Source organism: Nerophis ophidion, linkage group LG29, assembly GCF_033978795.1.
Source record: "Nerophis ophidion isolate RoL-2023_Sa linkage group LG29, RoL_Noph_v1.0, whole genome shotgun sequence".
Taxonomy (NCBI): Eukaryota; Metazoa; Chordata; class Actinopteri; order Syngnathiformes; family Syngnathidae; genus Nerophis; species Nerophis ophidion.
This window is the reverse complement of record NC_084639.1, coordinates 15,383,750-15,521,247: the sequence shown is the minus strand read 5'-3', so window position 1 is coordinate 15,521,247 and position 137,498 is coordinate 15,383,750. Positions and strand designations below refer to the sequence as shown.

Sequence of the window (137,498 nt, the reverse complement as noted above, 5' to 3'; positions counted from 1 at the left end):
ACAATAATCATGCAATAGAATTATAACAATTAAATCATAATACAGCATGTAATCAAATGTATATATATATATATATATATATATATATATATATATAGAAACAAATACAGTAAAAATTAAGAACATAATAAAAAAAATGTACAAAATTACACAACCTTATTTGATGTGTGTACGCTTAAACTCCTACTCTTAATCAACCCAAAAAGTGAATATACACACACACACACATACATACATACCTATATATGTATATATATATATTATATATATATATATATATATATATATATATATATATATATATATATATATATATATATATATATATACACATATATATACAAACCCCGTTTCCAGATGAGTTGGGAAATTGTGTTAGATGTAAATATAAATGGAATACAATGATTTGCAAAACATTTTCAACCCATATTCAGTTGAATATGCTACAAAGACAACATTTTTGATGTTCAAACTGATAAAAAAAAATGTTTGTGCAAATAATCATTAACTTTAGAATTTGATGCCAGCAACACGTGACAAAGAAGTTGGGAAAGGTGGCAATAAATACTGATAAAGTTGAGGAATGCTCATCAAACACTTAAATGGAACATCCCACAGGTGTACAGGCTAATTGGGAACAGGTGGGTGCCATGATTGGGTATAAAAGCAGTTTCCATGAAATGCTAAGTAATTCACAAACAAGGATGGGGTGAGGGTCACCACTTTGTAAGCAAATCGTCAAACAGTTTTAGAACAACATTTCTCAATGAGCTGTTGCAAAGAATTTCGGGATTTTACCATCCACGGTCCGTATAATCATCAAAAAGTTCAGAGAATCTTGAGAAATCACTGCACGTAAGCGATGATATTACAGACTTTTAATCCCTCAGGCGGTACTGCATCAAAAACCGGCATCAGTGTGTAAAGGACATCACCACATGGGCTCAGGAACACTTCATAAAACCACTGTCAGTAACTACAGTTGGTCGCTACATCTGTAAGTGCAAGTTAAAACTCTACTATGCAAAGCAAAACCCATTTATCAACAACATCCTGAAACGCCTCCGGCTTGGCTGGGCCCGAGCTCACCTAAGATGGACTGATGCAAAGTGTAAAGGTGTTCTGTGGTCTGACGAGTCCACATTTCAAATTATATTTGGAAACAGACGACGTGGTGTCCTCCAGAACAAAGAATAAAATAACCATTCGGATTGTTGTAGGCGCAAAGTTCAAAAGCCCCCATCTGTGATGGTATGGGGGTGTAATAGTGCCCAAGGCATGGGTAACTTACACATCTGTGAAGGCACCATTAATGCTGAAAGGTCCATACAGGTTTTGGAGCAACATATGTTGTCATCCAAGCAACGTTATCATGGACGCCCCTGCTTATTTCAGCAAGACAAGTGTTACAACAGCGTGGTTTCGTAAAAAAAGAGTGCGGGTACTTTCCAGACCTGTCTCCCATCGAAAATGTGTGGTGCATTATGAAGCGTAAAATACGACAGCGGAGACCCCGGACTGTTGAACGACTGAAGCGCTACATAAAACAAGAATGGGAAAGAATTCCACTTTCAAAGCTTCAACAATTAGTTTCCTCAGTTCCCAAACCTTTATTGAGTGTTGTTAGAAGAAAAGGTGATGTAACACAGTGGTGAACATGCCCTTTCCCAACTACTTTGGGACGTATTGCAGCCATGAAATTCTAAGTTAATTCTTATTTGCAAAAAGAGATAAAGTTTATGAGTTTGAACATCAAATATCTTGTCTTTGTAGTGCATTCAATTGAATATGGGTTGAAAAGGATTTGCAAATCATTGTATTCCGTTTATATTTACATCAAACACAATTTCCCAACACATATGGAAACGGGGTTTGTACACACATTTTATATATATATATATATATATATATATATATATATATATATATATATATATATATATATATATATATATATATATATATATATATATCATATATATATATGATATATATAGCCCTAATATATATATATATATATATATATATATATATATTAGGGCTGGGTAACGATTAAAAATTTTAATCGAAGTTAATCGCACTATTTCTCCGATTAATCGTGATTAATTGCATTGTATACGCAAAGCCCAATACTGAATTCAAAAGTAGTGTGTAGTGCACCTTTATTGGAATATTCTCCCACATGAACAAAAGCGCCAAAACATTTGTTGTGCAAACACAATTTAAATCAGTCCTTGTTAAACAGCAGCAGTTAAATAGCATATTTTATGAAAATCAACTCAAAAAATGTAAATACAAACACTTTAGCTTATTGCCACTGCCAGGGTATTTAAGTTATCCTGTTTGTTATGGAAAATAAATATAATCTACATACAAATCTCTGAGCCACAATCATATAATCTGAACAGGCAATTTCTGAGGTAACAGCAGAAACATTTTTTTTTATCAGGGATCTTATGTTTAAAAAATCTATATTATAGGTATTGGGCTGTTTTAGGGAATTTTTGATCAAATTATCCGTAGTAGCAATATTAATAATGTTGTGTTTATTCTGCGTAGTGCACTTAAAATAATTATGACCATATCTAGGAATTGATATGATGGGAATTTTCCGATTGTTTGCTTGGTGCTTTGATAAACTGAACGCATCATATACATGGTACTATATTGTGATGTTATGAGCCAGGGAAAAAAAGAACTACCCTACCCAGCATGCAACAGGAGTGACGAGCATGCGCGGTAGCTCGGTATAAGTTGTGTCGCCATGACGGCATCTTGTATGTTGTGATATGCATGCTCTGAAAGCAAACGTTAAGAACTCAGCCAACACTCTTCGTCTGCATTATTCATAAATAGACAGACAACACATATACTCCGCTGCTTCACAGGTCGCTGGATGTAGCCGGCAAAGTATTCCCATGCTAGCTAGCCGGTCTAGCAAGCACGCGTCATTCAGTCCAAAACGGCCCGATCTATCCACATCCAGAATTGTCTGGCGGCCATAAGTGATCCCGGAGTGACCACGCCGTAAGCCAGCCATGAAATTTGCAGAATTGTCCGGTATTTTTGCCAAATGTTCCATCTTTACCAAGAGCCCCTCGACGCCGGAGGACATCCGGGAGATGCCATCTTGTTAAGAAAAGGCGTTAACAAAATAAAAGCATGTAAACAACATACGCAAATGTGCGATAAAATAATTGTCGGCGTTAATTGATTGATGAGTTAACTTGTAATTAACGCATTCATTTGCCCACCCCTAATATATATATATATATATATATACATGTATATATATACATGTATATATATATATATATATATATATATTTACTATTATTAGTTTTTATTTGCATGTGCATAAAAAAACATCTCATAACTGGGAATCGGTTCTCATCGTTTACTTAAAAGAGTCGTTCAGATGACTCGATTCGTTAACAAAGGTCACATCTCTATTATCAGTAAATGTATTGAATAAAAAGCCAATCACTCCAACATATTTTGAATGATTAATGACTTGATTTCTGAATGAAGTGACAAGTCATTAGCAGATGAAAAAGATACAATAAAAGCAGAATTTATGAAAAGAAATAGGCTTTGCCATGGCAACATGAGTGGTGACTAAAAAGCAGGAAGTGGTGTTATCAGGATCGCACAGCGACGCCAAAACAGGAAATGAGAGCAACAGTTTCCACATTCTTCACATCTTTACCCACAATGCACGGCGACTCCCAAATGACACTCTGCTGACGAGTCCAGTCTGGACCACATGCACATCTGGACCTCATCAGGGAACTATACACGAGTCCCAACAAGTCCTGCTCCAGGAAGGTGCTGCTCCCCCTCTGCTGTCAGAAGAAGAACCGGTGTCAGGACCCATAGAGAAAGAAAATGAAGTTCTTCTGGGCCCTGGTCTTGGTCTCGCTGCTGGCGTCCGTCTATAGCCTGGCGTCATCGTCTCCTCGTCCCAATGACGAATGTGCCGGCATGTCCATGCGTGAGTTCTTTCTTCTAACCTGGATCGTAGTAGATTTGAACAGAGCTCATTTGAAGACAGGACTCTTGGCTACTGGTCTCTGCGGGTCTAAAGTCTGTCCCGTTGTGGTCTCTGAGGATCTGACGACTGACAGATGTTTTGGTCTGTGTAAGTCTAGGAGATGACACAAGTACCCATATGTCTTAAAACCATCATGTTGCTGTTTCTGCAGGTCTAAAGACTTGAACATGTTCCGAGTCTGTGCAGGTCTAAAGACTGAGAGATGTTCTGATCCGTGCAGGTCTACACAGTGACACATGTCGTAGTCTCTTTAGGTCTAAATACTGACAGATGTTCTGATCCGTGCAGGTCTACACAGTGACAAATGTCGTATTCTCTTTAGGTCTAAAGACAATTACATTGCTGTTTCTGCAGGTCTGAGGACTTAAATATGTTCCAAGTCTGTGCAGGTCTAAAGACTGACAGATGTTCTGGTCGGTGCAGTTCTGGGCATTGACACATGTCGTAGTCTCTCTAGGTCTAAAGACTATAACGTTGCTGTCTCTACAGGTCCAAAGATGTAAACATGTAATGGTCTCTGCCGGTCTAAAGTCTCACGTTGTAGTCTCTGCAGTTCTAAAGACATACACACGCTATGAGTCTCTGGCAGGTCTAAAATTTGACAGATGTTCTAGTCTGTGCAGGTCTACACAATGACCTGCTGTCTCCATGGGTCTACAGACTATCACATTTCTGTCTCTGCAGATGGAAAGATTTTAACATGTTCCAGGTCTGTGCAGGTCTAAAGACTGACAGATGCTCTGGTCTGTGCCGGTCTGGGCAATGACACATCTTAGTCTCTGTAGGTCTAGAGAATGACGCCCTGAGGTCGCTGCAGGTCTCAGTGGCCTAGTGGTTAGAGTGTCCCTCCTGAGATCGGTAGGTTGTGAGTTCAAACCCCGGCCGAGTCATACCAAAGACTATAATAATGGGACCCATTACCTCCCTGCTTGGCATTCAGCATGAAGGGGTTGGAATTGGGGGTTAAATCACCAAAAATGCTTCCCGGGCGTGGCCACTACTGCTGCTCACTGCTCCCCTCACCTCCCAGGGGGTGATCAAGGGTGATGGGTCAAATGCAGAGAATAATTTCGCCACACCTAGTGTGTGTGTGACAATCATGGGTACTTTAACTTTAAACATATACTGGTCTCTGTGGGTCTTAACATAGTCCATAGGTCTTAAGACTATCATGTTGCTGTCTCTGCAGGTGTAAAGACATAAACACGTTCAGAATTTCTGCAGGTCTAAAGACTAACAGATCTTCTGGTCTGTGCATGTCTGGGCTATGACACGTGTCGTAGTTTTTGTAGGTCTAAAGCAGTGGTTCCCAAAGTGGGCGGTACCGCACCCTGGGGGCGGTGGAAAGATCTGGGGGGGCGGCAGTCCGAAATCGAAGTCAGAAGTTCGAACGTTTGTTTGACGATTTGTACACAACACGTGCAGCAGGACGAGTCAGTGGACGACGCATCAGGGTCCGGTTACCAAACGCCAACATCATATTTAGTAGAACGGGGCTTCAGTGCAGTCGCCTTGCTTCTTTCCAAGCAAAGAAACCGACTGAAAATTACTGACCGCGGGGATCTACGACTTCTTCTTAGTGAGTTCCAGCCTGATGTTGAGAAGCTTATGTCCCTGCACCAAGCACATCCATCCCATTAATATTAAGTGTGAGATAATGAAGGTTACTGGTGGAATGTTTATTTACCATTCTATGTTGCTGAAACAGTTAAAACTGCTAAAAAATTAATTGGTTTACTAAATTGGGTTTTATTTGTGAAATACACATTTGTGTTTAACCTTTCTCTTTTCAAATTGCAGCATACCAAATATCAAGAAAGAGGTGTTTGTTTCCATATGTGTCTGTGGGGGTGGAGGGGGGGCGCTAGGAATTCACTGGGGAGCCAAGGGGGCGCCAGCCTGCAAAAGTTTGGGAACCATTGGTCTAAAGACTGTCACCTTGTGGTCTCTGCAGTTCTCAGGATGTAAACATGATCCAAGTTTATGTATGTCTAAAGACTGAAATATGCTCTGGTCTGTGCAAGTCTAGGCAACAAGGCGTGTTGTAGTTTCGGTAGGTCTAAAGACTGTCACCCTGTGGTTGAAGCAGGTCTAAAGATGTAAACTTGTTCTGAATCACTGCAGATCTAAAGACCGACAAATGTTCTGCTCTGTGTAGATCCAGGCAATGACGTGTTGTAGTTTCTGTAAGTCCAAATACTTATCACGTTGTGGTTTCCGCAGGTCTAAAGATATAAACATGTTTTGAGTCTTTCCTGGTCTCAACACTGACCTGTTGTGTTCCGCGCAGGTCTGGGCAATGGCATATGTTTTGGTCTCTTTAAGTTAAAAGACTGTCACCTTGTGGTCGCTGCAGGTCTAAAGACGTAAACATGTTCTGAGTCTCTGCAGATCTAAAGATTGACAGATGTTCTGGTCCGTGCAGGTCTAGGCAATGACACATGTCGTAGTCTCTGTAAGTCAAAAGACTCACCTTTTTTTTGCTGCAGGTCTAAAGACGTAAACGTGTTCTGAGTCACTGTTGGTGTAAAAACTGACAGATGTTCAGGTTTGTTTAACTCTAAAGACTGACAGACGGCAGTCTTGGAAATGACACATGTTGTTGTCTCTCTAGGTCTAATGAATGAAAAATTGCGGTTTCCGGAGGTCTAAAGACTAACACATCTTTTGGTCTCTGCAGGTCTTCGGGCCTTCCGGCTGAAGGTGTCTTGCAACATGACGACTCTGAGAGACAAGCAGCTGAAGGAGATCCAGGCGCCAACCACCATCTTGTACCTGCCAATCCTGTACTCGCTAGCCTTGGTGATCGGCCTTCCGTCCAACCTGTTGGCTCTCTGGATCCTCATCTTCAGAACCAAGCGGCTTCCTTCCACCACGCTGCTAATCAACCTGACGACCGTAGACTGCCTACTGCTGCTCGTCCTGCCCTTCCGGATCATCTACCACTTCAGGGGGAACCACTGGGAGCTGGGCGAGCCGTTCTGCCGGGTCGTCGTGGCGATGTTTTACGGGAACATGTACGGGTCGGTGCTGTGTCTGGCGCTGGTGGCTCTGGATCGCTACATCGCTTTGGTTCACCCGTTTGGCGCCAAGAGTCTACGCAGTGCGCGGACGTCGGCATACATGACGGCGGGCGTGTGGGCGGCGGTGCTGGCGGCTATGTTGCCGCTGCTGACGACGCAGCAGACGTACGCGCTGGACTGGCCGCGGATCACCACCTGCCACGACGCGCTGCCCCAGGAGGAGCAGGAAAATTTCTTCCTGCCGTACTTCGCCACCTTGTTCACACTCTGCTTCCTGCTGCCCTTCCTGGTCATCCTCTTCTGCCATTGCGGCGTCCTGCGCGCCCTGTTGGCCGAACGCCAGCGCTACGCCCACGCCATATGGGTGATGCTGCTGGTGCTGCTGGTCTTTGTGGTCTGTCTGTTGCCGAGCAATGTCCTGCTCCTGCTCACCTACGCCGACAGCTCTCTGGACGCGGAGGGCGAGGACGTCTATGTACCTTACATGCTCAGCCTAGCCATTAGCACCTTCAGCAGCTGCGCTGACCCCTTTATCTTCTACTACGTGTCGGCCGACTTCAGGGACCGGGCAAAGAGCGCGCTCTGTTGCCATGGCAACTCTCAGCCGCCATCCAACCTGCAGAACAAAGCGTCATGCTCCTCGTCGTCCTCGAGATCAAAAGTCACCCAGCTGTCCCTCTCCAGCCTGCACTCGGCGCCTGGGAGACGTCCTCTTGGGATGACAAACGCGGTTTAGGGATCCCTCGTGCCCAGCACCGCACACGATGACACCCCGCAGGGGTGCGTTCTCTTGCTGAAGTCCGGCAGAAAGCCGACCGGAACACAATCAAGACTGTCTGAGATGACGGACGGGGGAAAAAATCTAAGACCTGAAGGAGGCCTCAGGGGCTGCTGGCCCGGTTCTACACGCTCTACACGGTCTGGCTTGGTTCGGTGTAGGACACAAGTACAAGGACTTAGAATGAAGATTTATACTCGGCCTGGACAGAACGTCCACCATGTTTTCTTGACCATACAGAACCAGAACCAGCAGAACACATGGAGAACATATGAATTATTGAGAATACACAATGTTGACAGATGTGTACTTTGGTTTAAAGAACTCTGTTACTAACCGTCTAGTGCAGGCTGTACTTTGTAAAAAAATAAATAAACATACTTACCTGTTTTTCTATTGCCTGAAATTAAAAATGGCTGAATGAATTAAAAATATGAATACTACAGAAGAATTGGGCACTGGACAAGACCAAGCCAATCAGAATTTGCTGTTCAGTATCATGGCCACTGATTGGCGTTGGGGTCTTTAATGTTTTCCAGGCCGAGGACACACACATTTTATGGACCCCCTAATTGTGTTTGAAATCAAACTAGTCTGAAAGGTACCTTGTTATTGAGCCATCCTGACATATTCCAATAATACAGGGTAACGCTGCTAATCACTAGCTGACAACTAGTGCGCTAATCGCTAGCTGGTAACTAGCGCCAATGATCGCTAGCTTTAAACTAGTGTTGCTACCTGGCAACTTGAGAGCTATTTAAATGCTAAAAATATAATAATAATAATAAAATTTGATATAGTCAATACTAATAGTTAAAATAATATATGATTATATTATTAATACTAATAATAATAACACTAATTAATACTAATAGCTAACCGCAACTAGCATGCTAATAGCTAGCTGGCAACTAGCGTGGCAATAGCTAGCTGGCAGTTAGCGCAACTAATCGCTAGCTTTAAACTAGCTTTGCTAGCTGGCAACTAGACAACTAATCGCTAGCTATTTAAATGGGTTATACAAGCGCTTTTCTACCTTCAAGGTACTCAAAGCGCTTTGACTGTCAGGCTTTCCCCTGACAGTTTGTCTATGTTTTAGTTTTTTCCTCTGCATTTGTCTGTTTCCTCTGTGTTTAGTATCTCCTGTCTTTAGTTCCTGTCTAGTGCTCATATTTTGTCAGCTTCCTGTCTTGTTCCCTGAGTGCTGTGTTCCTCCTTAGCTGCGGCTGATTGGCACCTGGCCACACCCGTTGCCAATCAGCCCGCTCCTATTTGTACCTGCTTTGTCTTGTGTCAGTGGCTGGATCATTGAATTGTCATTTGGACTTGTCGTTGCCATATGTTGCTCTTGTCGTGTCAATGTGATTCTTTTCAGCTATTACCTGTCGTGCTACATTTTGTCCTGGTCGTCGTAGCGGTACGCTGTTCTTGTTAGCCATAAGTTATTTCCAGTTTTTCTGTTTGCTATCCACTAGATTCCATGCTAAAGTTCCTTTTTGTTTTCTAGCTTCCAGTGCTAGCCCCCTTAGTTTGTTATTCCGCCCACGTGCGTGCTTTTTGTTTGTTCTTGACTAGTTTTAATTAAATCATGTTTTCATATTCCATGCCTGCCTTCGTCTCTGCATCTTGGGGTTCATCACCAACTAACCTCAGGGTTATTGACACTATTTCCACATTCCTCGCCTTGCTGTTGGTCTGCTGGCCACGCCTCCTCACAAATACTAACACTATACTAAAAGCTAACGGCAATTAGGGCGGCAATAGCTAGCTGGTAGCTAGTGCCACTAATCTCTAGCTTTAAACTAGCTTTGCTAGCTCGGAACTAGAGAGCAAATCGCTAGCCTTTTAAATGCTAACATGACTATAATAATAATAAACATATTATTAATACTAATAATACAATTTATAATTCAAATAACAATTAATATAATAATATGTAATTGTATTATCAATACTAATAATTATTATAATAATACTAATACTAGTTAATATTGTGGCTCTGAAATGACAACACAGGGACGGCTTTTTAAAAGACGGGCGCTTTATTTGGGTTTATGCCGTGAAAACTACAAAATACAATGCTTCAGACATAGTCCCTCCATCCATCCATTTTCTATTGCTTGTCCCTTTTTGGGGTCACAGTGGGTGCTGGAGCCTATCTCAGCTGCATTCGGGCAGAGGGCGGGCTACACCCTGGACAAGTCGCCACCTCATCACAGGGCCAACACAGATAGACAACGTTCACACCCACATTCACACACTACAAGCAGTGTTGCCAGACAACCTATCCCCAGGTGCACGTCTTTGGAGGTGGGAGGAAACCGGAGTACCCGCAGGGAACCTACGCAGTCACGGGGAGAACATGCAAACTTCACACAGAAAAATCAAGAGGCCGGGATTGAACCCAGGACTGCTCAGGACCCTCGTATTGTGAGGCACATGCTCTAACCCCTGTACCACTGTGCTGCCCAGACATAGTCCAGTCACAGGCAAATAAAGTGCTCAACAAAATGGCTACCTCGTGGCCACCTGCATCTTCGGAGGTTCTTGGGCAGCAAATATTTCAGTCTTGTGCATACTACACGAGCGTACAATAATTAGACCAATGTACTTTACAAATAATAATTTGACACAATATGACAAAATACCTTCTGCAGTTTGCTAAATGTTCTTGCTGCTGCTGTGGATGGCTTACTCAAATTATTTTGCATGTCTGCGCGAATGCAGGTCTCGCAGCCTCTTATACTGAACCAAAACTTTGCGAGGATAGCGGCGCAACAAAAGGAAATAAATTGCCCCTTTTTTAGCAAACTTAACTTGTCTTATTTATAAAAAAGTTTAAAGGGGAAGATTATCACAATTTCAGAAGGGTTAAAACCAATAAAAATCATTTCCCTGTGGCTTATTTTATTTTTCGAAGTTTTTTTCAAAATTTTACCCATCATGTAATGTCCTGAAAAACTGCTTTAAAGTGCCTGATTTTCGCTATCTGTAAACCCACCATCCATTTTCCTGTGACTTCATTTAGTGATGTCAACATGGCTGATAGCACAGCAAGATATACCGACATTAGCTCGGATTCAGACTCGGATTTCAGCAGTTTAAGCGAATTCAACAGATTACGCATGTATTGAAACGGATGGTTGGAGGATGGTTGACTGTTTTCCCGTACCTTGGAGACATCATGCCTCGTCGGTGTGTTGTCAGAGGGTGTAACAACACGAACAGAGACGGATTCAAGTTGCACCAGTGGCCAAAAGATGCGAAAGTCCCTCGTTTGTTCCGCATACTTTACCGAACACCCTCCACTTGTAATTAATAACAATCTCGTAGAAAGGGTCAAACAATTCCAATTTTTAGGGGTGACCATCACAGAAGATCTATGCTGGGACATTAACATTGCTTCTACAGTCGGAAAGGCCCAACAAGGTCTTTTCTTTCTAAGGTACCTAAAATGCGCAAACATTCCACAGAAATCAATGATAAACTTCTACAACTGTGCCATCAGCAATGTCCTCACCTACGGCTTTTTAGTGTGGTTCGCTAGCTGCACTAAAGAAAACCAACAGGCCCTCCAGCGAGTGGTTAAAACGGCAGGGAAAATCCCAAGGACTATACTCCCAGAGATGAGTGCCATGTATACAGCTCGCTGCTTAAAGCGAGTTTGCAACATCCTGAAGGACAAATACCATCCAGCAGATGGCCTCTTCAACCTGTTACCCTCTGGAAGGAGGTACAGATCAATTCACGCCAGGACCACCAGAATGTCTCATAGTCTGTATCCCTAGGCTGTGAGACTGCTAAATGAACAGCCTGCCCCCTTACTGCCCCCGACCATCTTATTACATCACTCTTTAGACCCATTAGACATCTGACTGTTCCCCCCACCCCCACCCCACGTCCCTCTATACGTGTTCTCATAAACAAATGCCAAGCTAAACTGTTAACTATGGTCAACCTGCACATCAATGCAGTTTCTATGCCGCTGGACAAAGCTCAAACGAAATCTCGTTGACATGCATGACTTAAGTGTTATTTATGACAATGAAAATAAACGAATTGATTGATTGACAGCTATGCTACGACAGAGATGGCAAGAATGTGTGGATATCCTGCGACACTCAAAGTAGATGCATTTCCAACGATAAAGTCAAAGAAATCTGCAATATTGGAAAATAGACCACAACTGGGGCGGCATGGTGTAGTGGGTAGAGTGGTCGTGCCAGAAACCTGAGGGTTGCAGGTTCGCTTCCCACCTATTAACATCCAAATCGCTGCCGTTGTGTCCTTGGGCACCCTTGCCCCCGGTGCCGCTCACACTGGTGAATGAATGATGAATGATCATTGGTGGTGGTCGGAGGGGCCGTAGGCGCAAACTGGCAGCCACGCTTCCGTCAGTCTACCCCAGGGCAGCTGTGGCTACAGATGTAGCTTACCACCACCAGGTGAGAATGAATGATGGGTTCCCACTTCTCTGTGAGCACTTTGAGTATATAACAATAGAAAAGCGCGATATAAATCTAATCCATCATCATCATCATCAACTGAATCTGCCGGAGTGCGTGAGCTATTCAGGGACGACGGAGCAGGGCAAGCGATGATGGCAGTCTGTTCCCGCAGACGAGCGAGGTAAAACCCCTGGATGTCTTGGCTAAGACGTGATTAATGCCACTTCTTTTTCTGTCTCATTTTGTCCACCAAACTTATAACGTTGTGCATGAATGCACAAAGGTGAGTTTTGTTGATGTTATTGACTTATGTGGAGAGTGCTAATCAGACATATTTGGCCACGGCATGACGGCAAGCTAATCAATGCTAACACGCTATTTAGGCTAGCTGTAGGTACATATTGCATCATTATGCCTCATTTGTAGCTATATTTGAGCTCATTTAGTGTCCTTTAAATCGTCTTAATTCAATTTACATCTCATGACACACATTTAATGCCAAACACATACCAATCGTTGGTTAGAAGGTGATCGCCGAATTCGTCCTCGCTTCCTCCCGTGTCGCTGTCTGTCGTGTCGTTTTCGTCGGTTTCGCTTGTATACGGTTCAAAGCAATATGGCTCAATAATTTCAGTTTCTTCTTCAATTATGTTTTCGCTACCTGCCTCCATACTCCAACCATCCATTTCAATACATGCGTAATCCGTTGACTCGCTTACGGCGCTGAAATCCGAGTCTGAATCCGAGCTACTATCGTTATACCTTTCTGTGCTATCCGCCATGTTTGTTTCTGGTGGCTTCACGCTGTGATGTCACAGGATAATAGACGGGTGGATATACCGATGGTGAAAATCAGGCACTTTGAAGACGTTTTTCGGGATATTGCCTGATGGGTAAAAATTTTGAGAAAAACTTCGAAAAATAAAATAAGCCACTGGGAACTGATTTTTATTGGTTTTAACCCTTCAGAAAGTGTGATAATGTTCCCCTTTAAGTGTCTACTGTTGATGATTGCCATTGTCTCGGAAAGTAGTGTTCTTAGACTAGTTGTATCGAGTCTGTTTGAGGACTTGTCAAGCATTGCTGTTAGTATGCTTCGCGCTGTTCGAATATGGCGTTCCCAAATACCTCCCATTTGGCTTGCTGATGGAACGTTCATCACAAATTCGCAACCAATTACTTTTTGTGGTTCTTGATCCATGTCTTTCATTAACTCCGAAAACTCTCGCTTAGCACCCATAAATTTTGTCCCTTGGCCGCACCTTAATTGTCGGACAGGACCTCTTATGGCGGTCAGAGTTCGAAGGGCATTCATGAAAGCATCTGTCGATAAGTCGTCGAGTGTTTCAACGTGCACAGCCAGCGAACATAATAATCATGTGAAGAATAATCCATATCTTTTGACTTATTTTCTTCCATCCTTTACTATGAATGGGCCAAAACAGTCAATGCCACAGTAGGTAAAAGGTGGCGCTGTTTCTGTTCTCACTTCTGGCAAATCTGCTATCTGTTGGACATTTGCAGCTTTTCTGTATTTTCTGCACTTAACAATGCGGTAGGTGTGCGATGAAACAACATTTCCACATCCTAAGGTCCATATTCCATTTATACACAATTCATTTGTAGTCATGCCTCTTCCTTGCTGGTATACACGTTCATGGTAGTGTTTGACGAGTAGGGCTGACACATGAGATTCTTTGAGAAGAATTGCGGGGTGTTTCACATCATGATGTAAGGCTGATTGGGATAATCTTCCTCCCACCCTGAGAACATCTGACTTTTTCAGGAAAGCATTCAACTGCATTAGTCTGTTGTGCTTGTCTAGAGAATTTTCCTTTTGAGATCTGACTTTCTTTATTTCTTTAGGGAAAGCTTCTCTTTGCACTAGCTTGATGATGAACAGTTCTGCATCTTTTCTCTCTTTAAGATCTGTGACTTTGTTCATTCTTTTGTGGATACCTTTATATTCCTCGATAAATCTCTTGAGTCTGGCGACAGCCTTTATTGCTCTTGACCAATAGAAACAGATCTGTAAATGATCTAGCACTGGGTTTGCTTCCTTTGACCGTTTCTTCGATCTCTCCTACCATTGACTGGAAGATCTTGTTTCCAAAAGGAAATCTGGGCCTTTTAACTAGTTTGATTCTTTCAGCTGAGTTGCGCTTAAACCTCTTGAGGGATGATCAGCAGGGTTGTTTTCAGAGCTGACGTGCTGCCATTTTTCAAGACTTGTGCTTTGTCTTATTCGTTGGATTTGATTGCCGACGAATGTGTGAAATCTTTTTTGCATCGTTGAATATGTATGCCAATACGACTTGTGAATCTGACCAATAATATTCCTTGAGATTTTCAATTTCCAATTACCGCTTGATTGCATTTGCGTTGCGTACTGAAGTCACGGCCGATGATAACTTGTGTCTTGGGATGGTCTTTTATTTAGTCGATATAACGCTCGCTTTACCCAGGACTAGTGAACTACTGATTTTTCCTTCTTTACTTATTGCTCTGAGGTATGAACATGTGCCATAACCTTCGAGGCTTGCGTCTGAGAAGTTATGTAACTTGTACTCTACAACATTGATGTCTTGTGAGTGGCTTTGTGAGATCTTCAGAGTTGCCCGTTTGGGCAAGTCTGTCAACTATGTTTCCCATCGTGGTAGAATGTGGTCTGGGACATCGTAGTCCCAATTTACTTTGTCTTTGCACAACATTTGGAGTATTGGCCTTCCAATCAGTATCAATGGGGCGACAAACCCAGCGGGGTCTGACGAGTTGAGTTTATACCAAAATGCATACATGGATGATACAGCAGAGGATTGGGAGAATGTCATGTGGTCAGATGAAACCAAAATAGAACTTTTTGGTATAAACTCAACTCGTCGTGTTTGGAGGAACAAGAATATTGAGTTGCATCCAAGAACACCGGACCTACTGTGAAGCATGGGGGTGGAAACATCATGCTTTGGGGTTTTTTTTCTGCTAAGGGGACTGGACGATTGATCCTTGTTAAGGAAAGAATGAATGGGGCCATGTATCGTGAGATTTTGAGCCAAAACCTCCTTCCATCAGTGAGAGCTTTGAATGGTTGACCAAATACTTATTTTCCACCATAATTAACAAATAAATTCTTTAAAATTCCTACAATGTGATTTCCTGGATTTTTTTCACATTCTTGCATATATATATATATATGTAAATATATACATGTATATATATATATATATATATATATATATATATATATATATATATATGTATATGTGTATATATATATATATATATATATATATATATATATATATATATATATATATATATATATATATATATATATATATATATATATGGGCTTCACGGTGGTAGAGGGGTTAGTGCGTCTGCCTCACAATACGAAGTTCCTGCAGTCCTGGGTTCAAATCCAGGCTTGGGATATTTCTGTGTGGAGTTTGCATGTTCTCCCCGTGAATGCGTGGGTTCCCTCTGGGTATTCCGGCTTCCCCCCACTTCCAAAGACATGCACCTGGGGATAGGTTGATTGGCAACACTAAATTGGCCTTAGTGTGTGAATGTGAGTGTGAAAGTTGTCTGTCTATCTGTGTTGGCCCTGCGATGAGGTGGCGACTTGTCCAGGGTGTACCCCGCCTTCCGCCCGATTGTAGCTAAGATAGGCGCCAGCGCCCCCCGCGACCCCAAAAGGGAATAAGCGGTAGAAAATGGATTGATGGATATATATATATATATATATATATATATATATATATATATATATATATATGCGGTGTTTTGTGTTTTTTTGTACTTACTTTGATTATTATTTATCAACTGGTTGTAAATGTTGAAATTGATCAAAAATAAAAAAACAACTTCCTAGTCTACTTCCGGAAACTGCTCCTCCCGCCCGCGGTGTGTCGCTGCAGTGAAATTGCGCCTGTTAACCGGCGGCACGCTTTTGAGTCCAAACGTGGAGTTTGTTTGAAATGTTTTCCTGTTTGAAAAACAAAGTGGGAACGGTTCTCCTACCTGGAGATGAATTCTCCTTCGACACCGACGACACCATTCCCCTGAAGAACCCCGTGAAGGCGGACAAGGTTGTGTGCGGTCCTGGTCTGAGACGCAGCGGGGAACGTCTGCTGGTTAGCAAGAGCGGAGTCCTGCGGCACAAACACCCCAACATGTTCTGGATGGACTCCCAGCAGAAGAGGGTGAGACTAACCCGACTAAACCACGTCGCAGTGCGGGAAAATGTGTGAAATTAGCGGGTTGCCTTCATTGGATACTAATTCGAAGCTAGAAAAGGATTTTATTTCGGTATTTGGTTTCTCAAAAGAGTTTTAGTCATTCCGACTTCCCAGTAGAAAGTAAACGCAACATCAGTGTTAGGAGTGAAGCATGCTGGGAGATTTCAGTGTTGACAAATAACAATACAAGGCTAAACCGATCACAAATGTCAGAATTGACGTTGGCTAGGACCAATTACATAATCAGATTATGTACCAATAATATGATCAGACTATGTACCAATAACCTAATCAAACTATGTACCAATAACCTAATCAAACTATGTACCAATAACCTAATCAAACTATGTACCAATAACATGATCGGACTATGTACCAATAACTTTATCAGACTATGTACCAATAACATGATCAGACTATGTACCAATAACATGATAAAGCTATGTACCAATAACATTATCAGACTATGTACCAATAACTTTATCAGACTATGTACCAATAACATAATCAGACTATCTACCAATAACATAATCAGACTATGTACCAATAACATGATCAGACTATGTACCAATAACACGATCAGATTATGTACCAATAACACGATCACACTATGTACCAATAACACGATCACACTATGTACCAATAACTTTATCAGACTATTTACCATTAACATGATCAGACTATGTACCAATATCATGATCAGACTATGTACAAATAGCATGATCAGACTATGTACCAATAACACGATCAGACTATGTACCAATAACACTATCAGACTATGTACCAATAACACGATCAGACTATGTACCAATAACACGATCAGACTATATATCAATAACATAATCGGACTATGTACCAATAACATGATCGGACTATGTACCAATAACATGATCGGACTATGTACCAATAACATGATCGGACTATGTACCAATAACATGATCGGACTATGTACCAAAAACATGATCGGACTATGTACCAATATCATGATTAGACTATGTACCAATAACATGATCAGACTATGTACCAATAACATGATAAAGCTATGTACAAATAACATGATCAGACTATGTACCAATAACTTTATCAGACTATGTACCAATAGCATGATCAGACTATGTACCAATAACATGATATAGCTATGTACAAATAACATGATCAGACTATGTACCAATAACTTTATCAGACTATGTACCAATAACATAATCAGACTCTCTACCAATAACATAATCAGACTATGTACCAATAACATGATCAGACTATGTACCAATAACATGATCAGACTATGTACCAATAACTTTATCAGACTATGTACCAATAACACGATCACACTATGTACCAATAACACGATCACACTATGTACCAATAACACGATCAGACTATGTACCAATAACACGATCAGACTATGTACCAATAACACGATCAGACTATGTACCAATAACACGATCAGACTATGTACCAATAACACGATCAGACTATGTATCAATAACATAATCGGACTATGTACCAATAACATGATCGGACTATGTACCAATAACATGATCGGACTATGTACCAATAACATGATCGGACTATATACCAATAACATGATCGGACTATGTACCAAAAACATGATCGGACTATGTACCAATATCATGATTAGACTATGTACCAATAACATGATCAGACTATGTACCAATAACATGATAAAGCTATGTACAAATAACATGATCAGACTATGTACCAATAACTTTATCAGACTATCTACCAATAACATAATCAGACTATGTACCAATAACACGATCAGACTATGTACCAATAACACGATCAGACTATGTACCAATAACACAATCAGACTATGTACCAATAACACTATCAGACTATGTACCAATAACACGATCAGACTATGTACCAATAACACGATCAGACTATGTACCAATAACACGATCGGACTATGTATCAATAACACAATCGGACTATGTACCAATAACACGATCGGACTATGTACCAATAACACGATCGGACTATGTACCAATAACATGATCGGACTATGTACCAATAACATGATCGGACTATGTACCAAAAACATGATCAGACTATGTAACAATATCATGATTAGACTATGTACCAATATCATGATCAGACTATGTACCAATAACATGATCAGACTATGTACCAATAACATAATCAGACTTCGTACCAATAACATAATCAGACTATGTACTAATAACATAATCAGACTATACTACCAATAACTTTATCGGACTATGTACCAATAACATAATCAAACTATGTACCAATAACTTTATCAGACTATTTACCATTAACATGATCAGACTATGTACCAATATCATGATCAGACTATGTACAAATAGCATGATCAGACTATGTACCAATAACATAATCAGACTATGTACCAATAACATAATCAGACTATGTACCAATAACATGATCAGACTATGTACCAATAACCCAATCAATCTATGTACCAAAAACTTATCAGACTATGTACCAATACCATGATCAGTCTATGTACCGATAAAATGATCAGAGTATGTACCAATATCATGATCAGACTATGTACCAATAACATGATCGGGTTGGCCCTGCGATGAGGTGGAGACTTGTCCAGGGTGTACCCGGCCTTCCGCCCAATTGTAGCTGAGATGGGCACCAGCGCCCCCCGCGATACCAAAGGGAATAAACGGTAGAAAATGGATGGATGGACTATGTATCAATAACACAATCAGACTATGTACCAATAACATGATCAGACTATGTACCAATAACATGATCAGACTATGTACCAATAACATGATCAGACTATGAAGAGTAAATCTTATGGCCTAGTGTTTAGAGTGTCCGCCCTGAGATCGGTAGGTTGAGAGTTCAAATCCCGGCCGAGTCATACCAAAGACTATAAAAATGGGACTCATTCCTTTTCTGCTTGGCACTCAGCATCAAGGGTTGGAATTAGGGGTTAAATCACCAAAAATGATTCCCGGGTGCGGGACCGCTGCTGCCCACTGCTCCCCTCACATCCCAGGGGGTGATCAAGGGTGATAGGTCAAATGCAGAGCATAATTTCACCACACCAAGAGTGTGTGAGACAATCATTGGTACTTTAACTTTACAATGTAGTTTTACGTTAAAGAATCTTAACAGCAAAGTTTACCGTATTTCCTTGAATTGCTGCAGGGCATATAGTATGCGCCTGCCTTGAATTACTGCCGGGTCAAACTCGCTTCGCAAAATAATTAGCGCATGCTTATTACCGCCTGGTCAAACCTTTTTTTTTTTTTTTTCCAAGATGGCGCTGCTGTAGTGGCTGCTGTAGGCAGGAGCTCTGTGCTCTTGTATCATCCTTTTGTGTTTCCCTCTTGATTTCATGTGTTATTATATTTTTTTGCCTTTTGGTCTGGGACCCTTTGGGACTGTGTGACAAGGGGTGTCACTTTCGTGACCTCTGTGGTGCTTTTTTTGTGGACTTCTGGATCTGCTTCCCGGGAGCCTTTTGGCCATGGAGACCAGCTGCTGGGTCTCTGCCACACCGGAGTCGGTTTGGCGGGACTGGAGGAGATGCGGATGAGGGGACAGGGCTGCGGCGCTAGCACTGAGCGCTGGGACGGAGAGGCTTCGCAGTGTCTTGGCTGGGTGAGCAGATGTCGGACACCTCAGTCACCTTGGACGTATCCTCGCTCATCCATGCGGACTGGACACTGGCCGAGAGTGGAGTCGGCTGTCTTGGTTGCTTTGTTGGGTCTGCTCCTGTCTCTGGCCATGCTCCCTCCACCCCAGCAGACGATGGCGTGGAACACCGCAGAGGCCACCACAGTGGATATGTTTCTTTTACTTTTTATTCATAGCTGTATGTAGAAGTGTCTGGTTGTATCTGCTGCTTTAATGTCTTTCATGTCCTATGTGTTCTTTGATGTTTGATGTTTCCCTCTTACACACATGTAAGAGGGATGTGTACTATGGCTATGAGTTGTTGTTTTTTTCCCTTGGCCTCAGTCTGCACCCCCTCTCCAGGGCCCAGGCTAAGACCGATTTTTTTATTTTATTTTAATCTTCTATTTTTTTCTCCCCCCCTTGTTTACCTGTATCTCATCTTTTTTTGTAAGGGGCGCTGGAAGCCGGCAGACCCGTCAGCGATCCTGTTCTGTCTCCCTTTAATGTTTGTCTGATCTTGAATGGGATTGTGCTGAAAATTGTAATTTTCCTGAACGAACTCTCCTGACGGAATAAATAAAGTACTATTTAATCTAATCTAATCTAATCTAATCTAACTCGTGACGTCACGAGTGACACTTCCCCTGTCATCATTTTCAAAATGGAGGAGGCTGATTTCAATACCGGTAATTTGAAATCGCATAAAGGGAAGAAGATTAAGAGCTATTCAGTAGGATTTAAGGTCCAAACTCAAATTTTTACTGCATGCCTTTGGTAAGTGCCGGAGTGAGAAGAAGTTTTAAAATAATTAGCGCATGCTTACTTTTACCGCATGCCTTTGGTAATCGTAGGAGTGAGAAGAGGTTTTAAATTAATTAGCGCCCTGGGCAATTCAAGGAAATACGGTAATATAAATCCCACAAGGGGAGAACAGCGCCCTCTCCTGGTTGTAAAGAGGCACGTCACCAGGTATACAACTATTATTATTATTATCCATCCATCCATTTTCTACCGCTTATTCCCTTTGGGATCGCGGGGGGCTCTGGTGCCTATCTCAGCTACAATCGGGCGAAAGGCGGGTTACACCTTGGACAAGTCGCCACCTCATCGCAGGGCCAACACAGATAGACAGACAACATTCACACTCACATTCACACACTAGGGACCATTTAGTGTTACCAATCAACCTATCCCCAGGTGCATGTCTTTGGAGGTGGGAGGAAGCCGGAGTACCCGGAGGGAACCCACGCATTCATGGGGAGAACATGCAAACTCCACACAGAAAGATCCAGAGCCCAGGATTGAACCCTGACTACTCAGGACCTTATTATTATTATTATTATTATTATTATGTTATAGGGCTGAAATAACATCAAATGGTTTTATTTTATGGGATTTTTGGACGAGGCTGAAGTTTATGATTCCAATGGTGGGCGATGAACATAAATAAATGCTGTGTAAAGAGTCGTAACAAAGTTGATGAATTGTGATACCTTTAGTTTTCTTTGTAAAAATGCAAAAGACTAGCCGCATTTTAGTCATGGATTGATTAGTTTGTTCAATTTAATTGGATAAAACACACTTTTTAGCCTCTATGCGTATTTAAAGGTAAATAGTTGGAAAACAAAGATGCTACTACATTACCTTCTATTTACTACTTCTACTTACCTGCTTTTACTCCTTTTTTTATTTACTTATTTTACTTTCTATGTTCAATATTTTACCTTTTATTTACATCATTGTACTCTAGTTACTATATTTACTACCTTTTATTTAGTACTTTTGCCTTCTTATACCTTTTATTTACCTTCATTCACTTTCTATATTCATCAGTGTACTTTTTTTTGTACTTATTTTACCTTTACATTATTTGACACTTTATATTCATTAGTTAACTTTTCTGTTACTATATTTACCTTCTATATTCTTGCTTTGACCTTTTATTTACATTAATTTGCGTAATTTTACCTTCTTTATTCGTTATCTAACTTTTTAGTAACTATATTTACTTTATTATACCTTTTGATTTACTACTTTTGCCTTCTTATACCTTTTATTAACCTTCTTTCACTTGCTATATCCATTATTTCACCGTCTACTTATCTTACCTTTTATTTACTAAATTTACCTTCTTATACCTTTTTACCTTGTTTCGCTTTCCATTTACTTTATTTTACCTTTTATTTACTACTTTTACCTTATACCTTTTATTTACCTTCTTTCGCATTCCATACTCATTTTACCTATTTACTACTTTTACCTTCTACTTATTACCGTTTATTTACTTATTTTACCTTTACCTTATATTGTCTTAATTACCTTCTTATACATTTTTAGTTACTACATTTAATTTAATACTTTAACCTTCTTTTACCCTTTATTTACTTCCTTTAACCTTTTGCTGTACCTTTTTTTTTTTTTTACCTTTGATTTACCCTCTGTAGTTAATTTACATTTTTACTACGTTTACCTTCTACTTACCTTCTTTCACATTTTATATTCATTAGTTAACTTTTCCGTTACTATATTTACCTTCTATATTCTTGCTTTGACATTTTATTTACACTAATTTACCTAATTGTACCTTCTTAATTCGTTATCTAACTTTTTAGTGACTATATTTACTTTATTATACCTCTGATTTTTTTTACTTTTACCTTCTTATACCTTTTATTTACCTTCTTACACTTGCTATATCCATTATTTCACCTTCTACTTATCTTATGTTACCTTTTATTCACTACGTTTACCTTCTTATACCTTTTATTTACCTTATTTCGCCTTCTATACCCATTATTTTACCTATTTACTATTTTTTAACGTTATACTTATTACCTTTTACCTTATATTGTCTTATTTACCTTCTTATACATTTTTAGTTACTACATTTAATATTTTGACCTTTTACCCTTTATTTACTTTTTTAACCTTTTGCTGTACCTTTTTTTTTTTTACCTTTGATTTACCCTCTGTAGTTAATTTACATTTTATTTACTACTTTTACCTTGTACTTACCTTCTTTCACATTTTATATTCATTATTGAACTTTTCTTTTACTATATTTACCTTCTATATTCTTGAGTTGACACTATATTTACCTCATGTTCCCTTTTTTTACTCGTTAACTTTTGTGTTACTTCATTTACCCTCAATTTACCTTTTACATAATTATTGTACCTTATATATTCTTGCTTTTACTTTTCATTTACCTTTTTTACACCCTTAATTCACTTGTATTGCAAAAACGTCTTAATTATAATTTCACAAATGGTTCTTTACACATTTATATTTCTGCTAAATTGTTTTTTGCACTCCTGACAAAATCGTTTCAAGTGAGCGGTATCAGTCGGTTATCGACTCTCCGTATCGCCCACCATTCTAATCGAAAGCAAATTTTAGCCTGGTGATTTCTAATTATGGACGGTTTGGCTGGTGAAAGTATCGTGTGTATGTGTATGTGTGTATGTATATATTAGGTGTGTAGGAAAAAATCGATTGGAATTTGTTGAGCGATTCAGATTCGATTCTCTTTTTTTTTTTTAAATCTATTTTATTAATTAATTTATTTTTTTATCAATCCAACAAACCACTACACAGCAATACTATAACATCCATCCATCCATTTTCTACCGCTTATTCCCTTTTGGGGTCGCTGGCGCCTATCTCAGCTACAATCGGGCGGAAGGCAATGTAATCCAATTCCAAAACCAAACCTGACCCAGCAACACTCAGAACTGCAATAAACAGAGCAATTGAGAGGAGACACAAACAGGACACAGAACAAACCAAAAGTAGTGAAACGAAAATGATTATTATCAGCAACAGTATTATTAGTTATAATTTCAGCATAGCAGTAATTAAAAATCCCTCATTGACATTATCATTACACATTTATAAAAATTAAAAAAACAATAGTGTCACAGTGGCTTACACTTGCATCGCATCTCATAAGCTTGACAACACGCTGTGTCCAATGTTTTCCCAAAGATAAAATAAGTCATATTTTTGGTTTGTTTAATAGTTAAAACAAATTTACATTATTGCAATCAGTTGATAAAACATTGTCCTTTACAATTATAAAAGCTTTTTAAAAAAAATCTATTACTCTGCCTGCATGTCAGCAGACTGGGGTAGATCCTGCTGAAATCCTATGTATTGAATGAATACAAAATCGTTTTGAATCGGAAAAATATTGTTTTTGAATCGAGAATCGCGTTGAATCGAAAAAATCGATATATTATCGGATGGTTACCCAAATAATCGATATTGAATCGAATCGTGGGACACCCAAAGATTTGCAGCCCTAGTATATATATATATGTGTGTGTGTGTATGTATATATATATATATATATAATATATATATCCATCCATCCATTTTCTACCGCTTATTCCCTTTTGGGGTCACGAGGGGCGCTGGCGCCTATCTCAGCTACAATCGGGTGGAAGGCGGGGTAATATATATATATATATATATATAATATATAGGTGTGGGAAAAATCACAAGACTACTTCGTCTCTACAGAACTGTTTCATGAGGGGTTCCCTCAATCTTGAGGGAACCCCTCATGAAACAGTTCTGTAGAGACGAAGTAGTCTTGTGATTTTTCCCACACCTACATATTGCGCTCTACCACGGTATCGAGCACTATTCTCTGGATAATCCAATCAAGACATATGTATAATATATAATATATATATATATATATATATATATATATATATATATATATATATATATATATATCTATATCTCAGTGTTTCCCACAGGTCAGGCTTCTATTTGTGGTGGTGTGGTCGGGCGGCAGGGGGGGGTTGTGGCAGCGGCGATGACCAAGAAGAACGCGGAGTTGGAATATAATTACAACACTTTATGTACATATTTATATACATATTTATATAATATGTAACTACAAGCTCCATTCACAGACAGAATCCCATTGCTTTTATGAGCGGTAGAGCGAGTCAAAAGCCCCCCAAAAAATAAAAAAAATATATTTTTATTTTTTTTATTTTTGGCGGCTGTAATTCTTTCGTGGCGGGCTGCCACAAATAAATGAATGTGTGGGAAACCATGTATGTATGTATGTATGTATGTATGTATCTATCTATCTATCTATCTATCTATCTATCTATATATATATATATATATATATATATATAAACACACAAATGTGTGTATATACAAATGTGTGTGTATATATATATATATGTATATATAAATAATATATTCCTGTGTTCCCAGTACATACCCGCCAAAGGGGAGACGGTCATCGGCGTGGTGACGACCAAGTCCGTGGACGTCTTCAAGGTGGACGTGGGAGGAAGCGAGCAGGCGTCTCTGTCCTACTTGGCGTTTGAGGGCGCCACCAAGAGGAACCGACCCAACGTGCAGGTGAGTTCCCGCGCGCGCCCGCACACAGGCGCCAATGTATGACCCCTCCCCCCCTGCAGGTGGGCGACCTGGTGTTTGCACAATTCATCGTGGCCAATAAGGACATGGAGGCGGAGCTAGTGTGTGTGGACAGTTCGGGACGAGCCAATGGGATGGGTGTATTTGGCGCGGGCGGTCTTCTCTTCAGGGCATCCCTGGGTCTGGTCAGAAGGCTGCTGGCCCCCAACAGCGACCTCCGCCAGGAGCTGGAGCAGCTGTTCCCGTGCGAGCTGGTGGTGGGCATGAACGGCCGCCTGTGGGTCAAGTCTGCCAGCGTGCAGCGGACCCTCGTCATCGCCAACCTGCTGGAGAGCTGCGAGAACATGACGCCGCCACAGAGGCGCCAGCTGTTCACGAGGGTGGCCCAGGGGGCCTTCTAGAGCTGTGTGATGGCACGCCACTGAAGACTGTGGCCACTGAAGACCCCGACCCCCCCGCCCGCTAGGCTCGCCTGTTGACAGACTTCCACTAATTTTTGAGTTGCTAAAGTGCTAAAGCGGTGGTGTCCATAGTGCAGTCCGGGGGCCATTTGCGGATTAGAACCATACATTGAAAAAAAATTAGATGAAGCAGTTTTGGGAGATATGAAATACCAAGCCAAATTAAAATGCTAACATTAGCATGCTAACAGTTAGAACGTGTCAAGTACCAAGCCATAAGAGTATAAAACGTACGCTTTAAATTAGCCTCACATAAAGGTGAGCATGATGATGTTAGCGTGCTAACAGTTACCATGTGACAAGTACCGAGTTGTATGACTTTAAGGTGTTAGGCTGCAATGTTAGCATGCTAATGTTAGTATGGTAGAACGCCAACATTAGCTTTCTAGCATACTAAAATTTGCCACATATCAAGTACGAAGTTGTATGACCTTGTTGTGTTAGGCTGCAAAATTGGCAAAAAAAAAGTTAGCATGCTAATGTTAATACGCTAGAACGGCAACATTAGCTATCTAAAAAAAGTTAGCATGTTAATGTTACCATGCTAAAACTCCAACATCAGCTGTCTTGTATACTAACATTTTGCATGTATCAAGTACGAAGTTGTATGACTGTTGTGTAAGGCTGCAAAATTGGCTAAAAAAAAGTTAGCATGCTAGAACGCCAACATTAGCTGTCTAGCATACTAACATTTGGCATTTATCAAGTACCAAGTTGTAGGACACTGAGGTGTTTGCCTAAAACAAATATTAAAAAGTCCGCATTAAAATGTTAAGGTTAGCATGTGTTATAATTACCAAGTCATGAAAATGACTTGTTTGCCTATTAAATTGTCTGGAAAAAAAAAGTTAGCAAGTTAATGTTAGCATTTCAGCCTGCTAACCGTTGGCAAATGTCAAGAGCATGCCAAAGTTATGAATGAGGCGTTAGGCTGCAAAATTGGCTAAAAAGATTAGCATCCTAATATTGGTATGTTTTTTCTTTACAATAAAACAAATACAATTCAAATCAATTGTCAGGAAAGAAGAGGAAGGAATTTAAAAGGTATATGTGTTTAAAAATCCAAAAATCATTTTTAAGGTTGCATTTTTTCTCTAAAATTGTCTTTCTGAAAGTTATAAGAAGCAAAGTAAAAAAATAAAAGATTTTATTTAAACAAGTGAAGACCAAGTCTTTAAAATATTTTCTTGGATTTTCAAATTCTATTTTAGTTTTGTCTCTCTTAAAATTTAAAATGTCGAGCAAAGCGAGACCAGCTTTTTAGTAAATAAATACAATTTTAAAAATATAGGCAGCTCACTGGTAAGTGCTGCTATTTGAGCTATTTTTAGAACAGACCAGCTGGCGACTCATCTGGTCCTTACGGGCTACCTGGTGCCCGCGGGCACCGTGTTGGTGACGCCTGGTGTAATGTATGAAAATTGCCCCCGCATGAAAGGTTTGGACACCCCTGCGCTAAATGAAGATGTTGGTACAAGTCAACCATCCAAACACTGAGGAATATTCAATAAACATTTATTTTCAAACCCTTTTAAGAAAAATAGACTATTTGTCTTTGTGTGACGTCTCTACAGTAGTTAGTGCGGTAGTTAGCGTGCAGCTGCGGGCACACCTGAAGTCGCCACATGACAACTGCCAATCAAGAGTGCGTTTTTACATTCAGAGACACGCCCGCCTGAGCGGGAGTGGGCGGCGGCCAATCTGCCGACGACGTCACAGCGTGGACTGCAGCGGCGGCTCGGGTGGTCACATGACATGCTTCTGGATGCCGGGCGTGAACTCCTTGGCGTGGGGGTTGAGGTTGCTGCTGGTCTGCACACACGACACGGCCATGATGACCCAGCGCCTCCAACGCCACGCCATTAATAACGTCCCAGAGGAGCAATCGCATTAATTAAATGACACGTCAATTACGCACATGAATGTAGTCCTGGGTTTGACTTTTGGATCATTTCGAGTCTTAGTATTTAATTTTTATGATGAAATGTGTTGGTTATCATTATTTACTTGCGAGAGGAGCATTCGCAATAGTTACAAGACACGTCTATTATGCACATGAATGTAGTTCTGGGTTTGACTTTTGAATAATTTTGAATCTTATACTATTTAATTTCTATGATGATATGTGTTGGTTATTAATTACTTGCAAGAGGAGCAATCGCATTAATTACAAGACACGTCTCTATCACGCAAATAAATGTAGTCATGGGTTTGACTTTTGGATCATTTTGAGTCTTAGTATTTCATTTTTATGATGAAATGTGTTGGTTATCATTAATTACTTTTGAGAGGAGCAATCGCATTAATTATAAGACACGTCTATTACGCACCTGAATGTAGTCCTGGGTTTGACTTGGATCATTTTGAGTCTTAGTATTTCATTATTATGATGAAATGGGTTGGTTATCATTAATTACTTGCGAAAGGAACAATCACATTAAATACAAAACATGTCTCTACTACGCACATGAATGTAGTTCTGAGTTTGACTTTTGGATCATTGAGTCTTAGTATTTCATCTGTGCAATCAGATGTGTTGGTTAGCATTAATTACTTGCAAGAGGAGCAATCGCATTAATTACAGGACACATCTATTACACACATAAATATAGTCTTGTGATGGACCTTTGGATCATTTTGAGTCTTAGTATTTCATTTATATGATGAAATGTGTTGGTTATCATTAATTACTTGCGAGAGGAGCAATCGCATTAATTACAAGACACGTCTATCCCACACATGAATTAGTCCTGGGTTTGACTGTGGGATCATTGAGTCTTAGTATTTCATTTGTACGATAAGATGTGTTGGTTAGCATTAATTACTTGTGAGAGGAGCAATCGCATTAATTACAAGACATCCATTACGCACATGAATGTAGTCCTGGGTTTGACCTTTGCATCATTTGAGTCTTAGTATTTAATTTCTATGTTGATACGTGTTGGTTATCGTTAATTGTTTGCGAGAAGAGCAATCACATTAATTACAAAACATGTCTACTACGCACATGAATGTAGTCCTGGGTTTGACTTTTGGATCACTTTGAGTCATAGTATTTTATTTTTATGATGAAATGGGTTTATTAACGTTAATTACTTACGAGAGGAGCAATCGCATTAATTTCAAGACATGTCTCTATTCCACACAATGTAGTCCTGGGTTTGACTTTTGGATCATTTTGAGTCTTAGTATTTCATTTCTATGATGAAATGTGTTGGTTACCATTAATTACTTGTGAGAGGACCAATCGCATTAATTACAAGACACGTCTATTACGCACATGAATTAGTCATGGGTTTGACTGTGAGATCATAGAGTCTTAGTATTTCATTTGTACGATAAGATGTGTTGGTTATCATTAATTACTTGTGAGAGGAGCAATCGCATGAATTTCAAGACACATCTATTACGCATATGAATGTAGTCCTGGGTTTGACCTTTGGATCATTTTGAGTCTTAGTATTTCATTTCTATTTTGATATGTGTTGGTTATCGTTAATTGCTTGCGAGAGGAACAATCGCATTAATTACAAAACATGTCTCTACTACGCACATTAATGTAGTCCTGGGTTTGACTTTTGGATCAATTTGAGTCATAGTATTTCATTTTTATGATGAAATGGGTTGGTTATTGTTAATTACTTGCGAGAGGAGCAATCGCATTAATTTCAAGACATGTCTCTATTCCACACAGTGTAGTCCAGGGCTAGACTTTTGGATCATTTTCAATCTTAGTATTTCATTATTATGATGAAATAGGTTGGTTATTATTAATTACTTGCGAGAGGAGCAATTGCATTAATTACAAGACACGTCTATTACACACATGAATGTAGTTCTGGGTTTGACTTTTTGATCATTGAGTTTTAGTATTTCATTTATATGATAAGATGTGTTGGTTAGCATTAATTACTTGTGAGAGGAGTAATTGCATTAATTACAAGACACATCTATTACGCACATGAATGTAGTCATGGGTTTGACTTTTGGATCATTTTGAGTCATGGTATTTCATTTTTGTGATGAAATGTGTTGGTTACCATTAATTACTTGCGAGAGGAGCAATCGCATTAATTACAAGACACATCTATTACGCGCATGAATGTAGTCCTGGGTTTGACTTTTGGATCATTTTCAATCTTAGTATTTAATTTTTATGATGAAATGTGTTGGTTATCAATAATTACTTGCGAGAGGATCAATTGCATTAATTACAAGACACATCTATTACGCACATGAATGTAGTCATGGGTTTGACTTTTGGATCATTTTGAGTCTTAGTATTTCATTTCTATGATGAAATATGTTGGTTATTAATTACTTGCGAGAGGAGCAATCGCATTAATTACAAGACACGTCTATTACGCACAAGAATGTAGTCTTGGGTTTGACTTTTGGATAATTTTGAGTCTTAGTATTTCATTTCTATGTTGAAATATTTTGGTTATTGTTAATTGCTTGCGAGAGGAGCAGTCGCATTAATTACAAAACAAGTCTCTACTACGCACATGAATGTAGTCCTGGGTTTGACTTTTTGATCATTTTGAGTCATAGTATTTCATTTTTGTGATGAAATGTGTTGGTTACCGTTAATTACTTGCGAGGGGAGCAATCGCATTAATTACAAGACACGTCTATTACGCACATGAATGTAGTCTTGGGTTTGACTTTTGGATCATTTTCAATCTTAGTATTTCAATTTAATGATGAAATGGGTTGGTTATCGATTAATTACTTGCGAGAGGATCAATCGCATTAATTACAAGACACGTCTATTGCGCACATGAATGTAGTCCTGGGTTTGACTTTTGGATCATTTTCAATCTTAGTATTTCATTTTTATGATGAAATGTGTTGGTTATCAATAATTACTTGCGAGAGGATCAATTGCATTAATTACAAGACACATCTATTACCCACATGAATGTAGTCATGGGTTTGACTTTGGATCATTTTGAGTCTTAGTATTTCATTTCTATGATGAAATATGTTGGTCATCATTAATTACTTGCGAGAGGACCAATCGCATTAATTACAAGACACGTATATTACGCACATGAACTAGTCCTGGTTTTGATTGTGGGATCATTTTGAGTCTTAGTATTTAATTTCTGTGATGAAATGTGTTGGTTATCGTTAATTGCTTGCGAGAGGAGCAATTGCATTCATTAAATGACACATCTTAATTACGCACATGAATGTAGTTCTGGGTTTGACTTTTGGATTGTTTTAAGTCCTAAGTATGTATTTTCTGTGATGGAATGTGTTGGCGAGGAACATGACACTAAATCAATGACTAGGCCTGTGAGAGATGTTAATGAGCATAGGTGTAAGTATAGCTATATTCCTGAAGCCTTAAAGGCCTACTGAAACCCACTACTACCAACCACGCAGTCTGATAGTTTATATATCAATGATGAAATATTAACATTGCAACACCTGCCAATACGGCCTTTTTAGTTTACTAAATTGCAATTTTAAATTTCCCGCGGAGTTTCTTGTTGAAAACGTCACGGAATGATGACGTGTGTTTGTGACGTTATTGGTTGGAGGAGACATTTTGGCCCTAAAAGTCGTCTCTTTTCATCGCATAATTACACAGTATTTTGGACATCTGTGTTGCTGAATCTTTTGCAATTTGTTCAATTAATAATGGAGACTATAAAGAACAATGCTGTTGGTGGAAAGCGGTGTATTGCAGCTGTCTTTAGCACTGAGACACAGCCGGTGTTTCTTTGTTTGTTGTGAAGCTTTAACACAGAGCGGTCGAGCGAACATGTTTCTCTACGTCAACCAGCGTGTTTTTGGATGGGAAAATTGTGATATACTATATTTTACCGGAGACATCAATGGATTATGCGTCCTCCTGCGGTAGCTGTCAAAAAAGGCATCATCTGTGAGCATGGCTCCTCTCAGAGACACTGTCGTGTTCACCGCAGCCATCCGACTTTGAGGTATGTCTTTACAATCTCACTAAAACACTATTAAAACAATAAGCACATAAGGGATGTTCCAGAATTATCCTAGTAAATGTGTCTAATAATTACATCTGAAACGCTCACACTGCCACCGCCCGGAGCCGTCACTTTTTATTTTATTTATTTTCTAGTCCTTCACTATCAATATCCTCATCCACGAATCTTTCATCCTCGCTCAAATTAATGGTGAAATTTTCGTTTTCTCGGTCCGAATTGCTCTTATTGCTGGTGGCTCACATTATAAACAATGTGAGGATGTGAGGAGCCCTCACACTGGGGACGTCACGCGCACATACTTCCGGTAAAGGCAAGGCTTTTTTATTAGCGACCAAAAGTAGCGAACTTTAATCGTCGATGTTCTCTACTAAATCCTTTCAGCAAATATATGGCAATATCGCTAAATGATCAAGTATGACACATAGAATGGACCTGCTATCCCCGTTTAAATAAGATAATTTCATTTCAGTCGGCCTTTGAGAGCTTCGCTTGTCAGTGGACTTGTTTGTTAGCCCACTGGCTAGTGCACGGGTCACCAACCTTTTTGAAACCAAGAGCTACTTCTTGGGTACTGATTAATGCGAAGGGCTACCAGTTTGATACACACTTAAATAAATTACCAGAAATAGCCAATTTACTCAATTTACCTTTAATAAATAAATCTATAAATCTCTCTCTCTCTCTCTCTCTATATGTATATATATATACTGTATATACATATAAATGGGTATTTCTGTCTGTCATTCCGTCATACATTTTTTTTCCTTTTACGAAAGGTTTTTTGTAGCGAATAAATGATGAAAAAAACACTTAATTGAACGTTTTAAAAGAGGAGAAAACACGAAAAACCAGCTAATTCGAATGTTTTTGAAAAAATTTAAAAAAGAATTTATGGAACATCTTTAGTAATTTTTCCTGATAAAGATTAATTGTAGAATTTTGATGACATGTTTTAAATAGGTTAAGATCCAATCTGCACTTTGTTACAATATATAACAAATTCGACAAAGCTATATTTCTAACAGAGACAAATTATTTTTTCTTCTAGATTTTCCTGAACAAAATTTTTAAAAGAAATTCAAAAGACTTTGAAATAAGATTTAAATTTGATTTACAGATTTTCTAGATCTGCCACAATAATTTTTTAAAATTTTAATCATAATAGGTGTGAAGAAATATTTCGCAAATATTCTTCGTCGGAAAAACAAGCTAAAATGAAGAATTAAATTAAAATGTATTTATTATTCTTAACAATAAAAAAAAATACTCGAACATTGATTTAAATTGTCAGGAAAGAAGAGGAAGGAATTTAAAAGGTAAAAAGGTATATGTGTTTAAAAATTTTAAATAATTTTTAAGGTTGTATTTTTTCTCTAAAATTGAAAGTTATAAGAAGCAAAGTAAAAAATAAATGAATTTATTTAAACGAGTGAAGACCAAGTCTTTAAAATGTATTCTTGGATTTTCCAATTCTATTTGAGTTGTCTCTCTTAGAATTAAAAATGTCGGGCAAAGCGAGATCAGCTTGCTAATAAATAAATAAAATTAAAAAAACAGAGGCAGCTCACTGGTAAGTGCTGCTATTTGAGCTATTTTTAGAACAGGCCAGCGGGCTACCCATCTGGTCCTTACGGGCTACCTGGTGCCCGCGGGCACAGCGTTGGTGACCCCTGGGCTAGTGTAACCTTCAAAGAAACGGCGACCTCACCGCTGTGTCTCCATGGAGCTGCTCCTGCCGCTGATTGCCGGGGGGGAGATCTCTGGACGGAACAAACCACTCCCACTCCTCCTCATCCAGCATCTCCTGGAAACATCTCTCCATGAAGTCTTCCTCCCACAGCTCCTCCTCCACCTGCAGGGGGGGGGGGGGGGCTTGTCAGTCTGGCACAGTGACGTCATCGCCGACAGGTGTCACCCACCTGCCTATTGAACTCCTCCTCGTGCTCCATCCACATGTACTCCGCGAAAGGGTTCTCCTGGAGGCTGCTCAGCGTGACGTCATCGCCGAGGTTCTTGTTGGAGTTGACGTAGCTCAGCCTGGGATCTTTCATAATGTCGCCTCGCAGTCGCCAACGCTATTAGCCGCGCCGAACAAACAGGTGTGACGTCAGCAAACACGCAAGGGCTGTACTGGAATGTTGTTTACCTGTCAAACGACGTGTTGCTCCCGGAAAAGACAAAACAGTCAAGCCGAGCTCGCGCTGTGCTGTAATGGCCGCCAGGCTTCTGTTTGTTTACTTGGTGACGTCACGCGGTGCTCGCTTATGATTGGCTAAATTGCAGTGTTGCCTTCACGGACCAACTGTGCGTAGAAACAAAGAGAGGCGCTGCGTCGGATCAAAGATAACTTCCTCATCGACCAGTTTCGAAGTTAGTTTTTGACGTACACAACCGATACATTAATTTTCTGTGAAAATAAACAATTTTTTTAATAAACGACTCCCACTTCACATAGCAACACAATTCGCAAATACGCTGTCATGAGTGTAAATGTTAAGAAAAAAATAAAAAAAAACATGTCAGAATGTACTACATTCCAAATGTTTGGACCCAATAGCCAAAATCAAAGCGAGACAAAAAACGATCACATCCGCCATGACGTCACCGCGGACGTGATATCGCGAGAGTTTAGTGCGAATGCACACGCGTTCGTTAGCATCTTTGTCCGAGTCGCGAGGTAAGAATATCTCTACTTCTAGCATTATTTGCTTATTTACTCTGTTTTACTGCCGTGTATTTAAAAAACTGTTGAGTCTTTATCTCATCTACATTTTACTGCCGTGCTTATAGGAAAACGTGAGATAATTAATGGAATAACCGCTCACATTAGCTCATGGTATTGTACGTTAGCTAAGGCCGAGGTTAGCATTGCTGATGTCGAGCTAAGCACCGTAATTGTCATTATTTAAACCTCCAAATGCGCATACTTTAGTGAATAATGGAAGACTAGTTAGTATCTACTGCTTCAACGTAGCTCCTTGTTAACAAAAGTACTTGTTAACTTATCTGCAGCGCTATGATTTAGCATAACTACTTTGGAACATAGCTACTTGTTAGCCTAGCTACGGAACAGAGCTAAGTTTTAGCCTAGCTACTTAGGAATAAAGCTAAGTTTTAGCCTAGTTACGGAATGTAGCTAAGTTTTAGCCTAGCTACTTAGGAATAAAGCTAAGTTTTAGCCTAGCTACTTGGGAAAAGGCTACTTAGGAACAGAGCTAAGTTTTAGCCCAAATATTTAGGAACAGAGCTAAGTTTTAGCCTAGCTACTTAGGAACAAAGCTAAGTTTTAGTCGAAATATTTAGGAATAGAGCTAAGTTATAGCCTAAATACTTAGGAACAGAGCTAAGTTTTAGCCTAGCTACTTAGGAATAGAGCTAAGTTTTAGCCTGAATACTTAGGAACAGAGCTAAGTTTTAGCCTAGCTACTTAGGAATAAAGCTAAGTTTTAGCCTAGTTACGGAATGTAGCTAAGTTTTAACCTAGCTACTTAGGAATAAAGCTAAGTTTTAGCCTAGCTACTTGGGAAAAAGGCTACTTAGGAACAGAGCTAAGTTTTAGCCCAAATATTTAGGAACAGAGCTAAGTTTTAGCCTAGCTACTTGGGAACAGAGCTAAGTTTTAGTCGAAATATTTAGGAATAGAGCTAAGTTATAGCCTAAAAAATTAGGAACAGAGCTAAGTTTTAGCCTAGCTACTTAGGAATAGAGCTAAGTTTTAGCCTAGCTACTTAGGAACAGAGCTAATTTTTAGCCTAGCTACTTAGGAACTGAGCTAATTCTTAGCCTAGCAGTTAGGCACAGAGCTAAGTTTTAGCCTAGTTACGGAATGTAGCTAAGTTTTAGCATAGCTACTTAGGTATCAAGCTAAGTTTTAGTCTAACTACCCAGGAGCAGAGCTAACCTTTAGCCTAGCTACGTAGGAACATAGCTAAGTTTTAGCCTAGCTACTTAGGAACAGAGCTAAGTTTTAGTCTAGTTACGGAATGTAGCTAAGTTTTAGCATAGGTACTTAGGAATCAAGCTAAGTTTTAGCCTAGCCACTTAGGAATAAAGTTACGTTTCAGCTTAGTTACTTGGGAAAAGGGCTACTTAGGAATAGAGTTAAGTTTCAGCCTTGCTACTTAGTAATAGCGCTAAGTTTTAGCCTAAATACTTAGGAACAGAGTTACATTTTAGGCTAGCTACTTAGGAACAGAGCTATATTTTAGCCTAGATACTTAGGAACATAGTTAAGTTTTAGCTTAGCTACCTAGGAACAGAGCGCTAAGTTTTAGTCTAGCTACTTAGGAACTGGCTAAGTTTTAGTCTAGCTACTTAGGAATAGAGCTAAGTTTTAGCCTAACTACTTAGGAATAGAGCTGAGCTCTTACCTCGCTACTTAAAGTGGAACATTATCACAATTTCTGAAGGGTTAAAACCAATAAAAATCAGTTCCCAATGGCTTATTTTATTTTTCAAAGTTTTTTTCAAAATTTTACCCATCACGCAATATCCCGAAAAACGGCTTCAAAGTGCCTGATTTTCACCATCGGTATATTCACCCGTCAATTATCCTGTGACGTCACAGCGTGAACCCACCAGAAACAAACATGGCGGATAGCACAGAAAGGTATAGAGATAGTAGCTCGGATTCAGACTCGGATTTCAGCGACGTAATCGACTCAACAGATTACGCATGTATTGAAAGGGATGGTTGGAGTGTGGAGGCAGGTAGCGAAAACGAAAGTGAAGAAGAAATTGAAGCTATTGAGCCATATCGCTTTGAACCGTATACAAGCGAAACCGACGAAAACAACACGACAGACAGCAACACGGGAGGAAGCGAGGACGAATTTGGCGATTATTATATAAGAAAAAAATAAAATCTAATAAATATTGACTGTTACCCACCTAAAAAAATAAAAAATATATATATTGACTGTTGTTACTCAAAATATATTAAGTGGGATTTTTCAGATAAACAAATATATACAGTAACACAAAAACAACCTGTCTCTGTGATCACTATAGGTGTATAAAATAATAATATAGTGTTAAATAAAATCAATCCCTTGGGTACAAAACTGAAAATAATACAGCTCTCCAAAAACTCCACTTCTGCTACTATTTGACATAACTGTTTATGATGTTTTGACATTTTTGCACTTTATTTTTTTATTGAAAGAAAATTCCATGAAGGGAAAAGTTGTTTGCAAATGTGGTTACAATGCTAAAATATGAAAAGTTAAAGCTAAAAAAAGAAATACACTTTGAGTTAACATTATTTCTTTATGAGCTAGGGAATATAACGACTACACTACCCAGCATCCAACGGGAGTGACGAGCATGCGCGGTAGCCCCGAAAAGTGTTGTTGCATGTTGTCACCCGGCAGTAAACGTCAAGAACTCAGCCAACACGCCTCGTCTGCATTATTTATAATTAGACTGATAACACAAATACAGTGTGATTTTGCTTTGTTTACAAGGAAAGAAAAACAAAAGTTAAAAAAGGGGGATATGTTGTATATATATGTATGTGCTGTGGTTGCTTTAAGAACGTTGCGACAGCTGCCGTTAAAGAGGTGCGTTGCTAGCCTGGTTGCTATGTTTCCGGTTGGTCCTAAAAGTGTTGGTCATGTGTTTGTACCCTGCTCAATTCTCTCAGTAAAGTTATTCATTGGATTATGTATTTTGTTTTGAACTTTATTACACCTTGGAGCGCTTTTTCCCGTCTGTTGTTTTCCTGCTTTCGCTATCTGCGCCTAATGACTGAGCTACGTGATGTCGTTTCTTGTGATGTCTCACGGAGCATTTCTGGTCGGGACGGATTCAAATAAAGAACCAACTCTTTTTCTTTACTATAGTGGTCTCGATAACAGGTACCGGTTGTCAAAAAGGGGTTCGAGTCCGAGGACTCGGTTCTTTTCTTATCGAACAACCGGGAAAACGGGTTTCGAGTATCATCCCTACAAACGAGGGACTTTCGCATCTTTTTGCCAGTGGTGCTCCTTGAATCCGTCTCTGTTCGTGTTGTTACACCCTCCGACAACACACCGACGAGGCATGATGTCTCCAAGGTACGGGAAAACTGTCGAAAAAACTGAAAAAAACAGAGCTGAATTGACTTGGTGCGTGTAATGAGATTGAGAAAATGGCTGATCGCTTCCCGATGTGACGTCACGGCTGAAAGGTCATCGCTCCGACAGGCTATCAATTGAAAGGCGTTTCAATCGCCAAATTCAACCTTTTAGAGTTCGGAAATCGGTTATAAAAAACATATGGTCTTTTTTCTGCAACATTAAGGTATATATTGACACTTACATAGGTCTGGTAATAATGTTCCCCTTCAAGAATAGAGCTACGTTTTAGCCTAGCTTCTTAGGAACAGAGCTAAATTTTAGACTAGCTAATTAGGAATAGAGCTACGTTTTAGCCTAGCTACTTGGGAAAAGGTCTACTTGGACATAGAGCTATGTTCTACTTGGTAACACAGCTACTTGTTAGTAGTTAATTATGAACATATACATTTACATACATACGAATGCATACACGGCTAAAACATACATTTTAGCCTAGCTACTTGCAAACAGCGCTAAGTTTTAGCTTACTTTGTTACCCAACATGTACTTTAGCTTAGCTTCCTGTGCGTGGAATGCTGACTCAGCTTGAACAGTCCATTTTGGTTGGCTCCTTTTTCTTTCCACGTTATTGATCAAAGATATTTCTTGCAATACCAAATACGTCCTGTGGTCACGTGACTCTCCTTTTCTACATCAAATGTCCTTGTCCACGTAAGGATATTATTTCCTCTTTCTCCTCGTCTCAGCTCCAGTCTGACTTTTGGGCCTGCTTCTGTAGCTTCAATGGCTGTGTGCGTGTGTGAGTGCACGGCAAAGTGTTGGTGGTCTTTGGACACGGAGACCACCATGTCTACTTGTCCTTCATTGTCTTTCAGGACTCTGCTTCCCTTTTTGCTCCAGACTACTTGAACTTGCAGGGATCCTTCCCACCGGACACATCTTGAACATTTCTCGTCCTCTTGCCTCACAGAACCTTTGACGTCTCCACTTTGTGACGACATGTCTCAGAGGTCCCAGATGGACGGCGCTCAACAAGGCTTCGCCGCGGGTCGAGGGCTCCTTGCCGCTGCAGAGACTCTAAACTTTGGCATGAATCAGATGGTGGGTGGGAATTCTGGGGGGGGCGGTGGCATGGAGGGCCAGGAGAGCAGCTCCCGCATGTCCCGGGGTGGTGGCGGCCAACTTGGCAGCACCATGAAGCTTTTTGCCAGCTTGGGGCTGTCGCCCTCAGATCTGGATGCTCTGGCCCAGATTCCAGAGGAGGACATCAGTGTGGAGACCCTGCCGAAAATCCTCATGCAGCTCAAGAACCGCAAAGGGGACATGGGGCGGGGAGCAGCCGCCATGTCCTCGAATGAGTCCTACAGAGGCGGCGGCTGGGACAATGAGGGCAGGATGGGCGGGACATCTTTGAATCAGGGGTCTGGCCAGTCAGATTTTGGTTTCACTTCCCGGCAGGAGGTCTCCCTCAGCCGCGGGCAAGGCTTTAATTATGGCGGTCCCGGCCTGGGAGATGGCGGCAGAGGGATGTACTCCTCCGAGCTCTCGCACCAGGACTCCTACAGCAACCTGCAGGGGGCGTCTATGTCCCAGTCTGCCTTTTTGCAGAGGAGCGGCTCCCCTTCACAAGGAAAAGTTCAAGACTTCTTGGGAGTCCCACCCCCCATGTTTCCTCACGTGTGCTCTCTTTGCGACTTTGACGTGCATTCCACCATGGTGAGTACCGCCACGCCTCCCGCCGTAGTCACACGGGACCTCAGAGTCGCTGCTCCATCCCATTTGTCCTCTTCCCGTCACAACTTTTTGTCCTTGCACACCTAATGCTAAAGTACAATCTTTGTAAACACAACTACTACTACACTAAGCCGGGAATGCGTGGTTTGTGGTGGCGCCGTAAGATCCTGTGCTGATTGTGCGTGTGCGTGCAGGAGTGGAACCAGCATACAAATGGCTTGCGACACACGGAGAACAGGCGTTTGCTGCTCAACATGTGAGTCTTTATACACACACACACACACACACACTTTGTATTGACCTCCTCTGTGACCCTGCAGGTATCCTGAGTGGGACCCAAATGTGGCTTCAAGTCGAAGGTAAAACACATACATCGTGTGACACGTTTAGGGATCATTGGCGTGTTGCTCACATGTTGTGTGTGCTCCAGCAGCCTCATGGAGTCCACCAACATGTCAGCAGGGTTGCTCGGACCGCCCCCCTCAGGACCTGGATCGGCAGCCGGGATGATGTCCGGTTGGGGTGAGACAGATCTTTCCTGGGTTGCCGTCATGGCCGCACCCTTCTTCATGAGTACTATATCGACCGCGTTTGTTTGTTTCAGGATCGGGAATGGGATCAGGAATGGGTTACGGAACGTCCGGGAACCAGTCAGTAAACCAACCATTCGTGGTTGGCGGACCAATCGTGGTTGGTTTTTGTTGATGGTCCATCTTGTACACGTTAGAACAGGGGTGCCCAAATGTTTTCGGCTGTGGGCTCCCGACTAACACATCAAAGGATGCGGGGGTAATTTTGGTAGATTCACCTTCAAAACCAGTACACTATATTGCCAAAAGTATTTTTCCACACATCCAAATGTTCAGAATCAAGTGTCCTAACAATTTGGCCCGCAGTAATAGTGATAGGTGTATAAAATCAAGCACTTAAGCATGGAGACTGTAAAGCACGTCGCCACTGGACTCTAGAGCAGTGGAGACGCGTTCTCTGGAGTTACGAATCACGCTTTTCCATCTGGCAATATGATGGACAAGTCTGGGTTTGGAGGTTGCCAGGAGAACGGTACATTTCGTACTGCTTTGTGTGAAGGAGGAATTATGGTGCGGGGTTGTGTGTCAGGAGTTGGGTTTTGCCCCTTAGTTCCAATGAATGCTTTGAATGCTCCAGAATACCAAAACATTTTGGACATTTCCATGCCCCCAACCTTGTGGGAACAGTTTGGAGCGGGCCCCTTCCTCTTCCAACATGACTGTGCACCAGTGCTCAAAGCAAGATCCATAAAGACATGGATGACAGAGTCTGGTGTGGATGAACTTGACTGGCCTGCACGGAGTCCTGACCCGAAGCCGATAGAACACCTTTAGGATGAATTAGAACGACGACTGAGAGCCAGGCCTTCTCGACCAACATCAGTGTGTGACCTCACCAATGTGCTTTTGGAAGATAGGTAGAAAATTCCTAAAACACGCTTTGCAACCTTGTGGACAGCCTTTCCAGAAGAGTTGAAGCTGTAATAGCTGCAAAAGGTGCACCAACATCATATTGAACCCTATGAGTTAGGAATGGGATGGCACTTTAAGTTCATATGTGAGTCAAGGCAGGTGGCTAATACTTTTCGCAATACAGTGTATATATACTTTTTAAAAGAACTAGAAAATGCAATTTCAATACAAATTTTTTGTGAATGCTGAAGAGCCAAACTAAAATACAAATAGTTAGCACAATCCCCAGATAGCGTCAAAATAAGAGCACAATGAGCTGAAAACACTAGCATGGTGACGGTACTACGATGATATGTTAAAAGCATGCTCATTTTAGCATTGGTGAAATACCAGAGTATATGACATTGAGGTTTGGCCCTGCGATGAGGTGGCGACTTGTCCAGGGTGTACCCCGCCTTCCGCCCGATTGTAGCTGAGATAGGCGCCAGCGCCCCCTGCGACCCCGAAAGGGAATAAGCGGTAGAAAATGGATGGATGGATGGATGACATTGAGGTTTACACTTGCTAAATTACAAACCCCGTTTCCATATGAGTTGGGAAATTGTGTTGGATGTAAATATAAACAGAATACAATGATTTGCAAATCCTTTTCAACCCATATTCAATTGAATTCACTACAAAGACAAGATATTTGATGTTCAAACTCAAACTTATTTTTTTTTTTGCAAATAATTAACTTAGAATTCCATGGCTGCAACACGTGCCAAAGTAGTTGGGAAAAGGTATGTTCACCACTGTGTTACATCACCTTTTCTTTAAAAAACACTCAATAAACGTTTGGGAACTGAGGAAACTAATTGTTGAAGCTTTGAAAGTGGAATTCTTTCCCAATCTTGTTTTATGTAGAGCTTCAGTCGTTCAACAGTCCAGGGTTTCTGCTGTCGTATTTTACGCTTCATAATGCGCCACACATTTTCGATGGGAGACAGGTCTGGACTGCAGGCGGGCCAGGAAAGTACCCGCACTCGTTTTTTAAGAAGCCACGCTGTTGTAACACATGCTGAATGTGGCTTGGCATTGTCTTGCTAAAATAAGCAGGGGCGTCCTTGAAAAAGACGGCGTCTAGATGGCAGCATATGTTGTTCCAAAACCTGTATGTACCTTTCAGCATTAATGGTGCCTTCACAGATGTGTAAGTTACCCATGCCATGGGCACTAATGCACTCCAATACCATCACAGATGCTGGCTTTTGAACTTTGCGTCAATAACAGTCTGGATGGTTGGCTTCCCCTTTGGTCGGGGTGACACGATGTCAAATATTTCCCAAATCAATTTGAAATGTGGACTCGTCAGACCACAGAACACTTTTCCACTTTGCATCAGTCCATCTTAGAAGATCTCGGGCCCAGAGAAGCCGGCGGTGTTTCTGGATGTTGTTGATAAATGGCTTTCGCTTTGCATAGTAGAGCATTAACTTGCACTTACAGATGTAGCGACAAACTGTATTTAGTGACAGTGGTTTTCTGAAGTGTTCCTGAGCCCATGTGGTGATATCCTTTAGAGATTGATGTCGGTTTTTGATACAGTGCCGTCAGAGGCATCGAAGGTCACGGTCATTCAATGTTGGTTTCCGGCCATGCCGCTAACGTGGAGTGATTTCTCCAGATTCTCTGAACCTTTTGATGAGATTATGGACCGTAGATGTTGAAATCCCTAAAATGTCTTGCAATTGCACTTTGAGAAACGTTGTTCTTAAACTGTTTGACTATTTGCACATGCAGTTGTGAACAAAGGGGTGTACTTCGCCCTATCCTTTCTAGTGAAAGACTGAGCATTTTTTGGGAAGCTTTTTTTATACCCAATCATGGCACCCACCTTTTCCAAATTATCCTGCACACCTGTGGGATGTTCCAAATAAGTGTTTGATGAGCATTCCTCAAATTTATCAGTATTTATTGCCACCTTTCCCAACTTCTTTGTCACGTGTTGCTGGCATCAAATTCTAAAGTTAATGATTTGAAAAAAAAATGCTAACCAGTTTGAACATCAAATATGTTGTCTTTGTAGCATATTTGTATAATATTGGTTGAAATAATTTGCAAATCATTGTATTCCGTTTATATCCAAACTCATATTTAAACAGGGTTTGTAGTTTTTAAAGACAGCATGTTAATGTTAGCATGGTAAAATGCTAATTGTAATGTATTACTCAGGTGTGTATCTGAAAAATTAGTTTAAAAACGCTAGTATGCTAACGTTAGCATCCGTCTAGTACCAAAATCTGAGTGAGGTGTACGCCAACAAAACAAAAACAAAAAAAGCTAGCATGTTAAGAGGTGTCATTGGTTAGTAACAAAATATTTGACGCTGAGGTCTATACCTGCAAATTTAGCAAAAAAAGATAGCATGCTAATATTGGAATGCTAACAATTGCGCATCCATCCAGCCATTTTCTACCACTTGTCACTCTCGGGGCTCATGGGGGCGCTGAGGCCTATCCCAGCTGCATCCGGGCAGAAGGCGGTGTACACCCTGGACAAGTTAAAGATTGAGCTACAGGGCACAAATTGCCCCGGGGCCGCACTTTTCTGTGGGTTCAGATCAGGGGATGCTGTGGTTTGTGCAGCCCTTTGAGGCGGCACAAACTTTGATTGATTGACTTGGGACACCCCTCTTTTACATCATGAATTCTATGGGGCGAATGTGAGTTTGGTGATGAAGAAGTGAGATGTTTTCGCAGACGAGGAGCAGGGTCGTGGTGGTCAATTATAACAGGAAGCCCCTCAGCAACAACACTTTGTTGGCCTTCGCGGAACCTTTCGGGCGTCTGCAGGAGCACCTGATCCTCAGTCACAAGGTACACATGGCGGCCACGCCTGTTGTGGATGTTCGCCTTACCAGCAAGGGATATTGACGATGCATTGTCCCGCGTGTGTCCACAGGCCTTCTTAGAGATGGAGAGTCACGAGGACGCGCAGGACATGGTCAACTACTACCAGCGGAACCCAGCTACACTCTACGGGAAGACTCTCAACTTCTACCTGTCCAAATCGCTCATGGTCATTGAGGTGAGGCCACCGGACGGAACACTCGCACTTTCCGCCGCCAACTTTTGACGCGCCCCTTTTGTCGCACCCATAGAAAAAGCGAACGTCGGACAGGACGGGCGACGGGCAGTCCCGGGAGGCCAAGATTGAAGGCAGTCAGGTGGTGTTCTTCTCCAACGTGCCCAGAGAAAAACAGGACAGGGACGAGCTGCTGACCATCGCCGCTCGCTTCGGCACAGTCGAGAAACACCTCTTCTTGTCCAGCCAGGTGAAACCCGCACATGCTCGCTATCACTTCCTGTCGACGCTAACCCCGATGTGTCCGCCAGGCGTTCATCCAATTGGGGACGTCAGATGATGCGGACATGATGGTGAAGTACTACACCGTCAACCCCCTCACCATCCGAGGACGACCACTCGGAGTCTACACGTGCACCAAGTACAAGACCCTCAAGTAAGCCGAAACACCTGGTTACTGTAGCAACATCTCGACATCAACAAAGGGCTCAGGTGCACGTTTCTCCTTCTCTGACGCAGACTCGGCCGCAGATTGGAAAATGTTGCAGGGAATGGCAGCAAGGGTGGAGCATCAAGAAAAACGTCTCAGTCTCCTTCCAGGAGCAGAGATGAAAACAGCAGAGCCCAATCTTCTCCGGAAGATAAAGAGGACAAGGAAGGGGAGGAAGTGTCTGGAGTTGTGGAATCGGAGGAGGAGAATACAAATGAGGCAGGTGCAAAGGAGGCGGAGCCCGAGGAAAATGAAGGCAGTGTTCAGGAGAAGGTAAGAGGTCCGACGGTAAAACATGTAGGCCTCGACAAGACCCCTGTTCTCAAAGGTTGCATCATCCCAGGCTCCTGATGACAAAGATGTCACGGCGGAGACTTTGGCAGATGTTGGCGGTGCCACCATGCAGGCTGAGGGTGGGGAGGAGTCGGAGAAGCAGAAAACAGAACCAGGACCAGGAAGTCCTGAGGAACATAAGCCTGAGCAGGTAGCTTCTGCAATGAGACATCTGTCTCACTGCCGTAGGGCTGGGCAATATGGCTGAAAGCTATATCACGATAAGTGATATCGGTCTGTCGATGATTATTGATGTTTTTATGACCTGTCGAAAGTAAAATACAAATATGAGTAAACATTTTAATATGAAATGTAATCTTCCTTTGATTATAACCCCCTCGGCTATCAAGGCAGAAAAGAAACGGTCAACACTCAATTCAAACAAAATTGTGAAATCACATTGAACACTTAACAAAATGTCTCTGAATGTTCTCATTCATCCAGGTCATTGTCATCTCAGGACATTTAACTGGACTGTTTGGTTTGTTTTAGAAGACGTTTCGCCTCTCATCCGAGTAGGCTTCTTCAGTTCGTGCCCACAGACTTAGATTGGTCAGCTCTAGTCTCGCCAATGGTCTCGTCTATCCCTCAAAATTAAGGAATATGTAAGAAATGCTTAATAAAGTTTAGGAAAATACTGAAAACGTAAACATAGAGAAACATGAGAACTATTGTCTGCACTATTAAGTGCCAGGAAGTAACGGGTGTGTTCCAGAGGGTGGGTGCAGCTAAGGTGGTGAGCACGAGCGCCTTGCATCATGTACAGACCACATTGATCTGACTACGGCCTGTTTGAAAAAATCCCAAAAAATGTCATACTGTCCAAGTGACTTTTCCTCTTTTATCCACAATTTTTTTATTTTGACTCTCTTTTTCCCTCTATTCAAAGAATCAACTGCCAAGACAACCAAACATGACAGTTGGTACTGTCACCTGTTTGTCACTCCCACCGATCACTTCTGACCTTGCTCTCTGGTAACCGAGCAATGTCAAAAGTGGAGTGCCTTGGTTCAACAAACCTTGCTTCCATACTTCCACTTTCTTCCGACAAAGACGAAAAAAATAGAAGATTTTGTCAATGATATCGATGACATATACCGCGCATATATTGGTATCCTTTTATGACCCAGCCCTACACTGTTTTGAGGTCAAAGTTTAAAGCTCACTGCTGGACTTGTCAGGATGACAACTTCCTGGAGAACATGGACGAGTTTGTGACGCTGGACGAACTCGCTGATGATGAGGAGCAACTGGCCGGAAACGAAGGACCGCAGTCTGAGGGCATCGGTAAGCTGTCACATGTCTGGTGTCAGAGACGGCTGAATGTCTCATCTTTTGTCTCCTTCCTCCCTGCAGACACGTCGAGGAGAGGGGTATGTATCTGCACCCCTTCTGACCCCAGTGGGAACAATGGGAAGTGACCTGTGAACCTTGTTGTTCCGTCAGGGGATGAGGGTGGTCAACGTGACTGGTTTCAGACGAGGACACAACTTCCTGAATGAGTTGTTGGGACTGACCAAACCTTTTGGGAAGTTGGTGAGGCATCTGGTCTTGGACCGGAAACCCGAGGTAGAGTGGATCGCTGACTCGGCGACTCGCACCTGCTGACAGCTTTCTGACTGATCGTCTCCTTACTTCCTGCCAGGCCTACCTTCAGTTTACCACAGAACAAGAAGCGCTGGCGATGGTCAAGTTCTACAACAGTAACGTTTCTGCATCCGTGTGCGGGCGCTCGGTGAAGGTCAACCACTCCATGACGTACCCGACCATCAAGATACAGGTCAGCTCCTCTTCTCGAACGCCAACCTTGTTGGCGGCGGACCGACCTAACTTCCCGTTCTCGCAGCGCGAAGTCAGCCGGGTGGTGTACGTGGGTCAGCTGCCCAACAGCAATTTTTCTGACAAGGACATCTTCCAACTAGCTGAGCCCTTCGGCAAAGTCCGAAAGTATTTCCTTAACCGTTTCAAGAGAGAGGTAAGGAACTGTCGGCAGAACATGTCGCCGCAGGCCAACGAATAACACGTCTTGTTTGCATCCTGGTGCAGTGTTTCCTGGAGATGGAGAGGGCGGAGGACGCAAATGAAATGGCAGAAGCTTACACAGCCAACCAACCAAAGCTGAATGACAGACGACTGCTGGTGTATGTGAGCAGGAAGTACACGCACCTTAGATACGGGTGAGTTTCTTCTTCTCAGAGACCAGACACAGTACTTTTTGTTTGTACTGTGGCTACTGCCTGTCCAGTTGTGTCGTCGATTAACTGCTTACTCTTTGTGCAGACATGCATGTCCCAGCAAGAGGGATAAGAGTAGCACGCCTTCGAGGTCAGCCAAACATACCGAAGGAGAACCTCCAGTCAAGAAAGCCAGGAAAGAGGAAGAGGAGCAAAAGAAACCTCAAGAGGAGGAGGCGGTCAAGGAGGATGTTGAGCCATTGAAACAGCAAGAGGAGGAGGCGGTCAAGGATGATGAGCCAATGAAATCTCAAGAGGAAGAGGCGGTCAAGGACGTTGAGCCAATGAAACAGCAAGAGGAGGAGGCGGTCAAGGACGTTGAGTCAATGAAAGAGCAAGAGGAGGAGGCAGTCAAGGACGTTGAGCCAGTGAAAGAGCAAGAGGAGGAGGAGGTGGTCAAGGGCGATGAACAAATGAAAGAGCAAGAGGTGGAGGTCAGGGAGGATGATGAGCCAATGACACCTCAAGAGGAAACATCAGTCATAGACAAAAAAGAGCAATTGGAACCCCAGGATGACGAGGCACTCATTGAGGAAAAGGAGCACATGAAACCTCAAGAGGCAGCGGCAGTCAATGATGAAGAGGAGCAAATAAAACCTCCGTCAGAGCAGGTGGAAATGAGACCTGTGGATGAAGAGGATAAAAAAGTCGAAATCACACAGAAGGTTCCAGATGTTCCACACCAGAACCAGAAAGTAAGTCTTCATCCCGGACTTCAGACTTTTACTAGATGCGTAACAGTGCTTCGCCACCCACCTGTCGCAGCGAAATACTGCGGACTTTTAATGAGATCTGGCGTAATCACGTGACAAGGGTGTTGTAGTAAAGGCAACCAAAAATAGTTCTTTCCTTCTAGAGGAGTGGACGCAAAAACTTGGTCCTGCCACAATGTCAACCTGCAATCAGTACCCACAGGCGGGCATCTGTGAAGGCATTAACTTAACTCGTGGAAGATGACCGTTTTGCCTTGCAGAACCAACCTTTTCAACATCATCCCTGGCAAGCTTTGCACAAACGCACCCCTCTTTTCAACTTGTAACCAGAGGCCGTATCCCCATATAGCTGCCCGAGATAATGCCTGACATAGGATTCTCTAACTTTGAACCTCAAAAATCAGCCTCATTTGTGTCAATGAGGTGAAATTAGATTCTTGACCTTTGACTTGCTGACTTCACGTCCGTCCGTTTCAAAGTGTGAAATACGATCTGCCTTGAAAACGGAAGTATTTTATTCAGAAAGTAAACAGGATAATTTGTTTGTGTATGACTTCCTGTCCAACACAAGCGAATTTGAGCTAAATGCATCCAGTGGTTACGGCAACCTGGCAAATGTAGAAGTTGTGCGTACATACATAAGGCGGTGCAAACAGACCCATTGACCTAAAAACAGAAAAAGTCAGCCACCGGTTTGCTTCCAGTGAAAATTTGAAGTTAGCCTCAAGTCCTTAAAGAGGAACATTATCACCAGACCTATGTATCTATATATACCTTGATGTTGCAGAAAAAAGACCATATATTTTTTTAACCGATTTCCGAACTCTAAAAGGGTGAATTTGGCGATTTAAACGCCTTTCAATTGATAGCCTGTCGGAGCGATGACCTTTCACCCGTGACGTCACAACATGAAGCAATGCGCCATTTTCTCAATATCATTACACGCACCAAGTCAATCAGCTCTGTTATTTTCCGTTTTTTTTTTTACTGTTTTCCCTTACCTTTGAGACATTATGCCTCGTCGGTGTGTTGTCGGAGGGTGTAACAACACGAACAGTTGTCAAGTTGCACCAGTGGTCAAAAGATTCGAAAGTCTCTCGTTTGTTCTGCACACTTTACCGACGACAGCTATGCTACAACAGAGATGGCAAGAATGTGTGGATATCCTGCAACACTCAAAGCAGATGCATTTCCAACGATAAAGTCAACAAAATCACAAAGGTGAGTTTTGTTGATGTTATTGACTTCTGTGCTAATCAGACATATTTGGTCACGGCATGACTGCTAGCTAATTGATGCTAACATGCTATTTAGGCTAGCTGTATGTACATATTGCATCATTATGCCTAATTTCCATCTAGCCTTTCCCTTAGCCCACATTTAATGCCAAACAAACACATACCAATCGTTGGTTAGAAAGCGATCGCTGAATTCGTCCTTGCTTCCTCCTGTGCCGCTGTCTGTCTTGATATGGCTCAATAGCTTCAGTTTCTTCTTCAATTTCATTTTCGCTACCCACCTCCACACTCCAACCATCCGTTTTAATACATGCGTAATCTGTTGAATCGCTTACGGCACTGAAATCAGAGTCTGAATCCAAGCTACTATGCTATACCTTTCTGTTCTATCCGCCATGTTTGTTTCTGGTGGCTTCCCGCAGTGACGTCACAGGACAATGGACGGATGGATATAACGACAGTTAAAGGGGAACATTATCACCAGACTTATGTAAGCGTCAATATATACCTTGATGTTGCAGAAAAAAGACCATATATATTTTTTAAACTCTAATTGGGTGAATTTTGGCAAATTAAACGCCTTTCCATTATTTGCTCTCGGAGCGATGACGTCACATAGGTAGTCAACCGGCCATTTTGTCAAACACATTATACACATCAAGTCAAATCAGCTGTTATTTTCCATTTTTTCGACTGTTTTCCGTACCTTGGAGACATCATGCCTCGTCGGCGGGTGTAACAACACGATCAGGGACGGATTCAAGTTGACTTCAGTAGAATGTGCATCGATTAGCACGGCATGCTAATCGATACTAACATGCTATTTACCGGCGATGCTAGGGCAGACATGGCACAGAGATGTATGGATATCCTGCAGATGCATTTCCAACGATAAAGTCAACCAAATCACAATGGTGAGTTTTGTTGATGTTATTGACTTATATGCTAATCAGACATGTTTGGTCGCGGCATGACTGCCAGCTAATCGATGCTAACATGCTATTTAGGCTAGCTGTATGTACATTTGTAGCTATATTTGCATCCAGCGTTTCCCTCCACCCACATTTAATGCCAAACAAACACTTACCAAACGACAGATTTAAGTTGCTCCAGTGTCACAAGATGCGAAAGTCCCGAACGTTTGGTCTGCACATTTTACCGGCGATCCAAAGGCAGACATGGCCGAATAGCGTCAATAGCTATTCGCTCAATAGCTTCAGTTTCTTCTTCAATTTCCTTTTCGCTATCTGCCTCCATACTCCAACCATCCGTTTAAATACATGCGTAATCTGTTGAATCGCTTAAGCTGCTGAAATCTGAGTCTGAATCTGAGCTGATGTCGCTATATCTTGCTGTGCTATCCGCCTGCTTAGCATGTATATCACTGGATGACGTCACAGGAAAATGGACGTTGGCTTCACAGATAGCGAAAATCAGGCATTCTAAAGCATTTTTTGGGGATATTGCGTAATCGGTAAAATAAAAATAAAAACTTCGGAAAAAAAAAAGCCGCTGGGAACTGATTTTTATTTGTTTTAACCCTTCAGAAATTGTGATAATGTTCCCCTTTAAAATCAGGCACTTTGAAGCCGTTTTTCGGGATATTGCTTGATGGGTAAAATTTTGAGAAAAACTTCGAAAAATAAAATAAGCCACTGGGAACTGATTGTTATTGGTTTTAACCCTTCAGAAATGGTGATAATGTTCCCCTCTAACGAGTGTGTCGTTGTGATGCAGCTGACCGAGGAGGAGGAAGTCGCCATAGAGAATTCTGCCAGCCAGACCGCCCCGCCAGCTGTAGCCAACCCGCAGGCCGCGTCTCTACCGCTGCCGCCATTTGATGCCAACAGACCAATCGGTAAGAGGCTACTTTTTACCACAATTTTCTCACCGAAAACTGCCGGTTGTAATGGCGAAGGCCCAGGTTGACGTCAAAGTGTTTGTGTGCAGGTGTGGAACAGGTGAAGATGGGCTACTACTGCCGCGTCTGTCTCCTCTTCTACTCCAACGAGGAGATGGCCAAGATTACGCACTGCTGCAGCCGGACACACTACGACAAGCTTCAGGTGAGGCTCCGCCCACATGGCGTCCAGTGAGAAGGTGGGGCTGCTTATCACCCTAATCGTTTGTTTCTAGAAACATCTGGAGAAGGAAAAAAGCAAGGAGAAGAAACGAGCTAAGACGTCTGCGTGACCTCGTCTTCAAACCAACAAGGCGACTTTTTTTCATACTTATTTTATTTACTGATTTAAACTGCTTTATCACAAATATAGCGACGTATGTTGTTGTCCTGCTAGCAGTGATGTGTTCTTGTCGCACTTCCTATCTTATCTAAATGTGAACAAGCGTTCAGGATGGGAGGACAGGCGGAGGAGTCAACAATATTCTGCGTTAGTGATTTAAGTTGGAATGTTTTTCAAAAATAAATGTTTTACTCTTAAATTTTTCACATTGCTTTATTGTGAAAGGAATGGAAAGTAAAACAAATAAAAATGTTCTTTCAGCTCGCAGTTTTCATCTTCTCCTGAAATGACAAAAACACAGAATAAAAAGTTGATTTACACGCACACACGTGATACCTCAGAATATGAATTTCACTTGTTTTCTAACAGCTGCTACTGTGACACACACTTGGGGCTAAAACAAAGTGTTGAGTGTTTGCTCCCCAGAACATAACATGCCTTTTAAAAAGAAAACAATAGAATGTAATACAATCAACTACAGTAGTTTAAAGGCCTACTGAAACCCACTACTACCGACCACGCAGTCTGATAGTTTATATATCAATAATGAAATATTAACATTGCAACACATGCCAATACGGCCTTTTTAGTTTACTAAATTACAATTTTAAATTTCCTGGGAGTTTCGTCTACAAAACGTTGTGTAATGATGACGTGTACGCAAGACGTCATGGGTTTTTAGGAAATATGAGCGCTGCACACACACACAGCTAAAAGTTGTCTGCTTTAACGGCATAATTACACAGTATTTTGGAGATCTGTGTTGCTGAATCTTTTGCAATTTGTTCAATTAATATTGGAGAAGTCACAGTAGAAAGATGGAGTTGGGAAGCTTTAGTCTTTAGCCACACAAAAACACGGTGATTCCTTGTTCAAAATTCCCGGAGGTGAAAATTTCCTATGGATCCCGACCACATGTCAACCAGCAGGTTTCGGTGAGAAAATTGTGGTTAAAAAGTCAGTTCTTACCAGAGAAAAGGTGAGCTTGTGCCGTCCATAGCTGCCGTCAACTTCCATTAGACACTGGCCTCAAGACACCCGTGGACACACACCTCCGACTATCAGGTACTATTTAACTCACTAAAACACTAGCAACACAATAGAAAGATAAGGGATTTCCCAGAATTATCCTAGTAAATGTGTCTAAAAACATCGGAATCCGTCCCAATGCAATCACGGTTTGTTTTTTTTTACTTTTTTTTTTCTAGTCCGTCGCTATCAATATCCTCAAACACAAATATTTCATCCTCGCTCAAATTAATGGGTAAATTGTAATTTTCTCGGTCCAAATAGCTCTTTTTGTTGGAGTTTCCCATTAAAAACAATGTGAATATGTGAGGAGTCATCAACATGTGACGGTAAAGTCAGGGCTTTTCTGTTAGCACCGAAAGTTACGAACTTTATCATGGATGTTCTCTACTAAATCCTTTCAGCAAAAATATGGCAATATCGCGAAATGATCAAGTATGACACATAGAATGGACCTGCTATCCCCGTTTAAATAAGAAAATCTCATTTCAGTAGGCCTTTAAAGGCTGATAAAAAAAAGCCTTGCCTTTACCGGAAGTAGCAGCCTCCAGCAGCAAGAGCTATTCAGGCCGAGAAAGCGACAATTTCCCCATTAATTTGAGCGAGGATGAAACATTTGTGGCTGAGGATATTGAAAGTGAAGGACTAGGAAAAAAAAAAAAGGCGATTGCATTGGGAGCGATTCAGATGTTTTTAGACACATTTTCCAGGATAATTCTGGGGGATCCCTTATCTTTCTATTGTGTTGCTAGTGTTTTAGTGAGATTAAATAGTACCTGATAGTCGGAGGGGTGTGTCCACGGGTGTGTTGACGCCAGTGTCTGAGGGAAGTCACGGCAGCTGCATGGACGGCGCAAGCTCCGCAGATCTCCGGTAAGAGGCGACTTTTTACCACAATTTTCTCACGGAAACCTGCCAGTCGACAAGTGGTGAGGAACCATGTTCGCTTGACCGCTCTGATCCATAGTAAAGTTTCACCTCCGGGAATTTTAAACAAAAAAACACTGTGTGTTTGTGTGGCTAAAGGCTAAAAGCTTCCCAACTCCATCTTTCTACTGTGACTTCTCCATTATTAAACAAATTGCAAAAGATTCAGCAACACAGATGTCCAAAATACTGTGTAATTATGCGGTCAAAGCAGACGACTTTTAGCTGTGTGTGTGTGCAGCCCTCATATTTCCAAACAGTCCGTGCACGTCACGCGTACACGTCATCATTACACGTTTTCAAGAAGAAACTCCCGGGAAATTTAAAATTGCAATTTAGTAAACTAAAAAGGCCGTATTGGCATGTGTTGCAATGTTAATATTTCATCATTGATATATAAACTGTCAGACTGTGTGGTCGGTAGTAGTAGGCCTTTAAAAAGAAAACAATAGAATGTAGTACAATCAACTACAGTAGTTTAACATGTAAAAATCGTCTCGTCCCAGGTGGCTAGCAATGCAGCTAATTGGAGCAATCAATTCCTCCTCTAACTCACTTTAAAAATGCATCCGAAAACCGCCAACAATCTAGCGTAACCTGTACAACCAAACTGTTCTGACATTGTTATTGTAAGAGCAAAAACTGAGAAACTACTTTCTATGGTAAATATTGAACATATTATTAAGAAGGTGAATGTTACTACATTATATATATACTTGCAGTGTGTATATTGTACATATTACATATTGTTATGGTGTATGTTAAGTACATTATATATATGTATATATATATATATATAGATACATACAATACATATATATATACATACATATATATACATACATATATATATGTATACATATATATTTATATATATGTATGTGTATACATATATATTTATATATATGTATACACATACATGTATATACATATACATATATATTTATATATATGTATACACATACATATATATACATACATATGTATGTGTGGGAAAAATCACAAGATTACTTCATCTCTACAGAACTGTTTCATGAGGGGTTCTCTCAATCATCAGGACATACATATTGCGCTCTACCACGGTATCGAGCACTATTCTCTGGATAATCCATGTAGCTGAGATAGGCGCCAGCGCCCCCCGCGACCCCAAAAGGGAATAAGCGGTAGAAAATGGATGGATGGATACATACATATACATGTATACACATACATATATATACATACATATGAATATATATATACATACATACATATATATATATATATATATATACATACATACATATATACATACATATGAAAATATATATACATATATATATATATATACACATAAATAAATGATAAATGGGTTGTACTTGTATAGCGCTTTTCTACCTTCAAGGTACTCAAAGCGCTTTGACACTACTTCCACATTTACCCATTCACACACTGATGGAGGGAGCTGCCATGCAAGGCGCCAACCAGCACCCATCAGGAGCAAGGGTGAAGTGTCTTGCTCAGGACACAACGGACGTGACAAGGTTGGTACTAGGTGGGATTTGAACCAGGGACCCCCGGGTTGCGCACGGCCACTCTTCCACTGTGCCACGTATATATATATATATATATATATATATATATATATACATATATATATATATATATACATACATATACACACATACATATATATATATACACACACACTTGCAGTGTGTATATTGTACATACTATATAATGTAATAAAATTGTCTGTTATTACATTATATATAGACTTGAAGTGTGTATATAAAACGTTGATGGAGCGTTTTGAAGGTTTTTTTAGAGGCTTCGACGGCAAAGTGACTCCTATTCGCTGCATCTTCCAAGCTTTTTTATAATTTTCAAAATACCGAAAAAAAGAGACATGTTCTTGACTCTCATGATTGTGAAAGATAGGCAAAATTCCCTAAAAAGTGCAGTTCCCCTTTTAGTAAGCAGAATAAGGCGTGCAATCTGTCTTCGTTAATATGCACAATGTATGCTGATCATCAACAGGCTCACAATGCTGGGAGGAGAAGATGGAAATATAATTATTTAGCGTGCGCAATGTGATTTATCAACACTTATCATCATTTTGCAAGCACTATTTTGCTGACAGTTCGACATGCGGCTAGACAAGAACCAGTCTTATGCGTGTCAACATTTTGGACATATCGTCTATTCAACAATTTTCTGTTGCTGCTGGATTACTTAAGGGACGGGTTTAAAAGTAAATTTCATTGATGTCTGTTGGCCTTTTCTGCTCTTCGTTTTTTTTATTTATTTAGTGGTTGGTCTACCACAAGCGGTACATAAGCGCCATCTTGTGGTATGCCACAGAATCACCTAATTCAATATTCAAAAACAGTGATACTGTTCAAACTGTGTGTAATGTTACACTTGACAACATTAATCATAAATACACTTCCATCCATCCATTTCTACCGCTTATTCCCTTTTGGGGTTGCGGGGGGCGCTGGCGCATATCTCACCTACAATCGGGCGGAAGGCGGGGTACACCTTGGACAAGTCGCCACCTCATCGCAGATAGACAGACAACATTCACACTCACATTCAAACACTAGGGCCAATTTAGTGTTGCCAATCAACCTATCCCCAGGTGCATGTCTTTGGAAGTGGGAGGAAGCCGGAGTACCCGGAGGGAACCCACGCATTCACGGGGAGAACATGCAAACTCCACACAGAAAGATCCCGAGCCTGGGATTGAACCCAGGACTGCCGGACCTTTGTACTGTGAGGCAGACGCACTAACCCCTCTGCCACCGTGAAGCCCGATAAATACACTTGTTAAATAAAACCTCTGCCTTGTTATTAATGAATACTTAGGCCTCCTACGCTACTGTATTTTAATGTTGGTCATAGTAAAACTGTTTATTTTGTTGACCACTGACGGACAGTTTTCTGAGGTGGTACATGGTGAATAAAGTTTGAGAACTACTGGTATAATATATCAATTACAGAAAAGACGTTTTTCAATATGCATTTTCTTGCGTTTGAGTCCTTCCAGATGCGATCCACAGGCTGGTGCACGGAATGAAGTGTCAGTGTTTTTGTTGTCTAGACTGTGATTCAGAAAAGGTGTTAGACTACTGATGTGTGCTGTCGGTTCAACACATCGCACAAGTAGGAGCATGATAACATCAATGTGCAGAAAATGAGTTTCTCAGGGGTAAAAGCCCCGTATGAATACAAAATCCTCATTTACTGTCTGCACCCCTTTTCAATTGCACAAGCGGTCTTGGTAGATCACACGCAACACACCCACTCATAGTACACAGTATTTTCTTTTTTGCACACGCTGTCCAGCGTGTGGTATTTAGATCTTAGTAAATCAGGCCCTATGTTCATTAAACTGTTTCCAACCTTCTGACAGTCTGCAAAAAGTCCACTGTCACTTTCATTGTGTCAGCCGCGTCCTTTGTGGCTTGCAGTTGTGTTGCGGCTTGTGTGTTGTCCTTTGTATTAGTTGTCAAACCTGACACATATCTTTGCTTGATCTGTTACTTTTGGTTTATTATACCTGATATTTGTAATGTTATACCTGATACTTGTAATGTTATGCCTGATACTTGCGGTGTTATACTCGATACTTGTGTTATTACTGACATTTGTGGTGTTATACCTGATATTTGTAATGTTATGCCTGATACTTGCGGTGTTATACTCGATATTGGCTGTGTTATACCCGATACTTGCGGTGTTATACTCAATACTTGCGGTGTTATATCCGATACTTGTGGTGTTATACCTGATACTTGTTGTGTTGTTGCTGACATTTGTGGTGTTATACCTGATACTTGTCATGTTATACCTGATACTTGTGGTGTTATACCTGATACTTGTTGTGTTGTTGCTGACATTTGTGGTGTTATACCTGATACTTGTCATGTTATACCTGATACTTGTCATGTTATACCTGATACTTGTGGTGTTATAACTGATACTTGTGATGTTATGCTTGATACTTGCGGTGTTATCCTCGATACTTGCGGTATTATACCCGATACTTGCGGTGTTATACCCGATACTTGTGGTGTTATACCCGATACTTGTGTTGTTGTACCTGACATTTGTGGTGTTATACCTGATACTTGTGATGTTATGCTCGATACTTGCGGTGTTATATCCGATACTTGTGGTCTTATACCTGATACTTGTTGTGTTGTTACTGACATTTGTGGTGTTATACCTGATACTTGTAATGTTATACCTGATACTTGTGGTGTTATACCCGATACTTGTGTTGTTATACCTGACATTTGTGGTGTTATACCTGATACTTGTAATGTTATACCTGATACTTGTGGTGTTATGCTTGATACTTGCGGTGTTATCCAAGATACTTGCGGTATTATACCCGATACTTGCGGTGTTATACCCGATACTTGCGGTGTTATAACTGATACTTGTGATGTTATGCTTGATACTTGCGGTGTTATCAAAGATACATGCGGTATTATACCTGATACTTGTGGTGTTATACCCGATACTTGTGTTGTTATACCTGACATTTGTGGTGTTATACCTGATACTTGTAATGTTATACCTGATACTTGTGGTGTTATGCTTGATACTTGCGGTATTATACCCGATACTTGCGGTGTTATACCCGATACTTGCGGTGTTATAACTGATACTTGTGATGTTATGCTTGATACTTGCGGTGTTATCAAAGATACATGCGGTATTATACCTGATACTTGTGGTGTTATACCCGATACTTGTGTTGTTATACCTGACATTTGTGGTGTTATACCTGATACTTGTAATGTTATACCTGATACTTGTGGTGTTATACCCGATACTTGTGTTGTTATACCTGACATTTGTGGTGTTATACCTGATACTTGTAATGTTATACCTGATACTTGTGGTGTTATGCTTGATACTTGCGGTATTATACCCGATACTTGCGGTGTTATACCCGATACTTGCGGTGTTATAACTGATACTTGTGATGTTATGCTTGATACTTGCGGTGTTATCAAAGATACATGCGGTATTATACCTGATACTTGTGGTGTTATACCCGATACTTGTGTTGTTATACCTGACATTTGTGGTGTTATACCTGATACTTGTAATGTTATACCTGATACTTGTGGTGTTATACCCGATACTTGTGTTGTTATACCTGACATTTGTGGTGTTATACCTGATACTTGTAATGTTATACCTGATACTTGTGGTGTTATGCTTGATACTTGCGGTGTTATCCAAGATACTTGCGGTATTATACCCGATACTTGCGGTGTTATACCCGATACTTGCGGTGTTATAACTGATACTTGTGATGTTATGCTTGATACTTGCGGTGTTATCAAAGATACATGCGGTATTATACCCGATACTTGCGGTGTTATACCCGATACTTGTGGTGTTATACCCGATACTTGTGTTGTTATACCTGACATTTGTGGTGTTATACCTGATACTTGTAATGTTATACGTGATACTTGGGGTGTTATAACTGATACTTGTGATGTTATGCTCGATACTTGCGGTGTTATATCCGATACTTGTGGTGTTATACCTGATACTTGTTGTGTTGTTACTGACATTTGTGGTGTTATACCTGATACTTGTAGTGTTATACCTGATACTTGTGGTGTTATAACTGATACTTGTGATGTTATACCTGATACTTCTGGTGTTATAACTGATACTTGTGATGTTATGCCTGATACTTGTGATGTTATGTCTGATACTTGCGATTTTATATCCGATACTTGTGGTGTTATACCTGATACTTGTTGTGTTGTTACTGACATTTGTGGTGTTATACCTGATACTTGTAATGTTATACCTGATACTTGTGGTGTTATAACTGATACTTGTGATGTTATGCTTGATACTTGCGGTGTTATACTCGATACTTGCGGTGTTATACCCGATACTTGCGGTGTTATACCCGATACTTGCAGTGTTATACCTGACATTTGTGGTGTTATACCTGATACTTGTAACGTTATACGTGATACTTGGGGTGTTATAACTGATACTTGCGATGTTATACTTGATACTTGACTTTCAGTGTTATAACTGATACTTTTAGTGTTATAACTGATAATTGAAGTGTTATAACTGATAATTGTAGTGTTATAACTGATACTTGTATAGTTATAACTGATAATTGTAGCGTTATAACTGATACTTGTAGTGTTATAACTGATACTTGTAGTGTTATACCTGATACCTATGATATTAGTTTGATCTGGCATTTGTTGTATCTTTTACCTGATACTTGTCGTGGTGCTGGCGGCTGCTGCAGTGTTGGACTTTGGCTTCGTCTTCCTCGGCGTAGATGAGCTGACACAAGTTGCAGAAGTAGCCGACAACCGGTCGCACAAACTCAGTTCCTGCAAAGGACGAGCGATACGTGTGATCAGCACTATCGACTATAACAGTGCGAAGGACATGTTTTCAATAGTTTATACACGACGGCACAACAAGCTTAAACTTTTTATACACGATGGCACAACAAGCTTAAACGTTCGAGAAAGCATGCAGCTCTTCAATACATGTTGAAGAAAGATGAACTTTGACCTCTTACCAACAGGCAGGAGGGGTACAGTGAGGGCACCTGAGGGTCCATCAGCAGTTTTCTGCAAACACAACATGGTCATTGCAGCTCATCGATGGCACAGAGTAACAAGAACAAACCACCTGATCTGACTGTGCTTCGGGAGAGTTCTGAACACGTTGTTTTGGACTCCCGCCCAATGTTCGACTCCTCTGCTCTCCCTTTCGGACCTTTCCCGGCACAGAGTCGTCCTCCAGAGGTGCATTTCTCTTCTCACACGGGCCACCTACTCGACTTTGGTTGTGCTTCGAGGAGTCTGTACCTTCAGGATGTTTGATGTCTTTTGAGGAAACACCGTCTTTCTTCATCTTCTGAGACTTCTCGCCCTCTGACTCACTCACCATACTTTTCGTGGACTCTGATACTATGTCCTGAGTCTTCTCACCCTCTGAACTATCCTCCTTCTGACCAGAAGACTGCTTCTTTTGGCTCTTCCCAGACTCGAATTCTTTATCCAAAGTCTTCCTGTCGTCTGACACTTTGTCCTGAGTCTTCTCACCCTCTAAACTATCCTCCTTCTGACTAGAAGACTTCTTCTTCTGGCTATTCCCAGACTCTAATTCTTTATCTAAAGTCTTCCTGGACTCCGGTACTTTTTCCTGAGTCTTCACGCCCTCTGAACTACCCTCCTTCCGACCAGAAGACTGCTTCTTTTGGCTCTTCCCTGACTCTAATTCTTTATCCAAAGTCTTCCTTGACTCTGATACTTTGTCCTGAGTCTTCTCACCCTCTGAACTATCCTCCTTCTGACCAGAAGACTTCTTCTTCTGGCTATTCCCAGACTCTAATTCTTTATCTAAAGTCTTCCTGGACTCCGGTACTTTTTCCTGAGTCTTCACGCCCTCTGAACTACCCTCCTTCCGACCAGAAGACTGCTTCTTTTGGCTCTTCCCTGACTCTAATTCTTTATCCAAAATCTTCCTGTCGTTTGATACTTTGTCCTGAGTCTTCTCACCCTCTGAACTATCCTCCTTCCTACCAGAAGACTGCTTCTTCTGGCTCTTCCCAGACTCTACGTCTTTATCCAAAGTCTTCTTGGACTTTGATACTTCGTCCTGAATCTTCTCGCCCTCTGTACTATCCTCCTTCCGACCAGAACACTTCTTCTTCTGGCTATTCCCAGACTCTAACTCTTTATCCAAAGTCTTCTTGGACTTTGATACTTCATCCTGAATCTTCTCGTCCTCTGTACTATCCTCCTTCCGACCAGAAGACTGCTTCTTCTGGCTTTTCCCAGACTCTAACTCTTTATCCAAAGTCTTCCTGAACTCTGATACTTTGTCCTGAGTCTTCTCACGCTCTGAACTATCCTCCTTCCTACCAGAAGACTGTTTCTTCTGGCTCTTCCCAGACTCTAAGTCTATATCTAAAGTGTCCTGGGACTCTGGTACTTCCTCCTGAATCTTCTCGCCCTCTGTACTATCCTCCTTCCGACCACAAGACTGCTTTTTATGGCTCTTCCCTGACTCTAAGTCTTTATCCAAAGTCTTCCTGGAATCTGATACTTTTTCCTGAGTCTTCTCACCCTCTGAACTATCCCCTTTACGACCAGAAGACAGCTTCTTCTGGCTCTTCCCAGACTGTAACTCATTATCCAAAGTCTTCCTGGACTCTGATACCTTGTCCTGATTCTTGACAGCCTCTGAACTATCCTCCTTCCGACCAGAAGACAGCTTCTTCTGGCTCTTCCCAGACTCTAACTCATTATCCAAAGTCTTCCTGGACTCTGATACCATGTCCTGAGTCTTGTCACCCTCTGAACTATTCTCCTTCCTACCAGAAGACTGCTTCTTCTGGCACTTCCCAGACTTTGACTCACTTGCCAAAGTTTTTCTGGATTTTGACTCAATCCCCTGACTCTTGCCAGACTTCGATTCAATCTCTGAAGTCTTTTTAGATGCTGATTGTTTCTCTTGTGCCTTTTTGTTTGAATCTTCCCTAACTGGAGTCTTTTGAGAGCTCTTTTTTTTCTCCTGAGATGATACGGTCGACTCCTTTCTTCCGCGTTTGGACTCATCTTTGTGTCCGTGCTGGTTGCGCGGCCTGCTACTCCCAATCAAGGGCTGGAGCTTGTCATCAATCTCCCACCTACGCAAACAGAGAAAGTTAGTGTGGCATCTTTGCGTAAGAGATTTGTGTGCCACATGTGGTCCTGACCCGCTGTCCAGGCGTGGATATTTTCTGGAAAGAAATACACTACATTGCCTCTTGAAGAAAACCCTTATTTTACGGACGGCTCTCAAAGCCTCTCCGTGGCTCGACATCTCCATGAAGCCCTGAAAGACAAATGTCGTCACATGCTTTTTAGAACAAGCAACGTGTGACAATGACGATGTTTGCTAAGGATGGGAACCAAAACTTGGTTCCATAATGAATGGTATCAACAAGGTCAATAAAAAAATAAACATCTACTAACGATTCACGTTGGTTCATTTCTTGGTGTGAAAATTCGATTGCCCCCGCGACCCAAAAAGGGAATAAGCGGTAGGAAATGGATGGATGGATGGATTTTCATAATGTATAGTATTAATTGGTTTTCATGTAAAGAAAACCCTGATTTTCTTTTGCCGTGTCAGTGTGTCACTATCATTTACATGTAGGGAATACCCTCAGTAGCGTCTCGTCAGTAGCAATCCAACGGAAAAACTGCCACTCTTTTCAAACTTTATTGCCAACCTCACCAACACACAAAACTTCTTCATTATGCTCCAATCACGGTCACATTCAGCCAGGTGCATTCACAAATAGCTATGGTACTGAAACAACGTTGCTTAATGGCAACCCAACTGACCTAAACGGTAGTAATCACATTCATAAAAAATAACTGAAATGTGAATCTCACAGACACCCACAATTTAATTTGATACATTTCTAGGGGTTACAATTTGATTTAGAATCGATTCACAATTCAAACCGATTCACGCAATACTTTATTTGGTGTGTAAACTATAACTAAACCTTTTCATTGCAGGTTACAGCAGTGGTGTCCAAACTTGGGGGCTGCAATTGGCGGAAAAAAATTTGGCCGGGGGCTAAAAGCCGACAGAACATAAACTGACTAAACACACACACGGCCTATACTGTACATAAGTGTATATGTGACTCACCCATAGTGTGTCACATTTTTGTGTTGATTTATTTATTTTATTTTGTGGTTTGAATTCGTTTTTAGAGCTGTCATTCCACATTTATCCATATTCACCTTGGTCAGTAGGGGGCAGTAGAGCGTTTCTTCCTAATTGAATGCTATTACCTGCAAACCGGAAGCTTCTTGTCATTCTGATGAGAGCGACTAGTCTGTAAATAACTGAAATGTTCTGTGGTTTTTCCTCCTGTTTAACAGGTTAGTTTTGGTGAATCAACTCACTGAATGATATCCATGTGATCATTATAACTTGAAGTACACGTTCTGATGGTGGAGCCTAACTCTAAAGTGCTTGCAAGGTGTAGTTAGTGTGTGTGAATGAATCCAGTGCAAAGCACAGTAGTCTGGCTGCAATAATAAATAGAAAATGGCGACGTGAGTGTGCACTGTTTGTATAGGAACTTTTGATCGTAATTCAGACTCCCAAATTAAAGCTCCCGTTTTCTTATTGATTTTATAATTTATTTTTGTATAATGTGTGTGTTCTGAAAATGTTTACATGCTGTTTTATTATGTTTGGACATGGTTACATAAGTTAAGCTCTCAGGAATGGTCAATGAACATTTCAAGTACAGTACCTTAAAGCTGCTATTATAAGAAGAAGAATATGAAGAAAAGTAAAGTGCTTAAAAAAATGTTGCTAAAAAGTGCATTAAGTTAAAGGTGAATATTCCTGAGTAAGACAAGAGAGCGAAATAAGGTTTAATTGGGCACTATATTGTATGTTTTAGAGTGATGATGTGGATATGTGAAAATATATGGCAAAGGCATAAAGTATTGTTATGGTATTTATAACTCCAGTGAGGGTTTAATGACGTTTTATTGAGTGTTTTGATGAAAATGGAGGTGAAGATAAAGTTAAAGACATTGACATGATAATACGAAGTGAAAAAACATATGGGAAATGAAGTGATTTGTGGATTTGTAATTTCTATTAATACATTCTGATGAGAGCGACCAGTCTTTAAACAACTGAAATGTTCTGTTTATAATGTCCTGTTTAACAGGACATTATTATCTGACTGCTTGTCCTGGCTACTTGGGACCTGCAACAGATATTTGGGGGCTCGTCCGGGATGGGCAACGCCATTGATGGTTTCTGATCCAGTGATATATATGAACCCGAAGGCCAGAGTGACTGCATGTTACTGAAGTGAGGTGGTGTGTCTGCGGTGCGGCTACAGAGCAGAGGTTCTGTCAAAAGTGCGGCTACAGAGAAGAGGTGGCGCAACTGCAGGACAACTACAGTAGAGAGGTGACGTGCGACCATAGAGCCAAAGAAACTACAGAGACTGCAGTACGACTACAGAGACTGCAGTGCAACTACAGTGACCGCATTGCAACGACACTGACGAAGTGAAGTGTGAAGTGAATTATATTTATATAGCGCTTTTCTCTAGTGACTCAAAGCGCTTTACATAGTGAAACCCAATATCTAAGTTACATTTAAACCAGTGTGGGTGGCACTGGGAGCAGGTGGGTAAAGTGTCTTGCCCAAGGACACAACGGCAGTGACTAGGATGGCGGAAGCGGGAATTGAACCTGCAACCCTCAAGTTGCTGGCACGGCCGCTCTACCAACCGAGCTATAACGGACCCCAATAAAGTGAAGTTGTTGCAGAGCGACGACAGAAGCAAAGTGTCATCACTGCAGCTAAGGTCATGTCTGAAGGACACAAACAACTCTTATGGAGCATCAAAAAGCAACTGTACCATCTCTCAGGCACAGAAACCTATGAGGTTGCGATGTCCATCGGAATTGATCATCCAGACACGGGCTGAGCTCAACCGATGAAGAAAGCTGCATCGACCATATCCTTTCCTTTATGGAATCTGATGATCTGTTAAATTCTAATGATGAGGGTATTGGTCGTTTGATAATATTGAATGATGTAATATTGAAGGTTATCAAAAAATGGGATTGTTTTGAATTGCCCGTTTTTGTTTGAAATGATGAGCCATCTTGTTCAAATGCACCACCCACACACTCGGGTGATTCTACATATCCACACACTAACCCCGGTACACACACCAGATATGAAGCAACTACAAGCCATGTATGAAAAACCCGGCAGGAAGTTACAGGAATGTGTGACTCCCACCACATCTTCGGGCCTGACAATCCAATCCAATCCAATCCACTTTATTTATATAGCACATTTAAACAACAATAACGTTTCCAAAGTGCTGCACAGCCATGTTAAAAACAATTGTAAAAAATAAATAAATAAAAAAATAAAATAAAATAAAAAAAGTATATATATATATATATATTATGCTCCACCAATGACTGAATAAAAACAAAAAATAAATAAATATAAAACCAATAAAAACAATATAAAAACAAATATGATTAAAAACTATTTTAAAGGGTAAAATCAATTAAAACAGTAAAATAGAAATCAAAGTGTATAAAAAACACAGAGGACAACAGAGAACAGAGGACCACACAACTCACGTAGTGTTAAAAGCCAAAGAATAAAAGTGGGTCTTAAGACGAGACTTAAAACACTCCACTGTGGAAGCAGTTTGAACATGGAGCGGCAGAGTGTTCCAGAGCTTAGGGCCGACCACAGAGAAGGCCCCGTCTCCCCTGGTCTTAAGTCTGGTCTTGGGCACCACGAGCTGGAACTGGCTCTCGGACCTCAGAGCGCGCGCAGGAATGTAAATTTGGATAAGGTCCGAGATATATTGAGGTGCCACTCCATGTAAAGATTTAAAAACAAACAGCAATGTTTTAAAATCAATTCTAAAATGAACAGGGAGCCAGTGCAAACTCTGAAGAATTGGGGTTATATGCTGGCTTTTTCCTGGCCCCTGTTAAAAGTCGTGCTGCCGCGTTCTGGACTAACTGCAACCGGGAGAGAGCTTTTTGGCTAATGCCAGCATAAAGTGCATTGCAGTAGTCCAGGCGACTTGAAATAAAAGCATGCACGACTTGTTCAAAAAGGATAAAAGATAAAAACGGTTTAACCTTTACTAAAAGACGAAGGTGATAAAAACACGATTTTAAAACGCCATTGACTTGTTTGTCTAGTTTAAAATCGCTGTCTATAGTGACAACCACAACTGACCCACACCTGAACAACCACGAAGCAAATGACCCCCTAATGACTCAAAGAACCCCACCACATGGTGGCAGCCAGCCAGGTCACCATAGTGATATCGAACCCACACCACGCCAAACCCCAGAGAGGTTGGTCTCCCTACAAGATTTGGCTTGGGACCACACGGCCACTCTACCAACCGGCATAGCTCGGTTGGTAGAGTGGCCGTGCCAGCAACTTGAGGGTTGCAGGTTCGATTCCTGCTTCCACCATCCTAGTCACTGCCGTTGTGTCCTTGGGCAAGGCACTTTACCCACCTGCTCCCAGTGCCACCCACACTGGTTTAAATGTAACTTAGATATTGGGTTTCACTATGTAAAGCGCTTTGAGTCAGTAGAGAAAAGCGCTATATAAATATAATTCACTTCACTTATCTACAGGGAAAAGAGTTCAGGATAAATGGAGGCCAAATAAGTGACACTACATCTAATCTCAGCTACAACAGCTTATGCAACAAATAGATGAAAGCCTCAGAGAGAAACACACTGAGGGTGAGGTCATTAGAGGGGGGCTCCGTGCAATCAACTTCAGAGATATGTTGACAAACAAAGACGACCTGACTGTCACAGAATTCAAAAGTATCCTCCAGTCACACCTAGGTGTAAAGGGATGTTCAGACCACTTTCAGGACTTGATGTGTGCCAAGCAACATGAAAATGAGACACCACAACAATTCTTATATAGAATGATTGGCCTCAAACAAAAGATTATGTTCACTACTAATCAGACAAGCTGAGTATGATGCCTCCACAATACAGGGCATATTATTGAACACAGGGAATAGGAGAGAAGTGTGGTGATGTCAAGCCTCTCCTTGCTGACCCAACAGTATCTGATGAAGCTTTGCTGCGACAAGTGAAAAAGACCACGACAGAGGAAAGTGAGAGAAAGCGCAGATTTGGTCGCAGCTCTGCCCGTACAGTTAGTCAGGCCCATAGCACCCAGTTGACTTCACGCTGACACCAAGGAAGTCGAGTCGACAACCGGCAGTGGTCCTGACAGACCTTGACTATGCGGATGACATCAGTCTGCTCTCCGACAACGTGGAACAAGCACAAGAACTACTACACAGGGTAGAGCTAGAGTGCGCCAAGGTTGGCCTTAGGCTAAATGCCAAGAAAACTGAGGTCATGACCTACAACGTTCCACCAGAACATCAACCTCCGATAACAGCAGGAGGCACTGTGCTGAAAGAAGTTGAGGACTTCAAATACAGAGGGGCATGAGTCAACTCAACTGAGCAAGATCTAAAAGTGAGGAAGGCACTTGCATGGAGGGCCCTGAACGACATGACCAGTGTATGGAACTCCAACCTCCCCCGCCAATTCAAACTCTTCTTCTTCTTCGTGACAGTTGAGTCCATTCTCCTCTATGGCAGCGAATGCTGGACCCTGAAGCCAACCCTGGAGAAGTCTCTGGATGGATGCTACACCAGGATGCTGCGTGCAGTGCTTAACATCAACAAGACTGCGCACATAACCAACAGAATCCTTTACAAGGGAATACCAATGGTGAGCGAAACGATTGTTGTAAGGAGAATAAGACTAGCAGGACACTGCCAAAGGCATCAGGAGCTGCCAGCCTGCAAATCAGTGCTGTGGGAACCAACACATGGGCATCGGTCAAGAGGACGTCCCACACTAATATACGTGGACATACTCAAGACGGATGCAGGAGCTCAGAGTACCAAGGAACTGGCCAAATGTATGGAGAATCGGGATGACTGGTAACAACGATGGAAGGCCCATCGGAGGGCGACCTAAAGAGAGAAAATATTCAATGACTTAATTTCTCGGTTTGTTTTTTTAATCTAAATTGCACCATGACCAAGGCAAAGAGTTTGAGAACTCCCTGTTTAAGACCCCTCAGCAACTGTCTGGGGTGGGATACTCCAGGACAACCAAATACCATCCACAGGGAAACCCTGCTAAGAGATTCAATCGGACTTTTCTACAGATATTGAGAATATACACACACATACACACATAAACACATACATATATACATATATATATATATATATATATATATATATATATATATATATATATATATGTATGTATATATATATACATGTATATATATATACATATATATATATATATATATATATATATATATATATATATATGTATATATATACATGTATATATATATATATGTATGTATATATATATACATGTATATATATACATATATATATATATATATATATATATATATATATATATATTGCATGTTCTCCCCGTGAATGCGTGGGTTCCCTCCGGGTACTCCGGCTTCCTCCCACCTCCAAAGACATGCACCTGGGGATAGGTTGATTGGCAACACTAAATTGGCCCTAGTGTGTGAATGTGAGTGTGAATGTTGTCTGTCTATCTGTTTTGGCCCTGCGATGAGGTTGCGACTTGTCCAGGGTGTACCCCACCTTCCGCCCGATTGTAGCTGAGATAGGCGCCAGCGCCCCCCGCGACCCCGAAGGGGTACAAGCGGTAGAAAATGGATGGATATATATATATACCTAAATACATATTATATTTATACAATTGGATATTAAGAGTGTGTGAAAGTTCAACTCCTACCTTGTATTACACTTTTTTGCATTTATCCCATAAAGCATTGCAAGGGATTTATCCATCCATCCATTTTCTACCGCTTATTCCCTTTGGGGTCGTGGGGGGCGCTGGTGCCTATCTCAGCTACAATCTGGCGGAAGGGGGTGTACACCCTGGACAAATCGCTACCTCATCGCAGGGCCAACACAGATAGACAGACAACATTCACACTCACATTCACACACTAGGGCCAATTTAGTGTTGCCAATCAACCTATCACCAGGTGCATGTTTTTGGAGGTGGGAGGAAGCCGGAGGACCCGGAGGGAACCCACGCAGTTACGGGAAGAACATGCAAACTCCACACAGAAAGATCCCGAGCCCGGGATTGAACCCAGGACTACTCAGGACCTTCGTATTGTGAGGCAGACGCACTAACCCCTCTTCCACTGTGCTCCCCGCTAAAGGGGATTTACATGGGTGTAATTTTGAATTATTTGTTGTGCTTGGACGTTTTTAATAATATCCACAAAATTCAGTGAGCAGGTTGTTATGTGTGACTATGTGTGTTGACGTGTGTTTATTTGTGCCATGAAAGGGAAGGTTGTTTGGACTGGGTGATAAACAGTATGAAAATGCTGTACTGTGTTCACTTCAACGTGCAATTCATGGTCATTAACCTGAATTAATCACATTTTCCTCAGGGTCATTGCAGCAGATATACTGTCAGATATGTAAAATTAAGTTAGAGGCACGCCGCTTGCCAGATTCCGTATTAAACTTGCGACATCTCGCGGGCCAAAATGAAACCGTCGACAGGCCGCAATTCGCCAGCAGTTTGGACAGCCCTAGGTTACAGGTTACAAAAGATTCTCTTGACGGCTGACGTATACAGCATTTGCAGTGAGTAAGAAAGAAGATGGCGCAAAAAACATTTTTAAAAATCGCTTCTTGAACATTTTCAAGCAAAGCAGAGTGTCGGATGTGCTCTTGCCTCACTCACTAAAGGGGAACATTACTACAATTTAAAAAGGGTTACAAACAATAAAAATCAGTTCCCAGTGGCTTGTTGTATTTTTTGAAGTTTTTTTCAAAATTTTACTGGTCCCGGAATATCCCTAAATAAAGCTTTAAAGTGCCTTATTTTCGCTATCTTCGAAACCACTATCCATTTTCCTGTGACGTCATACAGTGCTGCCAATGTAAACAAACAGCAAGATATAGCGACATTAGCTCGGATTCAGACTTGGATTTCAGCGGCTTAAGCGATTCAACAGATTACGCATGTATTTAAACAGATGGTTGGAGTATGAAAGTATTGAAGCAAAAACTGAAGCTATTGAGCGAATAGCTATTGACGCTATTCATAGCCATAGCACGGCCGAATAGCTGCGTTAGCATCGCCGGTAAAATGTGGGGACCAAACGATCAGGACTTTCGCATTTTGTGATAATGGAGCAACCTAAATCCATCGATTGGTAAGTGTTTTTTTCGAATTAAATGTGGGTGGAAAGAAACGTAATTTAGTTGCAAATGCATCTACAGGTTATCCATACATCTCTGTGCCATGTCTGCTTCAGCACCGCCGGTAAATAGCATGTTAGCATCGATTAGCTGGCAGTCACGCCGCAACCAAATATGTCTGATTAGCACAAAAGTCAACAACAAAACTCACCTTTGTGATTTTGTTGACTTTATCGTTGCAAATGCATCTGCAGGTTATCCACACATCTCTGTGCCATGTCTATCACCGCCGGTCAAATGTGAAGACACTCTGGCACATTCAATGGGGGTCTGGCGGCAGACACTTCCGCATCTTCGGTGCAACTTGAATCCCTCCCTGTTAGTGTTGTTACACCCTCCGACAACACACCGACGAGGCATGCTGTCTCCAAGGTTAAAAAAAATAGTCAAAAAAACAGAAAATAACAGAGCTGAGACCCGGTGTTTGCAATGTGTTGAAAATGAAAATGGCGGCTGTATTACCTCGGTGACGTCACGTTCTGACGTCATCGCCACCAGAGCAATAAACAGAAAGGCGTTTAATTCGTCAAAATTCACCCATTTAGAGTTCGGAAATCAGTTAAAAAAATATATGGTCTTTTTTCTGCACCATCAAGGTATATATTGATGCTTACATAGGTCTGGTGATAATGTTCCCCTCTAAGGATGAGTGTCGAGTTTGGTACTTTTATAGGCAACGACTGAATCCGTCGGTACTACTACTATCAATTCACGTAAAATCAAACTGGGCCATATTTTGTGCCTTTTTGGTGCCTATGATGCACAGGACGTCACGTCTGGTTGCAGACTGAAGAGCGGCTCAAATAAACAATCAGTCAAGCAGCACTCAGGGCGGACTCAGCCAAACTCCTTCTAAGTTTTGCTGTAATTTTTCAACACCAACAAAGCAAGTATGCTGGGTAAAAAACGCTCTGACGTAAAATAAGGCTCCACGCTTCCAAAATGCGCTAGCCAGGGCTGGGCGATATTTTAGGTTTGTAAGATATATCGATATATTTTTAAACAAGATAAGAATTAAGAAAATATCGTAATATCAATATAGTTTATTTCACATTAAAATGACTAAACGCCGCTTATTTGTTGGGTTCTTTGTTCTCCCTTATGGGCTACTAAACCCTTCCCCTTCCTCCTTCCGAGACATGCTTGCACGTATAAGAACATCCATGATTGGTTGGATGTTTACTATAATGAGTCACGATTGGTTGAGATTAGGGCAAAACATTAGGGACAGGCCAATCAGAGGCAGGTCATACAACAGACATCCCAAATGACAACGAGAGAGTCATAGAAGAGAAGAGGGAACATTGAAGCGGGGGATTTATACAGTTGTGGTCAAAAGTTGACATACAATTGTAAAGAACATAATGTCATGGCTGTCTTGAGTTTCCAATTATTTCTACAACTCTTGTTTTTTTGTGATAGAGTGATTGTAGCACATACTTGTTGGTCACTAAAACATTCATGAAGTTTGGTTCTTATCTGAATTTATTATGGGTCTACTGAAAATGTGACCAAATCTGCTGGTTCATAAGTATACATACAGCAATGTTTAATATTTGGTTACATGTCCTTTGGCAAGTGTCACTGCAATAAGGCGCTTTTGGTAACCATCCACAAGCTTCTGGCAAGCTTATGGTTGATATTTTGACCACTCCTCTTGACAAAATTGGTTGAGTTCAGCTAAATTTGTTAGTTTTCTGACATGGACTAGATTCTTCAGCATTGTCCACACGTTTAAGTCAGGACTTTAAGAAGGCCATTCTAAAACCTTAATTCTAGCCGGATTTAGCCATTCCTTTACAACTTTTGACGTGTGTTTGGGGTCATTGTCCTGTTGGAACACCTAACTGCGCACGAGACCCAACCTCCGGGCTGACGATTTTAGGTTGTCCTGAAGAATTTGGAGGTAATCCCCCTTTTTCATTGTTCCATTTACTCTATGTAAAGCACCAGCAAAACAGGCCCATAGCATAATAATACCACCACCATGCTTTACAGTAGGATTGGTGTTCCAGGGTTTAAAGGCCTCACTTTTCTCCTCCAAACATATTGCTGGGTATTGCGGCCAAACAGCTCAATTTTTGTTTACATACATAGAGGTTAATTAAAAATATATTGAGATATACTTTTTCGTCCGTATCACCCAGCCCTAGCGCTAGCTTGATGCTAATTTACACTGGATTTGCCATAGCCAGTTTAAAGAACTACTGAAATGAGATTTTCTTATTTAAACGGGGATAGCAGGTCCATTCTATGTGTCATACTTGATCATTTCGCGATATTTCCATATTTTTGCTGAAAGGATTTAGTAGAGAACATCGACGATAAAGTCCAATCAATCAATCAATGTTTACTTATATAGCCCTAAATCACTATTGTCTCAAAGGGCTGCACAAACCACAACACAAACCAAACCACTACGACATCCTCGGTAGGCCCACATAAGGGCAAGGAAAACTCAAGTTCACAACTTTTGGTCGCTAATAAAAAAGCGTTGCCTGTACCGGAAGTAGCAGACGATGTGCACGTGACGTCACGGGTTGTGGAGCTCCTCACATCTTCACATTGTTTATAATCATGGCCACCCAGCAGCGAGAGCGATTCGGATCGAGAAAGCAACAATTTCCCCATTAATTTGAGTGAGGGTGAAAGATTTGTGGATGAGGAAAGTTAGAGTGAAGGACTAGAATGGAAAAAAAAGGCGAGGGCAGTGGGAGCGATTCAGACGTTATTAGACACATTTACTAGTATAATTCTGGAAAATCCCTTATCTGCTTATTGTGTTACTATTGTTTTAGTGAGATTATATGGTACCTGAAAGTCAGAGGGGTGTGGCCACGGGTGTGGTGACCGCCAGTGTCTCTGAGGGAAGCCACGTTTCTCGACAAGGCGAAGCGATGGCAGTCGTTTGGGCCAGGCCGAGTTTTTTTTCCCCCTCCTTCGCGGTGGAAGCATCCCACGTTCGGGGGAGGCCGGTCGGAGGAGGCAAGAGAGTCCACAGCTGCCTCTTTGACAGTTGCACGAGGAATGACGCAAGCTATCCGCTCATGTCTACGGTAAGAGCCGACTTATTACCACAATTTTATCACCGAAACCTGCCGTTTGACATGTAGTAGGGAACCAGGTTCGCTTGACCGCTCTGTTCCATATTAAAGCTTCACCGTCATCTTTAGGGAATGTAAACAAAGAAACACCGGCTGTGTTTGTGTTACTAAAGGCAGCTGCAATACACCGCTTTCCACCAACAGCTTTCTTCTTTGTAGTCTCCATTATTAATTGAACAAATTGCAAAAGATTCAGCAACACAGATGTCCAGAACACTGTGTAATTATGCGATTAAAGCAGACGACTTTTAGCTGTGATCGGTGCCGGAAGACGTCACGCGCACGCGTCATCATACGCGTCATCATACGAGTCATCATTCCACGACGTTTTCAACAGGATACTTTGCGGGAAAAATAAAACTGCAATTTAGTAAACTAAAAAGGCCGTATTGGCATGTGTTGCAATGTTAATATTTCATCATTGATATATAAACTATCAGACTGCGTGGTCGGTAGTAGTGGGTTTCAGTATGCCTTTAAAATTGGCCTTAGCGATTTTACATGGCGAGTACTCTGCCTTTCACTCAAGTGCAGCTGGGATAGGCTCCAACCCCCGCTATCCCGAGAGGGACAAGCAGTAGAAAATGGATGGATGGGATGGGACGGGTAGTACCAAAAAAATTCAGTCAATACCCAGAATTTGGTAGCCATCCCTAGGTAGATTCCAAGTAACACTACCTAGCTTTTATTTTGAATCTGACCTTACACTAAACAGGAAGTCACTTTGTTCAGATTTTGTCAATGCACAGGAGTTATGTTGTGGTTTCAATAATGACATTTCTAAATTCTACAAGACATATGGACAGGAATTGTCGAGTTGATTGAGTTTGTCGACATAAACAGGAATGACTTAAATGGGCTGCAATGTAAAAACATTTGTTTTTCATACCCTGTGTAGACGATTCACAATGAAGCAGCGCACTGGCTTCCCGTGTCTTTTAAACAGACTGATGAAGTCTTTGGCTTTGCAATAGTTACTCGGCAGATGCAGAATGGAGACCACTCGAGACTTCTGCTGATGGAAAACAACAAGCCCGTGAGCAACTTACCTCAACAAAACGATAAACAGGTGGTAGAGGCTGAGTACCTGCACGTTCTCATCTTCTTCCCCTGCGGTTCAATAATAAAATTTGTGAATGACTGTTTTTGAACACAACACCAAATAGGTCGCAAGAAGCGTCCATACCGTTGTCGCTGCTCTGCACCTCTCCTACTTCATCCAGAGTGATGCAGTCATCCAAGTCCACTGGGAAGTCTGCTGCCCCCTGCAGGAACACACACACACGTACTAAAAAGTCAATATGTGTGCCACCAGCAACCATTTACGTCACTCTAAAATAAAAAATACCAAAATGGTAAATCATAATTACAAGATTAAAAAAGTCGAAATAATGAGATAAAAAGCCCAAATTTTTAGATCAAAAGTCCTAAGAAAAAAATCAAAATTATGACATTAACAAATCAGAATTACGGGATAAAAAGTCATTATTATGAGATAAAAAGCAGGAATTCTGACAAAAGTCATCATCAGATAAAAAGTCAAAAATATAAGATGAAAAGTCGAAATTATGAGATAGTTATAATTATGACGTAAAAAAACAAACGGATTATGAGATTAAAAAGTTTCAATTATTAGATAAAAAGTCCAAATTATGAGACGAATCAAAATTATGACAAGTCATAATTAATTAATCCTATCTCATGATAGTCATAATCAAGACAGAAAAAATTTAAATAATGAGATTAAAAGTCATAATTGAGATTAAAAATGTACAATTATAAAATAAATCAAAATTATAACATAAAAAGTCAGAATTATGACAAGTCATCATCGGACAAAAAGTCCAAATTATTAGACAAATCGAAATTATGAGATAGTTATAATTATGATGGTAAAAGTCTGAATTATGAGATTAAACAATCTAAATTATTAGATAAAAAGTCAAAATTATGAGATAATTCAAAATTATAACACAAAAGTCATAATTATGAGATAGTCATAATCATGATGTAAAAAGTCTAAATTATGAGATAAAAAGATAAAAATTGGAAAAAATTATAAGTTAAAAAGTCAAAATTGTGGGATAGTCATATCCATGACATAAAAAGTCGAAATGATGAGGTAAAAAGTCATTACTGAGACTAAATGTCATAACTATGAGATAAAAAGTCCAAATTATAAGATAAAAAGTCAGAATGATGACAAGTCATTATCAGATAAAGTCTAAATTATTAGATAAAGTCGAAATCATGAGATAGTTATAATTATGTCGTAAAAAGTCAAAATTATGAGATAAAATTCATAATTATGAAATAGTCATAATCATGACATAAAAAGTTATAATTATGAGATCAAAAGTCAAAATTGTCATAATTATCAGATGAGTCAAAATTATGAGATAAATCATAATTATGAGTTGAAATTATTATTATTATTATTATGACATTAAAAAGCGTAATTGTGAATTAAAAAGCCAAAATTATGAGATAAATAGCCAAAATTATGAGATAAAATCTTCAGATAAAAAGTTGAAATTATTACATAAAACATTTAAATTATGAAATAGTTATATTTATGATGTACAAAGTTAAAATTATGAGATGAAAAGACTTTTATGAAATAAAGGTCATAATTATAAACAAAAATATCAAAATTAAGGAATGAAAGTAATGAGATAAAAAAATAAAAATTTTGAGATAAAGACAATTATGAAATAAAAAGTCATAATTGAGAGATAAAACTTCAAAATTATGGACTGAAAGTCACACGATAAAAAGTGGAAATAATTAGATAAAAAGTCGAAATTATGAGATAAAAAGTCGTAATTATGGATTTAAAAAGTCATAATTTAATTAGGGGACAAAAAGTCAAAATTGTGAGATAAAGTCATAATTATGAAATAAAAAGTCACAATTAATAAAGTACAAAGTTAGAATTATGCGATAATCCCCCGGGAAGCATGGCACGGACCAGCTGTTTAATGCGTTTCATTCTTTCTACATCAGAGCCTTTTCTTGTTTGAAATCCTTTCCAGGGTACGTTTGTCAAATACAACCCCCGTTTCCATATGAGTTGGGAAATTGTTAGATGTAAATATTAACGGAATACATCCATCCATCCATTTTCTACCGCTTATTCCCTTTTGGGGTCACGGGGGGTGCTGGCGCCTATCTCAGCTACAATCGGGCGGGAGGCGGGGTACACCCTGGACAAGTCGCCACCTTACAATGATTTGCAAATCATTTTCAACCCGTATTCAGTTGAATGCACTACAAAGACAAGATATTTGATGTTCAAACTCATAAACTTTATTTTTTTTTGCAAATAATAATTAAGTTAGAATTTCATGGGTGCAACATGTGCCAAAGTAGTTGGGAAAGGGCATGTTCACCACTGTGTTACATCACCTTTTCTTTCAACAACACTTAATAAACGTTTGGGAACTGAGGAAACTAATTGTAGAAGCTTTGAAAGTGGAATTCTTCCCATTCTTGTTTTATGTAGAGCTTTAGTCGTTCAACAGTCCGGGGTCTCCGCTGTCGTATTTTACGCTTCATAATGCGCCACACATTTTCGATGGGAGACAGGTCTGGACTGCAGGAAAGTACACGCACTATTTTACTAAGAAACCAAGCTGTTGTAACACATGGCTTGGCATTGTCTTGCTGAAATAAGCAGGGGCGTCCATGATAACGTTGCTTGGATGACAACATATGTTGCTCCAAAAACCTGTATGGATCATTCAGCATTAATGGTGCCTTCACAGATGTGTAAGTTACCCATGCCTTGGGCACTAATACACCCCCAAACCATCACAGATGCTGGCTTTTGAACTTTGGGCCTATAACAATCCGGATGGTTATTTTCCTCTTTGTTCCGGAGGACACCACGTCCACAGTTTCCAAATATAATTTGAAATGTGGACTCGTCAGACCACAGAACACTTTTCTACTTTGCATCAGTCCATCTTAAATGAGCTTGGGCCCAGCAAAGCCAGTGGCGTTCCTTGGTGTTGTTGATAAATGGGTTTTGCTTTGCATAGCAGTTTTAACTTGCACTTACAGATGTAGCGACCAACTGTAGTTACTGACAGTGGTTTTATGAAGTGTTCCTGAGCCTCTGTGGTGATATCCTTTACACACTGATTTCGGTTTTTGATGCAATACCGCCTGAGGGATCAAAGGTCCGTAATATCATCGCTTACGTGCAGTGATTTCTCCAGATTCTCTGAACCTTTTGATGATTTTACGGACTGTAAATGGTAAAATCCCTAAATTCCTTGCAATAGCTCGTTGAGAAATGTTGTTCCAAAACTGTTCGACAATTTGCTTACAAAGTGGTGACCCTCACCCCATCCTTGTTTGTGAATTACTTAGCATTTCATGGAAGCTGCTTTTATACCCAATCATGGCACCCACCTGTTCCCAATTAGCCTGCACAACTGTGGGATGTTCCATATAAGTGTATGAGTATTTATCAACTTTATCAGTATTTATTGCCACCTTTCCCAACTTCTTTCTCACATATTACTGGCATCAAATTCTAAAATTAATGATTATTTGCAAAAACAAAACGTTTATCAGTTTGAACATCAAATATGTTGTCTTTGTAGCATATTCAACAGAATATGGGTTGAAAATGATTTGCAAATCATTGTATTCCGTTTATATTTACCGTTGTGATCAAAATTATTCAACCCCCACACAATTTTGGTGTTTTAGAAAGTTGGACATTTTATTCCGTATTTTGTTTATAGTCATATCAAATAAAGATGTGTCAAATAGACAAATGCAACTTAAATTGTAACACTGTATTTTACAAAATACCAAAACAGGAAATTTTTCTTAATATCTCATTGACAAAATGATTCAACCTCCTAGTTACATGCATCTTTAGTACTTAGTAAAACACCCTTTGGCAGTAATTACATCCTTCAAACGTGATACATAACCGGACACAAGCTTCTTGCAACCATCTACAGGTATTTTAGCCCATTCCTCTTGGGCAAAGGCCTCCAGTTCATTCATATTCTTGGGCTTGCGTGCTGCAACTGCCTTCTTCAAGTCCCACCACAGGTTTTCTATAGGATTTAGCTCTGGCGACTGTGAAGGCCACTCCAGAGTCTTCCAGCCCTTCTTCTGCAACCACTCTGATGTTGATTTGGAGGTATGCTTGGGATCGTTGTCATGTTGGAAGGTCCAACGTCTCCCAAGCCTCAGCTTGGTCACTGACTTCATGACATTTGCAGCTATTATATCCTGCTAGGAAATAGAATTCATAATGCCTTTAACGCGCTGGAGATTCCCGGTACCTGAGGCAGAGAAACAGCCCCAGAGCATGATTGACCCCCCACCATGCTTCACAGTAGGCAAGGTGTTCTTCTCTTTGTAAGCTTAGTTTTTCTCCTCCAGACATGACGTTGATTCATAGGCCCAAAGAGTTCCAGTTTTGTCTCATCACTCCATAGAACAGTTTCCCAAAACCTTTGGGGTTTGTCCAGATGATTTTTGGCATAGTGGAGTCCATTTTCTTGTGCCTGGTAGTCAGAAGTGGGGTGCGACTGGGAGTTCTGGCATGGAGGCCTTCATCTCGTAGTGCGCGCCTTATTGTCTGGGACGAAACCTGCGTTCCCCCCTCTGCAATGTCGTGTTGTAGTTCCTCAGCTGTTACCCGGGGGTTTTTCACCACTGTACGCACACAGCATCCTCTTTCTACCACGCCCAGTTAGTGTTTCCACTGTGCCTTTAGCTTTGAACTTGCAAACTATGCTCCCAACTGTGTCTATTGGAATGTGTAATGTCTTTGCTATTTTCCTATATCCATATCCTTTCTTATGAAGAGAAATTACCTCCTCTCTGGACTTCTTTGACCACTCCCCGGACTTCACCATGTTGCAAATACACCATTATGGTTCTAATCACATCTACAGGTGTTTTCAACACCTGATTGATAATACCTTATTCAAATACTGTTCTTAAGAGTTATGATCTTCAAAGGGTTGAATAATTTTGTCAATGAGATATTAAGAGAAATGACACTGCTTGGTATGTTACAAAATATAATGTTGTATTAAAGTTGCATTTGTCTATTTAATTCATATTTATTTGATATGACTATAAACAAAATACGGAATAAATGTCCAACTTGCTAAAACACTAAAATTGTGTGGGGGTTGAATAATTTTGATCACAACTGTACATCTAAAATAATTTCCCAACTCATATGGAATCGGGGTTTGTATAATTCCACATGAAATTGCAAGGAAATGAAAAATATCCTCAGTTGTAAAGCCACATCTAAAATAATCCTCAATGTTTTCACCATCCATGTGTGAGGAGGAGAGCTCATGCCAAAGAGCTGCTACTGTAACTGTTGAGTAAAAAATCTAATCATTTCAACTTTTTATCTCATCATTCGGATTTCTCATCTCATAATTGTGACTATTAATCTCATAATTATGACTTTTTATTTCAAGATTTCAACTTATCTCAAATTGATGGCTTAATATCTCATCCGGACTTTAAATCTCATAATTTCGACACTTATTTCCTAATTTCCACTTTTTGTTTACCCATCCATCCATCCTTCCATTTTTACACCGCTTGTCGGTATTTAATTAACTTTTTTTTTAGTGGCGGAAACAGGCTATATACGTTAAAGAAATATCACTATGACTAGATTTAAAGCGCTTTACATCGTGAAAGCCATTATCTCCATCTTTAAGCTAGATTTACACCAGTGTGGGGTGGCACTGGGAGCAACGAGCGCGGCTACCGCTGCTGCTCACTGCTCCCCTCACCTCCCAGGGGGTGGAACATGGGGATGGGTCAAACGCAGAGGGTAATTTCACCACACGTAGTGTGTGTGTGAGACTATCAATGGTACTTTGACTTAACGTGGGTAAAGTATCTTGCACAAGGATACAACAGCAGTGACTAGTATGGCGGAAGCTGAAATCGAACCTGGAACACTCAGGTTGATGGCACGGTCAGTCTACCATCTGAGCCACGCCACCCCATCATATCAGCTGGCTCCCTGCTAAGTGATACCAATGAAGATGCTCGGATGGCAATATTAAGAGTCCTAACCTCGTTGTTGGTTATGTCTTTGCCGTTAGAATGTTGCTCTTTGTCGAGCTCTTTGTCGAGCCCACCATCAGCCTTCTCTTCCTCTTTTTCACCTGAAAACAATTTCAACCATCACCTATTTGGAACGGTGCATAGATGAGTTGTCTTTTCAAGAGAAGATCCACCTTCAACTTTCGACGAGCGGTCTTCAGTATCAGTTTCCTCCTCTGTGTCCATTTCTTCTTCAGCTTCCTCCAATGTTTCCAGATCATCCTCCTCCAAGGCATCTCCATCCTCGCCAATCACCTCCATTCCCTCAAGGTCGCTGTCCTCTCCAGAAAAGCTTCTGCAAAAATCAGGTCGACACGTGTACGTTTAAGCTGCTGTACTACAGTGGACCTCCTCTTTAGCAGCCACAACTTGCTTTAACTGCTTGACACAATGCTTGTTTTGGAATTTTGTCCAACATCCACAATCTCTATGCGACAAAAACATACATATTTCCCTTTCCTGTGCGCTCTAGATAGTAAAAAACTTCCAGCAGTTAACAACGCAGGTAATGGGGAGTCTGCTACTATGCCTAAAAAGACCTCATCCAAAGACCTAGGGCTGGGCGATACGGTATATGATATTGCATCACAATGAAGTGTTTTATATTTTTAGAATTTTTTTATTTAAAATGTAACCTTCCTCTGATTATAATGCCCTCAGCTATGCTCGGAAATGTCCAGGCGGTAGCAGTAGTGGGGCAGTACAAGTACCTGGGAGTCCACTTGAACAGCAGACTGGGGCATGAGCAGACCTTTTTTTTTCCTGAGGGGGCTTAGGTCCTTTAATGTGTGCAGCAAGCTGTTGGAGATCTTTTTTCAGTCTGTTATGGCCAGTGCCCTGTACTTTGCAGTGGTTTGTTGGGGGAGCAGCACCAGCAAAAGGGACTTAAACTGGATTGACAAATTGATCCGGAACTATTGGCATGCAGTTGGAGGCGTTTGTGTCGGTGAGGGATAGAAGGACACTGGACAAACTGCTCGCCATCATGGACAATCCTGGCCACCCACTCCACCGGACAATTGAGGGACAACAGGGCTCATACTCCAAACAGGCTCCTTCAGCTTCGTTCCCACCGTGTTTTATTCAAGAACTCCTTCATTCTGCACTCTGTCCAGCTGTGTAATCACTTGCCATACAGCAATAGATGATAGATGTCTATTACCTGACAGGTTCCATGTTAGTTACTTCTCTTTGTTTATAATGTATATTTTCTGCTGAATCCACTCTCTATTTTATGCTGCCATTTTTTTCCTGCAGCTGTTACATATACTGTAATATTGTACATGGTAATTGAGATGCTATATATTGCATATATTATATAAAATTATAATAATATATAGGAATACATTATATACTGTATATCCATCCATCCATTTTCTACCGCTTGTCCCTTTTGGGGTCGCGAGGGGGGGGCTGGAGTCTATCTTAGCTGCCTCCGGGCGGAAGGCGGGATACACCCTGGACAAGTCGCCACCACTTCTTCGCGGGGCCAACACAGATAGACAGACAACATTCACACTCACATTCACACACTAAGGACAATTTTTAGTGATGCCAGTCAACCTATCCCCAGGTGCATGTCTTTGTATATATAATATGTAAATATTACATATATGTTATATTTTATATTGCTACTATGGTACAGTACATTTTAGTCTACTTTATACCTGCATTATCCTTTCCATCCTTTGTATCTGAGCTACTGTGTGGAACAATTTGCCTTGTGGATTAATAAAGTTTGTCTAAGTCTATGTCAACACAAGCAACACTTAATGTTAACAAAATTGTAAAATCACATTGAATACTGAATAACTTCTTAAAATGAAGGTGCAAGAATAAGTAATAAGTAAGAAATTATTATTACAGTGTAACAAAATTGTGCAAATTTTGGCTGTTAGCGTGTCACTCCCACTTATCAGTGATTACTTCCTGCGCTGCTCAGGTACCAGACAGCGAGTGCCTTTGTTCATGCGACCTTACTTCGTAACTTGTTTTTTTCCCCGACAAAAAAAAAAGTTTGAACGCATGTTTTATTGATATCGATTACGTGTCTCTGGCGATATATACTTTAATCGTTTGATCCCCCGGCCCTACAAAAACACAATTTCAGGATAACATGTTATAATTAGTATTTTGATCATTTTAAGCATTATTCGAACTTATTTCCTTTCATACCTTTGTCAACAACAAGAGTGCATTCTGCGTTTGCTACAACTAATCATGACAGACCTCGTGAGAGCCGCCACCAACAACTACTTTGGGATAAATGAGCATTTATAACAGTGGTGTTCAAACTACGGTCGGCTTGCCGATTTGGCCAACGAGAAGTCATGAGTCATAAGAAATCTCTCCGGAGGGAGATTTCAATTCCTTTTCAAACTCAAATAATATGTTGCTGTGGTATCAAAATCTTGACGACAACAGGAGTAATTCATGTCTATGACCACTTATCATGATTTGAATGAAACCATGCACTACATTTTCTTATATGACCCAATGCAAACAACCTTCCCTATCGAACCAAAACAAAATGCCAACAGACATGGTCACACTTAACACAATATAAGACAATTTGTAGATATTATAAACAATGTCCATGCACCATAAAAAAACTAAATGACACCCATTTAAATAAATTACAAAGCATGATGGGGAAATGCAAAACACTTTCTCCACACTTATCCATCTTTGGCGCACTTATAGCTGCTTGATATTTCTGACTTATCACAAAACTTTAAGGGGGATGTCACAAAAGTAAACAAGGTAGAAGTTCAACTTTTAAATATTAATATCCAATTATCCATCCATTCATTTTCTACCATTTGTCCCTTTTGGAGTCACGGGGGGTGCTGGAGCCTATCTCAGCTGCATTCGGGTGGAAGGCGGATTACACCCTGGACAAGTTGCCACCTCATCACAGGGCCAACAGATATACAGACAACATTCACACACTAGGACCAATTTAGTGTTGCCAATCAACCTATGTTCAATTATATAAATTATTAATCCATTATGTTAATGTAAAATGTACACCTGTGTGTGTGTATATGTCTCTGTCTCTCTCCTATATATATATATATATATATATATATATATATATATATATATATATATATATTAGGGGTGTAACGGTACGTGTATTTGTATTGAACCGTTTCGGTACGAGGGTTTCGGTTTGGCACACGGGCGTACCGAACGAGTTTGTAAGTCTTCACAAGCTGCTCTGCTTTCTGCCTCTGTCTCAGCAGCAAGCATTTGTACCACCCACACAACCATCTGATTGGTTACATGAAAAGCCAATCAGCAGTGCGTATTCAGAGCGATGTAACAGCCAATCAGCAGTGCGTATTCAGAGTGCATGGAGTCACTACTTCAGCGTCGAGCAGATATGTGTTTAGTAGGGGAGCAGCGGACTCTCCCCTAATGATACTAAACATTTCCAAGTCAACTACTTTTTAAACATCACTATGAGCTCGTTGACTTTCTACAAACTTAAACTGCACCTCAGCTCGCTCGCAGTTCTGGTTTGAGGGGAAGGCTAGTTAGCTTTTAGCGTAACGTTAGCTCATTTTGCTGTGTGTGTGTGTGTGTGTGTGTGTGTGTGTGTGTGTGTGTTTTAGGGGCAGCAAAGCCCTGTCTGTCTGTTATTTCACATGAACTTACATGAACTGCATGGTGTCCAGGGATGAATAGTCTCTCCTATTGCTATTGTACTATTATTTCAGCAGTAGTTACATTAATCATTAGTAATGTAGCAGCCTAGTTTTGAATGGCAGGGTCCCTGCTATCACATGTTGATACAAATATAACATTTACATAATAAAAATCAACTACAGGCTTCCCAAATGCTGTAATAAATTAAGCCTGATGAGTTGACTTGAAACTGTTTAATGTTGCACTTTTTATATGTAGAAGAAAGGTTTTGTCATTGTATTTAATCAAAGCAACAACTTGAGGCAGTTTAATGTGGATTAACGTGGGCAGAATTATTATAGTGTTCCCAATGTTAAAAGGATAAAATCATTGTTTACAAATTTGGTAAATAAATAACCAAAAAATTTATATTTTGTTGTTTTCTTGCTGTACCGAAAATGAACCGAACCGTGACCTCTAAACCAAGGTACTTACCGAACCGAAATATTTATGTACCGTTACACCCCTAATATATATATATATATGTATATATATATATATATGTATATATATATAAAAAAAAAAAAAAAAAAAATATATATATATATATATATATATATATATATATATATATATATCCCCAGGGCTAGGAGAGTCATGTTACATGCTGATGAATCGCAACTGCTCCTCAATAACCAACTATCGATGTCAAGTCATTCCAATGTACCTTTACCAGAAGTTTCTTATTGTGGACACAAAAAACAGGAAATGTAATGAAATTTTGGCATGATATGACGGGTACGTCAACGTTGAGACAGTACTGGGATCAGTGTCAAAGGTCTTTTGGGGTCTATGGGAGATTGGCTAGCCCTAAGTGCAAAAACACGAACAACGGAAAATGTGCAAAACCTACTCTTCTTCATAGACGTGGTGGACTTTGTCATCACATACATCTTCCGAGGATTTTAGCAGAGCTGCAGCAGAAGCAGAACTGGACTCTGTGGACCAGGACAACGGATATTTGTTTAAGACCAACAGGACTTGGTTCTTCACAAACCATCTGGAAAAGGCTGCTTACTATAAGGAGAACTAGTCTAATTCCCCAATTTCTTGTCTTACCAGTGTCAGGCTTCTCTTCTTTTGTCTTCTTCTCTTGAAACTTGGCCTTTCTTTCCACTGACTTAGACCTGGCTTTCCTCTCCCGAGACTTGGACCTGGCCTTCCTCTCCCGGGACTTGGACCTGGCCTTCCTCTCCCGGGACTTGGACCTGGCCTTCCTCTCCCGAGACTTGGACCTGGCGTTCCTCTCCCGAGACATGGACCTGGCCTTCTTCTCCCGGGACATGGACCTGGCCTTCCTCTCCCGGGACGTGGAACTGTCCTCACTCTCTCGTGACTTGGACCTGTCCTCATCTCTCTTCCTTTTCTTGGATGGGCTGTCGTCATGTCTGCTCCTTGTCCTCTTGGTTGATTCTTCTTTGTACTGCTGAGCAGAAGAAACTTTCCTAGGGGGCAGAGAAAAGATCAGCTAGTTTTCTGGGACAAAGTTGGAATGCAATGTAACACTCACAAGAGACTTGAGTATTCTGCAGAGAAAGAAACTTTCAGGATGTTGTCATTGACCCTTAGGATGTTAGACGAATAATTCTCCACCACCTTTTGAGCGTCACGGAGACTGTTCATCTCGATAAACGCCTGGAAAAATGGAAGTTCTGGTAAAAATGGAGCAAGGGACTTTTAGTAGCGCTGTCAGTAAGGTGTGCTCACATCAGTTGGCAGGAATAGCGTATAGGTAGGCTGGCCAAAGCGTTTGACAACACTTAAGAGATTCGACCTGTCTTTGTCTCCTTCTAGGGATGGGGTGAAGTGCAGCACCCGAGAGCTCTGATCACACAACAAACAATATGAAGAGAACCATCACAAGGCCTCGACAGACTTCTTCTGGTTGGCCGATTAACACACACCTTCACAAAGTTGAAAGAGTGGGAGATGCTGAACTCCATTTGCTTGCCGTTCTTTTTGGGAGATTGGTTGTGGAAATTCACCAACTCCTGTGCTTGATAAGCAGAGCCCATCTCCATGAAGGCCTGTTGGGAGAAGTCAGCGAGCGTGAGCACGAAAGTTCTGCCATGATGGACTCAACATTCCACAAAAGCTTCAGTCGAAGCAACTGGCTTAAAATCTTTCAAAGAATCAACAAGTTAACGCTTGCCGTGTACGCACAAGTGAAGCAAACACAAGGATCTTGGTGATCTTGCCAAATGGTTCCACCAGTTTCCTGAGGTAGACCTCGTCCACAGTCTGAGGAGAAAATTTGACACACACCACATTGCTTCTCTTGGCTGCCTGAAAGGTAAGCGGTGGATGAATCAGATGCACGTTTACTCAAAGGTGACACAGATGCAAATCTTTTGGCTGCGTCTTACCTTCTCCTCAACATGGTTAGCGGGACGCAAGTCTGGTGGACCCAAGGATTACAAATGATTAGACATTGGTGGAACACAGTGAACATGTGATAAAGTGACTTACTGCTGCTGTCTTTCCTCTTCTTCTCTTGTCTGCCAGATCTTCAATGACATAACTAGTGTTAACAAATCTATGGATCCAGGTCATTGTTTTCTCAGAGCACTCAATCGATCGCAACTGGACTGTTTGGTTTGTCTGAGAAGACGTTTTGTTTTGCCTTGGCCGGGGCCGATTACAAATTTTTCTTTATATATTTACCAACAAAATATTGCCGATAAACGATGTTATTGTCATGATTTTTACGAGACCAAATTAACCATTGATTTAATGATAAAAATAAATAATAACGCATCCCTGTCCTCATAACCTTCATCAATGGTTCGGGAATGAGGAAAACTCTGCAATGTTCCCAACGCAAGCTTCCAGCATATCTTGTCAGGCTGCAAGATCGCACTCTCCCAAAGTGTTATAGGTTGCGTCACGACCAGGTCCTGGGGAAACTGTCTGAGGTGCTGGAGGGGTGTCGACTGGGCAGCAAAGAACCAGCAGAGAATCACACCAGCTTTGCCATGGAAGGGGGTGGACAAAGACACACCAGGCCTAGAGAGACATCGAGGCTCCTCTCCCCCAGCCAGGAGTGGGACATGAGGGTTGATCTCAACAAGCAGCTCCGGTTCCCCATGGAGATCCCAACTATATCTCTCCATCCTGACATCATGGTGTGGTCCAGCAAGGGAAGAGCGGTGCACCTCATTGAGCTGACAGTGCCAGCAGGAGAGAGGATTAAAGCTGCTTTTGAGCACAAGAAGGCAAAGTATGCAGAGCTGGCAGCAGGGTGCCGGGAGGCTGGCTGGAAAGCTACTATCTACCCAGTGGAGGTATGCTGCCGAGGCTACATGGGCCTGTCAGCCACAGGCCTTTTGAGGGACGCAGGAGTGACTGGAGGGAAGCTGAGGAAAGTCATACAAGATTTTTGGCTCTGGCTTCGGAGGAAGGACAGTTGCTGGGGAAAAAACTACTAACCCCGACGGCAGCCACGGGGGTAACATCTATCAGCTGCAGGGGGTGTCATTGCTCGCGCGGCTGCCAATCATTCATTCATCATTCATTCACCAGTGTGAGCGGCACCGGGGGCAAGGGTGAAGTCTCCTGCTCAAGGACACAACGGCAGCGATTTTGGATGTCAATTTTGGATGTCAAGCGAACCTGCAACCCTCAGGTTTCTGGCACGGCCGCACTACCCACTCCGCCATGACGCCCCAATATATGTACATAATGTGGGCCTCCGGCTCCAAAACCCCACAAAACAGGAGTTAAAAAATTAGAATAATGCGAAGGAATCACAATTTACTTCTCTGTCAGATTCATGAATCTTCTCTCTTTGATAATCCGCAGAAGCCCACGGTCAGCTCTTCTGCTGGTGCATCTTCTGCTGACACATTTTGCCCTTCCACGATACTTTCCATTGATATGCTTGGACACAGCACTTTGTGAACAGCCAGCCTCCTTTGCTATGAACTTTTGTGGCGTACCAATGAAGGGTATTTGATTGTCTTCTGGACAATTGTCAAGTCTGCAGTTTTCCCTGTATTTATCCTAACTGAGACAATTGAACCAAAGTGAAGCAATAAAATGACAACCTGTGTAGGTGCTTTGAATTTAGTAGACAAGTAGTGTGTGACACTCATTTTAAAATATTAATGTCCTGTAAAATATGGGCTGATTTCCTCACGGTATAGACGTTTTAGAAATCCTGTTTTTGTGGGTTTTATGAGCCGGAGGCCCAAATTACAGTGGGGCAAAAAAGTATTTAGTCGGCCACCGATTGTGCAAGTTCTCCCACTCAAAATGATGACAGAGGTCTGTAATTTTCATCATAGGTACACTTCAACTGTGAGAGACAGAATGTGGGGGGAAAAAATCCAGGAATTCACATTGTAGGAATTTTAAATAATTTATTTGTAAATTATGGTGGAAAATAAGTATTTGGTCAACCATTCAAAGCTCTCACTGATGGAAGGAGGTTTTGGCTCAAAATCTCACGATACATGGCCCCATTCATTCTTTCCTTAACACGGATCAATCAACATGTCCCCTTAGCAGAAAAACAGCCCCAAAGCATGATGTTTCCACCCCCATGCTTCACAGTTGGTATGGTGTTCTTGGGATGCAACTCAGTATTCTTCTTCCTCCAAACACGACGAGTTGAGTTTGTATCAAAAAGTTCTATTTTGGTTTCATCTGACCACATGACATTCTCCCAATCCTCTGCTGTATCATCCATGTATCCATTTTGGCTCTTTTTCTGCTAAGGGGACAGGACGATTGATCCGTGTTAAGGAAAGAATGAATGGGGCCATGCATCGTGAGATTTTGAGCCTAAACCTCCTTCCATCAGTGAGAGCTTTGAATGGTTGACCAAATACTTATTTTCCACCATAATTTCAAAATAAATTCTTTGAAATTCCTACAATGTGAATTCCTGGATTTTTTTCTCACATTCTGTCTCTCACAGTTGAAGTGTACCTATGATGAAAATTACAGAGCTCTGTCATCATTTTAAATGGGAGAACTTGCACAATCGGTGGCTGACTAAATACTCTTTTGCCCCACTGTATATACAACTAAACAACTAAATAATTGAAATCCTTTAAGTGGTGGCTCCTGAATCTAATAGTTATGGAAGTTCAACGCTTTGAATGGAATTGTGGAAATAAACACAGTTTTCCATGATATTCAATTTTTTTGCAAAGGGTCTGTAGATCTGACAAATCCAAGTCTAAGACTAGATCTGACTGGTCTAAGTCTACGAGCATGAATAAAGCCCATTGGATGAGTGGCAAAACATCTTCTAAGATACACCAAACAGTTTAGTTGCGATTAATTGAATGTCCTGAAAAGTGCACTCTCATGACATACAGTTGCGATCAAAAGTTTACATAACTTGTAAAGAACATAATTTTCTTCACGTCAAAAATGGTAAAGGAATGGCAAATCAGGCTGGAATGAAGGTTTTAGAATGGCCTTCCCAAAGTCCTGACTTAAACGTGTGGACGATGCTGAAGAAACAAGTCCATATCAGAAAAACCAACAAATTTAGCTCAACTGCACCAATTTTGTCAAGAAAAGTGGTCAAAAATTCAACCAGAAGCTTGCCAGAAGTGTGTGGATGGCTACCATAAGCGCCTTATTGCAGTGAAACTTGCCAAGGGACATGTAACCAAATACAAACATTGCTGTATGTACACTATTGACCCAGCAGATTTGGTCACATTTTCAGTAGACCCAATAATAATTCCTAAAAGAACCAAACTTCATGAATGTTTTTGTATGTGCTGCAATCACTCCATCACAAAAAAATAAGAGTTGTAGAAATTATTGAAAACTCAAGACAGCCATGACATTATGTCCTTTATAAGTGTATGTAAACTTTTGATCGCATTAACTGCATTTGCCAAAATGCTAATGGCCAACCGTGTCGATTAGAATCCAGTTCATCCACTGAACTAACCTGGTGACTGGTTCCATGCGGCAGTCCCACGTTGGAAAGCTGAGGAGGGAAAAAAAACAAGACAACGTTGCTCATGAAGCTATGGAGTACAACAAGCCAGTCGAGGACAAAGTTACAAGTCCAGACTCACCTCTGAAGCAGGATGTGTTGTCTCTCTGCATGATTGGAGCTGTTGATGTGTTTGGTCCAGAACTGAAAAACACAATGGTCATATATTTTTGGTGTCCTCTGACAAATGAACTCACCACAAGTTCCTTCTTTTCAGACAAGCACATCAGACAAGCATCCCTTAAAGGGCGCTAAAGAGGGCCTCGATCACACGGCAGAGAGTACTTACCTTCTCTGAGAGCACAGTGACATTACACAGAGAACACGAGTACGGGTACATTGGAGGTGTTGTGCCATGGAAGTCCATTGCTACTTTTTTACAGGGCAAGGCCCCACCGGTGGGTTGGCGGTATATCTTGCTGGAAGAGGCGTCAGAACGACCTTGTTCCCAACCAGTTCCAGTTCTCCGTTGTCTCTCCATGGGCTGTGTCAAGAGTCTGTTAGCTGGGCCAGGCACGGAGAAGAGGGAGGGAATGAGTTTTTCTGGTCTTGCCAGTTGGGCATCGCGGCCAGAAAACGGCACCCTATCGTCCACGTCGTAGGCAGAAGGGAATGAATGCTGCAGATGGTCTCTCCTGGTAGAATGGTTTTGGGAGACAAGACCGTATCCCATGGGATTCCCCCAGTGTTCCTGTCTGTCCCTCTGGTTAGTGGCTTGCATTGCCGATCCTGGCAAATGGGACAAAGAGTTAAGGGGAGGCATTCTCCTGTTGGATTTGATCTTATCGAGGATGTGTGGCAGCGATTCCACAGTCAAAGCATCTTCAGGAAACTGTGCAAGGAGAGACAAGTCTGTGGCCTCCAGACCACAGCTGTTCAGGATGTCTGTCGAGTCAAGAGGCGAGCTTCGGGGTGGCAAAGAGGAATAGTAAGAATAGGATGAGGACAACATTCCAGGGAAGTCGTGGTCTGCTGAGGGACGACGTCGCTCTGAAAAGCTGAGGGATCTCAGAGAAGGCTGGAAGTCGGCGTGGGAGGGAGGTGGCCGGTGGCGCTGGTTGTGAGACATACCGGGAAGCGTGCGTGGACACTGCAGACAGAAGTGCCAGGGAAAAAGACTGAGGTGAAAACATGACAGGAATCAGTGGGGCAGGGGCTGGGGGTCTTGCCAGGAGGAAAACCTCAGTGGTCCACTTTTTAGACATTAACTTTCTAGATGCACCATCGGAAAAAATTGAAAAGGCCGCATGGTGGGACAACCATCGAACCTGAAAAAATGGTGACGAAGTTCTTGTGGCGTCAAAAAAAAAAAATGCTGACAATACTGTACCTCTACCTCTATTGTGGCCATCTCCTCAAAGAACCAGGGCAGGAACTTACCATGATACAGGAAGGATTGGGGCTGCACAATCAATGACTAGGGATGTAGTGGTATCAAAATCCCACGGCGCGGTATTATCACGGTATTAAGGCCCCGGTAAATTATTATTCAGGTAAATGTCCAAAAAAAAAGCCATAGTGTGTAAAATGAAGTGGTAGGAATGTTTAGGATAAACACACTTACTGTTATTTAACACAACCATAATGCAAAAATAGTTCTAATTATATGTATTACTACAAATAAATATGTGCAGGAACATCTACTGTTTCAAGCAAATACTGAACAAAAAACTTACAGTTGAATGTCTTTAAAGATCTGTTAACATCCAGGTGTGAAACAGTAATGTACACTTCAGTGTCTTCTAACTTTTACTTGAAAAGGAGTGGACATTTTTCTATATCAGTCTAGAACATTCCGTTTCTCAGAAACGTTAACTAACAATTTAATATAGTAAACACCTCACAAAGTCATGTTTATCTTCCCTGGCTTCAAACATCTTTTCTGAGTGACGGTTTAAAAGACAACGACTTGTCCAGTGTGTATCCTGCCTTCTGCCAGTGAGTAGCTGGATAAGGCTCCAGCCTCCCCGCTACATCGAGAGGTACAAGCAGTAAAAAATATACGAATGGCTTGAGGCTTTATGAAGTAGCGAGATACAAGCAGTGAAAAATGTATGAATAGATTGAGGCTTTATGAAGCAGCTTTTCATTGTACTCCAATTTCCACCAGTGTACTTTGTTTAGGTGATTTCCCGCTGTGATTGCACGCTTTGTTTTGCAGAATGCAGACTTTCTTACATACGCTCCGCCAAAACACCTTAGGGTTTGTTAGTATGTTTGTTAGCAACTTAATTCAAAACGGTTATGGGCTGATTTTGATGAAATTTTCAGATAAAAAACAAAAAATTCCCCTCGCAAAAATCCGCTGTCTGACCAGGGCTCAGAAAATCTGTAGAGACTCTTCCCATCCCCACCAGAGACTGTTTTCACTGCTGGTCTCCAAAAAGATGTTCCCGCAGCCTTCGTAGCATAACCTCCAGGTTCTGTAATAGCTTCTTCCCTTAGGCCAGGAGTCGGCAACCCGCGGCTCTTTGATCACTCTGATGTGGCTCAGCTGCATAATCGCTGACCCTCCCAATTATTTCGGGAGGTTTCTGGATTTTGGTGCCTCTCCCGGAAATCACACGGGGCTAACATTCTCCGATTTTCACCTGGACTACAGTATTGAGGGCATGTCGTGATGGCAATGCTTTTAACGTCCTCTAAAACATGTCGTTGCGCCCGCTTTAACACCACACTATCTGCGTGCCGGCCGGTCGCATGCTATTCGCAGCTTCTGTTAACACACGTAAGTGACTGCAAGGCATACTTGGTCAACAGCCGTACAAGTCACACTGAGGGTTGTGATATAAACAACTTTAAGACTCTTACTAATATGCACCACATTGTGAACCCACATCAAACAAGAATGACAAACACATTCCGAGAGAACATCCGCACTGTAACACAGCATAAACACAACAGAAAAAGTACCCAGAATCCCATGTATCCCTAACTATTCCGGGCTACATTATACACCCCTGCTAGCACCAACCCCCCCACCCCCCTTGTGCGTCGGTTGGGGGGGGTTGGTGCTAGCAGGGGTGTATAATGTAGCCTGGAATAGTTAGGGATGCATGGGATTCTGGGTATGTGTTCTGTTGTGTTTATGTTGTGTTACAGTGCATATGTTCTCCCGAAATGTGTTTGTCATTCTTGTTTGGTGTGGGTTCACAGTGTGGCGCATATTAGTAAGAGTCTTAAAGTTGTTCAAACGGGCACTCTTAGTGTGACCTATATGGCTGTTGAACAAGTATGCCTTGCAGTCGTGTATGTGTGTCTGCGGAAGCCACATAAATTATGTAATTGGGCTGGCAAGCTGTTTGTACATGTTGTAGAGGGCGTTAAATGCATTGCCTTCATAGTCCGCCCTAATAATTGTTGTTTGGGTGAAAATCAGCAGATATTCGCGAAAATAGTTGCTCTGAGAATTCGGGAGCCTCCCGGAAAATTTGGCAAGTTTAATCCTGTCAAGCGGCATTCATATTAAACTCGCAGGCCACACTGACATTAAATTTTCTTACTAAGGTGCTGGTCGTGGGGCTGAGACCCCTGGTTTATAAATAGCACAAAGCAAAAAAAAAAACTGTACGCAGTGTTATTTCATTTTAAATTTCAGAAGAGTTTTGTGGCTCCCATTGTTTTCTTTATATTGTGAAACGGGTCAAAATGTCTCTTTGAGTGGTAAAGGTTGCCGACCCCTGCCTTAGGCCATAAGAGTCTTGAACGCGTCATAATAATCCCCACAATTCCCCCCCCAAAAAACTGATTAACTCGCTGGAATATAAAGACAATATAACATACATCCATAAACAGGGATGCATATGCGAAAGTGCATTATATTTATCTGTAATCAATTTATTTATATCTGCACCTTATTGCTCTTTTATCCTGCACTACAACAAGCTAATGCAACAAAATGTTGTTCTTATTTGTATTGTAAAGTTCAAATTTGAATGACAATAAAAGAGTGTCTAAGTCTCTTACCTACCATGAACACATCAGTTCCTAATTACGGCGTTCCACACCCCCACCTCGCCGGTCCTTGCAGAAGACTCTGTGAGATGTAGTTTATTTCAGACCAGGGCAACTCTTAAGCGCCAGTAAAAAACTACACTCACCAAGTTTTCATTTGATACTGTCACACGTCATGGCATTATTGGGAAGACTTTGAAGCCACAGTAACTTTACATTGAGGGTTGCAGTAGGCCTTATGATGTTTGTATGTTATTGTTAGAGTTAATAATGACATTGTGATAGTTAATAGATTTCCTTTTGTTACTAAATTTTATCTGTGCAACTATATTTTTATTTATTTAATAGCACCCGTGCTCCTAGTGAAAAATCTAAGCGTACAGCCCTGAGATGGTTGATTTAGCTTGATAAAAATGAATCAGAAGTGCTAACAACATATTGTAAAAGTTGTCTATCTGTGTTGGGCCTGCAATGAGGTTGCGAATTGTCCAGAGTGTACCTGGACGTCCGCCCGAATGCAGCTTGGATAGGCTCCAGGTTCCCCGCGACCCCGGGAGGGAAGAGGGACAAGTGATAGAAAAGGAATGGACGGCTTCAGAAGGTGGCGACAATGCTCCGACTGTCCAAGAAGGAAATCCGAACCTGAGAACGCTCCAGTTGAAATTTTGACAAGGAACTCTGAAATTCTAACTTTCCAGTGCACCGGTACAATAATTATAAAAAGTATGCACACACTTGGATGTGTTATGGTCGTTATATCATTTGGCCTTTTTTTAAACAAGAATTTGCACCAAAAAAAATTGTACTTTTATGTCAAAAAGAAAATGGATTTCTTACAAACTGGTGTCAGCGGTTTGAAATGAGACAATGTAATGTAAAACACCACATAAATATTCACCCCCTTTAGGTCCTGATTCCATTAGTGGATAGTTGGCTGCAGTCCCAGTACTGAGTCCGTCTCTCTCTCGAGGTCGTCCTCAAACGAGCCTTCCATCGTTGTCTCCAGTTATCACGGTTCTCCATACATCTGGCCAGCTCGTTGGTGATTTGTGCTCCCGCATCATTCTTGAGTACGTGCACATATGTTACAGTGGAACATCCTTGTAACCGGTGCCCAGGTGTTGGTTCCCACAGTACCAGTTTGCTGGCTGGCAGATCCTGGTGTCTTTGGCAGTGTCCTGCTCGTCTCATTCTCCTGGCTCCTATTTTGACGCTCACCCGGTGTATACAGATAAAGATTCTCGTTGGTAACAGGTTTACTCTTGCTGATGTTGAGCACTACACGTAGCATTCTGGTGTAGCACCCGTCTAGAGACTTCTGCAGGGTAGGCTTCAGGGTCCAGCATTCACTGCCATATAGGAGAACAGATTCCACAGTCGCGTAGAAGAAGTTGAGTTTTATTTGTCGGAGGAGATTGTAGTTCCACACACTAGCCATGCCGTTCAGGGCCCTCCGTGCAAGTGCCTTCCTCACGTTTAGATCCTGCTCTGTTGAGTTGACCCATGAGCCCAGGTACTTGAAGTCATTGACTTCCTTCAGAGCAGTGCTTCATGTTGTTTTGAATAGTGGGTATTCCGCTTGGGTGTTACAGGTGACCACCTCGGTTTTCTTGGCATTCAGCCGAAGGCTAACCTTGGCCCACTCTGACTCCACTCTGCTCAAGAGTTCCATTTGTTTGGAGAAGAGGCTGATGTCGTCCGCATAGTCAAGGTCCGTCAAGACTAGTGCAGGGTGTCTTCTTGACCTCCTTGGTGTAATGGTAAGGCCAAAATCCTGCTCACGTCTATTGATGGCCTTCCTGAGCACGTGGTCCAAGAATATGACAAAAAGGAAGTGGATCGGTCTCAATCAGGCTGGCACATCTGATCCGGGCAATGCAATGTCTGGGTTCTGGACTACACATCTCGTTTGTAGTCCAGCAACAAATTGTCAGTTGTATTGAGATCTGGGTGTCCGGTCACCGGAGAACACTACCCTTGTTGTCTTGGTAGCTTTTGGTATGTCTGGAGTTCCTGGACAAAAAAAAAATTCTCCGTCCCAAAGCGTAGTTCTCTCGCAGATTAAAACGGTTCCCTCTCCAGGATTCGCTGGAATTCTTCAGTGCTCATGTTCAGCTCTAACTTCACAAAAGGAAGAGCCAGCTGCTTAGAAGTATCCTCAAAACATGATGTTGCCACCACTGATGGTGTTGGCAGGGAGGTTTGCTGACTTAGTCAGATGGACAAAAATTGCAGTTTTCTCCAAATCAGACCAAAGAACCTTCTTCCAACTGACCCTGCCCACATTTTTTTGGGCATACCGCAGTCGAGTTTTCATGTGAGCTTTTTCCAACGGTGGCTTTTTCTTCTCAAGGTCCACTAAAGGGCTTTAGGAGTTGTCCAGGCATCTTGGTGACCTCCCTCACCAGTGCTACTCTTGCCCGATGGCTCAGTTTGTGAGGACGACCGTCTCTGGGTAGGTTTACCGGTTGAAATAAACCATACTCCTTCCATTTCTTAATCATGGAGTCAACTGGAGTCAGAGGGATTCCCAGTGAGTTGGAAATCTTCTTGTCGCAATCTCTTCTTATACTTCACAAGGATATATTCCCTTGACTTTCTTGCAGTGTTCTTTGGTAGCAGGAACACAAAAAAAAAAAACAGAAGCCGGAATTTTCACACAAAAATATTTTCACACGCATTCAAGTGATCTCCATGGCACTTCTTGTGACACTGCAATCATCAACCAGAAGGACGTCAGTTGAATTAGGTCAGTAACTTCAAAAGGGGGTGAATATTTATGCTAACCCTTGTTCTGTATTATTTTTATTATTGACACCAGGTTTGTACTAACATGTTTTCACTTGGACATAAATAGACCTTTAGGATTTTCTTTATAGAAGCAACATTTTGCAAAAGCTTTATAGACATTGTATGTATAAGAAAAAAATGGGTACATTTGACAACAATTTTAAAACAAAATCATGACACTGATAAGCCTTTTGCTTTCATTTTTAGTACTGTATATCCCTCAGGGGGCCAAAACTACAGTGGCCAAGACACAGCAATGATCCAAAACACGCAAAGGGAAAATGCTGTAAATTCAAATGTCTGCATTTAGACGCCATGAGGCAAAAACAAAATGCTCAAGAAAAAATCTGCGAAATGCCCAAATAGGGAAGTAACGAAATGAAAATGTCACAATGTTTTACGGTGTTGTACAAATAAAACTTGATTAATTGATAGCACGGTTATTGGCACGGATATTGTACCTTAATTTATATTCTGTGCAGTTGCAGCACATCTCTCATTCATTTGTTTTTGGGTGTTGTTGATTTGGGCATTTTCAGGATTTTTCTTTAACATTTAATATTGATCCTAAATGTTGGCGTTATTGCACTTTGTGCGTCTTTTTACACATTGAAATCCGAAAGGACGCGCATTTCCCGAAGTCCGCGCGTCCCCGGGGCACAGATTTTTTTCTCTCCCGGTCAAAACTCTGGACCGCTCGCAAAACCTGCATTTCTTGGCATCGTCTGTCCGCAGCGGATTACTCGGTGTGAGACAAACACTTTGTCTTCGTGGTTATTGTAACGCTACGTTTGACATTATTTCAGCCTTTATCGTGTCCGGAAAGGGACAGTTTACCTTTACTGTGTTACTAATGAGATTTAAATAACTGTTGTTAGTGCGATGTTAATGTGATAAAACCTCTTTCTTGTTTGGAAGATACATTTAATTGTTACTGTTATTTGTTTGTGCGGATGATATATATTTATAAAGTGTTTGGATGTATTAATTTATGGAAAATGTTCATTAAATGTAATAAAAAGTGATTCAACTTAATATTTTGATATTTACACACGCATATTTGACTAAAATACTCTTATGAGACAAGACAAGTAAACAGTACAGTTGGTACTTGATTTTGATATACGTAATGCTCATGCTTTTAGTTAAATTGGCTGAGTGGTCCTCCTCAGCCAGATAACTTTGATTTTTGGGAGGCAGCGGTAAAGTTTAGATCCATAAAGGAAAAAAGACTGAATGTTTATAACTAAATACATTTACTAAAAAAAAAAAATTTTTTATGATTTTTTTAATGAATTCAGTAAGGTTTATGACAACCTCTTTCCAAAACAATACAGAATGTGATTTATAACAGGATAATACATAAATTTATCATTTGCTTTCAAAACGGTTACAAAAAAGTGGGACCCCATTTTTATGACTTGATGGGGTCCCTGGGAGCCCATTTTGAAAATTCCTAGTGCCAACACTGCCTTGTGCACACAATAAATATTAATCAAGTGTTTGGATGTAGTCATTTATGTCAAATTTTCATTGAATGTAATATTGCCTGACAAAAAGTGATTCATATTTTGATATTTCCACATCGCATATTTCCACACGCATATTTGACTAGAACAACCTTATGAGACAAGACAAGTAAAAAGCACAGTAGGTATTTGATTTTGATATATATAATGCTCATAAGGGTATTCTAGTAAAATAGGCTGAGTGGTCCTCGTCAGGTAGAAAACTTTGATTTTGGGGCAGCAGCCGTAAAGTTTAGATCCATGAAGGAAAGAAGAATGTGAATAAATGTTTATAACTGAATATATTTACATATGCATATATTTTTTTTTTATCTTTTATATTATTTTTGGGGAATTAAGTAACATTTATGAAAACCTTTTACCAAAACAATATAGAATGTGAGATATAACAGGATAATGCATACATTTATCATTTGTTTTCAAAACCGTTAAGAAAAAAGTGATCCCATTTTTATGACTTGATGGGGTCCCTGGGACCCCATTTTGGAACAGTTGGTATAAAATACGGCTGCAAGACTGTTGACAAGAACAATTTAGTTTGATCATATTACACCTATATGGGCTCACTTGCACTGGCCTCCTGTGCACTTAAGATGCAACTTTAAGGTTTTACTACTTACAAATAAAATACTACACGGTCTAGCTCTATCCTATCTTGCAGAATGTATTGTACCATATGTCCCTGCAAGAAATCTGCATTCAAAGAACTCTGGCTTATTAACGATTCCCAGAGAACAAAAAGAGTCAGCGGGCTATAGAGCGTTTTCTATTCGGGCTCCAGTACTCTGGAATGCACTACCGGTAACAGTTAGAGATGCTACCTGAGTAGAAGAATCTAAGTCCCATCTTAAAATTAATTTGTTTACTCAAGCTTTTAAATAGACCCCCCTTTTAGACCAGTTGATCTGCCGTCTCTCTTCTGCTCTGCCCCCCTCTCCTGAGTGGAGAGGGGTGGGCACAGATTAGATAGATAGATAGATAGATAGATAGATAGATAGATAGATAGATAGATAGATAGATAGATAGATAGATAGATAGATAGATAGATAGATAGATAGATAGATAGATAGATAGATAGATAGATAGATAGATAGATAGATAGATGGATAGATAGAACTTTATTGATTCCTTCAGGAGAGTTCCCTCAGGAAAATTAAAAAATCCAGCAGCAGTGTACAGAATTGAGATCGAATTTAAAAAGTAAAAAATGGTGACAAGGTGAATATGTGACCACAGATGACGCGCTAGCTGTTCAAATTCGGGACCTGGGGTGGACCACTCATCTGTGCATCATTTGATGACATCTCTGCGCTGCTGACTAGTCTCCCCTCAAGATGATCCCCTGCTGGACCCCAAATCTGCAGTCCCCTCTTTAAGTTTCTCATTGTATGTGGGACGTCGTTGTGGCTTGTGCAGCCATTTTAGACACTTATATATAAGTACATTTTGATTGATTGATTGACATTGAATATTTGTTTTCTTTTGCGTTAGTTTTCTTTTTTACATTTATGACAACCTTTTTCCAAAACAATATGGAATGTGAGATACAACAGGATAATGCATACACTTAACATTTTTTTACAAAACAGTAACAAAACAGTGGGACCCCATATTTAAGACTCATTTGGAAAATTCCCAGCGCCAACACTGATGTAGCGTATGTGATTTCAGCATTTTCCCTTGTTTTTGGTTTTGGACCTTTTCTGTGTTTGTAGCTTTTCAGCCGCTGCTAAGTGTGGAACTAGTAAAAGAAAGTTAATAGAACAATAATGACCAACGCCAATCATAACACACTTTTCATGCGAAAGTGGGTTATGATTACTGCACAAGGGGGCTCTTTTAAACGTTAAAGCAGTGTTTTTCAACCTTTTTTGAGACAAGGCACATTTTTTTCCATTTAAAAATCCGGAGGCACACCACCAGCAGAAAAAGTTAAAAAAATAAAACTCCACCAGGTCCTCCTCGTGCCTTATTTTGAGTTTGTTGGTGTTTTCCTGTGTGTAGTGCTTTAGTTCTTGTCTTGTGCTGTTATTTTTGTGTTTTCCTGTAGCAGTTTTATGTCTTCCTTTGAGCGCTATTCCCCGCACCTGCTTTGCGTTAGCAAGCAAGGCTATTGAAGTTGTTGCTATTCTTCTTTGTGGGGACATTGTCGTTTGCTGTTGTAAGCACAATACCAACGGGCGCAACCACATTTTGCAAATTTAATGTCAAATCAAATCGAATCAAATGTTTATTGAATTCATCACTATACAGTGTACATCCATGACTAAACTACTACCACAACTTGGTTTACTATTTATAAAATATAATAATGTAGGGTTACCTGGAACTTGAAATAGGCCACCCGGCCTGAATCCACACTTCCCTTGCCAAACACCTTTGTTTCCCAACCCTCACGCTTGGATAAATAGGCCTTGATGCCATCTACGCAGTGTTGGGAGACTGTTTTGCTGTTAGATCGCGTCCAAATTTGCTGAGTGCGCGAGATTGGTGAAATGCTTACAACAGTGCCATGTCATGCACGGATGTACTTTGTGGACGCCGTCCGTCTCTGCTCCACATGCTGCAAGTTTTTGCTGTCGTCCAGCATTCTGTTTACTTTGAAACCAGTTCAGTTTTACTGTCATTTTACATATTCATCCCTATGTTTTATTGCCTTTTCCTTTTGTTAATTTTTGGCTAAAGGCCTACTGAAACCCACTACTACCCAGCACGCAGTCTGATAGTTTATATATCAATGATGAAATATTAACATTGCAACACATGCCAATAGGGCCTTTTTAGTTTACTAAATTGCAATATTAAATTTCCTGGGAGTTTCTTCTTGAGAACGTCGCGTAATGTGAATGTGTACGCGTGACGTCACGGGCTCTTAGGAAATATGAGCGCTGCACACACACACACACACACACACACACACAGCTAAGTCGTCTGCTTTAACAGCATAATTAATAAGTACCCAGTATTTTGGAGATCTGTGTTGATGAATCTTTTGCAATTTGTTCAATTAATATTGGAGAAGTCAAAGTACAAAGATGGAGTTGGGAAGCTTTAGCCTTTAGCCACACAAACACACGGTGATTCCTTGTTTAAACTTCCCGGAGGTGAAACTTTACTATGGATCAGAGCGGTCAAGCGAACATGGATCCTGACCGAATGTCAACCAGCAGGTTTCGGTGAGAAAATTGTGGTAAAAAGTCGCTTCTTACTGGAGACCAGCTGAGCTTGCCCCGTCCATAAAGTTGCCGTCGACTTTGCTGAGACATTGGCGTCAAGACACCCGTGGACACACACCTCCGACTATCAGGTACTGTTAAACTCACTAAAACACTTGCAACACAATAGAAAGATAAGGGATTTCCCAGAATTATCCTAGTAAATGTGTCTAAAAACATCTGAATCCGTCCCAATCCAATCGCGTTTTTTTTTTAACTTTTTTTTCTAGTCCGTCACTATCAATATCCTTAAACACGAATCGCTCATCCTCGCTCAAATTAATGGGGAAATTGTCGTTTTCTCGGTCCGAATAGCTGTTTTTGTTGGAGGCTCCCATTAAAAACAATGTGAGGATGTGAGTAGCAATCAACACGTGATGTCAGCGTCTGCGACTTCCGGTAAAGGCAGGGCTTTTCTGTTAGCGACCGAAAGTTGCGAACTTTATTGTGGATGTTTTCTACTAAATCCTTTCAGCAAAAATATGGCAATATCGCGAAATGATCAAGTATGACACATAGAATGGACCTGCCATCCCCGTTTGAATAAGAAAATCTAATTTCAGTAGGCCTTTAAGCATTACATACCTCTTTTTACCTGCACACTGTGGTCTACATATTGGGATCACAGTTTTACAGACAAGCTCTACACAGCACGGCCACTAAGGAACGGCACAGTATTTGCAGATTATAATTATTCATTTGCAAAAAAAAAACTAAAACATTTTTTTGGACCAATTAGGTGAAGTTGCATCATTTCCCACGGCACACCAGACAATATCTAACGGCACACAGGTGTGCCGCGGCACAGTGGTTGAAAAACATTTCGTTAAAGCATCACACAACATGAAGGGAAGTGTGTAACACGTTTAAAAGCCACACATAACACGCGTGTTGAGGGAAAAAAAAAACAAAGTGACTTAGCTAACGTCATTAGCTTAGCACAGCGGGCGTCGTTAGCTTAACACACTGGCTAGCATTAGCCTGTGAGCAAACAAAACGTACCTGAACAAAAACAAATGCCCGAAGTCAACTGGTCGTGACGGATGTGAAACGGCGTTAAAAACGTTTATTTGCCATTAGGTTTAATTTCATCAACGTCGACATTAAAAGCAAAAAACAAATGTCGTAAAACAAAGCTGGTGACGTCAGAGTTGTCTTTTTCCTCGCCGCCGATGACGTCAGAGTGGGACAGCGCCCCCGGTGGTAAGGAGGACTCATCCGCGTCTGTACATACAGCGCGTACAGATATATACGAAATAGAATAGCAGACAATAAAACAATCACACTATAATACAAAACACTTCTCATCAAGCCGATAAACCGACATGTTTACTGATACTACAAAATAATACTATGTTCTAAACGCTCCATATGCTGTGTTTACCGAGTCACCAGGTGGCGCTCAAAGACAGGATAAAGTTGTATGAATCAACTTCAGTAATGTGTAATACTGTTTGATTGATGGATTGATTGATTGGATCAGCAATTAAACACGTGAATTGTCTTGTACCGCTCACCAGAAACAACAAATGAACGTCATCAACATGTTTAAATCCAATGCGACACACACACACACACACACACACACACACACACACACACACACACACACTACAGAAAAATGCCTACCTCTTGTATAATGATCCATCTATCCATCCATCCATCCATTTCCTACCGCTTATTCCCTTTGGGGTGGTGGGGGGTGTTGGTGCCTATCTCAGCTACAATCAGGCGGAAGGCGGTCTACACCCTGGACAAGTCGCCACCTCATCGCAGGACAGACAGACAACATTCACACTCACATTCACACACTAGGGACCATTTAGTGTTGCCAATCAACCTATCCCCAGGTGCATGTTTTTGGAGGTGGGAGGAAGCCGGAGTACCCGGAGGGAACCCACGCATTCACGGAGAGGACATGCAAACAAAGATCCGAGCCCGGGATTGAACCCCAGACTACTCAGGACCTTGGTATTGTGAGGCAGACACACTAACCCCCCTCCCACCGTGAAGCCCTTGTATAATGATAAAAGTCGTAATACATATTGCACAAATGTTCAGTTTTTTCTTGTCAAATTTTGACTGGCGTTGAGTAAAATTACGACTTTTTGTATAATGAGAAAAGTCGTAATTTTACTCAACGCCAGTCAAAATTTGACAATAAAAACTGGACATTTGTGCAATATTATGATAAAAAGTTGGAATTTTACTCAATAACAGTCGCAATTTTACTAGAAAAGCTTAAAATTTTGACAATTTTATGAAAAAAAAAAACAATTTTACTCAACCAAAAGTCACCATTTTATAAGAAAACTCTAAAATTTGGGCAATATTACAATACCAATCGGAATTTTACTAGGCAAAATTGTGACAAAAGTCAGCTGTTCACCTGGCGGGTTTTTTCAGGGATAAATTAGATTAAAGTACCAATGATTGTCACACACACACTAGGTGTGGTGAAATTTGTCCTCTGCATTTGACCCATCCCCTTGATCACCCACTGGGAAGTGAGGGGAGCAGTGGGCAGCAGCGGTGGCCGCGCCCGGGAATCATTTACGGTGATTTAACCCCCAATTCCAACCCTTGATGCTGAGTGCCAAGCAGGGAGGCAATGGGTCCCATTTTTTTGTAGTCTTTGGTAGGGAAGTCCTTTGCCGTCTTGTTTTGTCATATATTGCTGCCTTTGCACCTGTCAATGTTTACTTTTGTATTCACATGTCACTTCTCTGTGAAGTGCTTTGAGTGTCTAGAAAAGCGCTATGTAAATAATAACAATTATTATTATTATTATTAAATCAACAAAAAAATCCTGACTTTGGAGCAATGTTCACAGACTAGTATTTGGTTCTCTATTAGATGCAATGGTTTTCCATATTGGGACCATGATTTATGTCTTAACTTGTTCACCGATCCTCATTTGGAAGGTACTTTTCCTTGTTGATGTCTCAAGAAGGGTAGCGATACAACACACACACACACAGACACACACACACACTTACACGCATGAACACATTCTTGTATTTGTTACATTATTGAGACCTGACAAAAATGCCGACTTCTGTTGGATCACTCTTTCTAGATATATATACATCCATTTTCTACCGCTTGTCCCTTTTAGGGTCGCGGGGGGTCGCTGGAGCCTATCTCAGTTGCATTCGGGCGGTAGGCGGGGTACACCCTGGACAAATCGCCACTTCATCGCAGGGCCAACACAGATAGACAAACAACATCCACACTCACAATATACATCTTATGCAAATGTAAAAATAGCTTGTTTTGAAAAATGAGTTGGAATTTCACATGAAAAAGGTCACAATTTCTCAAGAAAAACATCGAACTTTGGCAGCATTATTATAAAAGTCATAATTTTATTTTATTTGACTAGAAAAACTGAAAATTTGTGAAATATTATGATAAAAATTGGAATTTTACTCAATAACAATCGCAGTTTTACAAAAAAATTTACATTTTGGCAGTTTTATGAAAAGAGTCACAATTTTATGAGAAAACTTTAAAATTGTGGCAATGTTATAATGATTTTTTCTTGGTAAAATGAGAACAAAAGTCATAATTTTACTCAATAAATGTCACTATTTCATAAGAACAACAACAAAAATTTCAATATTGTGATACGAGTCAGAATTGTATATGAAAAATGTCAACATTTTGCATTAAAAAGTTATGATTTTACTTAAAAAAGTAATCATTTTACGAGAAAATATTGCAATATTACAGTAACAGAAAGAATATGAGATATTGGTCCCAATTTTATTAAAAAAAAGTCGACACGTGAGAAAAAGCCTCCTTTTTAAATTATATATTATTTTTTGTAATTGGTTTTTAATCTTCATTATTTACTTACATTTATTACAGTATGTCTTTGTATACATATTTGTTTTTATAAATTTTGGCCAAAGGGGGTTCATTTCAATTCCTTACACACACTTGTTGTTTCATATGTTGTCAAGAGGGGGAGCACTTTTGAAACCGACACACAGTAAATTTGAAAAATCCCTCCTTTTTGGGACCACCCTAATTTTGATAGATTTCACTACCAGGGGTTAAAATGAGACATTCTCTATTACATGCAATGGTTTTCCATATTGGAACCATGATTTATGTCCTAACTTGTTCACACCTCCTCATATGGAAGCTACTTTTCCTTGTTGATGTCTCAAGAAATACAGAAATACAAGAATACACACACACACACACACACACACTTAAACACACACACACACGTAAAGACTGTATCACAATATAAATGTTTTATATCAGTCGATACCAAAAATGATTTATATTTTTCATGACCAATCCAAAATAAGGACCGTGAGAAAAATACACTAAATGTAAACATTTTTCATTTCAAATGAAACCTTCGCCGGATTATAATTCCCTCGGGAAAGGAAATGTCGACACAACCAATGAACACTTAACAACAAGCTCTTAAAAATGAAGGAATACATAAGGCCCCTTGTCTTGCTGAAATAAGCAGGGGCGTCCATGAAAAAGACGGTGCTTGGATGGCAACATATGTTGTTCCAAAACCTGTATGTACCTTTCAGCTTTAATGGTGCCTTCACAGATGTGTAAGTTACCCATGCCTTGGGCACTAATACACCCCCATACCATCCCAGATGCTGGCTTTTCAACTTTGCATCCATATGGTTCGCTTCTCCTTTGGTCCGGATGACACAATGTCGAATATTTCCAAAAACTATTTGAAATGTGGACTTGTCAGACCGGGCTTCACGGTGGAAGAGGGGTAAGTGCGCCTGCCTCACAATACGAAGGTCCTGAGTAGTCTGGGGTTCAATCCCGGGCTCGGGATCTTTCTGTGTGGAGATGAAGAACAGTGAAGTCGGCCCTTCGATGAAAGGTGACATAGCCCCTCGATGAAAAATAGTGGAGATGGCCTTTAGATGAAGGGTGAATATGTCCCCTCGATGAAGAATAGTGAAGATGGCCCCTATAGGAACGGTGAAGATGGCCCCGAGATGAAGAATAGTGAAGATGGCCCCTGGATGAAGGGTGAAGATGCCCCCTTGAAGAAGAATAGTGAAGATGGCCCCTAGATGAAGAACTGTGAAGATAGCCCCTAGATGAAAGGTGAATATGCCCCCTTGAAGAAGAATAGTGAAGATGAAAATGGCCCCTTGATGAAGAATAGTGAAGATGGCCCCTTGATGAAGAACTGTGACGATGGCCCCTAGATGAAGAACTGTGAAGAGGGCCCCTAGATGCAGATGGCCCCTAGATGAAGAAAAGTGAAGAGGGACCCTAGATGAAGATGGCCCCTTGATGAAGAATAGTGAAAATGGCCCCTCGATGAAGAACAGTGAAGATGGCCCCAAGATGAAGATGGCCCCTTGATGAAGAATAGTGAAGATGGCCCCAAGATGCAGATGGCCTCTTGATGAAGAAAAGTGAAGATGGACCCTAGATGAAGATGGCCCCTGGATGCAGATGACCCCTAAATGAATAAAAGTGAAGATGGCCCCTAGATGAAGAATAGTTAAGATGGCCCCTCGATGAAGAACAGTGAAGATGGTCCCTAGATGAATATGGCCCCTTGATGAAGAATAGTGAAGATGGCCCCTTGATGAAGAACTGTGAAGAGGGCCCCTAGATGCAGATTGCCCCTAGATGAAGAAAAGTGAAGAGGGCCCCTAGATGAAGATGGCCCCTTGATGAAGAATAGTGAAAATGGCCCCTTGATGAAGAATAGTGAAGATGGCCCCAAGATGCAGATGGCCTCTTGATGAAGAAAAGTGAAGATGGACCCTAGATGAAGATGGCCCCTGGATGCAGATGACCCCTAAATGAATAAAAGTGAAGATGGCCCCTAGATGAAGAATAGTTAAGATGGCCCCTCGATGAAGAACAGTGAAGATGGTCCCTAGATGAATATGGCCCCTTGATGAAGAATAGTGAAGATGGCCCCTTGATGAAGAACTGTGACGATGGCCCCTATATGAAGAACTGTGAAGAGGGCCCCAAGATGCAGATTGCCCCTAGATGAAGAAAAGTGAAGAGGACCCCTAGATGAAGATGGCCCCTTGATGAAGAATAGTGAAAATGGCCCCTCGATGAAGAACAGTGAAGATGGCCCCAAGATGAAGATGGCCCCTTGATGAAGAATAGTGAAGATGGCCCCAAGATGAAGATGGCCCCTAGATGAAGATGGCCCCTTGATGAAGAATAGTGAAGATGGCCCCTCGATGAAGAACAGTGAAGATGGCCCCAAGATGAAGATGGACCCTAGATGAAGATGGCCCCTACATGAAGATGGCCCCTTGATAAAGAATAGTTAAGATGGCCCCTCGATGAAGAACTGTGAAGATGGCCCCTAGATGAAGATGGCCCCTTAATGAAGAATAGTGAAGATGGCCCCTTGATGAAGATGGCCCCTAGATGAAGAATAGTGAAGATGGCCCCTAGATGAAGGGTGAAGATGGCCCCTAAATGAAGATGACCCCTAAATGCAGATGGCCCCTCGATGAAGAACAGTGAAGATGGCCCCAATATGAAGGGTGAAGATGGCCCCTAGATGAAGAGTGAAGATGGCCCCTTGATAAAGAAAAGTGAAGATGGCCTCCAGATGAAGAACTGTGACGATGGCCCCTATAAGAAAGGTGAAGATGGCCCCTAGATGAAGAATAGTGAGGATGGCCCCTATAAGAACAGTGACGATGGCCCCTAGATGAAGGGTGAAGATGGTGGCCCCTTGATGAAGAACAGTGAAGATGGCCCCTAGATGAAGGGTGAAGATGGCCCCTAAATGAAGATGACCCCTAAATGCAGATGGCCCCTCGATGAAGAACAGTGAATATGGCCCCAATATGAAGGGTGAAGATGGCCCCTTGATGAAGAATAGTGAAGATGGCCCCTAGATGCAGATGGCCCCTTGATGAAGAATAGTGAAGATGGCCTCCAGATGAAGAACTGTGACGATGGCCCCTATAAGAAAGGTGAAGATGGCCCCTAGATGAAGAATAGTGAGGATGGCCCCTATAAGAACAGTGACAATGGCCCCTAGATGAAGGGTGAAGATGGTGGCCCCTTGATGAAGAACAGTGAAGATGGCCCCTAGATGAAGGGTGAAGATGGCCCCTAAATGAAGATGACCCCTAAATGCAGATGGCCCCTCGATGAAGAACAGTGAATATGGCCCCAATATGAATAGTGAAGATGGCCCCTTGATGAAGAATAGTGAAGATGGCCCCTAGATGAAGAGTCAAGATGGCCCCTAGATGAAGAGTCAAGATGGCCCCTTGATGAAGAATAGTGAAGATGGCCCCTAGATGAAGAGTCAAGATGGCCCCTTGATAAAGAAAAGTGAAGATGGCCTCCAGATGAAGAACTGTGACGATGGCCCCTATAAGAACGGTGAAGATGGCCCCTAGATGAAGAATAGTGAGGATGGCCCCTATAAGAACAGTGAAGATGGCCCCTAGATGAAGAATAGTGAGGATGGCCCCTATAAGAACGGTGAAGATGGCCCCTAGATGAAGAATAGTGAGGATGGCCCCTATAAGAACAGTGAAGATGGCCCTTAGATGAAGATGGACCCAAGATGAAGGGTGAAGATGGTGGTCCCTTGATGAAGAAAAGTGAAGATGGCCTCCAGGTGAAGAACTGTGACGATGGCCCCTATAAGAACGGTGAAGATGGCCCCTAGATGAATAATAGTGAGGATGGCCCCTATAAGAACAGTGAAGATGGCCCTTAGATGAAGATGGACCCAAGATGAAGGGTGAAGATAGCGGCCCCTTGATGAAGAACAGTGAAGATAGCTCCTAGATGCAGATGGCCCCTAGATGAAGATGGCCCCTAGATGAAGAATAGTGAAGATGGCCCCTAGATGAAGGGTGAAGATGGCCCCAATATGAATAATAGTGAAGATGGCCCCTAGATGCAGATGGCCCCTTGATGAAGAATAGTGAAGATGGCCCCTAGATGAAGAGTGAAGATGGCCCCTTGATAAAGAAAAGTGAAGATGGCCTCCAGATGAAGAACTGTGACGATGGCCCCTATAAGAATGGTGAAGATGGCCCCTAGATGAAGAATAGTGAGGATGGCCCCTAGATGAAGGGTGAAGATGGCCCCTAAATGAAGATGACCCCTAAATGCAGATGGCCCCTCGATGAAGAACAGTGAATATGGCCCCAATATGAAGGTGAAGATGGCCCCTTGATGAAGAATAGTGAAGATGGCCTCCAGATGAAGAACTGTGACAATGGCCCCTATAAGAACGGTGAAGATGGCCCCTAGATGAAAAATAGTGAGGATGGCCCCTATAAGAACAGTGAAGATGGCCCTTAGATGAAGATGGCCCCTAGATGAAGGGTGAAGATGGTGGCCCCTTGATGAAGAACAGTGAAGATGGCCCCTAGATGAAGTTGGTCCCTGCACTTTTGTGAACAGTGTGGTGGAAAAAGTCACTTCAAAGATGTTGTGTGAAAATGTCACGGGGTTGGGGATGGTGGGGGTTGGGGATACCGGTATGTCAAAGTCCTTGCCGCTAAGCATGATGGGAGAAAATCAGACGGCGATGTTGACACAATGATTGTTACAATTTGTGAAGTCGTATTCCGGAAGAGCCAGGAGGAAGGGGCGCCACCTCCCTCACGCCTCACCTGACACTACACGCGTGCTTCATGAATAGTTGATCCCACGGTCGTCAGGATGGAGGAAGAGCCCGAGCTACGTCAGCCTTTTGGGGCCCGGGGGTATCATTCTGCACCCCGCGTCTCCTTCACGCCCTCCGCGGCAAAGTCAGTGATGTCACTGTCACGCCACGCCCCTTATCCTGTTTGCGGCGTGACCATCCGAGGACGAGACAACTTTGACCTCGTTAGAAACTTCTTCAAACTCGCGCCGTGGGGGACCGAAAGACCCCCTTCCCCTCCCCGCCGGGAGCTGTCCTTCTCAATCAATGCTGTCCGCGCACGCGTGACATTTGCAACACGATGATAACATGTGTTCGCGCCGGGGGGGGCGGGGCCTCCTCCTGTTTTCCCGCTTTGGGGAAGTTTGTTTGGCGGGTCCTTAATCAGCCGACGCGTCCAAGTCGCGGTCCTCTCGCGGGGATAATTAGCGCGGAGGAGGACATTTGGACGCGTTGCCGTGGATACCAGACGAACGTTTTCTGACATTTGTTTCCCGCCGAGAGCGGCGCGCCTTTAATAGTAATCACTTCTACATTATATATGGAAGTTCGTCACAGCACTTAAAGCTTTCCGCCTGGTTTCCTCGTCCTGCGCGTCCCGGTCCTGCATGGTCGTCGTCCGCAGTGGAAATACACCATGTGCATCCGCATTAATGTTGCACGAGCTGTTTTGTCTCCGTGCTCGTTGTTTAGCGGGAAGTTCCAAAGTGGAGCTGCTGATTGAAACCCCGCTGAAATATTCATGGTACACTTTTGTCACATTTTGTCATTTGCAGCTAAGACAAACTGCAAATATGATTTTTTAAACCAGACTAAATCATTCAAAGCACGCTTATGTGGAATTCATGGATTTCCACGTCACCCCCAACCACTCATGCGACACGCTCTGCTGCTATAAAAAAAAAATACTAATTACTATATATATATATATATATATATATATATATATATATATATATATATATATATATATATATATATATATATACAGTATATATCAATCAATCAATCAATCAATGTTTACTTATATAGCCCTAAATCACTAGTGTCTCAAAGGGCTGCACAAACCACTACGACATCCTCGGTAGGCCCACATAAGGGCAAGGAAAACTCACACCCAGTGGGACGTCGGTGACAATGATGACTATGAGAACCTTGGAGAGGAGGAAAGCAATGGATGTCGAGCGGGTCTAACATGATACTGTGAAAGTTCAATCCATAATGGATCCAACACAGTCGCGAGAGTCCAGTCCAAAGCGGATCCAACACAGCAGCGAGAGTACCGTTCACAGCGGAGCCAGCAGGAAACCATCCCAAGCTGAGGCGGATCTGCAGCGCAGAGATGTCCCCCAGCCGATACACAGGCAAGCAGTACATGGCCACCGGATCGGACCGGACCCCCTCCACAAGGGAGAGTGGGACATAGGAGAAAAAGAAAAGAAACGGCAGATCAACTGGTCCAAAAAGGGAGTATATATATATATATATATATATATATATATATATATATATATAGTATATATAGTAGAGATGCGCGGTTTGCGGTCTCAACCGCGGAGTCCGCGGTTTATCCGCGGGTCGGGCGGGTGACATGACGAAAAAAAAAAGATTTTAATTAGATTCGGGCGGGTGACGGTTGAATCATTTGGAAATATTTGATATACATGGTTCAGGAATCGGTATCCTTTACCATTCAAAGAGCCATTTAAGACCCGTATCACTAAGCGTAGACGACAATAGGAGACGCAAATATTCTTTAGAATGACTGCCGGCAGTCCCCAGATTAATAAGTATAAGGGCGTGCTATGAAGCCATTGGCTATGTCGCCTTCAACAGCAAGTATGATCTGCTAGCCAGTCCAGCAACATGTTGTGCACACGACTGCAAGGCATACCGGGTGACACAGAGTACACTAATGGTTGAGATATAAACAATTTTAACACTCTTAGTACTATGCGCCACGCTGTGAAGCCACACCAAACAAGAATGACAAACACATTTCGGGAGAACATCCTCCCAGTAACACAACATAAACACAACACAACAAATACCCAGAATCCTTTGCATCCATGATGATTCCTGGCTATTTTATACACCCCGCTAGCAGCAAACCCCCCCCCCCCCCCCCCCCACACCCCCTCCGCCCCATGCGTCGGTAAGGTGGGCGGGGTTGGGGGCGCGGGGGTGTAATATATATTCAGGAAGTGTCACGGATGCAATGATTCTGGGTATTTGTTGTGTTGCGTTTATGTTGTGTTACTGGGAGGATGTTCTCCCGAAATGTGTTTGTCATTCTTGTTTGGTGTGGCTTCAGAGCGTGGCGCATATTACTGAAAGTGTTAAAATTGTTTATATCACAACCATCAGTGTACTCTGTGTCACCCAGTATGCCTTTCAATCTTGTAGTATGATTGCGGAAGCTGCATACAACATGTTGCTGGACTAACAATCGGTTTGTACATGTTGTTGAAGGTGACAAAGGCAAAGGCTTCACAGCATGCCCTTAGTCTTGTCATCAGGGTGAACACCATTGGATATTTGCAAGAGCGGCTCCTGTTGTTTTCTTTACTCTGTGAAACGGGTTTAAATAGCTCTTTGAGTGGTAAAGGTGGCGGACCTCTGATGAATTTCAACGGGCGGGTGGTGGGCGGTTGCGGTTCTGATAAAATGTTTGTTCGGGTGGACGGCGGGTGGATGACGACTTTGGTGATGCGGTTGCGGATGACATAATTGCCTATCCGCGCATCTCTAATATATATACATATACATATATATGGCTTCACGGTGGCAGAGGGGTTAGTGCAGGTGTGTCAAACTCATTTTAGATGGGGGTCCAGATGGAGAAAATTCTACTCCCAAGTGGGCCGGACTGGCAAAATTACGGCACGATAATTTAAAAACAAAGAAAACTTCAGATTTCACCACAAAATTAGGCACAATAATGTGTTGATTCCACAACTGTATATATTGGTATCAGTTGATATCGGAATCGGTAATTAAGAGTTGGACAATATCGGAATATCGGATATCGGCAAAAAAGCCATTATCGGACATCTCAAGTCAGTATACTTTCTGAATAAATGATGTGATAATGTTCATCAGTCCCCTCATTGGTGTTTATTTTCAATCTATCAAGATAATAAAATATCAACATCAAATTACAGGTTGTTATTTATGTAATTTGCTAATTCTCCTCGACTGCTGCATTGACATTATGTGTTTTTTGAGCATTATGTGCTGGCCGGCACGCAAATAGCATGGCGTGAAGGCGGGCGCGACGATATGCTTTAGAGAACGTTAAAAGCTGGCACGTGCACACATAGGGCCCTCTGGGTGCTTGAGCCCCTGCCCTTTTTTGTCTCGTCTTAAAAAGTGCCCTCTGCCTGTGTGTGTGGGGTTTTTTTTTTCTTTAAACAACATTAATAAATGACTGTTAGGGACGTAAAAAAACAAAACAAAAACTCCACGTTTTCTTGTAATACCGGGTTGTTTGAGCCTGCGCTTCCGCCAGAAAGAGAGAGAGAGAGAGGGTGAGTGTGTGAGTGAGAGAGAGAGAGAGAGGAGAGAGAGCCAACTGCGGCCTGAGGAGATGTGACAGTGGAGCAACTTGAAGCTGTGAGTTATGGTCTAGTCGCCGTCCACTTATTCAATATCTAATATGGGTAATATTTCAGAAAAACGCTGTATTATTCTATTATTCAATGTGTCAGCTTCTGTTTTTGCCGGACATCGGAGCACAGCGCATCAATTGAGCACGGCACATCAATTGAGCACAGAGCAGAGCGGATCGTGCGGGACAGGAAGTAGTGTACAAAATACAAAATAAAACACCGGGTTAATTTTCAAAATAAAATGCACTGTGTTTACGGCGGATCACATTTCTCTCACAGTAGAGGTTTAGATATAAAGTTGTATTGCGTTTCAGTTGTTTAGTCTGAGCATTAAGTGAGAAAGACCATAAGTTACAACTTGATGGTTTTTTCAACAAGTTAAGGGAAGAAGGACAGATTTTCACATTGAAGTTTTTTCCATTTGGGTATTTATTTATTTATTTATTTATTTCGAAGTTAATGTTGCACTATTCAATGTTAAATATTAAAGTGCTTATCTTTAACAATAAATAGCCTAATGATAAACCAGTGTTTTTTTTGCTTTTCATGTCTTCCAAGCCTAAGATAATGTGATTGAACTCATTATGACAATAATTTGTTGACACAAAAGAAATGGCAATCACTTTTACCTACAAAGGACACACAGCTAAGTAGTTAGCTTCCTATTAGCAAATTTAATTTTACATTAATTTCCATATTGTGTAAAAGACAAAAAAAAAATGTCCTGCCCTTTTCTGAGTTTGAGCCCCTGCCCCTCTATAATCATGTGCACGTCCCTGGTTAAAAGCATTGACATCACGACACGCCCATTAAATAGTTATGCGGGTGAAAACCGGAGAATGTTAGCCTGGGAAAGGCACTGAAATCCGGACAACCTCCCAGAAAAATGTCGGGGGTCGGCATGTATGCAGCTGAGGCAAATCAGAGTGATCAAAGAGCGGCTCTGGAGCCGCGGGTTGCTGGCCCCTGATCTACAAAGATACACAGAATTGCTATTGTTACATCTAATGAACACATTCAGAATAGCCGTTTATTTAATTCAAACATTTCGGCTCATTTTTATATTTAGCAAACTCGTCCCGCGGGCCGGATAAAACCTGTTCGCGGGCCGTATGATTGACACCCCTGGGTTAGTGCGTCTGCCTCACAATACGAAGGTCCTGAGTAGTCCTCGGGATCTTTCTGTGTGGAGTTTGCATGTTCTCCCCGTGAATGTGTGGGTTTCCTCCAGGTACTCCGGCTTCCTCCCACTTCCAAAGACATGCACCTGGGGATAGGTTGATTGGCAACACTAAAATTGGCCCTAGTGTGTGAATGTGAGTGTGAATGTTGTCTGTCTTTCTGTGTTGGCCCTGCGATGAGGTGGCGACTTGTCCAGGGTGTACACTGGTGAGATAGGCTGAGATAGGCAGCAGCGCCCCCAAAGGGAATAAGCGGTAGAAAATGTATATATATATATATATATATATATATATATAATGTATATATATATATATATATATATATATATATATACAATGTGTATATATATATATGCGTGTGTGTATGTATATTTATATAGGTGTTTGTGTGTGTGTATATATATATATATATACGTATATATTCATATAAATGTGTGTGTATATATATGTGTATATGTACAGTATATATACATATGTCTATATGTACAGTATATATAAATATGTGTTTATATGTATATATATATATATTTATATATATATATATATTTATATATATATATATATATATGTATATATATATATATATATATATATATATGTGTGTGTATATATATATATGTGTGTGTGTATAAATTTAAGTGTGTGTGTATAAATATATATATATATATACATATACATATATATATACATATACATATATATATATATGTGTGTGTGTACAAATATATATGGGTGTGTATATATACATATATATATATATATATATATATATATATATATATATACATGTGTGCGTGTATCTATATGTGTGTGTATATAAAAATGTGTGTGTTTACATATGTATATGTGAACAAGAGTGTGCGTGTGTGTGTGTGTGTGTGTGTGTGTGTGTGTGTGTGTGTGTGTATACAGTTATGGTTTACATACACTTGTAAAGAACATAATGTCATGGCTGTCTTGAGTTTCCAATAATTTCTACAACTCTTATTTTTTTGTGATAGAGTGATTGGAGCACGTACTTGTTGGTCATAAAAACATTCATGAAGTTTGGTTCTTTTATGAATTTATTATGGGTCTACTGAAAATGTGAGCAAAACTGCTGGGTCAAAAATATACATACAGCCATGTTAATATTTGGTTACATGTCCCTTGGCAAGATTCACCTCAATAAGGCGCTTTTAGTAGCCATCCACAAGCTTCTGGTTGAATTTTTGACCACTCCTCTTGGCAAAATTGGTGCAGTTCAGCTAAATGTGTTGGTTTTCTGACATGGACTTGTTTCTTCAGCATTGTCCACACGTTTAAGTCAGGACTTTGGGAAGGCCATTCTAAAACCTTAATTCCAGCCTGATTTCGCCATTCCTTTACCACTTTTGACGTGTGTTTGGGGTCATTGTCCTGTTGGAACACCCAACTGCGCCCAAGACTCAACCTCCGGGGTGATGATTTTAGGTTGTCCTGAAGAATTTGGAGGTAATCCCCCTTTTTCATTGTTCCATTTACTCTTTTTAAAGCACCAGTCCCATTGGCAGAAAAACAGGCCCACAGCATAATATTATTACCAACATGCTTGACCGTAGGATGGGTTTTCCTGGGATTAAAGGACTCACTCTTTCTCCAACATATTGTTGGGTATTGTAGCCAAACAGCAACATTTTTGTGTACTTTTGACCCAGGAGATTTGTTCACATTTTCAGTAGATCCATAATAAATGCATAAAAGAAGCACACTTCATGAATGTTTTTTTTGACCAACAAGTAGGTGCTCCAATCACTCTATCACAAAAAAATAGGAGCTGTAGGAATGATTGTAAACTCAAGACCGCCATGACATTATGTTGTTTACAAGTGTATGTAAACTTTTGACCATGTGTATATATATTTTTCAAACCCCGTTTCTATATGAGTTGGGAAATTGTGTTAAATGTAAATATAAACGGAATACAATGATTTGCAAGTCATTTTCAACCCATATTCAATTGAATGCACTACAAATACAAGATAATTGATGTTTGAACTCATAAACTTTATTTTTTTTGCAAATAATAATAAACTTAGAATTTCATGGCTGCAACATGTGCCAAAGTAGTTGGGAAAGGGCATGTTCACCACTGTGTTACATCACATTTTCTTTTAACAACACTCAATAAACATTTGGGAACTGAGGAAACTAATTGTTGAAGCTTTGAAAGTGGAATTCGTTCCCATTCTTGTTTTATGTAGAGCTTCAGTCCTTCAACATTCCGGGGTCTCCGCTGTCGTCTTTTACGCTTCATAATGCGCCACACATTTTCCATGGGAGACAGGTCTGGACTGCAGACGGGCCAGGAAAGTATCTGCACTCTTTTACTATGAAGCCACGCTGTTGTAACATGTGGCTTGGCATTGTTTTGCTGAAATAAGCAGGGGCGTCCATGATAACGTTGCTTGGATGACAACATTTGTTTCTCCAAAACCTGTATGGACCATTCAGCATTAATGGTGCCTTCACAGATGTGTAAGTTACCCATGCTTTGGGCACTAATACACCCCCATACCATCACAGATGCTGGCTTTTCAACTTTGCGCCTATAACAATCCGGATGGTTATTTTCCTCTTTGTTCCGGAGGACACCACGTCCAAAGTTTCCATATATAATTTGAAATGTGGACTCGTCTGACCACAGAATACCGCTTTGCATCAGTCCATCTTAGATGAGCTCAGGCCAAGCGAAGCTGGCGGCGTTCCTGGGTGTTGTTGATAAATGGCTTTCGCTTTGCAGAGTGTTGAAGTGAAGTGAATTATATTTATATAGCGCTTTTCTCAAGTGACTCAAAGCGCTTTACATAGTGACACCCAATATCTAAGTTACATTTAAACCAGTGTGTGTGGCACTGGGAGTAGGTGGGTAAAGTGTCTTGCCCAAGGACACAACGGCAGTGACTAGGATGGCACAAGCGGGAATCGAACCTGCAACCCTCAAGTTGCTGGCACGGCCACTCTACCAACCGAGCTATGCCATAGTAGAGTTTTAACGTGCACTTACAGATGTAACGACCAACTGTAGTTACTGACAGTGGTTTTATGAAGTGTTCCTGAGCCCATGTGGTGTTATCCTTTACACACTGATGTCTGTTTTTGATGCAGTACAGCCTGAAGGATCAAAGGTCCGTAATATCATCGCTTACGTGCAGTGATTTCTCCGGATTCTCTGAACCTTTTGATGATTTTACGGACCGTAGATGGTAAAATCCCTAAATTCCTTGCAAAAGCTTGTTGAGAAATGTTGTTCTAAAACTGTTCGACAATTTGCTTACAAATTGGTGACCCTCGCCCCATCATTGATTGTGAATTATTATTACTTAGCATTTCCTGGAAGCTTCTTTTATACCAATCATGGCACCCAACTGTTCCCAATTAGCCTGCACACCTGTGGGATGTTCCAAATAAGTGTTTGATGAGCATTCCTCAACTTTATCAGTATTTATTGCTACGTTTCCCAACTTCTTTGTCACGTGTTGCTGGCATCCAATTCTAAAGTTAATGATTATTTGCCACAACAAAAAAAACGTTTATCAGTTTGAACATCAAATATGTTGTCTTTGTAGCATATTCAACTGGATATGGGTTGAAAATGATTTGCAAATCATTGTATTCCGTTTATATTTATATTTATATATATCACCATGGCAATTTACACTAAGGGCATCACTATGATACTTAAAAAAAAAAAAGATTCCTCTCTAAGTAGTCACATTTGAATTGATACAGTACCAATCCCAGGTACCTGCGAGTCTTCACCAGTACTTAACAGTACCAATTTTCTGCACTGTGAAAATACTGTACATGGTAAATAATTTCATAATAAAATATAACCTTTAAGTAACATTTAACAGTGTGCTGACAATGGGAAATGTGCTGTCTTGCAGTTAATAACTTTCCTTTTCTTGCACTTCTGAGTCTCATTTGCAAGTATGCATGTATATAAGTATTACATCTTCTATAAAAGTGTTTGTACCGTCAGTATTGTACTTTTTACACAACAGCAGTTTGATTGTAACGCGCATCTGAGTTACAGTTTTGACTAGCACATTTGAAGGTGTTACGACGTGGATTCGAACCCTCTTTCCTCCTGCATCTGTTTGTCATAGTTCCTCCTCTGGCTGCTCGCTCGGACACGCCCCCGCCCACGCTGAGCGCAGCACACCCACGCAGCGACAAGCCAATCTGCTCACCTGGAATTGATGAGGGAAGGCTGGATAAAGGTGTAGTGGACCCAAGGATCAACGCGGGAACTTAGTTACCTCTTTGTGTACCAGTCTTCCCCCTTCGAGATCATCTTTTGTTCCCCCCTGTGCTTTTGGACTGCCTTCCTCGATTCCCGACCCTCGCTTGAACACGGATCTAGTCTCTTCTCTCCTGCCCTGGATGTTGATCTGCCTGCCTCTCGGACACTTCAGTTAATCTGCGCACATATTAACACACTTATGCACTTGGGTTTGACACACTCCATTTCCTTGGGTTATCTTATTAGTTTAGTATTGTTTGTTATTATTATCATATATAGTGACTATATATATAAATAATAAATTATTGAACATTACTGCTACCTGGTGTCAATCTGCCGTCATCTCCTCTCAGTAAACATAACAGAAGGTGTTGAAATCGCCATGTAAAATTGCTAATGCTAATCGGTAGCATGTATATTTTAAATCCAATGAGCACTACTTTTACGCTTTTTATCAGGCATGATTGCTTTGTTGCCATGGAAAATGACAACATTATCTAGAGGTGGTTTGCGACAAATACGCCTGTTTGCCCACCAAATGTTTGAGCCGGTGTGTTTGAGTCCGTAACCGAACATGACAGCAAAGGTATCAACCGAATTTTTCAAGCGAGCTGTGAAGGAAACCAGTGAGCCGTGAGGCCCCTGTCTGGATGCTGGAGAGTTCTCAGCAATGAATTGTGGGTATTGTAGGCAGCAGACAAGAAGAAAAAGAAGAATTGTGATGAAGATGAGCTTCTTCAGACAAGTGTTAGCGTGCTGATCCTCACAATGATGATGATGACCACACAGTCATTATCATCTCCCACAATCCTGTGCTCCAACTCCAATTAGCGACTGATTGCATGCTTGGCATGAAAAATGTCATTAACAACAGACAACGCTGCCAAGCCACCGCCGCCGCCGCCATGCTGTTTATGTGGCGCGCCCATCTGAGTGCGGGAACGCAAACAGCAGCAGAGTTTGGGCTTCAAAAGCAAAGAAGTCCCTCCAGAGCGCAACGCCTCGCTGTAATGGCGACGGCGATGGCCGCCGCCTCGCCAAGAGGGGCTCTGGGGACCCGCCCACGTGTTGTCGCATCCCTCTGAACTCGCACCACAAAGAGGAAGTTAGCTCGGCCACGCCCACCCCAGCGCCCTCACTCACTTGTCATTTGAGTAGAGGAAGGTTGACGCAAACAAAGATGGACGCCTCATGTGACAGGTCAATAGTCACCACTCTTAATATATATATATATATATATATATATATATATATACACATATATATATAAACATATATGTTTTGTGTATATATACAGTAAATATATTTATATATACATACATTTATATATATATATATTTATAGATGTATATAACATATATAGCATTACTTATATATTAATATATATTTTATATTTACATATATTTATATATGTACAGTATATATACTACATATGTTATATATAGTCCATTTTATACATATTTACACAGCAAACATATACAGTATGTATGTATATATATATGTATATATATATATATATATATATATATATATATATATATTTATAGATGTATATAAACAAATATAGCATTACTTATATATTTATATATATTTACATATATTTATATGTGTACAGTATATATACTACATGTTATACATCATCCATTTTATACATAACTTACACAACATATATACAGTATATATGTATGTATGTATATATGTATATATTTATGTATGTATATATGTATGTATATATATATATGTGTGTGTATGTGTGTATATATATATATATATTACATATGTTATATATATTTACATATTACATTAGTTATATTATGAATATTACATCCATCCATTCATCCATTTTCTACCGCTTGTCCCTTTTGGGGTCACGGGGGGTGCTGTAGCATATAATCATGTATATTTTATTTATACATATTTATATATGTACAGTATATATTTAATATGTTATATTATTAATATTACATATAACATGTTATAATATGTATAACATATGTATGTGTGTGAATATATATATATACATATATATATGTGTCTCAATACAGATATAATATTACTTATATATTTATATATATTTTATATATTTATATACGCTACATATGTTATATATAATTTATACAACATACGTATGTCATATTATTATTATTACATATAACATAATATATACATACAATACATACATACATACATACATATATATATATATATATATATATATATATATATATATATATACACACACACACACACATACACACATAGATGCAGTGTCATATAACACACTAACATGGTAATATAATATATACAGTAGGATATCACAGAGCAGAATAGCATATGAATCATAACATCATTGCATTACTATTCAGTTTGCGTAAAAAAGATGTTCTCTGAGCTTTTGTGGGGAAAAAAAAACATGGACATCTGGGAAGTTTCCTGTGAGATTTCCACAATAAAAGCCTTTGTTCCGTGGGTGTGTACGAGTGGGGGAGAGGCGAGCCCTCAAAGACAAACGGCAGATTGATAAAAAGACAAAGTGGTCTCGGGACGACTCGTTCTTTCTTCTCCCAAATTAAAAACTCCCACACGTTTAGCCGAACGCCGCACAGGAAGCGCATGACTCATGCCTTTCCTGATGGAGCGCTCGCTGCACGCAACACCACACGTGACGCTCTTTGGTCGGACCCGTAGTGGCCATCAGGACTGGTGGTGTTAATACTCAGGGGAGTGTGGCGATGCCAGGATGTTCCTAACCACTTACAAGATGTCCCTGCTAATGGTAGCATGCTAATTTTCACAACTTTTGGCCTTTACTGGCCATTCTTCACGCCTCGTCCCCGTGGAGGAGAGATAGTTCCTGATAAAAGTCTCGTTTGTTCATTCAGTCTCCAACATCTGTCGTCTCTGGAGCCAAGTGTTCAACATCTCTACGCAACTTTAACCACACAGCATACGGACGAGCAGAAGACGAACAAGGCGTGGGGCGCAGGCGCCGTTCATCCGTGACCACCAGCAGCTCAGCACGTATGTTTCACAATTGTTTACTTTTACGTGTTAAATTGCCACAGCACACCCTGGACTCACACTGGCAGCCAACCAAGCTAAAAAGGCTGAGGGCTAGCTAGGCTAAAGCGCTGTGCAGAAATCATGACGCAAACAAGGCGTGTCGCTTTCCTATTTAGGAACCCTTTTGATGAACCAATTAAGTTTGCAAATTGAGGGTTCACTGTCATGGCAAAATGGCATCCACAAAGCACCAAAATGGCATCCACATTGTGCTAACATGGAGTCCACCTAGCACCAACATGGTGTCCCCATAGCACCAACATGGTGTCCCCATAGCACCAACATGGCGTTCACATAGCATCAACATGGTGTCCACATAGCGCCAACATGGCGTCCACATAGCACCAACATGGCGTCCACATTGTGCTAAATGGCGTCCACATAGCGCCAACATGGTGTCCACATAGCGCCAACATGGCATCCACATAGCACCAACATGGCGTCCACATTGTGCTAAATGGCGTCCACATAGCGCCAACATGGTGTCCACATAGCGCCAACATGGAGTTCACATAGCATCAACATGGTGTCCACATAGCACCAACACGGGATCCACATAGCACCAACATGGCATCCACAGAGCACCAACAGGGTGTCCATATAACACCAACATGGCGTCACATAGGACCAGCATGGTGTCCAGATAGTGCCAACATGTAGTCCACATAGCACCAACATGGCATCCACATAGCACCAACAGGGTGTCCATATAGCACCAACATGGTGTTCACATAGCATCAACATGGCGTCCATATCGCGCCAACATGGGGTCCATATAACGCCAACTTGGCGTCCAATTATTACCAACATGGCGTCCAGATAGCGCCGACATGGTGTTCACATAGCGCTAATATGGTGTACATAGTGCCAACATGGCATCCACAAAGCACCAACATGGCGTCCACAAAGCACCAACATGGCATCCCCATAGCACCAACATGGTGTCCACATAGCACCAACATGAAGTTCACGTAGCACCAACATGGTGTCCACATAGCACCAACATGGCATCCCCATAGCACCAACATGGCGTCCATATAGCACCAACATGGCATCCATATAGCATCAGTATGGTGTTCATGTAGCACCAACATAACATCCACATAGCGCCAACATAACATCCACAAAGCACCAACATGGCATCCACATAGCGCCAACATAACATCCACAAAGCACCAACATAACATCCACATAGCACCAACATGGCATCCACATAGCACCTACATGGCGTCCACATAACACCAACATGGCGTCCACATAGCGCCAATATAGCATCCGATTAGCGCCAACATAGCGTTCACATAGTGCCAACATGGTGTCCACATAGCCCTAACATGGCATCCATATAGCACAAACATGGCATCCATATAGTACCAACATGGCATCCACATAGCACCAACAGGGCGTCTACATAGCACCAACATGGCATCCATATAGCACCAACATGGCATCCACATAGTACCAACATGGCATCCACATAGTACCAACATGGCATCCACATAGTATCAACATGGCATCCACATAGCGCCAACATGGCATCCACATAGTACCAACATGGCATCCACATAGTACCAACATGGCATCCACATAGTACCAACATGGCATCCACATAGCACCAACAGGGCGTCCACATAGCACCAACATGGTGTCCACATAGTACCAACATGGCATTCACATAGTACCAACATGGCATCCACATAGTACCAACATGGCGTCCACATAGCACCAACAGGGCGTCCACATAGCACCAACATGGTGTCCATATAACGCCAACATGGCATCCATTTAGCGCCAACATGTTGACTACATAGTGCCGACTTGGTGTCTACATAATGCCAACATGGTAACCACAAAGCACCAACAAGGCGTTCGCATAGCGCCAACATGGCATCCAATTAGCACCAACATGGCATCCACATAGTACCAACATGGCATCCACATAGTACCAACATGGCATCCACATAGCGCCAACATGGCATCCACATAGCGCCAACATGGCATCCACATAGTACCAACATGGCATCCACATAGTACCAACATAGCATCCACATAGTACCAACATGGCATCCACATAGCACCAACAGGGCGTCCACATAGCACCAACATGGTGTCCACATAGTACCAACATGGCATCCACATAGTACCAACATGGCGTCCACATAGCACCAACAGGGCGTCCACATAGCACCAACATGGTGTCCATATAACGCCAACATGGCATCCATTTAGCACCAACATGGCGTCCATATAGCATCAATATGGCGTCCACATAGCACCAACATGGTGTCCACATAGCGCCAACATGACATCCAATCAGCGCCAACATGGTGATTACATAGTGCCGACTTGGTGTCTACATAATGCCAACATGGTAACCACAAAGCACCAACAAGGCGTTCGCATAGCGCCAACATGGCATCCAATTAGCACCAACATGGCGTCCATATAGCACCAATATGGCGTCCACATAGCGCCAACATGGTGTCCACATAGCGCCAACATGGCATCCACATGGTTCCAATATGGTGTCCATTAAATACCAACATGGCCTCCAGATAGCGCATTTTTCCCCATGGTAGTCACTTGGCATCCACATAGCGGCAACGAGGCATCCACATGGTTCCAATATAGTGTGCTCATTAGATACCACCATGGCCTCCAGATAGCGCCAAAATGGCGTCCAGAGTGCCAACATGGTGTCCACATACTGTAGCACCAACATGGCATCCAAATAGTGCCAACATGCTATCCAGGTAGCGCCAACATGGCATCCACAAGGTGTTCCAATATGGTGTCCATTAAATACCAACATGGCCTCCAGATAGCACATTTTTCAGCATGGTAGTCACTTGGCATCCACATAGCGGTAACTTGACATCCATATAGCGCCAACAAGGTGTTCACATATTGCCAACATGGTGTCCACATACTGTAGCACCAACATGGCATCCAAATAGTGCCAACATGCTATCCACATAGCGCCAGCATGGCATCCACATGGTGTTCCAATATGGTGTCCATTAAATACCAACATGGCGTCCACATAGCGGCAACATGACATCCATATAGCGCCAATATAACATCTGATTAGCGCCAACATTGCGTTCACATAGTGCCAACATGGTGTCTACATACTGTAGCACCAATATGCTTTCCACATAGCGCCAACATGGCATCCACATGGTGTTCCAATATGGTGTCCATTAAATACCAACATGGCGTCCACATAGCACCAACATGTTGTCCACTTAGCGCCAATATAGCATCCGATTAGCGCCAACATAGCGTTCACATAGCGCCAACATAGCATCCACATATTACCAACATGGCGTCCAAAAACTGTAGCACCAACATGGCATCCAAATAGTGCCAACATGCTATCCACATAGAGCCAACATGGTATCCACATGGTGTTCCAATATGGTGTCCATTAAATACCAACATGGCGTCCACATAGCGCCAACATGACATCCATATAGCGCCAACAAGGCGTTCACATAGCGCCAAAGTGCCATCCACATAGCGCCAACATGGTGGCCACATAGCACCAACATTGTGTCCACATACTGTAGCACCAAAATGGCATTCAAATAGCGCCAACATGGTGTCCACATACTGTGGCACCAACATGGCATCCAAATAGCGCCAACATGGTGTCCACATACTGTAGCACCAACATGGCATCCACATAGCGCCAACATGGTGTCCACATACTGTAGCACCAAAATGGCATTCAAATAGCGCCAACATGGTGTCCACATAGCACCAACATGGTGTCCACATACTGTAGCACCAACATAATGTCCACATAGCACCAACATGGCATCCACATAGCGCCAACGTGGTGTCCACATACTGTAGCACCAAAATGGCATTCAAATAGCGAAAACATGGTGTCCACATACTGTAGCACCAACATGGTGTCCACATACTGTAGCACCAACATAATGTCCACATACTGTAACACCAACATGGCATCCCCATAGCGCCAACATGGTGTCCACATACTGTAGCACCAAAATGGCATTCAAATAGCGTCAACATGGTGTCCACATACTGTAGCACGAACATGGCGTCCTCATACTGTAGCACCAACATGGCGTCCACATAGCGCCAACATGGTGTCCACATACTGTAGCACCAAAATGGCATTCAAATAGCGCCAACGTGGTGTCCACATACTGTAGCACGAACATGGCGTCCACATACTGTAGCACCAACATGGCGTCCACATAGCGCCAACATGGTGTCCACATACTGTAGCACCAACAATGGCGTCCACATAGCGCCAACATGGTGTCCAAATAGCACCAACATGGCGTCCACATAGCACCAACATTGTGTCCACATACTGTAGCACCAAAATGGCATTCAAATAGCGCCAACATGGTGTCCACATACTGTGGCACCAACATGGCATCCAAATAGCGCCAACATGGTGTCCACATACTGTAGCACCAACATGGCGTCCACATAGCGCCAACATGGTGTCCACATACTGTAGCACCAACAATGGCGTCCACATAGCGCCAACATGGTGTCCAAATAGCACCAACATGGTGTCCACATAGCACCAACATGTTGTCCACATACTGTAGCACCAACATGGCGTCCACATAGCGCCAACATGGCGTCCACATAGCACCAACATGGTGTCCACATACTGTAGCACCAACAATGGCGTCCACATAGCGCCAACATGGTGTCCACATAGCGCCAACATGGTGTCCACATACTGTAGCACCAAAATGGCGTCCACATAGCGCCAACATGGTGTCCACATAGCACCAACATGGTGTCCACATAGCACCAACATGGTGTCCACATACTGTAGCACCAACATTGTGTCCACATAGCGCCAACATGGCATCCACATAGCACCAACATGGTGTCCACATACTGTAGCACTAACATGGCATCCACATAGCACCAACATGGTGTCCATATAGCACCAACATGGTGTCCACATACTGTAGCACCAACATGGCGCCCACATAGCGCCAATATGGTGTCCAAATAGCACCAACAAGGTGTCCACATAGCACCAACATGGTGTCCACATACTGTAGCACCAACATGGTGTCCACATAGCGCCAACATGGCGTCCACACAGCACCAACATGGTGTCCACATACTGTAGCACCAACATGGCGCCCACATAGCGCCAATATGGTGTCCAAATAGCACCAACAAGGTGTCCACATAGCACCAACATGATGTCCACATACTGTAGCACCAACATGGTGTCCACATAGCGCCAACATGGCGTCCACACAGGACCAACATGGTGTCCACATACTGTAGCACCAACATGGTGTCCACATAATACCAACATGGTGTCCACATACTGTAGCACCAACATGGTGTCCACATAGCGCCAACATGGCGTCCACACAGCACCAACATGGTGTCCACATACTGTAGCACCAACATTGTGTCCACATAGTGTAGCACCAAAATGGCATTCAAATAGCGCCAACATGGTGTCCACATAGCACCAACATGGCGTCGATATAGCGCTAACATGGCCTCCAAATAGCGCCAACATGGCATCCACATAGCACCAATATGGCATCCATATAGCACCAACATGGCATCCAAATAGCGCCAACATGGCATCCAAATAGCGCCAACATGGCATCCAAATAGCGCCAACATGGCATCCAAATAGCGCCAACATGGCATCCACATAGCACCAATATGGCATCCAAATAGCGCCAACATGGCATCCAAATAGCGCCAACATGGCGTCCAGATGCTATAGCACCAATATGGCATCCAAATAGCACCAACCTGGCCTCCACCTAGTACCAACATGGCCTCCATGGACGGCGTGGCGCATTGGCAGAGTGGCCGTGCCAGCAACCTGAGGGTTCCTTATTCGATCCCGACCTTCTACCAACCTTTTCACGTCCGTTGTGTCCTTGAGCAAGACACTTCAACCTTGTTCCTGATGGGTGCTGGTTAGCGCCTTGCATGGCAGCTCCTGCCATCAGTGTGTGAATGTGTGTGTGTGAATGGGTGAATGTGGAAATAGTGTCAAAGCGCTTTCAGTACCTGGAAGGTAGAAAAGTGCTATACAAGTATAACCCATTTACCATTTCCACCTCAGCCTCCCCGGTAAGGTTTATTCAGGTGTACTGGAGAGGAGGCCACGCCGGATAGTCGACCCTCGGATTCAGGAGGAACAGTGTGGTTTTCGTCCTGGTCGTGGAACTGTGGACCAGCTCTATACTCTCGGCAGGGTTCTTGAGGGTGCATGAGAGTTTGCCCAACCAGTCAACATGTGCTTTGTGGACTTGGAGAAAGGATTCGGGAAGTCCTGTGGGGAGTGCTCAGAGTATGGGGTATCGGACTGCCTGATAGTGGCGAATCGCTCCCTGTATGATCAGTGTCAGAGCTTGGTCCGCATTGCCGGCAGTAAGTCAGACACGTTTCCAGTGAGGGTTGGACTCCGCCAAGGCTGTCCTTTGTCACCGATTCTGTTCATAACTTTTATGGACAGAATTACTAGGCGCGGTCAAGGCGTTGAGATTGGCCACGGGATTAGGTCTCTGCTTTTTGCAGATGATGTGGTCCTGATGGCTTCATCTGGCCGGGATCTTCAGCTCTCACTGGATCGGTTCGCAGCCGAGTGTGAAGCGACCGGAATGAGAATCAGCACCTCCAAGTCCGAATCCATGGTTCTCGCCCGGAAAAGGGTGGAGTGCCATGTCCAGGTTGGGGAGGAGACCCGGCCCCAAGTGGAGGAGTTCAAGTACCTAGGTGTCTTGTTCATGAGTGGGGGAAGAGTGGATCGTGAGATCGACAGTCGGATCGGTGCGGCGTCTTCAGTAATGCGGACGTCATACCGATCCGTTGTGGTGAAGAAGGAGCTGAGCCAGAAGGAAAAGCTCTCAATTTACCAGTCGATCTACGTTCCCATCCGCAACTATGGTCATGAGTTTTAGGGCAGACCGAAAGGATAAGATCACGGGTACAAGCGGCCAAAATGAGTTTCCTCCGCCGGGTGGCGGGGCGCTCCCTTAGAGATAGGGTGAGAAGCTCTGCCGTCCGGGAGTCACTCAAAGTAAAGCCGCTGCTCCTCCACATCGACAGGAGCCAGATGAGGTGGTTCGGGCATCTGGTCAGGCTGTTTGGGGCACCTCCAACCGGTAAGAGGCCACAGGCAAGACCCAGGACGCGTTGGGAAGACTATGTCTCTCGGCTAGCCTGGGAACGCCTCGGGATCCTCTGGGAAGACCTAGACGAAGTGGTTGGGGAGAGGGAAGTCTGGGCTTCCCTGCTTAGGCTGCTGCCCCAATGACCCGACCTCAGATAAGTGGAAGAAGATGGATGGATGAATGGATGGATGGCATTTTACCAAGTACCAACATGGCCTCCACCTAGTACCAACATGGTGTCCAATTAGTACCAACATGGCCTCCACCAAGTACCAACATTGCGTCCACATAACGCCAACATGGTGTCCAGCTAGTACCAACATGGCGTCTACATTGTGGTCACAAGGCATACATGTGTCTCATTTGTGTTCAAATGCGAGATCTCGAACATCGTAATGTTGAGTGACCTCCATGGTCTTTGCCTGTCTCTTTACCCAAAGGGAGAGCCATATATCCGGCCATTGCAGACAGCTTGGTGCCTGGAGCTTTTTTCAACGTTGGAAGTAAAGCCCTACAACTTATCAAAGAGGTTGACTTATTTATGTCCTATTAATAGTGAATTATCGTAAATGTGTGCAGCAATGTACCAATATTAGTTATTGCCTTTTTTTGTGTACATTTGCATGTTCATTGACGATTAGATTAGATTAGATTAGATATTACTTTATTTATTCCGTCAGGAGAGTTCCTTCAGGAAAATTACAATTTTCAGCACAATCCCATTCAAGATGAGACAAACATTACAGGGAGACAGAACTGGATGGCTGACGGGTCTGTCGGCTTCCAGCGCCCCTTACAAAAAAGGTGAGATACAGGTAAACAAGTGGGGGGAATGGGAGAAAAAAATAGAAGAATAAAATAAAATAAAAACATCGTTCTAAGCCTGGGCCCTGGAGAGGGGGTCCAGACTGAGGCCAAGGGAAAAAAACAACTCATAGCCATAGTACACATCCCTCTTACATTTGTGTAACAGGGAAACATCAAAGACCACAAAGAACATTAAAGACATCAAAGATGTTTACTCCAATAAATTATTGTGATCTTATGTTGAACGTTTCTGTTTTTTCTTTTGCTGTGCAGAACAATCAAGGAGGACGTGGACTTGGGCAAGGCAATTTAAAGGACATTAGACCAAGGGTCTCCGACTAGATGTTATTTTGCGGCCCCCACATTAATATGAAAGTTTAACGTTAGTGCGGCCCGCAAGTTTTATATGAATGGCGCTTGACAGCTTTGTGTTATTTGGGTCCAAAGTGGCTCTTTCAACGTTCGGGGATGCCTACCCCTGCGTTAGTGGAAAAGCGGCAAATGAGTGAAAGCGAAAGAAACGTTGCCATGGAGACGAGGGTTTTCTTAAGTGCCTGGCTGCAGTCACACCGCGACACCTGTCCGTCAGTAATAACAGTCCCCGATAACCTGGACCAATTCAAACCGTTATTTGTTTTTTTTTATTGTTAGATTTGCATTGCCTCACACGATGAACACTACATATATTTCTATATTACGCCAGATAACACTCCGGGAGCCATCACTTTTTTGTGCTCGCTATCCCGGTACTTTCCCGGCTGTTATCCGCCGACCACCGTGTTGCTGTAGGGAGGAAAAGCGTAACGACACACATTGCGGAAATAACATTATTCTCCGAGCATCGGCTAAATACAAATATATCCCACAACCCCAAACATGTCTTTTTCAAAGCTACAGTGAAGAGAAGTGTTAGCGATGGGCACAATTCCAGGAAAAGTAGGGGATGCAATGTTTTTTTGTTGAGCACAGGGGCACCCCGACGTGTCTTATTTGCACAGAGAGCGGGATACAATTTGAAACGTCAATATACAACTAGACATGCTGAGAATGCAACTTTTAAAAAAAAATATTCTCTTTCGGCCCAGCCTCACCCAGACTCTGCATCCATTGGCCCCTAGGTAAATTGAGTTTGAGACCCATGCATTAGACCAAAAATAAATGACACAAAACATTTATAAAAACCCAAGGTATTTTTATATCCTGTCCTGTATAAATTAATAAACTTTAGTTGTTGTGATAAATTTCCTCGGCTTTCATTGCAAAATGATGATAATGATATCATACCATTCCAATATTTTCTATTACTGGCTGTAATACAAGCAATTGGACACGGTTAGAAAATGACATCAAGTGTGAATGACATAATAATAAAGTAAGACGCTGAGATCATTGTTCATGCATTCGATACGTCTTGTCTCGATTACAGGGAACATTATTTTCAGGTCTCCCTATGTCTAGCATCAAAATATTACAGTTGGTGGTAAATGCGGCTGCTAGACTTTTGACAGAAACAAGAAAGCTTGATCATATTACGCCTATACTGTAGATAAATTTATATATATATATATATATATATATACATATATATATATATATATATATATATATATATATATATATATATATATATATATATATATATATATATATATATATATATATGCAAACCCCGTTTCCATATGAGTTGGGAAATTGTGTTAGATGTAAATATAAACGTAATACAATGATTTGCAACTCCCTTTCAACCCATATTCAGTTGAATGCACTACAAAGACAAGATATTTGATGTTCAAACTCAAAAACCGTATTTTTTTTTTGCAAATAATAATTAACTTTGAATTTCATGGCTGCGACACGTGCCGAAGTAGTTGGGAAAGGGCATGTTCACCACTGTGTTACATCACCTTTTCTTTTAACAACACTCAATAAACGTTTGGGAACTGAGGAAACTAATTGTTGAAGCTTTGAAACTGGAATTCTTTACCATTCTTGCTTGATGTACAGCTTAAGTTGTTCAACAGTCCGGGGTCTTGTTGTCGTATTTCACGCTTCATAATGCGCCACACATTTTCGATGGGAGACATGTCTGGGCTGCAGACGGGCCAGGAAAGTACCCACACTCTTTTACTACGAAGCCACGCTGTTGTAACACATGGCTTGGCATTGTTTTGCTGAAATAAGCAGGGACGTCCATGATAACGTTGCTTGGGTGGCAACATATCTTGCTCCAAAACCTGTATGTACCTTTCAGCATTAATGGTACCTTCACAGATGTGTAAGTTACCCATGCCTTGGGCACTAATACACCCCCATACCATTACAGAGACTGGCTTTTCAACTTTGCGACTATAACAATTCGGATGGTTTTTATTTTCCTCTTTGTTCCGGCGGACACAAAGTTCCCACAACAATTTGACATGTGGACTCTTCAGACCACAAAACACGTTTCCGCTTTGCATCAGTCCATCTTAGATGAGGTCGGGGCCCAGCGAAGCCGGCTGCGTTTCTGGGTGTTGTTGATAAATGGCTTTGGCTTTGCATAGTAGAGTTTTAACATGCACCTACAGATGTAGCGACCAACTACAGTTACTGACAGTGGTTTTATGAAGTGTTCCTGAGCCCATGCGGTGATATCCTTTACAAAGAGCTATTTAGTAGGATTTAAGGACCAAGCTTACATCACACTCAAATTTTTACTGCATGCCTTTGGTAAGCGCTGTAGTGAGAAGACGTTTTAAATTAATTAGCGCCCGGGCGGCAATTCAAGGAAATACGGTTGGTTTAAAAGGATTTGCAAATCATTGTATTCTGTTTTTATTTACCATTTACCCAATGTGCCATTTACCCAATGTGCCAACTTCACTGGTTTTAGGGTTTGTAGTACGACCACGGCCTCTAGATGGCGTCCATCCTGCGGTCACAGGTTGCCGGTGTGGCAGGCGGAAAACAAAGCAAAAAAAGACGACTTTTGCGAGACGCGCGGTGGAGACGGAGGATGCTGATGCGGCCTGACAGCGGCTGCTAATTGGACTAAATTAATTTACCTCGGGCGGCCATGTTGGCACAAAGCGGCGCTTGCCGCGTGAATAAGTGATGATCGGCAGCGGCGTGGCGGCCCAGACTTTTTGAATCATTTAACGCCACAATCTGCTAATTAGCGGGGAGAAAAGCCAGCTTTCAGCCACAATTAAGATGGGCCTCTGTCAGTCAGGGGAGCGCTTCATTTATTCATCCTCTGAGCAGATGCTGAGTGCAGTGGGGGTTTGGATGGTGCGCAGCTCAGGGATCAGAGCAACTTGGATGGGGGGGCGGGGTTGTTGGAGAACTTTTCCTCGGCCCCCCCCCTGCAAAAGGAAGCGCCCCTCAGGTATGCGGAGACAGGTGAGTTCCTGGTGGGGGATCAAGGGTCACAACGAGTTCACAAGTCACCATCCCTGGCTCCGCCCCCCTCGCACTAAACAGTCAATTTATTCCCGCTCAGGCCCGCCGTGATGGCGAACACGGTGTCGGGGCGGAGGATTTATGCGGCGTTTACGCGGGGGCGCTGGCAGCTTTGTTGGCGGCCGTGATTGACGACGGGTAGCGTCTTCTTTGATCTCGACGCCTTTGCCGCCGTAACGAGACGCCGAGGATCCGGCGAGTACGGCCGGGATTTGATGGCGAGCCGAGGAAACCGCGGCCTGGGATTCGCCGACGAGGCACAAACAAAAAAAAAACGGGGAAGGAGAAGGAGAGGACGAGGAAGATCTCAGATGGTTTGGCAAGACGCAACCCCCCTAGCCCCCCCTCCCCCCCGCCCACCATGCTAATGTTAATTTCCCCAACGTCTCAGCTTCCTGGGCGCTTTGTGTGTGTGTGTGTGGGGGGTTGGGGGGGACGACACACACGCTTGATGGTCGCCTCTGCCGCGGCGTCCCACGACGTCTGTAATCTCACCAGCGGACTGCGGTCCAGTCCGTTAATCAGTCAGTCAAGGGCCCAAGGACCCCGGCCCGCAGAGGGAGGCAGGCAAGGGGCGGAGATGTCCGCCGTCACCGGGTCAAGGAGACGACGGCGGCACTTGTTTTTGTCAATTCCCACAATGCACTGCTGCACCGCGGCCAAAATCACGCAGCCAATCAGCAGCCACCGTCTCTTGTGGGGGTGTAACTTTTGAAGAGGTGGAGTCACAAACACTGTTCTACCTTGACCTTCTCTGAACTAAGAACACAGTGGGATTTTCATACTATGCTATGCTAACTTGTCTTATGTTATCATGCTTACGTGCTAATGTTAGCATGCTAACTTTTTGCTAGTTTTATTTGTTTGAACCAGAAAATTGTGGCTTTTGATACTTGGTGCCCTCTTAAAGGCCTACTGAAATGAGATGTTCTTATTTAAACGGGGATAGCAGGTCCATTCTATGTGTCATACTTGATCATTTCGTGATATTGCCATATTTTTGCTGAAAGGATTTAGTAGAGAACATCCACGATAAAGTTCACAACTTTTGGTCGCTAACAGAAAAGCCTTGCCTTTACCGGAAGTCGCAGACGATGACGTCACCCATTGATGGCTCCTCATAAGCCTCACATTGGTTTTAATGGGAGCTTCCAACAAAAAGTGCTATTCGGAACGAGAAAACGACAATTTCCCCATTAATTTGAGCGAGGATGAAAGATTCGTGTTTGAGGATATTGATAGCGACGGACTAGAAAAAATAAAATAAAACGCAATTGGATTGGGACGGATTCAGATGTCTTTAAATATATTTACTAGGATAATTCTGGGAAATCCCTTATCCTTCTATTGTGTTGCTAGTGTTTTAGTGAGTTTAACAGTACCTGATAGTCGAAGGGGTGTGTCCACGGGTGTCTTGAGGCCAATGTCTCAGGGAAGTCGACGGCAGCTGATTTCCGGTAAGAGGCGACTTTTTACCACAATTTTCTCACCGAAACCTGCTGATTGACATCCGGTCGGGATCCATGTTCGCTGTGATCCATAGTAAAGTTTCACCTCCAGGAATTTTAAACAAAGAATCACTGTGTGTTTGTGTGGCTAAAGGCTAAAGCTTCCCAACTCCATCTTTCTACTTTGACTTCTCCATTATTAATTGAACAAATTGCAAAATATTCAGCAACACAGATGTCCAAAATACTGTGTAATTATGCTGTTAAAGCAGACGACTTTTAGCTGTGTGTGTGTGCAGCGCTCATATTTCCCAACGGTCCGTGACATCACACGTACACGTCATCATTACACGACGTTTTCAAGAATAAACTCCGTGGGAAATTTAAAATTGCAATTTAGTAAACTAAAAAGGCCTTATTGGCATGTGTTGCGTTGTTAATATTTCATCATTGATATATAAACTATCAGACTGCGTGGTGGGTAGTAGTGGGTTTCAGTAGGCCTTTAAATTATGCTCACTTTTCCTATGTTAGCATGCTAACATTAGCATGGTCATGTTTTATGCTAGTATTTCAGCTCATTTTCTTCACCTAAAAATGTTTGGCTTTCATGCTTGGCGCTGTCCCGCCAAATTTCTTGCCCCCTACAAAAACCTTCTTCCCCCATCTACTTCCGGGGTCATGTTTCCTCTTACATCAGGAATATCCTCAAGTTAATTTGTCCAAATTTGTTAACGCTATATTATAAAAATATAACGCTATATTATAAAAATACAGATATTTTGTTAACGCTATATTATAAAAATATGACGCTATATTATAAAAATACAGATATTTTGTTAACGCTATATTATAAAAATATAACGCTACATCATAAAAATACAGACGTTTTGTTAAACTATATTATAAAAAATTTAAAAATTTTTTTAAAAAACAATTTACAAACATAAGCTATGGGATGACGTAAGAGGAAACGTGACCCTGGAAGCTATAATATAGCGTTTACGAAACGTCTGTATTTTTATAATATAGCATTATATTTTTATAATATAGCATTATATTTTTATAATATAGCGTTAACAAAATATCAGTATTTTTATAATATAGCTTTATATTTTTATAATATAGCGTTATATTTTTATAATATAGCGTTATATTTTTATAATATAGCGTTATATTTTTATTCTATAGCGTTAACAAAATATCTGTATTTTTATAATATAGCGTTATATTTTAATACTATAGCGTTAACAAAATATCTGTATTTTATAATATAGCGTCATATTTTTATAATATAGCGTTAACAAAATATCTGTATTTTTATAATATAGCGTCATATTTTTATAATATAGCGTTAACAAAATATCTGTATTTTTATAATATAGCGTTATATTTTTATAATATAGCGTTAACAAAATATCTGTATTTTTATAATATAGCGTTATATTTTTATAATATAGCGTTAACAAAATATCTGTATTTTTATAATATAGCGTTATATTTTTATAATATAGCGTTATATTTTTATAATATAGCGTTAACAAAATATCTGTATTTTTATAATGTAGCGTTATATTTTTATAATATAGCGTTATATTTTTATAATATAGCGTTAACAAAACGTCTGTATTTTTATAATATAGTGTTATATTTTTATAATATAGCGTTAACAAAATATCTTTATTTTTATAATATGGCGTTATAATTTTATAATATAGCGTTAACAAAACGTCTGTATTTTTATAATATAGTGTTATATTTTTATAATATAGCGTTAATAAAATATCTGTATTTTTATAATATAGCGTTAACAAAATATCTGTATTTTTACAATGTAGCGTTATATTTTTATAATATAGCGTTATATTTTTATAATATAGCGTTAACAAAACGTCTGTATTAATCGGACAAATTAACTTGAGGATATTCCTGACGTGAGAGGAAACATGACCCCGGAAGTAAATGGGGGGTGAAGTTTTTGTAGGGGGTAAGAAAT

At 41.5% G+C, this 137,498-nt stretch overlaps 5 protein-coding genes and 1 long non-coding RNA gene across 11 annotated transcripts; 4 read left to right on the top strand and 2 right to left on the bottom strand.

The window, feature by feature from the left end:
- Positions 1–3,698: 3,698 nt before the first annotated feature.
- Positions 3,699–8,245, top strand: LOC133545971 (proteinase-activated receptor 4-like). The gene is made up of 2 exons (XM_061891724.1): positions 3,699–3,994; positions 6,735–8,245. The coding sequence occupies exons 1-2, from the start codon at positions 3,889–3,891 to the stop codon at positions 7,811–7,813; spliced, it is 1,185 nt and encodes a 394-aa protein (XP_061747708.1). The 5' UTR covers positions 3,699–3,888; the 3' UTR covers positions 7,814–8,245.
- Positions 8,246–16,210: 7,965 nt separating this feature from the next.
- LOC133546114 (exosome complex component RRP40-like) lies at positions 16,211–27,603 on the top strand. Its single transcript, XM_061891963.1, has 3 exons — positions 16,211–16,505; positions 25,434–25,583; positions 25,643–27,603. The coding sequence occupies exons 1-3, from the start codon at positions 16,281–16,283 to the stop codon at positions 26,000–26,002; spliced, it is 735 nt and encodes a 244-aa protein (XP_061747947.1). The 5' UTR covers positions 16,211–16,280; the 3' UTR covers positions 26,003–27,603.
- LOC133546115 (polyadenylate-binding protein-interacting protein 2-like) lies at positions 27,561–34,340 on the bottom strand. The gene is made up of 4 exons (XM_061891964.1): positions 34,184–34,340; positions 33,957–34,112; positions 33,746–33,889; positions 27,561–27,874 (listed from the first exon to the last, which is right to left on the bottom strand). The coding sequence occupies exons 2-4, from the start codon at positions 34,086–34,088 to the stop codon at positions 27,809–27,811; spliced, it is 342 nt and encodes a 113-aa protein (XP_061747948.1). The 5' UTR covers positions 34,089–34,112; positions 34,184–34,340; the 3' UTR covers positions 27,561–27,808.
- Positions 34,341–34,611: 271 nt separating this feature from the next.
- On the top strand, positions 34,612–51,849 carry LOC133546113 (matrin-3-like). Of its 4 annotated transcripts, XM_061891961.1 has the most exons (22): positions 34,612–34,714; positions 39,067–39,812; positions 40,025–40,086; positions 40,151–40,189; positions 40,261–40,352; positions 40,435–40,520; positions 44,014–44,130; positions 44,216–44,341; positions 44,415–44,588; positions 44,650–44,774; positions 44,858–45,101; positions 45,172–45,312; positions 46,343–46,448; positions 46,518–46,534; positions 46,608–46,730; positions 46,807–46,941; positions 47,008–47,136; positions 47,208–47,338; positions 47,442–48,090; positions 51,084–51,204; positions 51,297–51,412; positions 51,483–51,849. In XM_061891961.1, the coding sequence occupies exons 1-22, from the start codon at positions 34,675–34,677 to the stop codon at positions 51,537–51,539; spliced, it is 3,576 nt and encodes a 1,191-aa protein (XP_061747945.1). In that variant the 5' UTR covers positions 34,612–34,674; the 3' UTR covers positions 51,540–51,849. The 4 variants fall into 4 exon arrangements, with proteins under 4 accessions (XP_061747945.1, XP_061747944.1, XP_061747943.1 ...); XM_061891960.1 differs by having other exon boundaries at positions 40,264–40,352; positions 46,807–47,136; XM_061891959.1 differs by having other exon boundaries at positions 46,807–47,136.
- LOC133546112 (zinc finger protein 638-like) lies at positions 51,578–103,021 on the bottom strand. 3 transcript variants are annotated; one of them, XM_061891956.1, is made up of 22 exons: positions 102,853–103,021; positions 90,652–91,452; positions 90,445–90,506; positions 90,315–90,353; positions 86,867–86,904; positions 86,764–86,795; positions 86,561–86,683; positions 86,302–86,424; positions 86,105–86,221; positions 85,908–86,032; positions 85,457–85,842; positions 85,251–85,335; positions 80,839–80,999; positions 80,675–80,766; positions 74,772–74,850; positions 74,673–74,695; positions 74,475–74,600; positions 62,310–62,428; positions 60,236–62,240; positions 60,123–60,174; positions 59,807–59,928; positions 51,578–51,870 (listed from the first exon to the last, which is right to left on the bottom strand). In XM_061891956.1, the coding sequence occupies exons 2-22, from the start codon at positions 91,429–91,431 to the stop codon at positions 51,847–51,849; spliced, it is 4,713 nt and encodes a 1,570-aa protein (XP_061747940.1). In that variant the 5' UTR covers positions 91,432–91,452; positions 102,853–103,021; the 3' UTR covers positions 51,578–51,846. The 3 variants fall into 3 exon arrangements, with proteins under 3 accessions (XP_061747940.1, XP_061747941.1, XP_061747942.1); XM_061891957.1 differs by having other exon boundaries at positions 74,475–74,597; XM_061891958.1 differs by lacking the exon at positions 90,652–91,452.
- Positions 103,022–122,217: 19,196 nt separating this feature from the next.
- On the top strand, positions 122,218–131,810 carry LOC133546123 (uncharacterized). The gene is made up of 3 exons (XR_009804992.1): positions 122,218–122,356; positions 122,463–122,601; positions 130,887–131,810. It is a non-coding gene; the product is annotated as an uncharacterized LOC133546123 (long non-coding RNA).
- Positions 131,811–137,498: the final 5,688 nt, after the last annotated feature.

Excerpts from the sequence above, each read along its gene's own strand:
- LOC133545971 (XM_061891724.1), top strand. The coding sequence starts at position 3,889 with ATGAAGTTCTTCTGGGCCCTGGTCTTGGTCTCGCTGCTGGCGTCCGTC. Across the intron at positions 3,995-6,734 it reads ATGTGCCGGCATGTCCATGC|GTCTTCGGGCCTTCCGGCTG; the intron begins GTGAGTTCTTTC and ends TGGTCTCTGCAG.
- LOC133546114 (XM_061891963.1), top strand. The coding sequence starts at position 16,281 with ATGTTTTCCTGTTTGAAAAACAAAGTGGGAACGGTTCTCCTACCTGGA. Across the intron at positions 16,506-25,433 it reads TGGACTCCCAGCAGAAGAGG|TACATACCCGCCAAAGGGGA; the intron begins GTGAGACTAACC and ends CTGTGTTCCCAG. Across the intron at positions 25,584-25,642 it reads GGAACCGACCCAACGTGCAG|GTGGGCGACCTGGTGTTTGC; the intron begins GTGAGTTCCCGC and ends CCCCCCCTGCAG.
- LOC133546115 (XM_061891964.1), bottom strand. The coding sequence starts at position 34,088 with ATGAAAGATCCCAGGCTGAGCTACGTCAACTCCAACAAGAACCTCGGC. Across the intron at positions 33,890-33,956 it reads AGGAGGAGTTCAATAGGCAG|GTGGAGGAGGAGCTGTGGGA; the intron begins GTGGGTGACACC and ends CCCCCCCTGCAG. Across the intron at positions 27,875-33,745 it reads AGCTCCATGGAGACACAGCG|ACCAGCAGCAACCTCAACCC; the intron begins GTGAGGTCGCCG and ends TCGTGTGTGCAG.
- LOC133546113 (XM_061891959.1), top strand. The coding sequence starts at position 34,675 with ATGCACACGCGTTCGTTAGCATCTTTGTCCGAGTCGCGAG. Across the intron at positions 45,313-46,342 it reads AGGAACATAAGCCTGAGCAG|GATGACAACTTCCTGGAGAA; the intron begins GTAGCTTCTGCA and ends TGGACTTGTCAG. Across the intron at positions 48,091-51,083 it reads TTCCACACCAGAACCAGAAA|CTGACCGAGGAGGAGGAAGT; the intron begins GTAAGTCTTCAT and ends GTTGTGATGCAG.
- LOC133546112 (XM_061891956.1), bottom strand. The coding sequence starts at position 91,431 with ATGTCTCACAACCAGCGCCACCGGCCACCTCCCTCCCACGCCGACTTC. Across the intron at positions 90,354-90,444 it reads CAACACATCCTGCTTCAGAG|CTTTCCAACGTGGGACTGCC; the intron begins GTGAGTCTGGAC and ends TTCCCTCCTCAG. Across the intron at positions 60,175-60,235 it reads CCGAAGCACAGTCAGATCAG|AAAACTGCTGATGGACCCTC; the intron begins GTGGTTTGTTCT and ends TTGTGTTTGCAG.